Here is a 144179-nt window from a genome sequence, read left to right as displayed (position 1 = left end):
CACCAGCAGGGGCCAGTAGCTCCTCCTCTCTACTGACTGGGAAGGAGTCTTCCTCCAAGTCAACAGGCACAGTTGGTTTTGTTGTTGCTACCAGTGCTGGAGACTTTAAGAGCAAATTCTCTGGTTTTAATTTTGAGCTGCACGAGTTTTCATCAAATATGTTTACAAAGCAGAGTACACAGTTGCTTTATTCCAATGTAATGGTGTTTAATAAACAATATGTGCTGCGTATAGTACTAAGGTGTTGGGTATATTGTAAATTTTAGGTCTAAATACATTAGTTAGATATAAGAAAATGTTTCTCAGAATAATTTGACCTGTACTCAAGCAAAGACATATCAGAGATGAACTAATAGTTGAATGTGGAACAAAACATTTCCTCTTGGACTGAATAAGATGTTGTACTATATGATTTATTGTTTCTTTCAGAGAAGGAGCCTGTGAACCCTTCCAGCTTGAAGGAAATTAAAGTGAAGATTGCTGACCTGGGCAGCTCCTGCTGGGTGGTCAGTAGCTCTATACTTTACATACGGCCACTGTAAAGCTTGATATATCACATTAGCCCAGTGCTTATAGTGGGTGATAGTTTTGTTTTGTTTGTTTGTTTGTTTGTATGTTGAATAGAAGAGTCCATCTCTTTGGTCCTACTCAAATAACCTAAATATGAGAACAAAATTGAAGTAAAAATTCAAGTATATTTTTTAAAAAATGCATTAAAGTATAATTTGAAAACAATGTGACACAAGCCAGGTTTCAAATGTAAAGCAACATTTAACCAATCATTGAGAAAATGCAGATTGATTTGCATTTCTATCTCATAATGTCATTTGATCGAGAATATTACCTGAATCTGCAGCTTCCTTCAGCTTTTACCCATCCAGCTAAACCTTCCTGTTCTGGTTCACTCTCACTGCTCTCATAGCTTTGTCTTTATCTGCAACTGGAAGCTGTTCTCAGAACAAAGAGGATGGAAACCATTGCAATTATTTTAGGTAGCTGTCAATGAGAAAAGCACAGAAAAAAACAACAGTAATAGAAATCTCTGTAAAAATTCTGTGTACAATTAGGACCTCATTGCTTATGGTGAGCAGGTGAAGCAGAAAATAGTGACTGAAAAAAACGCTGGTGGATTTAAGCAATGCCACTTGATTCCACTGGGGTGGTTTTGCAGTGACCACAGCATTCACCTACATGTTCAGAATACACTGTTTCATATGCTTATGCTCTCTAAAGCTAGAAACCCAGATATGTTGCACATTAAAATGAAAGACTACAATTTATCTTTTTTTCCTGCTCTATCTTTCTTTCTTTCTTGACCCAGTACAAACATTTCTGTGAAGAAATCCAGACGCGACAGTATCGCTCACTAGAGGTTTTACTGGGATCTGAGTATGGTCCGCCTGCTGACATCTGGAGTGTTGCCTGCACGGTGAGGGAAACACCATGCAAAGACTGTCTCTGCAACAATGAAGCCTGATTAAGTAAACTCTAACTTTATACAGTACTTAAATATTTTTAAATTTTTGCTTTGATTCGTAGTTTTTTATGAGATCAAAAGGAATTAGCATAATCTGCAAACAGCAATAGCTCTATTATTTTGGAGAGCTTACATTTACAAAATAAACAAATATGGACCTAACACTGAGCCTTGAAGTACCCCACATTTCACCTTTTCTAATTGAAAAGAACACCAGCTTCTTAAATAGGTTTCAATTGTTTTATAACAGTTGAGGTGAAGTAAATGTAATGACTGACCAGGGTGTGGTGTCAAAATTAAGGTTTTCATATCTGCAGGAATTATTATGTTATGAGCATGAAAAAAAATGTTTCTACACGTTTATTAGGAGTCACCCTCTGGGAATCATGAATGTTGATATGGAAGAAAAAAGTGGTGGAGTAACTAAATCCTGTAGTTACAGATTGCAACAAAAAAGACAAACAAACAAAAAGTGGAGTCAACAGTCATGGTTGAGTTCGTTCCTCTTTATAGATGTTTACTTGGCCACACATCTAACCTGTTCATTTTCTCTTGCATTCTCTCAGGCCTTTGAGTTTGTCACTGGAGACTCGCTGTTTGAACCCAAAGCCCGCGAGTCCATTTCCCTGGAGGAAGGTAAACTCTATTACAGTGTGCTGACATTAACATAAGTGTGACAAGTACTGGCACGGGATTAAATGAGATTACACTGTAGCTGCATTGTAATTGCTTAGCAGTGCATGCTTGTGTGTAGTGTAGCATTAAGTGTCTCGAGCTTTCATGTGTGTGTTTGTTCTCTACGTCCTTCTCAGACCACATAGCCCAGATCACGGAGCTCCTGGGTAAAATCCCACCAGCTGTTGCCTTGTCGGGCAAATACTCAGCAGATTACTTCGGGCGCAGAGGTGAGACTCCTACTTAATTTGGATTTGGTTAGGTTGTATGACTCCACTTACCTTCTTCACTGCACATCAGTTTATAGTTACCTGCGCAAGGGAGGTCATGTTTTCACCCCTGTCTGTTTGTTTGTTGGGTTGTTTGTGAGGACGCTTACCAGAGAAACTATAAAACAGATTTTGATGAAACTTGGTAGAAAGATGTGGTATAGGTCAAGAAAGAACCAATTAAAATTTGGTGCAGCTCCAGACAAGGGGCAGGTCCAGGATGGTTTTTAAAAAAATATTTTCACTGTTTTCTCTGGGACTAATTAATGGATCTTGAGGGAAAAAAATCCAAATACTGTGACACCAAATATTTTCCCGACCAGGTGACCTGCGTCGTGTCGGTCCGCTGAGGCTCTGGAGCCTTTATGAGGTTCTCGTGGAAAAATACCATTTCCGGTTGGAGGAGGCCCATGGTTTCTCTGAATTCCTTCTTCCCATGTTGGATTATCATCCCGAAAAGAGGGCCACTGCTGCACAGTGCCTTCACCACCCCTGGCTGACCTCCTGATAGCCCAGTGGAAGGCCATCATGTGGGCCTCATCCCCATCCACAGTCCTCACAGCCAGATGCTGTCAAGAGCAAGAACTGGATAGTTTTAGGGCACCATTGAATGTTTAGAAGACACTTTGTCCGTTGCTTTGGTATATGAATTCCTGCTGTTGTCCTTACTAAGCACCAGGGAAGGAATAATAATAAGGAATAAGGAATAAGGAATAAGATTCTCCTCTCCAGTGAAGCCCTGCTACGCACTATACTTATAGATCTTTTCTTGTTGTTTATTGTTGGACCTTATTGAGTCCAATAAGTAGAAGCTCTTATGACACTGTGAGCCAGTGTGAGAATGTCAGTTTGATGCAAACCTTGAGTGCAGCTACTGTATTATTCAGTCAAATTGAATGTCATCAAAAATAATTAGAGAATGACACTGTGATTAGATTTGTTTTTTTTGTTTATCTTTTGTAAAGTGTAATAATCAGCTTTAATGAATATATACAGAATAATTGCAGCGCAGGTAGAAGTCTATTGTAAATCTATTTTATTGATATGAACCCAGATCAAAACTGTTGTTAGTGAAAACATTTTTATTAGAGGGATTTAAAATGTGTGCAAGCACAAACTAAGGCTGTCATAATAAATACTTCCTCAGAATGTTTTATTTAAGAAAATAAAGTATCACTAAATATTCCGTAAAGGGATAAAGGATCAAACATGTTGTGTCAGGGCGCCTCCTGCTGCCTTAAGAACAAAACTCCTGATCATATTTGAAACCTGATTGAAGCTGAAGAGATCAAAATGTTTTCTGGTCTGTTTTGTGCTCCTCTTATTTTCTCTCATGCAGAAAACCTTCATCTTCCGTGTCTCTTGCTCCAATAATCAATGGGGAGGAATCCTTCACTCTGTTTTAAATATTTAATGCTGCACTTAACAAAAGTTTCATGTAAACAATGGATGAAATGACATGTGTTGTGAGAGGTGGTCACTCAATCCATACAGATATGTTTAAGCCCTTAGGCTGGTGCTGACTAACACGTTAAAAAATAAAAACGACTTTATGGAAAACGTTGCCCACTCTTGAAGTAGTTCACTCACTACTCATTATGTCCAATTAGCCTTTAATAGCAGGCAATATAAAGTTCAGGCTATTGGTAACATTAGCCTCTTTAATATGAATATGGTTCACCTCCATGTTCATGACCACGCTTTTGTTCATACAGTATGAGATTCACATCGTAACTGTGCTGCTGCTCATGTTTACTCTCTTCATCAGGGTGTGAATTTCAGATCTGATAAAATGATCATCATCAGACCAAAATTGTGTTGTGCTTTGCCATGCCACACTTTACTGTGCCGACCTTTGAATTATTCACAAAAACACTTGAGACATGAAGAAAATGAATAAAACATTGTCATCCAAGAAATCTACAAAAGATGGCACTCTAATCCTAAGACCATAAGAATCAAATAATGATTTGACTTGTCATCATTTAAACATATTACAAAAATATCATTAAGGTAATTATGTCCAAAAGTCACGTACATATTGTAGATCATACATTATCCACATATTTAAATCATTTAAAGTTAGATGTCCCAGTGTGTCATCCTATCCAGCTGTAGGCTCGGCACACCACCAGTGGGTTTTCTTTATAAACGAATGTGTAACTGCACTGCGTACTGACCCGACGACACTTCTTAGGCCACGAGGTGGGCTTCATCGGCCTGGAGGGCACAAGGAGAGGAGAGAAGGAGAGGAGGAGAGGAGGAGAGGAGGGGACGAGGAGAGTAGAGGCGAGATATCCATGAGAACCATCAAATGCCCACAGGCAATGCTTTATATAACCCAAATCAATTATTATGACCTGATTTGAATAGTCTACTCACGCAAAGCAGTAGAATCCAGCGTCATGACAGAAGCACTTGTCACAGCCTCGGCGGAAAGATTCTCCTGGTTTGAAGAACTTGTCTTTGTATGAGCAGATGCCTGTGGACAAAATGAAATGAGCGATACAGTTTCTCCAAGCTTTCTTCTCCACTTCACCTGCTCGGTGAATATGTAAGTCTTTTATATCGAATCCCTGCAGAGGCTATAAATGTCCGTCCCTCTGGCAGAATACATAAAGCCCTGGTGCAAGAGGTCAGGCACATTAATGGCTGAATCTATCATCCACAGCCAGTTCTCCTCCCATTCCTGCAGGCTGAGCTTTCCTCATGGGGCAGTTCTGTCACCTTGAGGAGGGGATCAATAGGAACACACTGATCTGCTGTGGGGAGCCCCACAGGGCTGAATGCAAGGTCAGGGTATACAGGACAGAGTCCGTGGTCAGCCAGTTTGGGTCGGTTTAGTGGCTATGCACAATGCAAGTGTTGATATATGCTCTCTAGGCAAAACGAGCAACCCAGGGGCCAGGGTGTGGAAGTGATTCAGAGAGATAATTTTGCAGAGAAACAGAACTAATTCTTACCTTTTTTGTGGTATAGAGACGCTTCTGAGCATCTGCTGTTCAACAGAAGGATGAGGGACAAGCAGGCAGCAAACACCAGCGACAGAGAGCATCCGTGAATGTTACTCACTGAATGCAACATGGTGAAAAAAAACAAATTAAAGACACAATGGTCAAGTCTTCCAGCCTGCTTTTTCAATCTCTCTGTTTCTGGATTTAAAAATGTGATGGTTTCGTCACTTTGAATCTTGCGTGAATGTCGAGTCAAATCCAGTAATATCCTTGTGATCGCCCAGTAGATCGTAGTAGGCTAATATTTATAGTCTCACATCTTTACTGGGCAGAAAGAAAAGAAGAGGAAAAAAAAAAAGAGTCCACATGTTTTGTTCTTTGGTTTCTCTCCGGCGTCCAACTTTTGTTTCGGAGCGAGGTGTGTTTGGAGTTTGGCTGTGTACCCATGCATCACTAAATATTACCTTTGGGCCTCACTCGCTGTGTAAGGCAGCGTGGGTGCTCCAAACGGACGACCGATTGGTTCAGCGCTGGCCTCAAACCAGCTGCACTTTTTTAGATTTCTGTAGCTTTGTGTCTGTGTCCGTCAGAAACCAACCTTCATTTTAACTGTTTCTCTTGAACACACTGTACACATGTTCCCCTTCCTCTCTGTCTATTACTACAAAAGATAAACCTTTTAAAGCTGAACCTTTTATTACTGGTGACATTGTCAAAGTACTAGAGCAGTTTTGCTCTAAACACTCCTATTTGGAATGGGCTGTTTGCTTGGCCTGTGGTAATACTGGTTGCATATGATCAACCAGATTATGTGTTTTTAAAGTCAATGTTTTTCATAAAATGAAACTCAATTCGCTTTATTACTGTTCATGTGTGGTTTATACATACGTCTTTCATATTTCAGAGATATGCAAAACAATTGGAACAATCTTCATACCAAAGTTCACAACTTTTCAAAATAAAAGCTCTGTAATTCCACTCGATTTAAGCATTGCAGCAACAATGAATATATGCTTTTATTTCGTAGACAATTTCCTGAAGAGAAAGTGATTTTATGAATGTGGTTGCCATGACATCAGCTCTCAGAACACCTGTGAATCTCTGTCTCAGTCTGATATGGTGAAATGAAAATTATGAAATTATCAAAATGATCTGGCAGGACATTATTTCGGACTTTTGGAATGCTGGCCGCCAGTTGCCGTCCACTGGTGTAGTTTATCCGAGGACGTAAAAGGAGACATTTTCAACTCAGTCCACAGACTGACTGATAGTACGCTGTCCAGGCCTCACTGACTGCAAGGCACTGTTTTTATTAAATTGTTTTAGTATTGAAGGAATTGTGTGTCCAAATCGCAAATTCAACCATGCACTTCCTTGGGCCATTTACAATACACATGCCCAGTTTAGAAAAGCTGATCGCTTCTCGAGACATGCTCCAAATACAGACAGACATTTGTGGAATTAGTAGGTATAGACAAAACTTTGAGCAGATGTAGGAAATTGGCTTGAGCCATATGAAACTGCATCAAACATGAAAATCTATTTCCTGTTATTACAGGCAACTTACAAGGATTTCTCTCTTCACAACCTTGGACTTTAGTATTAGATTTCAAGACAGGGAATGGAAAGAGTATCATGGATTGCATGGTACATTTTGTGCTTTTAGCTGTTTATGTAGGCTGCAGTACACATAGCATGAAGTAAAGACCACAATATTGCCAAAAAGTATTAGAGCAGGCACATCTTTTTAAGCTGTGTGTAACATCACTCAGCCACAACATTAAAGCAGGTAAATGTTTTAAAGCTGTGGCTGATCAGTGTACATCTAGTCATAGATGTGGAAACATTTCTCACATACTTGAGGGCAAAGTCAGGAAGTTTCCAGCTGTAACTGCATGTGTGTGGATGGAGTACAGTTCGACCTTTCGTGGAATCTGCTCTATCTCTCCGCGTCACACACAAACACAGGCGGACTGCACTGGATGTGTGACTGACCGCAGGACAGTTTGCGGACGCTCTCTTCCTTCCTGACAGACTCTGGCCGTTGACCAGCCGACACACCACGCTCTGACTGAAGAGAAAACAAACCGGGACATCAAGTGTCTGGAAAGAACTTGTGGTGGCCAAGGGGCTCCAGCTAGAAACCGCCACTTCCTCCACGTCAACCCCTATAGTCACATAGGGACACTTTCAGGGTGTTCGGTGGTTTGTTGGCTCTCACAGGGAGTGGAGGTCGGTGTGGTTGATATGAAGGTAATAAGGCTTCTGACTGAGAGGGCTTCGTCTAGTTCCCTGATCTTTTAGTGTCATTTCTGCACAGTATATAATTGCAAGCTCTACATATGCAGAATATTTTTTTCAAACAAACTGTTTGAGTGTTGTGCTCCTTTCAGACCACGACAACGGCAATGGTATGTCTGCTTTGATCTAAAGTAAAATAGTATGTGTTGAAAAATGATGCCAACTGATGCTAACTATTATGAAAATTTCACATGTATTTCATTCTGCCTTAGTTTAGTTATTGTCTTGTTGTTTCTTGTGTTGCACAATTTCCTGTTTTATTTTGACCTTCACTTCCTGTTCCTCCTCTTTCTCATTGTTGGTCAATTCACTTCCTCTTGTTTCCTGCTTCTTTGATGACCTACACCTGCAGCCTGATGTGTCACACCTGTCTTGTTGTTTCTCCTCCCTCCAATATAAAATCCCTGTGTTTGTCTCTGGTCTTCGTCAGCTCCTCTGTTTGTATCAGTGTATAGACAGTACTCAGCGGTTTCCTGGTTTTCACAGTGTTTACTTCTGCCTCTGTGTTTTGGACACTGCTTCCCAGACTGGTTATTTGTTCACCCGACCTGTAAGTCCTATTAAACACTGTTTCATCCATCCTCGTCTGCATATGGGTCCTCAACTTATTCTAACCCTATGGCGTACCTTGTGCAAATGTGGGGAGTAATGATGTCATGTGACATCACAATTCCCCGGAAGTATCGGCTGGACTACTGGCAAAGCAGGAGCAGTGTTTTCTATAGGGAGAGGGGTTCCTCATTACCGCAGTCAGGAGGCTTTTAAACTTTGCAGACCTTTTACATACAGAAAAAAATAAAATAATGATATAATATACTGGAGGAATGGGAAAAAGTCTCGTTTAATTGACATCCTGTAATCTGAAAGCCCACTTTCTCTGAGCCACATCCTGGATGACTTGCACTGAACACCTTCCCTTCTGGGTGGACCTACAAGGTAAATATCTTGATAGATGGCTGACTGTCACACAATGTGGTGGGTCGAAGTCAGCAGATTCTTCGTGAGCACTGACTGCCTGTGGTAGGTTGGATGTAAACAAGTGAATGAGGTTCTGCTTCTGGAGTGTAACAGTGTGTGTAGGTGATGTATGGCTCTGTGCTTCTGAGGGCAGCAGAAAAGGACCACACAGACATCCAGAACACTGATGATCGCAGCGTTCTGACAAGGTGTTGACAAAGTATTACATAAGCTTTTCTATTGGTCTTGTTTTCATAGATTACTTTCTCTAACCTGCAGAAACCTGCTCCTGTGGATCCACACCTGGGATTGGAAAGTTATTTATTGGCAACATTAACTGTGGTGAAAGAAAAAAACTGTACTCTTTCCACATGTCATTGTATTTATATGTTCTTAATTTATACCATACTATATTCATATTTATTTTATAGTTTATTCATAGTATGCTACACATTAGTCCAGTAACTGAAATGGCAGCCTGGAAAAAATACTTTTAACATTCAAGGATTCAGGTGGTCCTCTCTGCAAACAACAACATGACTCAAAATGACGTGATTCACAAAATTCTAAAAGTTATATAGTAATATTGGGAACCGTGACCTGGCTGCTGAGGCACCAAGCTCGAACTGCACTGTTCACGCCTGCCTAGAGATCCTTGGTGGTGCATGTTTCATGTCCTTTCTGTCAGCTAACTAATTAGGGATCAATAACCTGAACCAAAATGTTTCACATCTAATCATATTATTTGAAAAGAAAGAGACTGTTAGACTGTTATCACTCAGTGTAGCTCTGACAACAACGTTAGTTGCTCCACCGCTGGGCCCCAGACTGAGATATCGCAACAAAAGCCAGATGGTTTGTCTTTGCTGTGAAATCGTGTGCACACATTTACTGACCCCTCGTGAAGAATTGTAACAGCTTAAATCATTAAGTACATTTTTATTTGTTCAACATACTGTGTTGGAGCATTGAAGGTGCATTGAACAAGTCCATTGACATTTAAGCCTCTCAGTGTTGGTGCAGGTAATTCACTGTAATGGTTTGTTGAACATGCATGCTCGGCTAAAAAACTAATCTAAAGGCTTGATAATTAATTGTTATTGCAAATATACCATATGCTGTTTTTATGGTAATTAATGATAAATAATTAATTTGACTCTAGTCATGATAAATAGTAATTTCCACTGAAGAGTTTATGCAGAATTGTTGGTTTATAGAAGATAAGAGAGAATTAGGTTTTAAACAGAGAGAACAGAATAATTCACTGCTCTGAACATTTTTGCAGATTGGTTTGACTGAACTGCTAGATTCAATCTGGAGGATTCTGAGATGGCGAGCCTTGCCCCTCAGACTGTGGACATGCAAGCGGTGGGGTAAACCATGAAATCTGTCTGTAGAAGACGTCTGACCAGCTCAATCCATTCATTCTGACAACAGATAAGAACACATGCACACTGGGTAACAGTGGTACAACAATCAAGTCACACGAATAAGGGAAGAAACTCTTGGATCTCACACATTGTTTGGATAGAAATTGTAGCGCTGTACATGTTAAGTTGTCAAAGTTCATGTATCAACTCCTCCCATTGGCTACTCAATGAAAACCACTCCTCATAGCTAGATAGATCTCACCACCTCAGTTAAGCCCAATTCGTGCTTACAAGTCAAATCTATGCCGGCCTAGCTTACGCGTAGACGTGTACCCTATGCAGAACCCTACAGCTTACCCTGATGTGCTTTCTTTCTGGAAAAAGTTTTGGCACACTGAATAACACATATGATCAAAGCAGCACGTTTCCTCCTGGTTAGCAAACAAACTTTGACTGACATCATTCCAGCGCTGGTCCAGAGGAGCTGGTGCAACAGACAGTGGGAGCAGTCAGGTCTTGGCAGACAATTGATCCTAACAGTGTGAGCAATTAAATCATGAGCTTTGACTTCACACCTCAGAAGATTGTATGTATAGTGTGAGGTGGAAATTAACAACAACATTGTGTATTTCCAGCTTGAGCAGGATACACCATCATCAAGCTTGTATCTTCATGAGTTGCACAGGAGTTGTATAAGTGCATATAGGCAACTGGACTTGCTTGTGTTTATTGCTTATTTTTAAGATAATCATTAAAAACACAGTAGTAGCAGTAAGTTCATGCATTGTTCCTTGGTGGGCTAACGGCCTGTTTGATGTGATGAAACAATACCCTATCATTTGGAATGGTCTGCAATCGGGCTTTGATTGTTACTGGTTTTGTTCCACTTCAGCTTCAGTTTCAGCTCCAGACCTTTTGAGGTTTCTAAAAGTAGCACGTTGTACTGTTGTGGAGCCAGCTTCATGGTGTCTCATCCGACTTCACAAATGGGCACAACACAGAGCTCGATGCTGGGTGACCAGTGTGGTAGCATAACTAAAGGCAGACCACACAGAAGATGAAGCCACTGATGAATTACAGGCACTTACTGTGACAGGCTGTGGATTCCAAGTCTCAGGCGGTCTCAGGCTATGCCACCCTCTTAGTGTGCGTCTGTGTGCAGTTGCTCCGTGTGATATTTTTGGTTGTGTGACTCACCCTCATTGCTACCGACGAAAAGGATAATGCTAATTTCATAAATACTCCAGTTTCAACCACAAAACAATATATAAAATGCATGTAATCTACAGTTAAAGGTAGGGTGCACCATATTAATCCAATTCACTTTTTGTCAAATTCTGCTAATATCTCTTTACAGTCTCCTGGCTGTACATTCTGTGTGTGTGCGCTTAAACAAAATTCAGTATCTGCTGACTCTGATGAACATGTAGTTTGGGTAAATATAGAGGATGTATTTTGTCTACAGATGGTGCTAATGTCTGTGGTGGCTGATTCCACTTTGACAATGCAGTGCATGAAGGGGGTGGAGCTTCTGAAGGAGCAGTGAAGGGAGGGGTGCATTTGTTTCCAAACACCAACAGTCGTTCCCCCAGAATCAGTTACTCCACCTCCAACTGATCCATTAATTCAGTCAGAATCGGGTTTTTGAATGTAAAATATCTTTATTCGACCTTTTCAAAATGTGTTTCAATAACAGAAATTGTTATCATGGTGAGTTGGAATACTATTCACAAATAGGAATTAGTCAGACATTATAATTTTTCAAATCAAAATCAGCATGTCATCATAATCCATGAAAAGCAGCCTCTTTCAGACTTCGTCCACGTGTGTACGATCCAAGCAACTATATAAAGAGACTCGTACAGTTTTGGGTGTTGAGGTTTCAACAAGCAGTCATCCGTTAGTGAGTCAAAATTGAATCTGAGATGTAAAGTTTGATGTGACAGAACGACAATCATCATACCAAAATACAAAGAAAGTAATCCATAACAGAAAGCAAAGATTCTGTAGTTAACACATAAAACAAAGATCTTATCAGAAGTACTTGACAAATATCAGTATATCATTCTTTTGTTATACAAAACAAAAACTGATTATTTCTCTTTTTTTCCATGTCAGCACATGATAGTTGATGGTATTTTGGCAACATCTGCATTTCAGGAGTTAACAGAAAGTCAACTATTATCATAACATAAGTCACTGGACATTACTCATCCTTGCCCCCTTCCCCTCCCACCCCCAAAATGATATCTTTATACATGATATTGCATGATAAAAACTATGATGAAATCATTGACATATCAATGACATTTACATCGTCAACAAACGTCTTGTTTGCTACTAGAGACGGGGAAATGACTTCTCATTGACTCGTGTGTCCTTGTGTTAGCTTTTCATTCTTCATCACATCTTCACACGCTTCTGTAATTCAAGACTGAGGTGAATTCAGATTTGGAGTCCACACGTAAAATAAAAAATAAAAACAAATCAGTTGTCGTCTTTCTAAATATCAAAACTGTTTCCCCGAATCAAGTTGAACAGTTGGGGAAAACTGTTTTCAGTAATTTATTTTCTTGGGTTCAGTTGTTCGAGTTGAAAATGAATTGACCTCAAATCTGCAGTAAAATCCATCTGGCTTCAGAGCTCGGTCAGGGTGTGTCGTCTTTAGTAGAAAAAAACTACAGTGTCACTACTTGTTTTGCTGGTTCTGCACCACATCTGAATTAAATCAAGAGTTCTTAGAGGCACCTGGAGTGGTACAAATATGTGCTCATCAGGGTTAAGGTATCGTCAGTTCCTTGTTAAGGTATTTTTCAGTTCATCGTCAGGTCCTCAGGAACAGAGTACCCGGAGAGGAGACCAGGCCAATGATCACACAGGTAATGTTCCTTCGAAGCCTGACATGACCACTTAGCCCTCTGGGCTTTTTCCTTTGCAATTTTTCTTTTTCAAAGATTTGATGTAAAATACAGTGTGTCCTGGGCCCTGGGAAAGCATTCCTAAAGGAGGAGACGTCTAAATCACAATATATGCCATGTGAGAGACAGTACCGCCTGCTGTATGCAAACTTTAGATATAAAAAAATCACCATGCTGATGTCTCAGCAAGTGCACTGATTTTCTCAAATGAGCATGTACATATCAAAAGCAAAAACATATTTCTTATGATTCTGTTTCAGTCGTTAACTCTTTTTTTTTGTCAAATGCTCGCAGAGATACTTCAAGGCTGAAGTGAAAGAAACTTTTGTTGAATAAGGGCCCAGCGTTCCTGCCTTAAGACGGTTCATAGATATAGGCCAAGGTCTGTGCAGAGCCGGCATGGACAGCATCATTAGATTCAGCATTAGGGCTGTTTTCATATTGTCTTAAAGGCCCAGCTTGGAAAATCAGTGGCAGAGGTGCTATGTCATCCAAAGCCCAAACTTGCCTAACAAGGTATGCTGTGGAGTGATGTGTCATTTCAGCCATGGCCACATCACGACAGCATCGTTCAACTTGTGTATGTGCTGATCATTTCCGAAATGAGCCTTTAATACAGTACTTTGTACACAGCTTCCTGAGAGATACTGCACATCTAGCTATCTGCTCATTATACTGTATATAGTGTAGGGATGCACCATAAAACCCCCTCAGTGAACCCTTCTCATCCAATATACTGTTTAGTTAAAAATGTGTTACATGTAAAGTCACATTCTTGATTTAGTTTTAATATTCTTTTTTGATGTAGCTGATATTTAAGGTTCTAACTTTGACTCGTCCACAATGCATGTGTTAATAGTGCATCCCTACCAGAGTGTAAATGCATTACAGTCCAACATAATGCAGTATAATCAGTCCCTCACTGGACTGTATTTTCCTTGTGATGTTGCCTGGTAAATAAGCTGCTGTCTCACAGAACGCAGATCACCTTGTGTGGTCAAACCGCTCAGTGAAATGGTTTCAATTGCTCCTCCGGGTTTACAGTATGATCAGGCCTTTCCCCTCCCAAATGACCAAAGCATGCCAATTCCACATATGAAACCATTAACCGTGTGCTTTTATTACACAGCTAATTTCATTCCCGCGATGACTGGGCCTAGGTTTGGTGCTTTAGGAGGCTCAGTTACAGTGTGTCAGCCTGAAGAGCTCCGCTGGGAGGGACAAGAGCCCCACGGTGCTCTTGAGTAGACCAGCGTGCTTTGCCGCACTGTTCAACCGCAACTCGTCACATGGTCGAATCGTACCTGGAGCAATGTCACTGATATTGTGACAATCAGAGTCATTGATGCAGACGTGTCAGGTGGTTATAGGGCGACAGAAGTTATTACTGTGCTAATGGGTACAGTGGTGAGTCACACCCCAGGTAAAACATGCCCTTGCAGGTTTGTTTTTCTATTAAGGGAGAAGGTCGCAACTTTTTGTTCACGTGACTAAAAAATGGGAAACATTTTAAAGTATCTCCCTGGTTGTCATATAAGTTCTCAAAGCACAATGTCACAATAAGAGCACTACAGGAATAATACTGGCTACCATGACCAGGATAGTAGCTGCAGGTAAGGACACCGAAATCATGTCATCTGTATTTCTTCTGGAAATTTGGAATAAATCGCAAAAAATGGTGAGTGTTTTAAAGACTGATCCCAGGATTTTTTTGCCTCAATGGGCCCTGATGCAAGAATAATCAGTTCAGATTGGTTTATATTTCAAATTGATTTAGCCCGTGTCCACATTAATGCAAAACAAACTTTCTCCTCTGTGTTTGGGCCTCTCGAGATTTAAAATGCCTTCCTAGCAGTCGGTGTGTACAGAAACGTCTGACTCGGCCAATATGACTTGGCCAACGGCGTTTTTCTCTGGTATTTGATGGATAGTTGACGCAGACTGTTGTTGTGTTCTCGTCTGGATGGAGATGTTTTTCATTCTAAACAGAGGGAAAATGTCCGCATTAGTGTAGACAAGGTCTTAATAGGTCAACCAAAAATTCAAAGGTGGTCAATTTGAATTAATTTTCAAATATAAAGATGCTGCCAAAATCGATCAACATAAAATGGCACAACTTTAATAACTTTAGATGTACAACTTTAGTTTCTTTTTTTTTTGATTCATGATTCTATTGATAAATCTTGCATGAAAACTTGAAGTTGTACAGCTCAGTAGTTGCTCACTCACTCTGATTTTGTTCTTGTTAAGAATTATCTTCTTCGTTTTTTGGGGGTGATTTGCTATGATTTCCATCCCACTTATGATTCCTGTGACTACTGCAAGCAGCGAAGAGGCATATTAGTGACATCACCTTAAGTGCAGCACTTGAGGCTTCCCTCTGAGAGAAGGCCAACGCCTGTACAGCCATATTCACACAGTCTTAAGACATTTGTAGAGTAAACTGATCACTGTATGCTGGAGCCATAAACTGGAGTAAACTGCACACTGGTGAAGGAAGGGTATAACAAAAGTAGTAAGCTCAGACTTGTAAGTCTTAACTTGGACAGCTGCAATTTAGATTTTTACTATATACTGCAGGGGGGGGGGGGTTGTTTTGAGGCCATGCTGATGCAGAGGAAGCATCTGTGTCAAATAATTGTGATCACACACACAATCACTTTGATCAACGGTGCTCTGCTTTTCTCTGGAATATCCAGCACAGATATTCCCGTTTGTCTAATCCCATCAGATCAGTAGTGAGGAGTCATAATATAAACACAAAGGATCGGCACATACTCCGATGCTCTTTCAGCACGAGGAACACTGAAACCAAGAGTAGAAATACTATACTCGAATGCATTAGAGTCAGATGAGGTTTTGTTGTCGGCTGTTTCTGTCAGCAGTAATGTTATTTACATTGTTCAGTATGTACAGTAGAGAATCTCCCAGAGATGTTAGGTTCTGTAAAGCTGCAATGGGGTTACTCCTTTTAAATTCCTCGCATTTGAAAGTCCTTAGATGAAGAGCCATACAAGTCCCGGTTGAAATGCTCCCAATGTTTAATTGCTGCAGTATTGCGAGCCTTCGACTCTTGTCCCCATACGAGGAGAATCAATGATCTGCTTTCTGAAGCTATGGATGAACACAACAACACACAAACTCAAAGTCAATAAATAGCAAGATTTGAAATAAATCGTTGTAAAAATCAAAGTCGGACATTATGGTTCTTCATCTCAAGGATTGTATTTCTCAGACAAATCAAGACTTTAAATAGAGTAAATCTTTTTTTCCATCATAAAGGTTTTCGTTGAGAAAGCCGAGTGTTAGATGCACTGAACAACCTTGTATACGTTTTTTTTCAAAATATAGTTTATCCCAGTGTGTTCTGTTTTTTGTTTTTCTTTTATCTTCCAGAATCCTGCACACTTGGTGTCTGAATTGAGATTGGGTGTTATCCTGATCATTGGAGAGAAGAGAAGAAGTGAGTAGAAAGAAAGGGGGAGGGGGGGGGGAGACAGAGATGGATGAGAGAGGAGAGGAGAGGAGAAGAGAAGTCGTCCAGTGCTGCTTCATCACCCTCAGTGGAGACGCTGCACTCCGTACCGTGGCTCTCTTCTGTCCCGGACCTCAATCTGAAAAAAGAAAAATAACCGGTGATGTCATAGTGATGTCATCAGGGTTTTCTTTTTTTTACACAAAGCCTACATGAGAAACTGGGAGAGTGACATTTAAAAAAATGAACAGACTGGGAAATCTAAATGGGAAAGTATAATGAAGAGATACTGTACATTTATAGAATTGCATCATGGGATAGAGCAGTGTGGGGCCGCAGCACCCTGGGGTGCCTTACAGATGGGCCAAGGTTGTCACAGGCTTTATTACTGTCTTTTTTTTAACTTTTGCATTTAACATGTATTACAATATTTCTCAACTATTAGTGTATATCAAATTTTCAAATGTTTCAACAAGGAAGAAATAAGCACATTGAAAATCCCCCTATTAAAAATGCTATAAAATATGCAGGGGTGGGACTAGCCAGGACCGATAACGACAGTCAAAGCAACAGATGGAAAGAAATGATCATACATCTATCCTGTGTCATTTCAGTCAAATGAATTAAAATGTTTAATAAGGTGTAGGCATTTTTCAGCTGTTAAAGGGCAGTTCTCCTGACTCTGGTCAAGGGTTAAACGCAGAGGACATCACACATGTCCTATGAGGCAAAATGATTGCAATTCAGACTGGGACACTAAAAGCTGCTTCTACTTCAGTTTTGTTCTTGTTAAGAAGCTCACTGTGCTGCACCGGGGACAAACTAGAAAATGCGTTTGAGAGACACCAGGAGAAAAAAGAGAATAGACACTGGATACTTCAAGTGACAAGAGGAACATGAGAAACTGAGCAGATGCATGATGTCGTCTGTGGGGGGCCGTGGTCCCTGAATGTCTAAAATGTGAGTTACAAAACATGGCCAAATTAAAAGTTTGACTTGATTGTGGCGGTAAATGACCAGTCAGAAGTCTTTAAAATAAAGTCAATTATCAGATTATTACCTCCGCCGGGGATATTTTGTTTTTCATCAGTGTTTGTTTTCTCTTTTAAAAAAACTATTGGACAAATTACCACTAAACTTGGTGGTAGGATGCAGTATGGATCAGGGAAGAATCCATTACATTTTGTTGCAGATCTGAAACAGGTATTTTTTTCTTTATTTTGTCAGATGTTTATGAGAGTGTGTAATTTGTTGGAGATCCAAATAGAAAACTTGATCAAGTGAATTCTGATCCTTGGCGGATGTATGAGGTTTACTAAAGGCCATTTTAGTTTAGTTTCACGTTTGTGTCACAATCTGCAGAGAACACAAAACTGTCAGATAATAAATTTGAAATCACTGGGAAATCATCAAAAGCTAACGTGGCATGTTATGTATTCCTCCAACATAATGCACATGCACAAGCATAAAGCAAAAGTCAACTTACCCTTGACACAGCAAAATCTGCAAGGACAAAAAAGAACAAAAGTGTTGGCATTTACATAGTGAGCCAAGACCACAAAAATTGCACATTTGTGCAAAACATGAAAATGCATATGTAAGCATGAGTTAAGCATTTTAGTGACTTCTACTGGTAAAAAAAAGAAAAGCTGATTTATTTGCAGCCTATGTCCTCGGGTCGAACACTGGTGCTCTCGTTGAGATCTTACTTTTTAAACTTAGGCACCTATTAGGAGAGCAACTGCTGTCGTGGACTGTCCATGGGTTACCACTTATATTCTAACAGTCCATACAAAGAGCTAAACAGACATTTATTTGTATAAGAGGAAACTGAGCAGGGAAAACAAAGAAGCTTCGCACAGCTGATGAAGCATTGGATGTGTAAATATCACTGAGACAGCCAGTGAGGTTAATCAGATAAGAAACAGAGAGACACGCCCACTCTCTGGAATATCTCCAGTTACCATGGAAACGATCACGGAGATAGACCGTCGGAAAACTGAGACATCTCATGTCACTATTTTCTCTCTTTATCTCTTGGCCTCCTCCTCTCACTCCTCTATCTGTCTGTATATCTCTCACACTCTCTACTACATCTTCTATCACACGTCTCCATCTTTTTTCTGCCTCTTTGGTCCTAGCTGTTTTATTTTAGTGCTGTTGTACGTTGGGTTCTTGGAGGCGAATCAAACACATAATCTTTATATGAGGAGAGTTTTTATTGTTTTGCATTGTGTCTTTTACTGTGGCCCCTCCACCGCTTTTGTCTGCCCTTCCTCTCCTCCTCTTCATCTCTTCTCATGCAGCTGAAACAATGCAATCTAACAGACGTGATGCAACATCATGCAAACTGTCAGAAACCCTCTGGAGGACACTCTCCCACTCTTCAATACAGCACTGAAAACAATTTGGCTGGAGTTACTGAGGTCAGGATGGAGCAAAGTCATTTTTCAATTAGGATAATCGTGTTCTTGTTAATGGCCTCAGCGGCGAAGGTCTACAAAATGAGAGCTGGAGGATGAAGGACTGGCCAACCCAACTCAAAGGCACCACATAACTGTGTTACACACTGTGCTCTTTCCTCCTTCCTTCAATTTTCATATATACAGGTTTATAATAATGTCAATTTATCTACATTAAATAGAACCAGCTAATAGTTGTATCATAGCGCAAAATGTCATCATTTTTTGTTCAACAAGATTTGGTCTATCCTTTATATTTATTTAAAAAAAAACATGAGCGAGCAATATTGCAGCTTTACTTTTTTTTTATTTTCGGGACCAAAGACAAGGGTTTGGCTTCGGACACGTATACATCTGACCAAATGGAATGAGTTTTGTTGACATCTTCATGTTTTAAAGCAGTAGTGGAAGAACAACTTACTTCTCTATCCTATTTGATATAAAGTTATTATTGTCTTAAAAAATGTATACAGCCTATATGAAGCTAGGATCCAGCTTCCGATCAACTATGATCTTGGTGTCAGATGTTGCAGCAGTTCTACAAACTGTGTAACAGTGTAAGTGGTTTACCATCAGTCAGTGACTCACTTCTTGTGGGAGATCTTACCAAAGTTACATAAGCCCCATTTCCAGTTATAAAAAAACCCACTAACAACTTCTAACATCTGGCTTTTGTCTGTGTTTGGAATGGAACGATCTGAATTTTTTTTGTTTTTTATTGGCTCCTGATTGGCAGTGATGGAAATATGACGCCCAGGTCAACCCGCTAATTTGGCAAGACAGCGAGGTTAAGGAATACCACAGTTGATGGTGATTTTGTGACGTGAAACATGACCCAACAAGGGAAAAAAACAGAAAGATAAACTCCTCTAGTGGCCATGGGAAAGGAATCAATTCCCCTTTTAGCAGGTTTGCCCACATTTTAAGATACCGCGAATATCCGCTAATTTTGGTATTTTAGAATATAGGACATGATGGTGAATATCCCATATTCTAAAATACCTAAAGAGTGGGAATGAACGAGTCACCATTCTCCCTGTTACAAGCAGTGAACCATCAAAATGACTTGGAGCTGCTATTTTAAGATAAAATAGTTGCACAATTATTACTTTAAAATAAGTATAAAAAGTAACCTCCATGTAATGAAACCCCTCATTTGAACAACAAGGTCTGAATGTAACTATGCCAGTGTAACTAAGCCGGGCAGGTCTACCAGCTGTAGTCACGGCGCTCAGAGGGAGCGGCTGCCACCGCTGCCTCCCTTGTTTTGCATGTGAAGGGAGCGTGAGGAGGGGGAGGGCGGCTGCACGCTCTCATAATTTTTAAAGAATGGATTCAACAATGTTTCTGTGTGCTCATTGTCCCTCTACTTACCTTTGTTATCTGTCTGCAGATCGTCAAGATAGAAGTCTGTCTGCCTGTTGCCCAGGACGAAGGCCAGGAAGGAGAGGATGAGGGCGTCCAGGATGCCCATGATGGCCAGCATATAGGCCCAGCGCACAGAGCAATCACCCAAGGAATATTTCCCTGTCTGCTCCCCGCACATGTCCCGGATCACCTCGGCATCCCATCCGTCAGGGAAGATCATGCAACCCAGCACCAGGCACACTCCTGCAGGGGGACAAAGAAGAGTGGAGCAGCCGGATTAAGGTGCGAAGTGGGATTGGGGAAAGGAGTAAGTGTGGTATAAAGAGTACAAGGGAGAAAGGGGAGTGATGAATGAGGAGTGAGAGGGCACAAGTGACAGATTCCACAGAGGTAACAGGGAAGAGGAAATGTGGTTGCTGGATTTTTCATGAACTACCAGCAGTAAAAATGAAGGCTACATCCAAACTATCCATAGTGAGTTAGTAATCAACGCCTCGTTCGTGGCAAATCTTTTAGAGAATCTCCTGTTGTATTCTCACAAGCAGTAGAGATGAGTTTTTTATTGGCTCCGCCTCCAATTGGCAGTGATGGAAGGATGACATTCGGGTGAATGTGCTAATTTCTTTTTCTTCTTTGCTTGTGTGTCCCTATTGATGTTGACATCTTGGAAACAACATGCAACAGCGGTTTTGTTTCTTCTTCGTATCATACAAAATACAACCCCCGCATGAAAGCGAAGTGAGAGAGCTTCTCAGTGTCCAGCGCTTTCGTGCCATCGAACATGACTCACTAGGGGGAGACAAAGAAGAAATGCAAAGTCCTCTACTGGCAATGGAAAAGGAGTTAATTGCATTTTAGATTAACTCCTAATTGCATTTTAGCAGGTTTACCCGCATACTAAAAATACGTGTTAATTTTGGTGTAAAAGAGGTTTGGTCTGACAATCAATTTTTTCAGCGGCGGGAGGAACAGACTATCTGTGAATACTTGTGGGTGTATTGTTCAAAGAAATGCTCTTCATGCTGATGTGCTGGATTTACTATCCAGGGCATTGGACTTTTCTTCAACATCTGAGGGTTAGGGGGGAGTGTGTGGGAGAGGCAGTACGAGCTGTTTGTGTCTGCGTATCTGTATTATGTGTGAGTTATGCAATACTGTTTTTGTTTATGTTCATGTCTTTTATAATTTGGTATTTGTGTCCGTCGGAATTGAGATGCTTGATATCATGGGGCAACTTTCAGACTATTTGCATTCCTGATTTGTTTCTGAGAAAAGCGACTTTACAGGCAGACCGAACTTCTCTCATGCGGCTGTGGCTCTTGGACTGGTTGTGGTTAGGGAGTGAGGAAGAGCAGCAGCATGTTCAGTCTAACAACCAGCAACTGGAAGAATCAATACACTGGGAATCTAAGGACGAATCACTGACCTTCTGTTCGTCAAGAGGACGCCTCCTTCTGTTCTAAATGATTGAACTCGACAATTTGTAATTGTTTCCCCGCTGAGGAGGTTACATTAGTGAGTTTGATCTAGTGTCTGGATAAAAGTTCCTCAGTCATCACATCAAACACGTAAGAGACCAATGAGAAGTAAGAACAATATTTAGATTCACAATGATGCGATGAAAGAAGCTTGAAAGTAATAATAAAAGCTAATTATGAACCGACTAAGAGTCACTGCAGTTGGACTTTTTCATCTTTTGTATTTTTGAAAATAGTTATCACAATGACATCACTGATATGCAAGTTAACACTGCAAACTGCTGGTATGGGTCAGGGGAAGAACTTATTAGATTTTGGTGCTGATCTGGATTAGTGGGCAGATCCAGTTTTTTTCTGTAAATGTTTTTTTTTACTTTCTATAACATTGCACTATTTGGCATTTTCTGACATTTTTTGTGGATTTCTGTGTGGAAATAAAAACATTAGTGCACTAATATCTAGGAGCAGCTTCAATTTTGTGCATATGATCTTTATTTAGCTAGTATGGAAATTATTATTCGTTTCAACTGTATCAATCAATGAATGACATTTGTTTTGTATAGCACATATTCACAAATCACAATTTGCCTAATAGGGATGGTGCGACACCGTCTGCTCAATCAGAGAATGGATATTTAGCCTGTGTTTAATGAGAGGTATGTACGCTCTGAGTGCCGATCTAGTTTCATTATATCTTTAAAATTCAAGCTAACTTCTCCTAGCAACCACTACCACAGCTTCTGTGTCACTTACAGCTTCGGGCAACAACCCACCATGAAGTGAAACACAATCTGTGGGATTTTCAGGCGAGCTACTGCTACTGGCTATTCTAAAACTCTCACTCGACGTGTCCAATTGGGATTGGGAAGTTAATGATACTGAAAGATTTGACCCGACAGGCAGTGAGGTGATGTCAGCAGCACACCAGATAATTGACTGATCCGATTGAATAGTTATTGAGGGAAAACAAGAGAGGTCAGAAATAGTTTCTGGGAATCCAGCTTTGAATTTCAGCCGTCACTGTTGCTTTCTATGTGCAGCGTAGTGCCTGCGCTCAAAACTCACATTTATGTGGTTCTGTGAACTCTCACTGAGCCCCACTATGTGATTAATAATCATTGTGGTTATAGTCTAAACTGCTGAGTCTGGACACCTGCACTTGTGGAGGGTTTAATAGTGAAAAAGAATGATTAAATAACATGCACACACTGCAGCCATTAGTCACCTAGAGACAACTTAGAGGGGGGAGGAATTGAAAACATATAGATCACACACAAACCTGCTTGCACTTGCAAACAAAGGTGATTGCACGCAACATACGCACAGTACAAAGCCCTGTGGGGAAATTCATACATGCAATTGTGACACGCCAACAAAAGCGGTAATCCATACTTTATACCTTTGCTCATTTATCAAAGTGAGCATCACTGGGGAGCCAGTCTGTGCCTGAGGGGCTGTAAGTAAAGCAGTGGGCTCCACTGGGAGACGGGGAACATACATGGCAGGCATCACAGGGAATCTTCATTCCAGACCAGACATATCCTTTCCACAGGCACCATCACTTGTGATACAGATGAAAAGTCGGATAGATTTGGCTAAGTCAGTGATTATTATGCTTCAGTGCGATAAATGTTCAGAAAGATTCAATGTCTAGAGCTCAATTGGTGTGCGATTGTGAATATTTTAAGTGCCACTTGTGTAGTGAAAAGAAGCTTGGCAGCATTCAAAAACAGTAGCTGCAGCGTGGAACGAGGGTGCACGGTAACACACAGCCGAATCCTTTTTGTTAGCACGAAAGTCTCAAAGGTCAACAATAGGTTTAGACACAATACTGGTAGATATATCTCTCCTGAGTCATCCAGAGATTTGAAAAAAGATGTTCAGTAGCTAATGCAGTGATTTAAAGTCCATTAAAGTGATTAAAGAGACACGATATGAACAGACTCACGCAGGGTAATGAAACTAACAACCTGAGGACACATCACATTCTGTCCAACATTTGCACACGTGTTTATAAGTGGTTTAGTAAGTGTGATAATTAGCCAAATAACCCGTAGCCTGCAAATCCATGTTAGCAGCATGTTATTGTCACCACAGATGTAACTCGCTCAGTAAGGCTCAATCCAATTTCAACCCTCCTCCCTCTCTCCCTACCCCTTAGTCCTTCCCCTCCGTTTTGCACGTTCACGCACAGGGGTAGAGTGACCCGATCCAATGATAATAATTGTAATATCTATTTTTCACAACAACCTTAAACCTACTGTTACACCTGCCAATGTCTCTGTAGTTAGCATGTTAATGTTACATTGTTATTGCTGATTTATGCACGATAATCCTGTAGATTTCCCATAATGTCATGTCCCACTCCCCCTTCTTTGAAGATACACCATGCACTTGATTTAACCAGCGTATAGCAGCGAGGTTACTGAACTCAACTGCTCCTCTAATAACAATGCACCCTGGCAGGGTTGCCTCCAGACCTTTTGATTTATATGTGAAATAATGCCGAGCATCCAAGGTTTTCAATTTCCATTGGATGAATGGCAAATGTCATTGTACTACACCATTATTGCCACAGTACAGAGGAAAACATGTCCTGAGCATTTACCTGGTAATTTGATTCACCTTCTTTAGCAGAGATGTTATTTTGTAGGTTTGTCACTTTAGTAACTGTAAGCCATAGCATTGGTTTATTTAACATCTCAACAATGTTATTACGATGACATGCCGGGCAAATGTTTTTGTTGCGTCTATTTACATCGACGGCTATTGATAACGTGTCGGGCTCTTGAAGCGCTGTCCCAATTCGTAGGGGAAGATTTCAACCACTACCCCTTGTAACTCTCTTTCAAGGGGCAAGATAAATAATAACGAGGATTAGGGGTAGGGAGAAGGGGTGAAATGGGATTAAGCCTAAATCCAGCAGCAGGAATATAGTAGGCCTACAAGAAAGTGTCGCAGTTCTGGGCCTTGTCTCTGCATCGTGCGCCTTTTTTAGGCCACAATGGTCCACACGCTAATAGCGTGACCTGGCATTGAGTGGAAATAAAGCAGTTTTCGTGTCATTATCCCTTTGTCAAGTCACGCATGGGGGATTTGGGGTTTGTCGGTCTCATCATGCAGCACATACAGCTGCAGTAAGCCCTGAGGGGAAACATGTATCAGCCAGTCAAAGTTTCTTCTACAGTATTCATGTTAGTTTGGGTTGCACTACTTCAATTCCGATCTCTGGGGGTAAAGTTTGCTAACATATGAAAGCTGAGTGGGTGGGAGATGAGAACTTCTTAAGTAAAATAAACTCTCATTCTTGCAGGTAAAGACATTTCCATGTTTGGACAATAAAATTGATAATAGCTAAAAACACAAATGTGGGTCCGAGCTCTGCCTCACTTTGTGTTGTGCAGCAAGCTAAAGTGTGTCAGTTTCATCATAGACTGTAAATAAAGAGGAGTGATGTGTCCCCATCTACACCTGGCAGCTGGCTGCAGTATAGCTCATAAATCCTGCCTTCTCCATGTTGGTGGATGGGAGATGCACCAAACCAAAAAGTATAGATCAAATAAATTGTTCTCAAAGATGGTGTCTGTCATTTAAGGTTGTTCACACTCTTTCTAATCTTGTATGTCCAGGTGCTCATTTTTTCCAGTAATTTTGGTTTTAATTAGTTATTTAATGATAAGAACAGACTGAGACGTCATGATTGACAACTGGTCATGACTCGAGGTCGAGAGCGCATTTGGACGGGAGCAAGGTGTATGACAAAGGCGAGAATCAAAACTACCCATCATGCATAGGGTTACTGAACAAAGCTCTTTTTTTCTTTTTTAGTCTATAAATATATAACAGGACATTACAAAGCAGAAATCTGAGCTGTAGCAAAAGATAAACATGCAGTTTAATTTTAGCTGGACTTGAATGCATTTCGACAATGTGCCGAACTGCAAGAGAGTGTTGTGCTCGTGAGGAATGAAGGTGATGCATCTGAGTGTATTAAAGTGAAGTCCATTAGTCATATGGTTGAACCTTGTCACATTAGCGATTCCCTTTGAAGACAGCGTGTTTCATCTATATGAGCTATCCATCATGAGAAAATGGTGGGTGGTGAACTCATGGCAACAGATGAGGGAGGATAGGAGATTAGTCACCACCTGTCTGTGTAAAGCAGGAAACCATGCACATATGAGGAATCTTGTTTCAAGCTGAGATGTGCACAATTTTGGAAATGTGACCGCTCATCTGACAAAATAATTGCAGGTATAATGAGAGAATGTAATGAGAAAGAATATAATGACGATAATACTGTAAGTAATGAGAGAATAAAGGAGCGATGGAGGTAATCATCATGGGAAATCATCATGTTATTAACTTCTTTTATGACCCTTACAGAAGATATTAACATAGAAGAGAGGTGATAAAATCATTAACTGTGTAATGAGCGTCATGTAACATGTTTTATGGATTTTGGATGAATGTTTCCCCATCTGGCATGAAACTCATTCAGAGTTATTGAGGTTGGGCCTTTTGCAAATGTGGATACAGAGCCAAGAAACCTGGTAGGAAAGAGCAGGCAGCACTTTATCAATCATTTTCCATTTTTGTGGATTTTACCAAAACACATTATGTATTTATGCTGTGAACAATTAAAGTAACATTTTGAAACATGTTTTGGTTTGACATTCAATGTTACAATTTATTATTTTACAACACAAGAAAAACTATGGATAGTTACAATGCAGGTTTCATTTCCGTTGGTTTTGTCGCCAAGTCGTACTAATGGTTGTCTGCTGGTGTGTAATCTCAGCAATGACTGTAATGACTGTAAAGTTATCATTAATGAGAGAACTAATGGTAGATCCTCTGAAAACACAACTGATGAAGTATTAGTTTTCCTTCAAGGTGTCAGTGTGTCACTATCATGCATTTTCAGAACATGTACTATTTTTTCCAGTCAACCTATAGGGTTAAATAACAAAAAATTGCATCAAGATAAATATGTTCATATCAGCCAATAGTGATACTTATAATGACAACCGTCATATTATTATTTCTTTAAAGTTCAAATACAGCATTTTGCTCCTGGGTGAGGTTTGTGGTTTTAAATTCTTCACTTAAAAAACAGCAAAATATATTACAAATCTGAGTCTCAATAATGCGTTACATGGATATATATTAAAACTGTGTTATATTGCAAAAATATTATTATTATATAAATATTGTCAACCAGTTAGTTTGATTGCCTCACAGTGCCTCTCAATGCATTACTGCACCATCGAAGGTGTGTGAGTTTACTCCAATGCAAACCCTCCCGTTACCCACAATACACTTCTCTGTGTAATGTCTTTGGAAAAGTAGAATACCAGATTCAATGAAAGAAGGCATTTTCTGAGATGTTTTGGTATTTGATAGTTTTACAAAATATGAGAATATTTTACCTATGAACCTGAGTCCTGAGATCTTAAAGTCACAGTTGCCCTGTAAAAATGCACCTTCATAGAGAGTAAATATCATCATTGCACTGCACAGTACTGAATACATCTTCTACTGTGAGCCCGATGATAACCCATAATACCCTTCTCTGTGTAGATCTCCAAAAGTCCATCTTCACAGAACTATTTATAAAATTGGAGAGAATTAACAATACATAAATTCTAAATAGGATATTTAGCCTATTAGAGAAAAAAAATTGTGGACGGTGTGACAGGCTGAACGATCTCTCCTCTATCTACCCGTCTCCTTCATCTTACACTTGAGTGTTTAAGTGTTTGCCAGTGGACTGAAAACAACCCCCTCCTCCCCCAAACCCAAGAAAAGCCATTTGATGTTGTTGGGGGTTTTCCTCTTGCTTCCTCCCCTCCACTGTCTGAAGACACTGCATTCTGAACTAGGAAGGGGGGAACTTCAAAGCGGTGAGCAGAGGGCTCGAATGGAGAGGGAGGACGGTCGGGAGCGAAGAGACACGAAGGGGGCTGAGGATCGAAAGGGACAAACGATGACGGAGACAGAGAGCAGGGTGGCAACTGCTGCTCCACTCCATTTTATCATTTTGACCTCATCTCACTTCATCACTTCTTGTCGTTACTTTTCATTGAAGCGTTCACAGCCCGTCAGCTGTTACAAACAAGGCATCAAAGTGCACCACGCTAATGAAAACACTCGCTGATGCTTCGCCAAGACACTTTTGTGATCCAACTGGTTAAATTTACTGTGAGACGATTTATTTATAGCTCCCTCAAGATATCTATAAACATATTGCATAACAATTTTGTCAGACTTTCTTATCGACATGGGCACACAGATCCTTTTTTTCATTCTAGACAAACAGCCCAAACTGATTATATAAAAGCTCTGAAAATACCATCAGTGAGCTATATATAGAGGCGTGTGTGTGAAGTACTTCTGATGGGAGCAGCTCCAGGCTTCAGAGTATTCCTCCTAAAAACCTTGAGTCTGTGTACACGAGCATGACGCCACCCGACAGTGTCATGTGTGCTGACTGAGTTGCTTCATGATGGTGTACAGTCGATGCTCAAAAGCACACGCACAATTAATACAAAGAAAACTCTGATGAAGAAAGATCTGAATGACCTACTCCAATCAGGATCAACAGGCATTCATATTCTCGCCCCTACAATGCTGCCGCAAAGTCAGAAGACAAGAAACGTCCGCACACCAGTTGATGCTCCCACAAACTTTTTAATTTCCTCTCAGTTAAGGTTTTGGGAACGGTTCCTCCTTCAGTGTTAAGGTTATGCCTATCAAGAAATGCCTGTGCCTGAAACATTACCTACATGTTTCTGTCAAGCACCTAACACTTAAATTTGGATGTCCATTCTCAGTGTACTTGCTGCTGTAAAGCCAACAGCAGATACAGCAGCTCATGCCAGGGTGAAGCATGAATGTTATACCTCTTTTACACCAAAATTAGCAGAGACATGCTGGGTAAATGCTGGTAAACCCACTAAAAAAGTTGACTCTCCCATTGACGTCACAAACGTCCCAGACACTGAGAAGCTCTCTCATGTCGCTGTCATACATAGAAAATAAAAAAAATCGCTGTTGCACATTGTTCCCAGGATGTATCAAACAAGGAGTGAACAAACCTTCATGGCTATTTACACGCCAATGCCCGGAAGGTCAATTTGCGTCATAAATTGTGCAGCAGAATGAAAATGGTGTTAAATAATTCAACTGTCAATTTGTCAGTGGAATACAGTTGCTTATTTAAAACCCAAGTTAAACAGCAGTGCTTCACACTCAGTGTGTTCTCCTGATGCCTGCTGTTGTGGTATAACCTCCGGTGGAGACTCACATGGTCTTCTATGATTATAGAAATGACCTCAACCCTTTTGAAAGTCAACAATTCTAAATCGCAAGTCGGTGTGAAAGTTGAGAAGCTAACAATAAGGCTTACTAATCCAACAGATGGTCCAAACCAGTGGCCTGTGTGTGGAAGCGAGTCGCTGCGGTTTGAAGTCCCACACAGAGCAGCGGAGTGGAAAGGTGTGAACATGACTGCATTAAGAAATCACTGTGCGCTGCCTGTAATGTAATAAAGCTGTCTGAGGTCTGCCCTTCCCTTCACTCCTGTGTCTAGACCTTGGCCCGCTGTCCTCCATCTATCTAATGGACGGCCTCCTCGCTGATGTACAGGGCTTTTATTGGAGGTGGGATCAAGTTGTGTGCGTGTGCGTTCGTGAGTGCGTGTATTGCTGAGGGGGCACTTTACAAGATGTTGCTGCCGTCGGAGTTCACTGGGCCACTTGGCACGGAGCTTTCCCTCTCCTCTTCCCTCGTTCATTCTGTCTTTACTCTCTTTCACTCCAACAACCAACTGGACATTTTCTGTTATTTGTTTTTAATTATATTATTTATTAGTTAGGTTTTAGGAATCAAAGCTGAGCATCATACTCCTCGTAAGATATTCATTGTATTCATAAATTTAGACATTTTACAAAATAGTTGACCATGCCTAAAATGCTAAATATTATAGCTTTGCCAAAATTATTTTCAGGGGACTTAAAGCCCAACCTTCCATAGCCCCCCACTTTATTTTTCTTTTCCTTTTTTTTTTCCTCACTCATCCCTGTGTCCTTCACTGGCTGAGAAGGAAATTGCTGGCGCAGGTCCTAAATCTGGAGAGAGGACTGGCAGGCCTGTCATCGCACAAGTCCAAGCCTCGTTTTTCACTGAGGCAGTTTTGTGATATACAGAGAGATCAGCGAGCGGCCTTATCTGGCAATCCATCTAATTTATAATCAGAGGAAGAGCATCCTGCTGGAACAGGCACCTGATACGGAATCCACACTTCACTCAACATACTGGATAATCTTGTTTTCCACCTCTTTTATCACTGACTATGTTGACATGAACACCAATATTCTGATGTGTGAACAGAATTTTCTGATTAACTTAACCTAAATAATCTTGGTTGCATTATAATGTCCTGTTTGAGTTTTTATAGATTTTTGCATTCGACATACAGCAGTTAACAACTGCTAAACAACGCATGGTCTGGGAGTCGTAGCTGTTGTAAAATTGGGGAGACAATACCCAAAATGGTGTGCGGTAGCATTGTACATTTAACTAATTCAGATTTGGGTTTTAAAAGTAGGAGAATAACATTGGACGTAATGTTGTAGTTGACGTAATGACACGATCAAGAATACATTGTGCTTATTTGTGGTTTGATAACAGATTTTTTTCTGTGTATGTTGTTTTATTATAATGAGAAGATGGTGACCATTTACTGTATCAATCACAATTTTATAATAATCATTTTTATGATTGAACAAAGGTCTCTGAAGAGACACAAGACACCTACTTAGCATTTTTATGTTTTAGGCAACCTGCCATAGATGCATAGTTGAAGTTATCTGAACATGTTTTCCAAATTACCCTTAACTACACCATAACATCTCAATCATTCTGTAGTTGCCATTTGCAGATTGTTTAAAAAGTAAAAATTGTCATTCGATCAAGCAGAATCCAATATTAATGTTTTGTGCTGTTCTGCCATTAAGTCATAGTGATGGCATTTTTTTGGAGTGGCATAGTTTTTCTGATATTGTAGGAGCAATTATTGCCTCTGAATGTAATGTAGTCCACTTCAGAAACCCTATGACCTCATTGATAAACATAGGATGTAGTATTGACTGCATTAAAAGTGCAATGTGTGGGATCTCGGGGGCTCTATTAACAGAAATGTAATGTAATATTTATAATTTAATTAGTGTATAATCCCCTGAAACTAAGACTTTGTTTCCGTTACTATAGAAATGGCCCTTTATTTCCAAATCCCCATTCTTCCACAGGGTATGTCATGTTACATCACCATGTTTCTACAGTAGCTCAGAATGGACAAACCAAACACTGGCTCTAGAGCGGCTTCCGTGTTCTTATGAAGCCTAGCATAGGCTTACCTGTACCTACTTCCTGCCTCCTGCATGCTGCACCAGCCCTCACATGAACACTTCACAGATTTCTGTGTTGTGAACACCCCTGAACGGAAAATCTAATGCTGCCTTGTTCTTTTGTGAAAAATCCAGAGAAAGCCCGGACCAGATTGTGTGGACATTAACCAGAGGTCCTGTCTGAATACCGCTATGGTGTCTTTTAGTAAAGGACACACACACCTCAATTATATGTACTCAAAGAATGATTAAGTTATTACAATCAAAGGCCATAAAGAACAAGCTGGAGTTGGTGTGACATCTTCCTCTCTGGCTTGGTTGTGGTATCCTTTGGTATAAAGCAGATCGACCAACTTTGCAAACAAACACTTGCTGTGTGCAGATTACTGGTGTGGTCTTACAGGACTTCAAGGTGTTGAAGTTTAAATTCTTAAGAGTTTCCCTTTTATTGCAATTCAAGGGCATCTGTATGCGACAACACGCAAGCTAATGCTTCATTCAAACTGCTATGTTTTCCTTTGAAAATGCATCAACTCTGCTACTCTTCCCCCACAAAAATATATCCACAGTTTGGCACATTAATCCGACATTTAGCAACCCACCATGCACAAATAAAGACTTTAAAATAAGACAGAGAAGGATCTTTAAAAGCGTCATCCTGCACCAGTTCAACAAAAATCTATATGGGAGAGATTGTATCGTTTGCATGGAAAAGGAGGAAGAGCTGAAGCAGCTCTTCCTCCTCAGTCCCGTCTGCAGAGACTTCACAGAGCAACTCAGGAGACTGGTGAAAGCCAGCTATGGACTCACACACAAGGACGACAAAGACTGGCAATGGACTTTGTTTTTTGGACTTACAAACAAAACCACTGGAAACCTCATAAACATAATTCTGGCATTCAGCAGAGACACAAAGTAGATCGCAAGGAATTACAAACAGTACGAGGACAAGGACATAGACAGATATATATGACAAGAACACTAAAACTTTATCTAAGGACAATGCACCTTTACAACTAAAATCTGTTCTGTTTTTTTGGGGGGGCGGGGGTCTTCTGTTATGTCTATAATGATTTTATCTTGTAAATATGTAAATACTTGATTTTTGATGATAAAAGAGAAAAATCCACACTACTCCTGAGTCTTAAAGCTGCTAAAAATGGAGACGTTTGGAAACGCTGCTCGTCGCATTTTAGTTAGAAAACTCCAGGGCTGCGTTTTATGCTGGACAGGGAGAAACTGAGATGTTTTGAAAGCATGACATAGACACTCACAAACAATATGTAAGAAAACAGTAGGCATTAGTCTCAGCTACCAGTGTAAAACACAACTTGGATAATAAATTGCAAGCATCGCTGACCATGTTGTCTTTGCTAACAGCTGTTGTGCAGTTAAATCCTGCATTTTACAATGATACAACTGCTACAGTAGCTGCTACGCAGGAGACAAGTAATTATTTAGTGATTCAGTGATAGTTTTAGTTTGAAAATACAGTTTTCAAATGAAAACGTAGAGTCTGAAGTACTGAAAGAGACTGTATATGCTTTGAAATGGAGGTGAAGAGTATATGTAAATCATATTACACACATAAATGAGAAGCATGGATGATGTATAGTAGAGAAATGTTTGCTTCAGGGGCTCTCTCTCTCTCTCTCTCTCTCTCTCTCTCTCACACACACACACGCACATGGTGACAATGTTGAGGGTCAAAGGAATCCATTATTCAGCTGCCAGGATATTTTTAGAAACACCCTGGTGACTTTGGAATTATTTATTAAGCGCCTAATAATTAAAACATGTACGTTTGGTTGGGGAAAGCCGGGCAGAAATCTCAGAGAGGGAGAGGGAGGGAGAGAGAGGGAGGGAGAGAGAGGGAGACGAAGAGAGAGAGAGAGACAGGGATATCCCCAAGGGAAACTCTTTCTCTCTCTCTCTCTCTCTCTCTCTCTCTCTCTCTCTCTCTCTCTCTCTCTCTCTCTCTCTCTCTCTCTCTATATTTAAATCGACCACTGCAGCGTCTATTTAGCTTCTGCTGGAAACATGCACGTGGGCGCGTTTATCTACATACAGTTTGTACACTGGCACCCCCATACAAACGAGGCTACACACATGCACAAACCATGAGCGTGGTCTTTACAAATTCACTAGTGAAGCAAAGGAAAAACAACACACACACACACACAGGCTCCAAAGAAGAGAGAAAACGCTCTCATTAATAATGCAGCTCTCACACCATCATACACACATTTACCCACTGTCTTACACGCTCACGTGAACAGATGTGTGTGTGGCCCCGCAGACACACATGCAGATACACACACACACACACACACACAAACACACTTTCACACTCATACATGAAAGCAGGAGTATATCATCAGCATGAAACACACAAACTCATTCATTTACTTTCTTTCCCTCACTCCCATTCTGTCTCTCCTTCCCTCCCTCCCTCACACACACACTGCTACACACTCCCTCTGTTCCTCTTTTGCTTCACGCCGCTGCATTATGACATTTGTAGGCTATGTACAAAATGGACAACAGGGAAAACAACACTTTGAAAGTGTGCATTGAAACACATTGGTCGTTTAATGCAAGAAAGGTATAGACAAAACCAGCAAACACTACCGCAGTGTCCCTTAGTGAAACTATACTTGACAGTTTATTTTCAAAGCTGACATTGAGTGGCAATAACTTGATTCCTTTGTGTAGCGAGGTAAAAAATCTGAGTGTGGAGGTTGAGGTGGGGGATGGGAAGGAAGCAGGTTGCATGCCAGTGTTCTGTCACGGACCTGCAATTATTGTTTGTGGTTCATTAATCATTCACAATTCATCACCTCGATATTTCCCTAACCTTAGTTGTTGCCATAGTTGCCTTTCACAAGTTGTGTAGAAAGCGAGAATTATTAATATACTGACTTTTTATCCAATATGAAAACTGAAATCTGTAAGTCTGAAGAAATCATGATGGTCAAATCAAATTGTTGCATTTTCGGCAAAGGACAGAACTCGCTGGTTGAAATCAATCAATCAAAACACTTCACTGAAAGCAGATTACATTTTGTGTACACATAGATTATTGCAGGCACCCAATTATGCACTTAAAAACCTTAACCTTAGTAGGCTACAGCCATACTACTTAGTTTTTGCTTGAAGAAGGTGTTTTCAAACTAAAACGATCTCTGTACAATCAAGCATTTTCACTTAGTTTTAATCCCCATCCAATACTAACATGCCTGAAAACTCACATCATGTTATCACTCACGTACACTGGGCATGTCTGTGCCTCTGTACACAGGAAGCATTTGGTTGTTGTTAGCAAAGACAACAGGGTCAGCAACACTTGTAACCAATTATCCATGTTGCATTATACACTGGTAGCTGAGGCTAACACAGGTTGTTTTCTTCCAGAAGGGGCTCATGTGAAAGCAGCCCGACGAATTAGCGAAGGCCACTTTGTGACTGAAAAGACCCAGTCAGCAAGAGGTTGCGAGTCTCTACCTCATCGTTTCCAAACATCTCAGGTTCTGCCTGTCCAGAATAATACGCAGCTCCAAAGTTTTCAAACTGTTCACATGGTTTATGAGCTGTGTTCTCACATTTGTAAACTATGGCTTCAGATCCATGCACTCAGACAATGTATCTGTGAGTGAGAAGCACAGTTGATAGTCTGACACAGTGAGAGCAAACCCTGACATGTGCATTGTGCAGTGGGTGTAGTTTAACCTTTTCTTCCCATCAAGTAACTGAACATTTTTCGTACATACAGAAACTTTACAGTGGACCCTGCACTACCTTGGGTCTTCAGCAACACACTTGACAAGCTACAAGTCGATCAGATGAGCAGTCGGACAGTCAGATGGCAGAGATGCCTCCATCTATCATTACATCAGCAGAGAAGTAGAGCGTGCAGGGACAGCCCACTTTTAGAACTACTCGGTTCCGGAAGTAAATTTCCCATTCATTTTGTCCATTGATGATTCAAAATCTTCATAAAATATTTTAAAGCCAGGAACCAGGCCGACCAGCTACAAGATGAAAAGTGACTATAAAACATTTGATTCTGGGCAAAAAACGGAAAAAGGCAAAGATATAAGAGTGTGTACATAATTTGAATGAAAGAACTACGCATCCCATAAACCATTGCGAAGGATCCCTATCCAACGACTTCCAATGCCTTTTGGACTATTTTCCTCATCTTTACAAAATCGTCGCATGTTAGGGCTTCCTCACACTCGAGGACTTTCAACTCTAAACTGATTTTAAAACTCTTGGCAGACCACAGACATTATGACCTATTAACCTATTTTTAATCATATAATCGTCAGAACACACACCCTGGATTTGGCCAGAACGTAAGACCACACACCTGTCGGTTGTAGAAAACAATCTCAACAACAGTGGTGATTGAAATCTCTAAGAAACTTGCAAAATTTCTTCTTCTTCTGTTTATTTATGGCAGTTGCAAAATCTTTTTAGGTGCATTACCGCCACCTTCTGAACAGGAGTGTGAGGCACTTGTGTGATTGAACGAGACTTCAGAAGAAAAACAAACATGAAAGAGGACAGACGTCGTGTGTTCTGTTTTGCAGTGAAAAACAAAAAAGAAAGAAGACTATAGATGTATGACTGAGAAGGCGGGATTTGCTTATACATTTTGCAGCGTGACCTGAAAGTGAGTTTTATTGTTGTTTTTAGTCGAGTACGCAACATCCAGTTCGCGACACTTCCTGGTCAACTCGCTCTCATTGGCTTTTGTGGGTTTCGGTCAGAGCCGATTATCGTAAACATCAAACATTTACAATTCGGGATCGGGGGCCTCCTACTCAATCGGTAGCATTAAGATTATCTTGTAAACCCCCCCAAGCTTTAGGATTATCTGGGACGATAATCAGCAAAGAAATTACGGTCGCTCTGAAGTAAACTTAATGTAACGCTGAACCATCCAATCATAGCTGACTTGATTTTCGTGGTTGTGGTCAACATTTCTGTGGAAACAACAAGCTCCACCAGTCACAGCCGTTGCTATAACACCTGAGGATGGTTGGGACTGGATTCTTCTTGACATTGTGAAAAGAACCCATTTTTCTTACATTACACATTACATCACACCATTCAGAAAATGAATGGGATTTTCACTTTTAGAACCACAACTTCGAGCTCTGTTCCCTTCTACAGTTTTTAAAAGAGCGTCACCCTTCTAACCAATCAGAGAAGGCCAAAGTAAACGGGTGTGAGTGCATAACTGTCAATTGGAGATTGCACTTCTGGCCAACTAGACTCTTTGGCTGCTGAAAGATTTTTTTTACGACTGAGTCACAGGCTAGCCAGGTCCCGAGATTCGTGCATTACAGTTTCCTACCGCTCTCTATTCTGTTCCTCTGACATACACGTTCTCGCTTTTACGAACACATACTCTCACATTAAAACCGAACAGTCACTGACAGGTCGTTTCTCCCAGGGCGGCTCTTCCCCTGTGCCACGGCCCATGTCCTGCTTAGTTCTGTTTAATATTGCAACAGACAGGGTCAGTCGTGAAGGAGGGATGGAGGCATGAGCCGATGGAGGAGAGGAGGGAGAGAGGGAGTAATCAGGATGAAATGGCTGGTGGGCTACTGAGCTTTCCTGCGGTACCTCATCTCTGCAGGAGAGTTGGAATAAAACAAAAACTAGAAGGAGATAGTAGACGAGTGGTAGAGGAAGTTAGGGGAAGAGAAAAGGAAGACACGTAAGGGACCTCTCAGTCTCTGTTGGAAGGTAAAAAACTCCTGAAGTCCCTCAGAGCTCTTTGCGCTTAACTATTCTTAGCTCATAAAACCTCAATCAGCACCATTTGTGCTGACCTTTGTGCTGTGGGGAATTGTACCCCCCACACACACACACACACACACACACACACACACACACCTTTTGTTCTGTGCTGCTTAGTCTCGATTCTTAGTATAATGTGACCCCATTATTCACTTTCTCACTAAGGTTGGACATAACTGGGGGAGAAAAGGAGGAAAGTCACCTATTTGCATGCGGCTGTTCCTGCACTAATGCTCCTAACCTGACTAGTCGATGCTTTTTACAGTTTGTGCCTCACCCTGCCGACCTCAGAACTGTCTGTAAGTTTTCAGAATAATTATCAGTTATTCATTTACTCACAATTGATAAACTGTTGCTGCTTTGTCCCCGTTGAGTGGATCATGGGGCCTGTATCACAAAGCAAGTTGAACATCGTCCAACTGGAGATCCTGAACAGCTGACTATGATCAGGGTCAGATGGTTTAAAATATGAGACGTTATCTGAACCTCTACTTAAATTTAGATTAAATGTAAGCCACAAGAAGACTGAGATGGCAAAATGTGAGGTAGGTTATATAATAAAAAAGACAAGTAATTCATAAGATGTAATGATAAAAAGGAAATATCCAAAGATAAAAATAAAGGCTGCTGTGATAAATAATTGGGGGAATTATTACCTATACTCTAATGTGTTATAATAATGGATTGGTATTTTAAACATCAGTCTAGATTGAGTGAAATGGTGAAATACATCAACGACTCAAATTACACTCGCCAAACACGTGCATTTAGAATTAGTGAGACAAGAAGAAATGTGCAAAGAAAAGATGTGCATTGATTATTAATAGTATGTGCTTCATTACACAGTGGACTTTCTCTGTCTCTCTGTTGTTGCACTTGTTTTTACTCTATGTGCAAAGAATGTGGACAAATTATTGGACACATTCCAGTGATCATCCTCTGTTCATAAACTTAAAAGAATACGTTGGTATGTTGTCATGGTCCTGATGGTTCCATATTAATCCGAATCTGAATTTTTCATATGAATCAAATGAATGCTCTTGATTTTTTATTTCTATTGCTTCAGCTTTCATAGTATAGTATTGTTTTGAAGGTTCAGTTGTAGGATTTAGCAGCACTGAGCAGCTGCAGATTCCAACCAACTGAACCCCCCCTCCCCTTACAAGTGTGTGGGAGAACCTACGGTGGCCTGCAAGTAACACAATAGTCCCTTTCTGGAGCCAGTGTTTGGTTTGTCTCTTCTTGTCTACTGTAGAAACATGGTCGGGCAACATGGTGGACTGTTTAGAAGCAGAAATTCTCACAGCTTAGATACACAGGGCTAATTTTAAGTTAAAGAAAACCTGATGTCTCTAAGTTTCAGGTGATTAAACACTAAAACATTAAATTTCGGCCACTAGTTCCCCCTAAATCCAACACCTCTACGATCGGGTTGGGAAAAAAAGGTGGAAACATCTTTTAACCTGACCTACCATGGTGATCCGACCCAATTAAAATCCAGCCAGCTTTGTGATACTGAAAGATCTGAGTAAAGCCCAAAGAGAGCTGGATCACCAACCACTGTAATCCTCCCTCACCATGCAGGCCCCTGCTATAGCGCTGCAGGGTTTTACAATCAATTCCTCTTGGATTTCCAACAGTGCAGTGCAGGAGCTGTGCAGCGGGCATGTAAACACTAGAGACATTTCTGCTGGTGGTTTGGTTTCTTTTGCAGAACATTTCTTGGCTTGTGGTTTCCTCCCTGTTGTCCTACAGCTGTTCCACTAGCTTTGCAATCATAGTTAAATCTGTATCCATGTAAAACTATACTTTTGACGTGTTGGTAAATACAGCAATGGTTTATTGCCAGGAGTTATGAGTGGTAACTTACAGTCCTTTTCAAGTGAATTCACCTTATTTACATTCGGTCACTTCAGTATACAAGGAGACCAATTTTGGTCCATGTTCAGCTTATGGATGCCAAGACCCACTGTGTCCCTCTGCTCTGCCAAGACGCCTGCATCCCAGTACTCCAGCCTAGGTACCAGTTTTTCCCTCTCATTTTTTAATTCAACCTTTACTATACCAATGAGTAACGTTCATTGACAGCAGTTATTATTTTACGGTGCAACCATTGCCGTGTCTCCCCATTTAGAAGAACCACTCAACCACAGTGACATGAAGCTACGCCTGGAAAATGTCTATCCTGTGCGGACGTTCAGGCTTCGCTATAGATAATAATACAGTGGGTGCACATTTGTGTTTTACCTTCTTCTTCCTGTAGCACACACCAGCCAACATTCATGATCAGGCACCAAACTGCTCCATAATTGACACTTTTTGTCCATTTGCCCCAAATCTGGGCCTCGACCGGTTCAACTTGGCCGTCACTGTGTTTACTGTAGTAGACTGTCGCTGCGCTGTGCCAGGAGACCTGCTGCTACGCCCAGCAGGGCAGAGTGGATGATTAAACCATCGTCTTCAAGGTGGCAAACACCATTAGGTTGTCTGCCAATTCTATTAGACAACTACCCCAGCCACACATCACACACTGGAAGGACAGGTAAAAGTTTCACATGCTCTGTACCGTACGTTATTATAGCACTGAGCGTATGTGGCAAAAATGTCCAACTCTACTAGATGAGCTGTTGCTTTTCTGTAACATTGAGAATGAGATAAACTTGTATTTTCACATTTTCACATGTTTTTCAACAATTCACAGAGATGCAGGTGGACCCTCTGGCAATAAGACAGAAATCTTTCTCTACAGAAACCGATTGAAAAATGTACAAAACCATGGAAATCAAAGTGTGTTCTCCTGCTTGTGATTTAATTCATGTAAATAAAATAAATTGTGTATCAACCATTGATAACCTATCTGTCACACAGGCTTTTGCTTTCCTGTCACAAGGATATCGACCTCCGACCTTTTCAGTCTGATGGTGACAGGTGGTGGAAATGTGGGTGTAATGAGCGCTGAGAGGGGCCTGACGTGAGTCAACAGCGTCATCACATTCAGCGATTTTATTTCACTCCTCATCACCTAAGCTTCGTCCTTCACATCATCATGTATGTTTATTATCCTCACATTTATCAGTGAAAACGGCAATGCTGCACTTGTGAGGTTAAAGACCGTGACAGTGGTCGACTTTACTTTGCACCCATGTGGGGAAGAAACTTAGGCTACATCCATACTAATACTTTTTCATTTGAAAGCAGTGTTTTCAAACTGATTTCTGTCCCCACAAGCATTTTGGCTTCGTATAAATCCCCGTCCATACTAACCTGCCTGAAAACATACATTTTGCAAGCATCAACAAAGACAGTGACATTTGAGGTGATCAACATTTGGCCAATGTTAAGATCAGGACAGAAAAATTGATGATAACGCATCTGTATATGGTATATCAGACTCCTAAATCCGATATGTCGTATACTTCTCTCGTTCTGTCACTGCAGCTCCGCCATTTCTGTCAATGATGAAGTGCCCACTGACCCTGTCGATGACTCACTACTGCCCCTAACCTTCATGTTGGTATTGCATCTTGCCCACACATAGTATATGCGTCGCACTATTTTCTGAGGACACAACCTACACACCAAGCGGACGCAGGATACTGGAGGCAGCCATGATGCATCTGCACAGCTATAAGAAGGTATATTTATGGCCTAAGTGAGAATTCTTACATGGTGATATCATAAACTTTTAGTTTTTCTTTTTTCAAACTAATATTTGACTTGATTAATAGTTTGTAGACATGGGTTGATGAAGATAAAGGGTGTCAAATCTGTACCTCTGCTGTTCAGCGCGATTCGTGCTGATTGTGGAACACCAAGCCATTTCCACACACACTGCAGAACAGAGGACCGAGTGGGCAGATGAGGATGAGGAAAAGAACAATACAGAAGGAAAAAAAAGTGCTGATCTCTCTCTCTCCCTCTCTTCTCCCCTTTCTGTCTCTCTCTTTCATTCCCCCTTCCTCGCATTCAGCATGCTGACTGTTTCTGTACAGAAAACCGACTCCCACGCTGTTTCTGCCTGGCCTATTTATCACATTGATCAGCTTTATAAAGGAGTCGGATATACACAGGAGACACGCACGAGAGAGATCCTGATGCCTCGCAACTTCTGGGAAACACTCAAAGGTGAAATCTTGCTGATGTGGTCATTTTTACATGGCGTGGCTTTGTGGCATCGAATCCCCACAGATTAAACGTTAAATTTAGCCTTATTCTCACAACGACATTGCATTTATCTGCAATGTGATGGCACTGAAAACCAACAGAAACGACAATAGCAACAAATCTTGATAAAATTCATAACCCGCATCAATGTCCTAGAAGTAGAATAAAACTTCAAAAGGCGAGAAGGAGAGCTGAAGTGATTAGTCTGTTGATCGACAAATTGATGACAGACAATAATCTGATTGAGTGATTGGAAAAGGAGAATAAAATCTGATTCCAGCTTCTAGAATTTACTATTTGCTCAGGTCCTCTAAATCAACCACAAAAACAGTTGAGAGAACTTTAAACTACTTGGATTTCTTAGTACAACATCTGCAAAGGGGTCTTATCTTTGTCAAATTCACAAATCTAAACATCCCCCACTTGTAAATGTTTCAGACCCCCTACTTTTCTCCAGCACCATGCAGTTGTCTGTGAAGGTAGCACAACTCTGTGTGTAGCTATACTTCTCCTGCATGCGCTGGGAGGGCACCGTTTAAACACTCAAACATTTGTGCAAAGTGTTAATAATCTGTCCACGAGATCAGGTGACGAAACATCACCTTCCTGAAAAATCACACTAATCCAATCGACCTGGAATCATCCCTCAGAATTGCATGGAGGCGCGGTGTAAGCCCAAATCGCAGGGGCACCGCGCATCCATCGTGCCATGCACACCGCATTACACTGCGTGGCTGTACATGACAGGATGAATGAATGACATTTGCATTTCATCCGAACAGAGCAGCAATCCCCGGCTGCTTGCATGCTTTCCTGCTTTACAGATGCAGCGGTCTAGCCTCGGAATATAAATGGTAACGGGGGTTGGGGGTTGTATGCTGTGGCTCTCGGTGCGTTTCAGTGCCGTGAATAATGGCTGAAATGAATTCCTACTGTCTCTGTGCTGCTGCTGCCGCTGCTACTGCTGCTGCTGCAGGAGTGGAGAGGATCTGCACAACACTCCTAATTAACTGTAACAAGACTGAGCCTATACACAACTGTTACACTCCATCATATTCATTTTAGTGGACTAACACACACTCACACACACACAAAAACACACACAAAGTTATAGTTGTATTCATCTAGGAATTTGCTGATATGCATGGACAGTATTACACCTTGCATCATGGTTTTTCATGCATTAAAATATATATTGTACCTATAGTTTTAAAGTATTTAGCCTCTGTGCATAACAGGACCAACATTCTGTTTATATTTTGTATAGTTTGCTCATTGGGACCAATAAAGTGCATTTATCTATCTATCTATCTAGATTGATCTATCTATCAATCTATACAAGGCAATGCAGTTGAATGTAAAGGTGGACCTGTATTATGACTGATCACACCACGACTGCATCAAATTGGAATTTTTGATTTTTTTAAAAAATATTTTTAAAAATAAACCACATGGCTACATGATTCAATTCACTGTGGCTCTTCGTGCGGTGTCTGTTGATCTTTGTGTGCAGGGTTTCGCCCCCTTACAAGGCCCCTTCCTGTGGATCTATGTTAGTGAACAGACAGTAGATGACAGTACACGGTGAGATGTGTACCTACCACACAGCAGCTGCATCCAGGCGCAGGTCTTGTAAACGGTGGAGGTGTTGCAGAAGAAGAAGAGCGCCATGCAGGCGATGCAGCTGAGGGTCAGCACCATGGACAGCAGCACGAACACCGAGGCCACCTTGAAGGCTCCGGACGGGATGGAGCTGAAGTCGGAGAAGCTGCCCACGCAGGTGAGATCCCGGCTGGGCGACGGCCCGGTGCCCACGCAGTAGTGGAAGAGGCCGAAGTAGCCGGCCTGCGGCGTGTTGACGCTGTCGCCGATCCAGTAGGGCTGGATGAACACCACCACGTTGACGATGGCGAAGCAGATGGTGAAGATGGCCCAAAGCACCCCGATGGCGCGGGAGTTGCGCATGTAATTGTCATGGTAGATCTTGGAGGCTTCTTGGGAAGGCAACATGTTTGGTGTTATTTTTTTGTATCTCTTTCCTCGTTATATCTCTCTTTCCACCGCGTCCTCTTTAGACTATTTTAGAAAAAAATGTAAATAAAAAAACAAACAAACAAACTGCTGGACACCTCTCACTCTGTGTTTCCCCTCTTTGTCAAATCTCCTGCGCCAATAGGCTCCTGCTTTGGCTGTTTCTAATGTGACTGTTAAATGGGCCTACATAACCATAGGATAAAAATATGCTTTTGATCTCACAAGACTAAACATTGTAAAAAATAAAAATGATTGGGGGGGGTGGGGGGGTGCTACATTGAAGCAATACAAAATCATGGTTTACCTATACCAGTAATGAATAATTTACCAAGACCAGTGATTCAACATTGCTGTCTAAGGCTCCTTGGGGCTACACCATAAATGATTAAAAATACAAATCCATCAAAATAGGATTTTCTTTATTTCACAGTCGTCGGTGGGCGGGGGGCTAAAGCCGTTTTTCATCCTCATCCATCGGCTTTTTTTCCTGCAGGATGTCCTTTATTACCTTCCGTCACATCAGACGCGTTGTGTTGCCCGAAGCCAGCGGTGGAGCCCGTCTCTACCTTCCGAGGCATCCGTGGGGGTGCTCCCCTTCCTCCCTGCGCCCTTAGTGTCCACGCAGCATCCACAAACCCCACGCAATGAAACCTCAAAAGAAAAAAAAAGAAAAAGAAAAACGAGGAAATGTGACAAACACGAGCCCTCCGTCAAATTTCAACAGTCCTTTCTCGTAAATCCGACATCCTCCACCGCCTCGACTCCAATATCATCACGGTTCTTCTCGCAGCCTTTATCCAGTATGTCTCCTCTCCCTCTCTCTCCTCCCTCTCCGTCCTCCTCTGCGCGCCCCCCGGAAGATGCTGATGTTGTGGGCTGCTGCCGATGACAGCGATGGGGCGCATTCACGTGTACGCGGGCCCAGCACTAGCCGAGGTAGTGTGTGTGTGTGTGTGTGTGTGTGTGTGTGTGTGTGTGTGTGTGTGTGTGTGTGTGTGTGTGTGTGTGTGTGTGTGGGGGGGACGTTCGCCTTGATTTCCCAAATCAGACCAACAAATCTTCCCTCAGGTGTGGTTGAATGATGAGTGTCTCCACGATCCTGTCAAAACGACCAACATTAGTCCACGGGGACCTCAGCTTGGTAAAACCCAGGGTAGCCAGGGGTTTGAGTGAGGGGACGTTTCCATTAAAGAGTCAAGCACTGTAATAAGAATACAACAAATATTCCTGCAAAAAAAAAGTTTTGTGTGTATTAAACCAGAATTTGCGAAGGTAACCAGAGCCCATTCAGTTCATATCTGGTCTTTCCTTAAACACACACACACACACACACACACACACACACACACACACACACACACACACACACACACACACACACACTTGTTCCCTCTGAAATGTAGTGGAGTAGATAAAACTGTCGTAGGCTACTAAGATACAGTAAAAATTGTCTTTTGTAAAAAAAGGAGAACATTGTGTAACCCCAGTTGGGTACAGATAAATGATTTAGAAAGCAACAAATAAAAATGAGAGGCTGAATTTCCTAACCTTGCGAGGCAGCTGGATTTCTCACAAGCAAAAATCCTCCTGCCAGGCTTGAAACTATTCGCTTGTGGCTGAACCCCAGCCGAAAGCAATGTTCAAAGATGACTTCGCAGGCGGTTCTTGTGTAGGATCAGAGTCAGGTGAGTTTCATTCTCAGCGCTGATAGATTTTCGCAACATTTTTTGCTCAAATTCAATATTTAGACTGGAGCAATAGATGCGAATTTCCCATCACCCGTGCCATTTGCGTCATTCGTGCAGCCTGGCACAAGAGACGAGAAATTTGTATCAACTGCGCGAAAAAAATGAACAGAAGGGAGTTCAGCCCTGAGACATTTTGTGCTGTGTCATGAAAAGATACATTCTAGTCTGAGTTGGTTCTTTATTTTTAAAAGTCACCAGACACCACTGCATCCAACTGTTCAGATTTGTCTGTCTGGACCATTCTGCTGCATTTGACACAGTGAACCACCAGATCCTTATTTCCTCCCTTCAGGACCTGGGTGTCTCAGGCTCTGCTCTCTCCCTGCTCTCATCCTACCTCAACGGCCGCACTTACCGGGTAACTTGGAGAGGATCTGTGTTTCAAAACATTAGTACTTGCGTACCGTGCCGCGTTACACCCCAGCCTGTTCACTCCGCTCTGCATCTGCCAATCGGCTTGCTGCTCCCTCACAGCGAGCTAAATACTCAACAAAATCCCGACTGTTTACTGTCCTGGCTCCTAAATGGTGGAATGAGTTCCCCATTGACATCAGGACATCAGAAAGTCTACACATTTTCCGTCGCAAACTAAAAACACACCTCTTCCGACTATAACTTGAATAAAAGTTTTAACTAACAATTTAGTAGCACTTAAATGGCACTTACTTATACTTACTTTCTCTATTCTTGTTGTTCTGGGTTCAATGCACTTATTGTAAGTCGCTTTGGATAAAAGCGTCAGCTAAATGTAATGTAATGTAATGTAATGGACCAAAGTGCTGAACCAACCAACAAACCAACCGACACTGACACACTGCCAGCCTGGCTAATCTCCAGCCAATCAAATTAATCTCTTTGGTCATCATACAGATTCTAGTTTTAGCTATACACTAGGTACATTGTTCCCACGACAGCATGTTAACATGAAAAAGCTCTAAACTCCTGCTCCACAGCATTGTGCGTACAGCACTCACCTCCTGTCTGTTTTCTTTAGGGGCTGATGTTGCTTTAACTATTGAAGCCTTCATTTCCTGTCCATTAAAAGATCCGTTCCTCACTCTGGGGAGGAACACATCTGCCCTCAAGCTGCATATTCATGTAAAAGTAGGTCAAGACAGTGAGAGCGTGGGTTGCAGAGGTTCAACAGACGAACGCTGTTGCATGTGATGACCACTGTAGGACCTAAATTCAGTCAGTAAGCAGGTTCTACTTTGATGAGATAAATGGTCTTGGAGGAGCACAAACAGCACAGTCCCTTAATGTTTCTACATGCTTGACAATTCACATAGAAGTCTGATTAATAATGCACTTGGACCAATCTTTCTGTCACATCTCCTGGCTACACTGAACGCCCAGAACACAGGTAGCACATCTGGATGCTGTCTAAACAAACATGTATCTTTGCCCCCTGCTTCCACAGCACTCACATTATCTTTCTTCATCCTGAGGCCTCCTGTCATCTGTTCTCAGCAGCAGCACTGTTGACAAGCTGTGCGTGTGCGTGCATGTTTCTCTGTCTGTGTGTGTGCGTGTGTGTGTGTGTGTGTGTGTGTGTGTGTGTGTGTGTGTGTGTGTGTGTGTGTGTGTGTGTGTGTGTGTGTGTGTGTGTGTGTGTGTGCTTCTGTATGTCATACGTGCACATAGATGAGTGTGTGAGGATTCATGTGTGCCAGCGTCATTTGTGAGAATATGTATGTGTGTGTGTGTGTGTGTGTGTTCCTGTACTTGTGAGGACCATTTTAAGCATAGACCCTACAGAGTGAGGACATTTTTGGAAAGTGAGGACATTTTGAACGGTCCTCACTTTTTCAATGGGCTGTTTGAGGGTTAAGACTTGGTTTTAGGGTTAGGGTTAGAATTAAGTTCAGGTTAGGGTTATGCATTTCGTTTGGATGGTTAAGGTCAGGGTAAAGGGCTAAGGAATGTAGTATGTCAATGAGTGTCCTCAATAGGATAGAAGTACAAACGTGTGTGTGTGTCTGTGTGTGTGTGCTAAAACTGGCAGAGTGAGAGCAGAAGGTGCAGTGTAGCAGCTGAAGTGAGGACATGTCTGTGGAAGAAAATAGACTCGTACAGAGTGAGGGCACGTCCCTTGAGGAAAGAGAGTTGGGCTGGGGGGGTGAGGGGGGTTGTGAATTGTGTGTTTGTGTGTGTGTGTCTGTGTGTATCTGAATGACTTCATGGCTGTGTGTGTATGTGTTTTAAAACAGTCAGAAGCAGACAGTGCTGCCAGATGTGAGGACAACATCAGTGTTGTGTAGCTGTAAAATGCGAGTTGGAGGCGTTGCTGTTAGTTTGTCTTCATGATGATTTGTGTGATATTTATTTTCCCCTTATTATCATGTGGCATATTGAAGACACATTTTAGATTTTGCAGCATGTGTCTTTGACACAGTGTTTCCGGTCTTGTCTCCATCTCAGCACCTGGCGCATGGCTGTTCTTATGACTTTATCTAAGGCTGCCATCTGCTGGAATAACATTGAACTGCAAGTGTGGACTTTGATTGAAATTAGATCTTAATTGTTTTAATATAGTGCATGAAAACAGCCCATAAAAACCAGTGCATATACATGTCTGTTTTCTCACCCCCTACCCCTAATTCATTCCTAATGAATGTCAGCTGGGATTGGTTCCCCCCATGACCCTCAAAGGATAAGTGGGATGGATGGATGACCTATTCTTCCCTCTGTAGTTCACACAGCAAATTTCTAAGCCATGCAGTGTTAGTTTCATACTCACTACTGTGATGGAAGTTTTCTGGAAGCTGGTGAAAGTTGAACTCAGGCAGCAGCTGATGTCTTATGCAGAAGATTTTAATGTCGACTTGATGCATCAAGGAGACCAGAAGGTGGAACAATATACAAACGCTAACAGAGTAACATGAGCAATGGTCACCGCCAAGTCTGAAGATGTCTCCCACAGCTTCCCAGAATATCTCCCTCTACTTGCATCACCCATTCTAACAGCACACCCATGAATGGCTAGAATTGCTGTCACTCTCTATGTTACATGTAGGTGTTCACATCCTATTGGATAGTTAACTATATCTTACTGTATCACATTGTGTCCTTACATCTTGCCACTGGTGAAATACGCAAAAGAGTTGAAGTTGGTGAGAGTTGAAGTTGGTGCCTCTCTGTCTGGTGCATCTGAGTTAGATATGAAAGTCCCTGAGCGTAGACACTACAATGTACTGTTGGTTGGGCCTTTATCTATAACCTGACCTTGGGCACTGTTTAAAGAGAGAAGGGAGTATCTGTGGAACTAGACAGGCTCTATTCTCCCAATGGTGTACAGATGTGTGAGGATGGTCCAAAAATCTCGTCACAGCAACAACAAAAGAATAAAAAAACTGTTAAAGTGCTATGCTGCACGATGTCTGGGCAGCGACAGACTTCCACGGCTCAGACGAGGCTGGGACAGTTCACGATGATGGAGGATGTCTATGAACACGAGTGTAAACATGTGTTTATGTGGAACAACGCAAGAAGTAAGTGTTTGAAGTAAAAAGATGATTGACTTTTGTGTAGTTTCCAATTTTCTACTCTGAGTCTCTGCAGGGCAGTGTGTGTGTACTCATTTTTTTTTTTTAAATGTATGACCACTCATTTTTTATCAATTATAATTCACACAGAGCCTCAGTGGTTATGATAGAGATAAAGTCTAAAAGAAAAGTTAGACAGTAAACAAATAAAGGCGCTCAATGAAAAGATTACATGTGAGTTATAAAAGTAACAACTGCAGCAGTTGTTGTGCATTTAGATAATATAATAATAATATCTTTCAGGAGGAGTTATTAAATGTAGCTTTCTTTTTGTGAGTTAACACTACTCTGATTTATGTGCCTGCTTTGATTAGTTCATGCTTACGTCTCTTTCTAAATAATACAACATGTGCTTGATCAAAAGACAACAAATTAATTGAAAACTCAAATAGATCATCTCAAATATGAGAAGATGATCAGATACATTTTAATAGAATATATTAAATGCTGATATTCGACCAATTTCAGCACAACATAGTTGAGTTGCAATGATGTGGAATAAACACTAGGGGGGAGCATTTTATCAAACCTGGAGATGTTATGGCACATGCGGCTCTATTTCAATTGACTTTCCTCTTTTGGACAGTTTCAGCTTCTTTGCTATGATATGAGCTTTCTGTTCTTTGTAATTATGGCACTTTTTTAAGCTCAGCCTTTGAGAGGGAAAAACACAACAATTGGAAATTGTTTAGTTTCCCAACAATATGTAAATATTGCTGTGAACAGACTTGTTTGCTGATTTGATTCCGGCTCTTTGTTTCCACTGAGGAGCAGCGACATGCAGAGCAAATCTTGTAGTGAGTTCATCAGAATTCACTCCACACTCTGACCCGCAACCCTGAAACAATAACTGAGAACCAGCCATGAGTTTATGACCTCTTTTGTGGCTGGTCTGGGATTGTTGTCTCACAACTTCAATATTTCTTTCCCTCTGCTTCAGCTGCTTTATTGAGCTTTTGCTCCAGTGGACTCCTCAGCAGTGCGGCTGGTCCAGCTGATCACAGGCTGCGTGTTGCAAGTGCTTTTGGGCTGCAGAGCGTTGGGGGCATTTAGATGCAAGCCAAGCAAATCAAACATGCTGTCACATCATCAAATGCATTTTTAAACAGGGATTGAAGCTGTTGTCAGGTTCTGCAAGGCTAAACACTCAGAAACAGCACACACACTGTTTCCATGTCCATTCTTTGAGGTATCTGAGCTTCATTTCTTGCAGCAGTGCAGTGTCCATTCCAAACCAGTCGGTTCTCTTGTCCTGTGTTAAAGCTCCGGAGCTACTTCAGAATTATACCTTGTCATTAGTGAGTCCTCCTCAAACAGTTCTACGATATACTGTCACTCTATTGTTTGTGTGCAGAGATTTTTATAAACACTCTTTGGTGCAGAGTGAAGTTAGAAAACTTTGTCTTCATCCTACCTGGTTTATCTGCAATGACGATTTTATAGTCAATGTTATTCACATAGACCTAATGATACTGAATTTATTACAGTTCACGCTTACAATTTATATATAAGTTTGAATGGTTTTCTTAACTGGTGTTATATTTTCATACATTGTATCAGCAAATGTTTGTTTTTTTATGTGAAGACAGCTTGCTAAAGAGGAAGTGCTTCTATAAATGTTGTTGCCATGATGGAGATCAGCTTCTGTGACTCCTGTGACTGTCTGTGTCAGTCTGAAATGGTGAAAGGAAAAATCGATTTATCAAACCTGTGGTTTGACCCAGACCAACCACTGCTGTAGTTTGTCCAAGGACGTAGAAGAAGACATGTTCAACTTGGTCCACAGGCTGATGGCACATTGCCCCTCTCCCACTGACGGCTACGGAGCACTGGTCGCCAGTTTATTTACATTTTTATTAATATTGTGTGTCCAAATTGCCCAGAACTTAGCACTGCAATTCCCTGGGCCACTTGAGTGATATGCATTCCACATACAGAAATACAGACAGAAAGGTAGACAGACATTTGTGGAATTGGTAGGTAAATGAAAAGTCCTACACAAATGAAGTTATTATTTATAACCAAGGCGGAGGCCAGTTCATGTGCCTACTCTGTTAGCAAAAAAAATATTTTTTTAAATAGGGAGCCCTGCACTTGTTCCTTTGAGAGTTTCTTTCATGAATCCCAGATATATTTAACTTTCCTAGTTTTTCAGTTTGACTGCGACCCACATCACTTCCTCAGCTCACGCGGTCGTATAGAATGTTCTACAGTATGTTTTAATGCTCGCCCTGCTCTAATCAGAGCATGCTTGTTTCTATCTGTGGGGTTGATGTGTACTTTATAACCACGAGGCATTTCATTTGGTGCACTCATTACATCTTAATCAGAGAAAATTGTGAAAGCAACAGAAACGAGATGAGCTGCTGCTTCCATGAGTCTAAGGGCTGTGTGCTCTTTGGGCTCGAGGACCCACACACAACGGCGCTGGCTTCTCCGGCGTTTCCATAACACGTACACTGCAGCAGATGTAGTTACTTCAGCCAGTACTTCTCCTCTCCTCTCTTCCACTGGCTTCCTCTGGTGTTTTCACAGCATGTACAAGGCAGCAACTTTATGGAGGAGAACAGGTGAATACTCACAGGTTCTGTTTTTCTGTGCGTTAAGGCCGATACAGTACGCACGAAGCCTACGCATGGGGGCTACACACGGGACCTACACCATTGTGAGCATTCATAGTTGTGCGTAGATTTGTGTGCGTCACTCTGCCATTACAATGCCGAAACGCTAGTGGGTGTGGAGTTTCTATGCTACTGTGCTGAGTGAGGCAAAGCAGGAGATTACGTCAATACTGTCTGCTGGAAATACAAGGCTACCAAGAGGACCAATTACAACTTTTGCGGCCTGCGTCGGCCTGCGTTGTGAAATTAATTACAAAATGTATTTGAATAGATACAGAAAAAGTCAATGTCCCCAAACATACATAATATCATACTATCTGAACTGACTGCGCTGTACTATAGAGTTAACATTCAAGTCAAAATGAATTATTTATCATAGATTTAAAAAATCTTACAATCTAATATTTAAAGATATCAGTCAAAAGAAATAAAAAATGTATAAAAGTGTTACAAACCCAGTATTCATTTCAGAGAAGAGTACTTTCATCATTTTCCTCATGCTTTTGTTTCAACAAGAACTGTGACCTTAATGACATCGGCATTTAGATCTGATGTAAAGATCTCAGTAATCACTGTGAGGAATATTTGTCAACAGTGCACATTCGATGATTATGATAGACGTGCATTACTGCCATGAGAGAAAACTGAAGCAAGACGTGATCAGACTGTGTCATCAGCCCGCAGAACAAAGATGAATGCACATATGAGAATTCAGTGGTACAAAAACCATAAGAACTGTCGTACAGAGATGTGGTCAGATGAGTAATCCTCCACCATATTCTCCACAAGTGGGCGAGTGTATGTGCGAACACCAAGTGAACAGTACAGAGCTGAATGCTTGACCCCTACAGTGAGGGGGGCCGGTGGTTCTGTTGTTCAGAGCGTGGCATTTCGCCGCATGGTTTGGGGCTGCTCTCAGTGGTATATGGGTCATTTGTTCAGAGTGTTAACCTTTATCCTGTGATGAAACAGTTCTTTCCTAATGAGAGGGGGTCTCTTCCAGAATGACAGTGCCCACCTATGGGAGATTTTAGACCAACGTGTTGAGCAGTGCTTTCTACTACCATCATCAAAACACCCAATGAGGGAATGAGGGAAATTGGTGTTTATCCCTTCTGTTCAGAGATCGATGAAGCTCCTCGGGCGACCATTTGTGGCTCAATACCTTTGCGAGACTCTTTAAGCCGTTTGCAGACATGAAGAGAATATCCACACAATGGGGTCTGGACTTTCTCTAGAGTCTCTTTGTCACATTTAAATAAAGCAGCAGGAGATTCTCCGATCAGAGGCGTACATCAACACAGACACTGAGCCACACTGTGCACACTGTTGACGCCCTAACCTGATAACATGCGCGCCAAAATGAAAAGCCTGACGTTCCACGTCACACACGTGCTGCTCACGATGCCAGTGTGGCCGGGGGCATTCCCTGCTGGTTGATCGTCAGCTGCGTAGTGACATACTGATGAAAGTGGCGACTGGCAAATTATTTGGGGCTTACAAAAAAAGGTGTGGGGCTACAGCCCTGAATGCCCAACCCATGGCCTTACCTCTGTTCGTTACTTTCCTGTCTACAGTGCAGGACACAAAATACTTCCTCACACCACCTTTCACATGCTCTGGTGTCATGATTGTCTGCTCAGGACGGCTTTGCTTGCTAGCATCCTCCATTTTCATAGCAAAACAACGTAACATTACTGACTTGATCTAGGTCCAGAGGGCAGGCAATAGGTCAAGCTGACAGTGATCGCCCTCTACTGGATCATGAGGCAAACTACTTCAGACGGTCTGATGAGCTTCTGGCTGTATCTTTTTAAATCCAAGAGGTCATTACAGTTCGAATAAGAACCCCACCCACGTTCGAATGAATCTTCTAGTACTGTAGTTTAAAGTACAATAGAAGAACAAGCCGGTGGTGTCACTGCTCTGTCTCAAGAGGTTAACCCAGTGATTGGGTTGTGTGGAATGAAGTGGACAGAATGTGTGTGCAACACATTTGTGGGAACTTGTGTAACGCTGAGGGGCTGTTTAAACAATATTTGATTTTCATTTGAAAAAGTGTGTTCAGCTGCTGAATAAATCAAAAAATGTAGATGATTACTTTTGTTAAGTCACTCATCTGCATCATATTCCAAACGCATATAAATGAGATCCTAAATAACACAGCAAACCTGAGGTTACAAATCTTTCTCCCACTAATGGTTTTATAAATTAACTAGCATTGCCCTCATTAGCATAATCAGATATTTCAGTTTACGCTGCATGAATACTTCTAATCTAAAACAATTTATTACATTTACATACTGTAGGTATGTGAATCAAACTAAATAATTTTACAAATGAAGATTAACACATTTGCCCATGTACATTTTTTCTACTTGTTTGAAAGTTGCTCGAAAACTTCTAAAAACCTCCAAATAACACCAAATATGATATGTTATATTGTACTACTCACAATATTCAGACCAAGATCAATGTTAAACAACCACAGTCAGAGCTGTTGACCTTTAGGCAGAGCAGGTGGCGGCCAATGCCTTGCTTGAGGGCACCTCATCGGTGGTAACTTCATTCTTTATCATTCTTAGTATTAACTAGTTAATTCAGTCAAGTGACACTAACTATCCAGCATCATGTTGTGGGGCCACTGTTTGATGTGGCATGAGTGCAGGAGCTGTTGTTCAGGTAATGTGTGCTGAAGAGAGGTATTGAACTACAAGTCCACCTGTGAAATCTGACCTGGAGCCACTCACATTGAAGTCCATAAATGTGGCGTTGCATACTATCTTTGCAGCACAAAACCTGATTATAATTTGGTATTTGATTCTTTTTGTGTGTGTAAACCTTGGGTAACATGCTGACATCTGCATGTGTAGACCTTGCAAGATGCAGCTGTACTGGAGCCTTTCACTGTTTGTCAGACACCTGCTTTGCTCTGCACTGAAATGAAAACTAAACAGGATTTCTCCTCTTTGGATAATTAGCTGCCACAGCATACACACACACACACACACACACACACACACACACACACACACACACACACACACACACACACACACACAACACACACACACACACACACAACACACACACACACACACCAATTTTCTTAGAGCACACACACACACACACACACACACACACACACACACACACACACACACACACACACACACACACACACACACACACACACACACACACACACACACACACACAGCTAAACATCTATTGCTAAACATCTATTGGTCATTACTGATGTGTGACAAGGCTAAAGGAGAGAGGATACAATCACGCTCACTGTCCATTACCTCTGAACCAATCCATAGACATCTATTTTTGCACATAATGATTTATTCTGTATGTTTTACAGGAGATTGAGTCGGCGTGGTCTCTTGTGTTTCCCTCTAAAAACCCTCTTTGTTGTTCCTCTTCCATCACCATTTTAATCTCTCACTAAACATTAACACGTATTTTTTGTTGTTACTCCTCAATGATGTTTGTCTGATTCTTAAATACCTTGTTTACCTGTAATTCAGATGACACACATCGACAACGTCTTTTTTTTAAGGACCTGCTGATCCCACCATACATGTCAGGTTCATTATTTTAAAACATATATTTTAAAAACACTTAAGCTATTTAATGGTGCCACAGAATAGAAAATCTTGAAGTCAATAATTTCTACCTCAAATTCCAGCTGAGGAGGAGGAGAGAACATGTATGAGAAAGAGTTTCCTCCGCGTTAGGAATTACTGACCAATCTTTGCACATTTCAGCCGAGAAACACGTTCCATGAACAAGCTCGTTAACAGTCTAGGTGAGAGGTACACGCACACACACACAACACACACACACACACACACACACACACACACACACACACACACACACACACACACACACACACACACACACACACACACACACACACACACACACACACACACACACACACACACACACACACACACACACACACACACACACACACACACACACACGGAGAGAGAGAGAGAGAGAGAGAGAGAGAGAGAGAGAGGAGAGCACAGTGCTGTTGCCGGTGCCTCCGGTTGGCTGCGCTCTCCTCCTCCTCCTCCTCGTCCCCGGACAGACGCGGGGCGCGCACCGTGAGCGCATGAAGGATGGATGAACTTTAAATCTGCCTCACCAACTTTCACCGCCTCTCACCCTCTCCGTCTCTCTCATTCTGCCAGTCCTCTCTCTCTCTCTGTCCGCTCCTCTCCTCCGCTGCTCTGTGCTCCAGAAGACCTCGACAATGGATTTACTGCAAACACAGTCCTGTTGTAAATGATCAGTTTGGTTTGGTTCTTCTTTCTTGGCGGATGCGTCTTTGTTGAGTCGAGATGATGGCATCAATAGGGGAATTTGACCCTCTCAACACCAGAGTCCCTGCAACTAAAATAGAAGTTACCGTATCATGCAGGTAAGCTCGTATTCATATCTATCTATCTATCTATCTATCTATCTATCTATCTAATCTATCTATCTATCTATCTATCTATCCAGCTATCTATCTATCTATCCATCTATCTATACATCTATCTTCTATCCATCTATCTATCTATCTATCTATATATCTATATATCTATCTATCTATCCATCTATCTATGTGAGGAGCTGTATAGCTCAGGTGCTGTGAGCAGACCCCTCGCTGTGTTTTATGCCTGACATTTGCCTTCAGGTATCTGTAACTGGTTCATCACCTGCCGCCTTCATGCATCAAAGCGATTAAACACCCTTTATAGACTGGCTCCTGATTTGCTTCCAGCCATGCAGTGACCCCCAACAGATGATATTCACAGGACAGGCAACCACAACGGGTTTTGCTCTATGGCTGACCTACTGCATGAAGCAGTGGAATGTGTTCAACAGCTCATACATGTGCCCGCTTGTTGGTGTGTTGTGGCAGGTTGACATGGCTGAATGGTTGACTGCTCTGCTCTCCGACCGTCCAACTGACTGACAGAGCACTGGAACTCAGTCAGGGTTTGTGCCGACTGTCAGCCTGCCTGCCTGCCTGGCTGCCTGGTGCTGTGCTGACTGCCTTTTTGATCTGCTCCTGAATAATGAATGGTTGTTGCTCCTGTATGGTCCCTCCTGAGATCAGCTAGACTGGAAGTGACCAGACACCTGAGTTACACAAACCCAAACCTCTGACGGAGGCTAAGCCCATTAGATGAGATACAGTAAATGATGCAGTTTCTTGGGTTTTCATTGGCCCCCAAATATTAAAAACAGCCCAAATGACATTTCAGACATTTGGTATTGACGTTAAGTTTACGTCAGGGTTTTGCACAGCAGTGTATTTTAATTTCCTCTGCCAAGGAGGTTATTTTTCACCTGTTTCTGTTTGTTGGGTTTATGTTTTAGCAATTAAGATTACACAAAAACTACTAAATCAATATCCACAAGCTTTGGGGAGGGATGGTGCCTGGGCCTGGGAAGAACCCATTACATTTGGATGTGGGCTGATCCATTACCCTTTCTTAAACTGTCTTTAAAGACATATAAATCCTTTAGGTTATCAGATCACTTTCTTTTTTTCTTTTTATAGTCCTACTATAAGAACGAGAAAGTCATGTGTAGGATTGTTGGTGGAGGTATGTTCTCTACTAAGAGACAATATTTTTAGCAGGATTACACAAAAGTACTACTGATTTGCAAGTAATAAGATATGATAAAACTGTATTGATCTCATATTCCCCATTTACAGCAGATAGTCAAAATGAGATAGACAAGTGAATAAAGAAGCCAATAGAATAAAAAAAGAATACAGAGAATATTTATACATAATAAACACCTTTCACAATGAAAATATTGCTTATAATGAGGGATGGAAACAAGAAATTCTGGAGCAGATTTGGTTAGAGGGGCAGATCCAGGATCTTTTTATGGATTCTGCTTTTTTTTATTACTCCGTTTCTCAGGAAATACTGTTTGAGACATTTTTGGTGTTGCAGTTCGTGCAGTTTGGATCATCAGACTACTTCCTTTGCCTTTTATTTTTCATTTATAAGAACTAGGACTGTTTGGCCTTAGTGGAGGTATGCGCTCTAGTGAGTGCCATTGTACTTCTTGGTCTCTTTCATGCTTTTTTTGTTTAGATTTTTTTGTGAGATCTTTAGTTACATAAGAAGAAATGCATCAGCCAGCAGCTGGTTATCTTAATATAAAGACAGAGCAGAAGAAGAAAGCTAACCTGATTCTTTCTGTCAGAACCACCAGCACCTCTACAACCTCGTTATTAATATGTTAATTCATGAATGTAAAACATGACAACTTGTGGTTTTAAGGGGATTACGTGTGGAACTTTGTCTAATAACAGGGGACTGAACAGACTAAATATTCCCACATACAACTATCTGTAATGAGATGCTGGTTGGCAGATTATCACTTTTTCTGCTATAATCCCATAGAAAATGCTTCTTTCTGTCTACACTCCACCCATTCTGAATATTAACCAAGACAGTATTTTATTACTTTATTAAGTTTGATCTAGTCCTTAACAAATTTAGGAAGTTAAGAAAAAGTAAATCAGATAAATCAGATACAAATTTTAAAACAGATCAAATTTGTGTCCTCTTTACATAGGCATTATAAATTATTTTAAAAATCAAGTCTACTAATGTAACCAAACCAAACTTCATACTGTACAGGGAAGTGCAATACCTGCGGTGCCACATCTTTCAAATATTTGATTTGATTTTTGTCTGCGGTCACATCCATGACACTATGTGAGATAAAAAAACTGATTATTTTCAAATATGGCCAGTATTTACCAGAAGCCTGTGACCTATATGGTCAATAATAAAATCAGTCATACTATATTTTTAAATTGATGTGTTCAAATGCCACCAAATCACGAGATTGCCTGTAAATTACCCAAAATGCACAGGTAATTTTTGCAAAAGCTTAATCATCACATATGTGGTTTAAATCATTCACACAGTTTATTACTTTAGCTGTGTGGGCAGTGTGCCTCTATATGCTAAAATGTGGAGTCTCTTCACATTAATATTGATAACATTTGAAGTTTTGTAATGTAGTGGCTGTTGTAAACCTGCCTGTTTAGGTTTGGCTGTTTTCTTGGTCTGTGATGATTCTGGCTTCAGCCTTTTTTTCTGAAGCTGTAAAAGTGACCTGCAGTAACTGAACTGCAGCAAGTAAAGGCCTGCTGCTGGACTCTGAACCCAAAGAACTCTAGAGGACTAAGTCATTTTTGGACTTTGATTTATGTTTTGGACTCACAATCTACTTGAGTTTGAACGTTGTTTTGTACATTTTGGATTTGTATTTGTTTGTACAGTGTGTTCTATGTTTCCTGTTTTATTTTGAAAACTTATTTTCTTGTCTCTCACTTTACTTCCTGTCTGGTTTCTCTCCTCTGTTGATGACCGGCCCCGTCCTTATTAGTTTCATCTGTGTCTTGTTATCCCTGAGTTTCCTCCTGTCTGTCAGTTCATCGGGTCCCAGAGTTTGTTCCTAGTGTTTGAGATTTGATCAAGTTATGTTTTTTCACCCTGCCTTTTCAGTTTTTTGGGATACCACTTCCACCATATATTTGGATACATTTCTACCATGTTTGTAAGTAAAAACAAAAGGTGTGCATCATCTGCATTTGGGTCCTCACTTTGCTTTGGGCATGACAGTTTATTTAAAGCTTGGCTCAGGACCCTGAATTGGAGAATCAGTTGTTGTTATTGTGAGCACACCTCTTGTCGTGAGGTCCTTTACGCTGATGAGTCCCAGCCACAGCTGGTACACTGTGCTAATCCCCTGTGTGTTCAAACTTTATTAATACACCAAATGGGACACTGCATTTCCTTCTAGAGGTGGAAAAAGTACACACACTCTTTACCCAAGTAGAAGTACAGCTACTGAAAATGACCCAAGTGAAGGTATAAGTATTGAATCAACCTCTTTACTCAAGCAAAGGTATAAAAGTACAGGCTATGAAATGCACTCAAGTATGGAAGCAAAAAGTTCCCCTCTGAAGACTGTCTCTACTGGCTGTATCTCTGCAAAGCAAACAGTGACTCATGGCACATTAATATAATTTGAAGACTATAACTTAAACCACTCTTGGTTAAAATAACATTTTAAAAGAATTACAGAAAAATGCAGATAAAGCAAGAAAAGATGTGTCAGCACGAAATATTGTCGAGGAGGAAATTTGTATAATGTATTGCAATAAGTAAAAAAGAATTTCCCTCTAATGCATTAAAACAATAGAAGAAGCAGACAGGCCTGAAAAATCTACTTTAGTACAGTCACAGCAAAGTATTTTGTTACTTCCCACCTCTTCTACCTTGGGCCCTTAACAATACACATGCCAAGTGTGGAGCGAACACATGGCTCTGGAGATGTTCCAAGATTTCTGGAATTAGTAGAAAGATAAACACAGTATATGTCCAAGGACCAGTGTCACTTTCATATGGCGGGCATTGTTTACAGTGGGGAGTTCATTAAATTATTTATTCTTCCTTCCTCATCATTTTCCTCCTTAAGGTCTTCATTAGCCTGACTTGTTATTGTGTTAGGTTCGGCAGCACAATATGTTGAGATGGTCAATTCTCACAGCGATTTGGGAACAATTTCAATCTGTCCCCTAAGGGGCTTAGACGAGACTTTGTAGAGACATTTTGTAGAGCAAGGAACGAAGGGGAATCATTCCAAAATAATAAAAATGGCTGAAAGAATACACTTTTACCTTCACCTTTTCTGTTTTCACAGGAGTCTCCTGGATGTGGACACGTTCTCCAAGTCAGATCCTGGTATGTATAAACTCTTTAAATATGAATCTGCTTTGAAATGCTGCTGCCAAAAGAACACTGTTTGTTGCTTTAGAGAATAATATATTATCAATTAAAACCAGATCAACTTGATATTTATTTATGCTTTCTCACAGCAAGAAAAGCAATAACATGAACGATGCTTTACTCTGCTCTGGTACTGGTAAATAACCTGAAGAAGGTCAGACCTATTAGTGTGTGACAACACTGCTGATAAAAATTGGAAAGGGGCAGTAAAGGACATAGACTGGAGGGAGATTGAAAAGTGAAGGTTGAAGGTTGTCAGGATGTGAGGTTGTCTGGCCTTCAGTATGTGACGCATCGGAAAATTTACAGAAGGAGGAATTAAGGGAGGGAGGCTTTCAGATTGGGAACACAATGGAGGGGTCAAAACTCCCATCCCTGACACTGTATTTACCCAGTCTACCACTGAAATAAGTCCTGTGGCTATTCACCCGTCACATAGAGTCTCAGAGAAGACACGACAGCTACATTTTTTTGTTCTCTTTGGTATTGCGGGTAGGATTAAAATTTACAATCCTAAACCTAAATGAAAGAGAATCATGTCTAGGGAAACTTTCAAATAAGACGTCAACAATGTCTAACAGTCAGGAAACTTGACTTTAAACCAAGGCCACTTGCCAAATGACATGCACGTTTGTATTCAGATTAAAAATAGCCGTTGGCAGATCAAGGATTTTTCTAAATCAGAGGCTACCATTTACAGAGGGGTCAATTATATATCCCAACATCCACACACAATTCCTGATTTTGATTCAGTAAGGTGCCCATTTTAGTCATTTCTTGTTTACTGTTAACTCTATAGCTTTGAGAAAAGTCATATATACTGTGTATATATATATATATATAAACCTCATTGCTAAATAAATAAATAATTTCTTAAAGAGTGGAGACCTTGCCCTGTGGCTAATGTAGCCTCATATAAAATTATCTCTTTCCTATTAGTTATTGTGGCATTTCAGATTCATGCAAACATTAAATGAGCTTGGTCTCTACTGAAAAGCTCCAGCACACCAACCAGACAATCACAATGAAGAACAATCAGTGGCTTATGGCATAGACGGGTTTCTTGTCTTCTAGGATGCAGGTGCTTAGAAAACGTACCAAAATTACTGATGATTTGATGGATTACATTTTTTTATTTCCGTTCCTTAAACTGCACATTTCACAGAAGCACTGTGTGGAAAATGTTGACTATCTGAAGGAGAATATCCCTCCTTGTTAGCTGAAGGTGCAGAATTGGTTATGAGCACCAGCAGTTTTGCCAGAACCTGGATTTTATATGATGCAGTGGTGGTGGATATTTTCTGATTTCTGGTTTTAACGTCAAGACAGCTCACACTCCTTCTGTGTGTCGATCGATGTTAAATGAATTTTGCAGGCATTTTGTCGGACTCTATAATCAATACTTTGGTGATCAGCTTGATGTGAGTCTCAGTTTGGGACAGCTGATAGTGTCAGATTGTTTTAGATGGAAAATGCATCATATTATTATGAGTATTTCAAAGTGAAAGAATTTACCACATATTTTTTCAGTAGTAGTAGTAGTATGTGGTGGATACGAATCCTGCATTGATATAGTTTGTGTCGAGTTTTGCCCATCTGCCCTATAGTCAGATGTGTTACCAATATAATAAATCTGGTATATATATATTTGGAAGAAACGGTAGTGACGTACCACATGCTGACATTATCAAAATAATGAATTAATAATATGTAATGTAGACCACACTTTATACTCCCAAGCTGTTTTCAGACATGAACTGTCTGAGGAGCTGGGCTTGGACAACAACACGGAAACACAGTGCTCAGGTGAGGAGTGGTGCAGGAGGCAGAGGCAGGACGGAACGTTTTAATTCCATTGCCGAGATCACATGATTTTGTTAACAGACTGTTGACACTGGCGTCTGTACTTTTCACCAAAAGCTCTCTTGACATCTTCGTCTATGTCTTAAACATAAAAAAATAACTGCCTGTCTCAGGGGATCAGTGGACGCAATCATTTTTCTGAGGAGGAAAAGCTAAAGCCCCAGCTACTGTATGTTTAATCAGTAGCTGGGGCTGGGTCTGTCACTGATTCCTGTCACGGAGCAAAATGTGTGGCAGACAAGGCCATATAGAAAAAAAATGCCATGGAACAGTTTAAGCCTTGAAAGTGATGACACCAAGACTGAGTGCATTTGTCCCCCTGGAAAGACTCTGACAAGCCAAAAAGCTTTGTGAAGATCATTACAGGCAGTGCATGTTCTCAGCACCTCACAATCCAAATTGCTCTGTTACAAGTTCTAGTCATTTATCCCTCTTTCATCCTGATTGTAAATTTGTCTATGTTTACCACAGTCTTCTTGCTTCTGAACAGGAAAGCAGTGTTATGCTTTTGACAGCCTAGAGGATAGAATGTATAAAGATGGACAACGTGTCTCCACTCCCACACGCTATCCAGAAATGACTCCGAAATATTCCTGTTCCAAACTCATCTTCTGGCGATTATGTCATCTGGAGACAAAGTCTACGCAGTAACGATCAGGGGGATAGTGCCTTTTTTTTTTTTTTACGTGTACTTTGACTTTGTACTTCATGTCCTATCTACTAACATGGAGGAGGCAGGGTTTATGGCCTATACTGTAGCCAACCACCAGGGGACGATCGAGACAGATTGGCTTCACTTTTGAGGAAGTGTCAATAGCCAAAGAAACCTTCTCAGACAAATGTTTCACCCACTCAGCCTGATAATCAGGATTTAAACTACACTTACACAAATCCCAGCTGGAGATCACAGCTGTCTCACTCCTCTCCCAGGCGGGTCTTGAGGTCCTGCTGATAATGTCTGACTGGCTGCAGATGTGAGGTCAGCCTGAAGGAGCATCAGGGCTCTGCCCAGTACAGACAAGGAGAAGTAGTGCAGGAGTCTTTCTTTCGGTCTAGGCAACATAAACAGATGTGATTATGTATTCTGCCTGTTGTCAAGTGCACCACAGCTGGAGAGACACAACAAGAACTGTAGCCTAACCTACCACAGACAGCACACACAAGAGGAACAGTAGAGATTCATGGTTTAAAACTTAATTCAAGTACGTTGTACTATATGATGAGATTCTTTCCACAATGGAAAAAACAAACATTTTAAAACACTTAAAATGGTGGAATAGAAACAGAGGAAAGTAGGAATTAGAATTGAATTATACAAGTAATACGAGTTTGAGGTGCAGCAGTGATTTTGAAGTTTGCAAATTCATTTTAGTTGAAATATTTGCATAAATGTGTCTCTCAGGAGTGCAATAGGAGAACAGCATAGGCACAAAGTCCATTGGTGGTCCGGTTCTCGAGCACCCATAGAGTGCCAAGCACCCACATGTGGCAGCATTCAGTCCGGGCTAAATTTATATCGACTTGATCACTGGCAGTAACATACATATGTGCTTATAGACTACTGTACTTCTGTAATTCCGTAATCCTACTAACAAATGCAAACACAATCTCCTGTATAGGCTTTGATCATCCTGAGGTTTCATACAGTATAATAATATAAGGAGTGTGAAATTCTCCACTGGCACTAAAACACAGAATCACACAGTGTTTTATCTGTTGTGTTCACTGTTTGGCAGAAGGGTTTGGGCATGTTCTACATACAAATGAAAGCAACTGCATTTCCCTGGCTGGTAATTCAGTGGTGTGTCAGTTTTACTCAAACCAGTCCTCCTGGAGAGTATTTTACAACCCGCCCCCACCAGCATCACTCCTCGCAGGGCTGTTTCCTGCCTTGCTAACTGCCACTTTTCTAATCATTTAGAGAAAAAACACACGGCTCTACCTGGAACAAGTCACTTTCATATGGACTTCAACTGACTGACTGAACGAGCTCTTATCTGACAACATGTTCACTACCATCCAGGAAATTACAGCGCAACAGAATGTTTCTCCATCCAATATGTGAACTGATATTTCTGAACAAAGTGATTGTCATTATGTGACTCACATCAATCTGTTTTGAAAATATTGAGAGATGTTATTGTATCCACTTATCAGATTATCTGAGTACCTATTCACAGGCCTTTTCATAAATTGGACCACATCTCTTAAATCTCCAGATAGGTAACCTAAGCTAGGTAGTAGCCTCAAATGTAGTTTTTTCTTTCTGCAAAATGGCTAAACCTAAATGCGCACGTCTTCCAAGCAACTTGCGTGTCCATCTTCCGATGCTCCTCTTTTTGAATGTTTCCCCACACAGAATGACACATATGATCATATATAAGGAACCATGTTTCTCACTTGTTAGCAAACAAACAACTCCCTCTTTTTTGACGAGAACACCCGTCCAGAGCTGGTCTAGAAGGGCCAGGGGAACGTACAGTGTGAGCACAAAAATTGGGAGCTTTTTCTTTCCATCTCAGACAATTTACTCGTACAGTGTGAGGTGGAATTTAAGAACCTGTGAAGGGGCACAGTGTATGCCAAGCATTACGATTTACTGGTTTACTCTCACAGCTGATCCCTGCTGTGAGTGTCCAGCCTTTACAGCTGTCTCATATTTGGCAGCAAGTTTATACATGGGGCCAAATGCCATGGCAGTAATGTGACTGTGGTTTATGACTGGAAGGAAGTAATTAACAGTGTGGGTGCCATACAAGAGACAGGAGGTTGACCCACTCAATTAGTCTAACATTCTTTTTCCACTTCACGTGTAAGTGATTTAATTGAATTATACGTGCTTAATGAGACTCACTTGTCTGGCAGGTCTGCTCATTGTGTAACAGTGTAAAAGTCTTTCCAGGATACAGAGAGCAAAAAATACACAATACTCAGCTAGGTCAAAAAACAAACAATAGCAGGGTATCAGCGACATCAGAGCCTGCCACAGGCAGAGCAATTCAAGTGCTCAAATTATCACTTATCACTTTGAAATCAGTCACAATTCATCACTTCTTGTCGGCTGTCTAGGTGGAGTTATGTGGAGAGTATAGGCTATGTCCCAATTCAGGGGCTGCATGCCTCAGAGGACGAGTAAATAAGGCTGAAGGGAAATAAGATGGTCTGGTCTACAGAGGATTTCCTATTGCATCACAAGCGTTTTTCACCCTCACCATTACATTGTTGGCTAAATTGAGCTGCCAGCAGAGCTAGCGTCGTCATCAGCGAGCAATGACTCCCAGGGATAGGTTGCTATCTTGGATCCTTCCTTGCTCAGGAATGGAGAGACGTATGTCTTGGCTGGGTTTGGAGAAGCTTTCAGAATGAGCCCAGCATTGCTGTGACTCCATCAGTCTTAAAATACAACCTCAGAGCGATCTGGCCCCTGAATTGGGACCCAGCTTATACTCATTGTATACTTGTACACTATATATATATATATATATATATATATATACATACACACACCCTGTGAGTCTGCATATTGAAAGCAGTTAAGCAATCAGCCATCTTGTGGTGGCATAAAATCCGGCATGTCAGGAGATTCGGTTAATGTTCACATCAAACATCAGAATGGAGAAAACATCTATTTGACTGAGCGTAGCATGATTTCTGGTGAGGAGAACAGCCAGACTGGTTGGAGGTTACTCCGATAACCAACTGTGATGAGCAGAAAAGCATCTCAGAATGAAAAACATGTCCAACCTTGAGGTGGATGGACTACGACAGCAGAAGACCATGTCAGGTTCCTCTCCTGTCGGCCAAAAACAGAAATCTGAGGTGGCAGTAGATAAAGACGGGACAGTTGAAGACTAAAAAAAAATAATCTGGTCTGAATCTTGATTCCTGCGAAGGCTGTAGATTGGTCAGGTCACAATTTGGTGTAAGCAGCATGAATCCAACCAGTTTTTTTGTCAACAGTCAATGCTGGTGTTGCAATGGTGTGGGGAATGGTGTTTGGCACATTTTAGGCCCTTAGTGATGGTATGGATACATACTTCCATTATGATAATGCACCATGTCTCGACGCAAAAGTTGTCTCACACTGGTTTTGTGAGCGTGACACTGGGCTCAGTGTACTTTAGCGGAACACCTTGGGGATGTGATAACGCAGGAGATTGACAGCATGGATGTGCAGTGTAGAAATCGGCAGAATCTCAAACATTTCCAGCGTCTTGTGTGCCGCAAAGAACTGAGTCTGTTTTGAGAGAAAATAAGTTCCTCAAGAAATTCTTGGTGAGTGTATATACAGCTATGTGCCTGCCAGCAAAATAAGCACTTTTTGAAACCACTTGGGTAATTTTCTCTGCCACTGTATACGTCATTGCTATTCAATGAATAAAACATCAGAGAACAGCATTGGCATGAAATATAAATACAGTATCCAGATTTTTAAAGCCTTGTGTTATAATAGTATGAATTTGTACAATACTGATCAATTATTTCCCATTAATAAGAAAGTCTGTCTGTTTGTGTTGTGATGCATTTACACTGCTAATATTAAATGCAATATTTTCAATGGAAATGCCTTTTCTTCTGTTACCTTTGACCATGATTCAAATATGTTTCGTCAGGAGAGAAAGAACAAGATGAATTGCCCGACAGACACAACTGAGACGTGCTGCTTCTGCTTCGCCAGCAGATTCCTAGAGGGAACTATTTATTTATATATGATGTCAGACGTCATCCCCTGCTGGGGATTGCATTATAACTTAGCTTTAAGTAAATTCCATTGCACCATATTATTAGTTTCTTTATTTCGTAGCTTTATTCCTGGTGTGAACACCCATCTTTTCGGCTATATCGTTTGGTGGACAAAACTTTCACACTAGATTGAGGATACCAGAGAGTTCGGTCACGTTGGCTGGACTATCTTTTTCATTTTTTATACTGCACATGCCTGTTATCGACAAAATTGTAAGATTCAGGTTGGACTTGTTTAATTTTCCCAAGTCAAAAGCTCAGTTTTACTCAAACAGATTTAAACCACATTTAAATTCACTCAATCCCGATTTTCCTTTGGATCTGCACTAAATTGTACACACACATAGATATCAGTCCCCTAAACATGCTTGATTTTTTTTTTTCATCAAGAAGATCCGTGAATTATTATCTGAGACATCCATGAAAATGTTCACATACCTACCTGACAAAGTTAAAGAAAGTGAAAAGAAAATCCTGGATCCGTCCCCCAATCTGGAATCTGCACCAAAATTTAAGGGGGTTCTTTGGTCTTAAGTCATCTCACTTTTTTTTTTGACGTGTCATTGTGCACAGAGTGAAGCAGGAATAACAGCCAAGGTGTAAACAACCCAAACTGACCAAACCACAGAGCTAACAGTGATGGAAGTAGAGATGGGAGACGTCAGGCTGGACTGAACGGCTCCAACGCTCTCTGAGTCCGTGGTGACTGTTAGCGTATGACTGTGCTGTGACAGGGACCACGCATTGTTTCTTCCTCTGACTATTACTTCCTCATGATAGAGAAAGATATTTAAATATGAGTATTGAGATGTGTTAAAGTATTCAGCCCTGCTGTGGTGCTGCTGTCACTCTTCTGTCTGATCATCTGCTTAATCAGTGCAAGTGAAAGAAAGATCGCATCATTAGTTCCTTCAATCAGTAAGTGAAGTTGTGGAAAGGAAGGTAAAATAGTTCGGAAGTGAGTAAATGTCTTGCACTGGTGCAATCAGTTCGCATGAGTGCAGATGAATAAATTATGTCAGCTGTAATAGAGACATCTTATATTAATGCTATATGATTCATTCTATAAGATGAGATAAAATAAAACGTTTTCCATCCCATTGTAGGGAAATTCAGTCGTTACAGCCGCAGAGAGTCAGATTGAGAATGTGTGAGAATACAATAGGCAAAGAAATAGAAAATGAAATAGAAATACAGAGAATATTTAAATATTATACACCTTTTACTACAGAGAAAGATTCAGATTCAGAAATATGTAATTGCAAGTAAACAAGTAAAAAGTAAACTGCAATGGCACAGGATAATTGCATGGGGTAACTGTTTTTGTGCATTATGTATGAGATATTAAAACAGATGTATACATATATTTGCAGGTATGGTATACAAATGAATATGAATGAGTGTAAATAATAATTTGCTATAAATGAGTGTAAATTCACTGTAGTACACTTAAGAGCAATATAATAGTATACTGTGTGTGTGTGTGTGTGTGTGTGTATGTATATATATATATTAATCAATTAATACAATTAAATTAGTAAAATTAAAAAAAATTAATATACCCATCAGTTTTCTATGAGTCAAGTTTGACATCTGGCATTTAAATTACAAGGTTGAGACATGTTTTATGTATAAAACAAAGGCAAATATTAACCTTGGTATATTTCAATGGAAATAATGGAAGCTGAAAGAAAAAGATAATTGTTTTCTTTCAGCTTCCATTATGTGCATTGAAATATACCAAGGTTAATATTTGCCTTTGTTTTATTCATAAAACACTTCATAAAATGTCAACTTGAGTCTCGGAGACATATCGTGACTACTTTTCATTCTTTTATGACACTATTTGTAAGGTTTCGTACTAGAACTGGGACCCAATAGCACAACTCGCAGACAGAATTCAGTTTTCAAAAAGAAGTGGTCTTTATTACCAGGCAGGGTTCGGTACACAGGAAGTCAAAATCATCAGGCAAAGATATTCGAGCGTGAGGCAAAAACGAGGTCAAAATCTAGGCAAACGTGGTCGAAAAAACATGAGACGAGACAAGACTTGGTGAGATCGCTGGAACGCTGCGTGCAATACGAGACCAACTGGGCCTGGACAAGGGGAAGCACAGAGACTTATATACACAGGGAAGGCAGGGGCAATTGAACACAGGTGGAACACTTGAGGACTGGTGCAGACAATCACAAGGGCGGGAAACAGGACAAAGACAGGAAGTCAAGATGGAAAACACACAAGGAGCAGAAGCTACAAAATAAACCAGGAAACAGAACACAGGGAGAAAACATAAATCTTAACACAGAATGAAACACAGAAAGAAACAGAGAGTGGGAAATCATGAAACACAGGAACAGGTCAAATACAAACATAAACACATGGATAGACATGAAACACAAGGAGGTAATAATCAAACTGAAAACGCTCTTCATAAAAGAATAAATGGTTCAGAGTCATAACCATGACACTATTCATTAATTAAATAAACAGACTGAATTCTAATTAAAGAAAACTGCCTGTTGCAGCTCCATTTTAAAGAGTTTTATAAATATTGCTGAATCTAGAGGCAACATATTATAGTTAGTTATTTATGTTTGATTCAGGGGCTTTTCTACCCCTGTCTTTTTAATATTTTATGTTAAGTGTGTCCATGTGTGCAGATCTGCTTTGTGAGCATCGCTTATACATTTTGACATTTACTGCTCTTACTGCATATCTGTTTTTTAACATTGTACATGAAATGCCAGATGTCAATCTTAAATGCCAGATGTCAAATTGATGGGTATATTTAACTTTTTTCATTTGACTAATTTAATAGTATTAATTAAAAACAAAATGTAACCAGACTAAGCTTTTAACACTGGTTATAAGAAACATCTGTTCCCAAGTCGGGTATGAAATTTTCATGCTGAAGACTATAGATTTCTTTTATAGATTGTATCTGCCTGTTGTAAATCTGGAGGCAGAGCTGGAGAAACAAAGCTGTGTACCACAAGTGAACAAAGGCCAAGAAGAATTCTTTGAGAGAGTCTGAGGCTGTGAGTGCATATTATTTTGTGAGGTTTTCAGGGATCACAGCCACTGATCATTAACACATCTGTAGTTCAGGGTCCACGAGAGACGTGCGACGAAACCACGGAGCACGGCAGCGCATGATGGCCCATTTGGGAAAAAACTAAAGAGTAAGTCATGAATCAAAAGTCACCACACTTCATCTCGGATGATACTTAATGATACTCGGACGTCATTTCAGTGCAGCCTTGTGTCATTGCTTTGTGTCTTACTCCTGAAATAGTCAGATCCTTTGTCATGATCCTCGAAAAATGATCAAAACTGATGTCAGTCCTTTTATAGAGCTTTAGTCATCAACCTTGGCCAACTATTTTGAGCAAAAAGTGTGTGCGCGCGTCTTGTTTGTGTGTTTCACTTTTGTACAAGAATGTGCCAAACCACAGCAAGCCTCTGATGCACTTCTTCTTATCTAATTTATTGACGGCTCAGAGTTTGTCCTTGGGGACGCTGTATCACGTTGCCTGGCCATTGCTTAAATTAAATTTGACTTTCTCCTACTCCTCCATCAAATTACCTGAAGCCCACCGGTATCTGCCCACACATGGAGGATGTACAAGTCTGCAATCAATGTGCGCTTCTGTCTAAAGTGAAGAACTAAGATGCTGCTCGCAAATAGTGATTTTTGTTATTGATGTTTCAAATAGACATGAATAAATAGAAGCACTGAGAGCAGAGAGACGACATATTTCCAGTTTAGTGCTCTTTCTCTTCACAGCTGCAAATTCTTTTCACTTTTCCTTTTTCTGCTTTTACTCTTACGACAGCTGTCTGTTTTAGTTTAAAGTATTGTAACATTTAGGCATCTTTCATTTCCACTGTTCCTGTCATATTGCTAACTTTTCTAAATCCAAACAGTTGTAAAAAGTTATTGATTTTATACCATAATTGATTCTCTCGATAAAAAACATTAGGAAGAACATTGAGTGGACAATGTTCTGTCAGTTGATTTGGTCCAGAGCCTGAAATCGATATTCAGACCGGTAGGATTCACAGCAGCTGTGATATCGACTTGTTGAACAATGATCAAATCAATCAGTTGCCCAGTCATATTTGATTTCACACTGACATTTTCTTCCTTAGGGAAAATATTTACACATGCTGTCTATATCTTATATACGGCCTATGGTCAGAGCTGTGCATGAACGCGGTAAAATCATACCTTTCATGCTCATATTGTTGGTGAACTGAACAGAACAGTTTGCTACGGCTGAGCGTAAACAAGAGCGTTCAGTCTCGCAGACCTGACCGACACTTACGTTTTACGACACCGTAAAATCATGTACTGTAGCTGTAGCCCCAAACTCTAATAATCCATAGCACAACATCTGAACATTATCTGAGCCACATTCTATTCTAATGAAGTGAAGTAGAGTAAAGTTAGAGGTTTGAGTAAACCGCCACTAAACCAAAAGAGGAACAAGAGTAGGTGGCAGTAAGCACCTTGTTGTTTCAAAGTGACTCAGACATTGGATTAGCCGCTTTACCAGAGATATGGACTAAAGCAAAACCTATATGGACATGTACAGTTTGTGTTTTTGCAACATGCTGATTTAATTGCTTGGTGTTTAAATTGTGTTTAGTTGAGGTGAAAATGGTTGTTAAGGGCATTAAAGGAATAGTTCACCCAGAAATGAAAATTCACTCATTATCTACTCATCCCTATGCCAATAGGGGGGTGAAGTGTTTGAGTCCACAAAACACTTTGGGAGTTTCAGGGGTACACAGTGTAGCTGATTAGTGACCTATCTTCAGACGTAATAAAACAGAGAAAACATAACATGCCTCAATACTCCTTGTGTGGTGTCATCCCAAGCCCTGACGTTCATATTAAACTCGAAGCAAGGTCATTTTCACCGTAGAGTTAAGCTTAAAACTCCAGCAGAAGTGGCTAAGCTTGCGGACGTTAGCATTTCCGATGGTCCCTGAATGTACCTCGTCGGAAGATATCAGCCAACTTGGTGTAAATGACCTGGTTTGAGTCAAATATGAACGTCGGGGCCTGCGGACACTTGTATGACACCACAGGAGCAGTATGGAGGCATGTTGTGTTTTTTCTGTTTCATTAGGTCTGAAGAAGTGGTCACCATTGACTTCAATTCTATTAGATTCTGCTCTAACAAAGTTTACCCCTGAGACTCCAGAAGTGTTTTGTGGACCCCCCCCCATTGGCATAGTGGTGAGTAGATAATGAATGAATTGCCATTTTTGGATGAACTATCCCTTTTAAGCTCGGGGTATAGCATGTCCATATTGACAAAACATATATTTTATCTCGTCTGTGTCTGTAATTTCCACCGGGGTTTCAAGAGGTTAAATCTCTGTCTATGTTGACGATTGATGTTTATTATAAAACAAAGATCCCGTCACACATGTCTCTCTGCATTGCCGTAACTCTGGTGCTCTGACCCTTTGCACAGTCGCATTAAGTCCAGTCTTGACTGGGGTTTTAATCATATTCCAGGCATGTGTGACCTCAACCACACTGATGTTACCCTTGGAAAGAGATTGTGGGCTGGAAGGGGAAAAAAAACAAAAAAGTTTTGACATTGGTCAGACAGACGCTTCTTTATGACACTTTCCTTTGGCTCGAGATAAAAATAATGGAATTCATGAGATAGTTTTCCTCTCATCCCCAATAGCTAGGAATGTACTTCTTTCTGTATTTTTGTGCACCTCTTCTGTCATAGACGTGACCCTTTTGCACCAAACTATCATTTCCAGCTCCAAATGCTGTTCAAATACACCATTAAATTGATGTGATTTTAGTTGTAGAGTACTAAAAAAATCAGGGATGACATTAGATCACTAAAACTTTGGACTTTTAAGACAAGAGACAATGAAAAAACGAGGTAATCTTTCACCTTCTCCATGTTCTCATTGTACAACTCCTGAAGCTACACACAAGATTCATCTGGCTCTTTTATTCCTATCCACCGCCATCTGAATTGCTATCAGGCTCCCATATGAAGCATCCCACTTCTCTTATGTAACACCATTCGCTGGTGGAGTACTGACAGCTTTCATCCACATGCATTGGTGTTTTACTCCATTCGAATCAGCAGACGGCCTCCCCCACTCCCACCTCTCCAGGAGTATTCGAAAATGAAATACAATTACAGTGTGTATATTGAATCCATTGTGATTATTCTTTGCATCCCCTAACAGCGAAGTTAGTGAGTCATGTTTATTACATTTTAGACACTATGGGCTACTTCCTGTTCATTTATATAGTTTATATGCTCGAGGGCTCTGACTCATCAGCAGGTAGGAGTTCATGTTTTGTTAATGCACAGCCGGTGTGGTTTGTTCCTCGTCTTCCTCTAAAAATCTGCTTTTGAGTCTGCTGTGGTTTTAAAATGACTCATCTGGAAGATTACATTCTGATTTGCAGTGCAGATCATATGATCAAGATGTTTTTGGCTTATATTTCCACTCTATGTCTCTGTTGGGTTTACAGCAGTGGGCATGCACAATTGAAAGACAAATGAATGTAAAGAAAATTCTTGTTCCACTTCTAAAAGCAGGTTAATTATGATTCAACATACACTTGCAGAGGTGAATAAGGGCAAGGTCTGTGTCACACCATCTAAATAAAGGTCACTGGTCACTGATTACATCCAAGGACTCCTAATGAGATCTGAGGAAAGAGTGAGCAGCCCCTGTAGATCCAGACGTTCATGGTCATCCATCCCACACTCACCACATTTAATATGTACATCTACTTAAAATGTTTTAGAAAATGTATCCGTTCTAAGTCGGATAATAGTGCATTGCATTTGAACTAGACAGTCATAATTTTTTTAGGTTTCAGTCGAAAACTTTAACTGAAGCCAGCTTTTCCAGCGTTTCCAACAAAATTCTATGGCGGTAACGTGGGTGCACATGCCCTTGCACAAAGGTCACAGACTGAAGAGTGACAGATACGTTCTTACTTGAGAGAAAGAACTGCATTGATGCCACAACTGCAGCTGAAACAATGAGGTCTGAGAGTCTGCATGGACAGTAAAGAGGTAGCACGACAGCGTGAGCAAGCACGCAGCAGATAGTGCTGAAAATAGCACTGCAGACACCAACACGTTGTTATGAGAAGTGTACAAAAAGTTAGGTTCATTATTTATATGTGCAATGACAAATTAGAATATGGCAGGTTGCAACAGTTATGATAATTAATGGGAAACATGGGAACCCCCCCCAACAAAAAATGCTCTATTTGCTGCTCAATGCATCAACAGCAATCAAAGCAGTAGTAATATACTGTTTATCAGCTTTTCTATTTTATTTGTGTTTCAGTCATACACACTGGACTGTCCAACATTTATGTGCTGACATGTTGCTACAGAGTTGGCATGTGCAAAATACTTTCTTCAAAACTTAATTTTCTAGACAATCTACAGCTTATATTGATCAGAAAATGATTCCCCGTCATATCATGTCATAAGATGAGTGACGTCATGAAGGAGTCACAACGAACAGAAAAAAACAATATTATGAACAGTTCAAAAATAGGTTTTCTGAGGCCTCTCTTAAACTCAGTCTAAAGACTATAGATTGAAAAATACTTATTTTCTTATTGTAAATTTATGAATACATAATAGGAAAATTATGTCAGCATGATGTCACTGTAATAATCCATATTTGAACACATTATACAACGGCCTTATTCCACTAAAAAGTTAGCATAGCCTGATTGGGGTACACAGGGTATTCATAGCCCCTCTGATGATTTTTATTATTCCCATGTCGAATAAAACACACATCAAAACTCGATTTTTATAACCCAGGGGGAATTTATGCCACCTGAGTTAATACTAATGAGGTGCTCTTTGCCATTGCAGCGTAGCTTTGGGAATTAGGCCATAAGAATGCTGGATTTTCAAAGAAAACCCCGGCCCGGTGCTGTGTTTCTCCTTATATTGGCTCCCAGCTGAGCAGCTTTGTCATGGCTGCTCCACTGAGGTTCAAGAATCAGTCTCCAAAGGTTCTGGGCTCTCTTGGCTCATCCCTCTCTTGGCAGCAGATCGATAGATTAGCGGGGATGTGTGACCAACCTGCCTCCCCTAAACTGCTGTGTGAGAGGTGTATCTGTGGGGGATTTCTAACAGCCAAGCCCTTAAAACCCTGGCTCCTCTTCTCCGGCTGAAATCTGCTACTGCCTGACTGTGTTAGACTCGGATTTACGCTCTGCATTTATTTTCCAAACAGTCACCTCCCCAGTTAATCTCCTTTGTCCCCTTTTCTCCCATGCATCCCTTCCCTTTCTTCATTTATATACCTTTTCTCAGTTGTTCTTCCCCAACCAATCGTCATTGTCCTCTTTGATGTTCCATCTTTTAATCCTCCCTATTCTACTCAAGCCCCACAGTGGACTAGGTTCTTACTACCCGTCCACGTCTCTGTTTCACCTCACATCGAGCAGCTTGTCCCCTCAGCCTGTAACCAAGCCCATGGCATCCTGTCCATGCCTGCCTTCTCTCTGATTATATTTTCCTGCAGTGCAAATCCAGGAGGCAGGCAGCAAGAAATCCCCAGTCGACAAAGCCTCCACACAGGTGACTGTAGCTGTCAGCTCACTTGTCTGACTCACATGAGTCCAAAAGTACACTCTGCCGTTTTCAATTACACTGAACACCGATGGGTCAGAAATATAAATATGGTCGGGATTCAGAAGTCTACTTGCACGTTAAACCCTGTTTGTGTTGAAAAGTATAATTAAGATGTAAGTGGCAGTGAAATCTTGATATTAATACAACAGTTGTTGCCTCTGCTGCTGCCCTTAGTTTTGATTATCACATTTTCTCCACTAAGCTTACCAATGACTTACTTGACTAATAGTAGCTCTCATACGCACTTGGCAGGCAGAGGCAGTATACCAAAGTATACAGAAGAGACCACTTGGGGGGGCTTTGGCTCAGGCAGTATAGACTCCTGTGGATAGTGTTCCTGTTGCAGTTAGACTGGGATGAGACTCACTTGCTCCAGTTTTGTTTCACAGTTGGACTAGAAATAGTGGCAATCAGTAATAGAGATTGATTTGTGATCAGCTATGGGCTTGTGGTGCCCATTCTAAACCAACTTGTTTGGAATGAGCTGTGTGCTCGGCCTGCGGTGATGCTGGTTGCAGCTTCCTTTCTGAAGCTGTTAAAGTCACCTGCAGTAATTGAGCCTCCAGAAGTAAAGAAAGAAAAAGTGCTTGACTCAGTATCAGTACCCTGAACTGGAGAATTAGTTGTCATTGCTGTGAACGAGCTGTTGTCGTGATTGACAATATCACATATGTCCCAGTGGAAGCTGCTACAAAGCACTGGTCACCTGTTTATCAATATTGAATGTATCACATGTCCGAATCCCACAAAATTCAACACTGCACTTCCTAAGGGCCCTTAACAATATACATGCCGAAGTGTGAAGCCGATAAAATGAGTGGTTCTCAAAATATGTGTTCCATATACAGACGGACAGATTTCTGGAATCAGTAGATGAGTTGAGAGGATAATGAAGCACAAATTGCTTTGCTTCAGTTTAAACCCACTGATCATATCAGCATACCCTGCACCTTTGTGGTATAAGAGAAGAAAAGGCAAAAATCCAGCACCCTGTCCATCACTACTACCCCCCCCCAAGACTTTCTGGTTTGCAAGAACTCTATTCTGAAATTATGGCCTGAAATACAATATTAAATAATATAAAATTAGAAATGCTAATCCAGGTATTCAAATGCAACACATACAGGTTATACCAAGCAGACACAATGTAACAGTTACTAAGTGGATCTTCAAAATCTTTTAAGTATAGGTTAGTTATGTTATTTGATACTAATCAAGAAGTAAGTTATTGGTTTTGCCAAAGATGTCAGGCTGCACATTACAGCGACAATGCTTTGAAAGAGGTGACTGAGAAAAAAGAAGAGTGCAGTAGAAATCTGGTTTCTAGGCAGCAGGCAGATCAAAAAGTGAATCATTACTGAAATATCTAACACCCAGGTCACATATAGTTCTAATATCTTTTTGTTAAAATTGGAAGTAGTTTGTGCACATATGAACTAGAGGTGAGGTGTCATCAAATCACACACAAGCATTTGTATATTTTATGCAGTGTGTGAACATCAAGAGTTGGCATGGGAACAAATACGGTGGTGAGTTAAAAAAGAAAAAAAAAATTGAGCCACCACACATTAAAAATATCTGTGCCTCTGTCCCTGTTTGCTGGATATCCACCTTGTTTCTCTGCCACTGCAGCACCTGCCTTCACTGTACCGTCTTTACCGAGCTGTGGGTCCACTTGAGAACTTGATGTGATTTGTGATCAGACCCTGATTCATTCACGTTCAAAGTCACCTGGGTACCCATCCTGCAGCCAAGTCATTGTCAGGAGCTGCAGTTGGGAGTCACGTTTGGAATGACAAGGAATTGCTTTGCGGCTTGGTCGCTCCATCGTAGACCAGATGGGCTCTTTCCTTTCTCAGTCACTTTCCATAAAGCAGGCAATCAGTCAACTTCATCGGACATGGCCGACACTGATGTAACCTCAATGTGTATTAGTCTGGGGCCCGCTGTCAGGCTGATGCGATGTTACTCTGCAACCTTGGGGGAAACAACAAAGTCCTATATGAGTTTGATATCAGATAAAGAGACAGTCTCTTGAACATCATTATTTCAGTAGTTGGGGCAGAGAGAGTATTGCGGTACGACTTTACAAACAGTTTAAATCCCTGTTGTGTACTTGACAGGGGTATTTTCTGTAAAATAATTGGAGTCTGAAACATTATTCACAAACTAATTAACTTATTATACTCAGATTAACAAAACACTGTTGAGCAGCATTGTGTACTTTCCATATTATTAAGAATCTGACGTAAAAAATATTGCTTATATCTAAAGACACAATGTCCCAAAGGGTTCCTTGGCTGCTGCCCTGTCTCTTATCTCCTCCCTGTTAATTGCTCATTAGGAGGCAAAATGCGGTTTTAATCGTTTGCCAGTCCAGAGAGTCTGAAGTTCATTAGAGCTAATGTCCAAACTTCACAGACACTGATGGGGCCCGTCTAGACACAAACAGCCACTCTTGGCCAATTAGAAAGACATTTCAAAGAGCTTTTAGTTAGTGTTGTTTGTTTGCTTGGGCATATATACGTACTGTATGTGTGTGTTTGATTCAAACGTGACAACATGATAACTGTGTGGGCTATAATTGGGCAGCCTCTGCGGTGTTGTATATTACTGCGGTTGTACTCCGTTTCTTCTCAGAAGGCAAATGCTAATATTTGATGACCAAACCACAATAGGACAGAAACTGGTCTAGTTATGGGACACTTAATGTAACTGAGGCCTTCTTGTAATTTATGAATACCGAGAGTGTTGCCGTGCTGAAAGCGTTTAGGAACTTGTAATGCTAATTCATCGTATGTCATATGTGCGTAATGCAAGCCTCATGGCTAGTTGGGCACGGTCCTTACAAAACCAGGTAAAGTGAGAGTGGAGTGGAGGCCAGCACTTCAACATGTGCTGGAAGCAATTAAAGGGCCAGCTGGCCAATCAGAGCAGTTTGACTTCATCAGAAGGTGTCCTTTAAAACCAAGTGTTCAGGCAGAGGCTGAAAAGAGGAGCTGAAGCAATGGACAAAATGACTAAAGTGATGTGTTTTCTAAACATTAGAGCATGTAATCCTTTTTAAATGATAACCCAAATTTAATTCATCAACTTAAAAATGAGCATAATATGTCTCCTTTAAAGAAAACCAAACTTTTAGATAGATTTAAGTTGATCTTAATCAACCTTGGTGATATAATTGTAGTAATATGCAAATGCTTGATGATTGTCCATGAGGTGACACACCTGGTCTTTAATCACCCTAAAAGGACACGTGCTACTTCACTTCAGACTCCTGGGTCTGCACCCATCTACTTACGCTTCTCTAATGAACTTCGTCTGAAATTGTCATCCTTGCACATGGCAATCACAGCCCAGACTCTTCTCATTTGTGGCTCCCTGATGGAGCAACAAGCTGCCAAATGCTCCCAGAGGGGCATCCCTCTCTCTCTCTTCAAGAACCCCTCAGAGACTCATCCCCTCTGAGAGCACTGCCGCTCTTAGCACCTCCAACACCCTAACCTGTCTAACTAGCATCTATTTCAGGGGTCTTCTTTTCTTGACTTCTGGCTTTTTGTCTAATTGAACAGATTTAGCACTGCTCTGGATATGGATATATAAATATGGTGGGCAAACTGACATTACCATTCAAATAACTATGCTGCCCGCCTGGACTACACAAGTGTTTCAAATCCAATGCTATTTTTAGCAGTAGAGCATTTGCTTTGCATTTGCTTTTCAAAAGTGGTGGAAATGCTATGGATTAGGAACAAAGTTGGTTAGGTTTATGTGAAGGTAAACTAACACTGTCATTAGGAAATGGGAATGTGTGAAAGTTTGGTGATTCATGTACAACTTAATTACCACCCGCTGTTTGGGGCTTTGTCACTTAGGACACATGTTGATATTATTGATGTTTTTCTTGGACCCAGACTACATGTTTCATATGGTCTGTATAATTATGGCACAATTACAGCAATTCTGCCTTTTTGTAATTATACATATCGAGATCTCGCTGGAGGCAGAAAATGTAGACATTGATTACCTCCTGTTATAGTCATACCTGAAAATGAGGAAATGACCCAATAATATAGCATCTGATTTTTATTTCCTACAGTTAATCTGTACTTTTTTTTGCTTATTCAAGGTGAATGCGTTTGTGGCAATCAACCTTGCCACGGGGCTCTCCCACACCCAGCCAGAGACACACGGGTTGCTTTTAAGCATCTTTTATTCAAGCACCAAACATAAACTGAAATCAAACATAAGCTCAGTCCGGGCATCTCTCCAGTGTCTCAGTCTCCTTGAGTCTCTGAGTTCTGCGTTCCTCCCTTGAGGCAGCGCAGACGCTGCCTTTTAAGCACGAGGACCAATCAGCTAACAGCTCTCACCTGCGCTGATTGATCCTCTATGAGCAGGTGAGGGTGCTCTCCCAGCCCCCTCACCTCCACAGCGTTCATTATTGTATTAATTCCTATTAAATAAACATTAAATCCCTTAATTGTCCTGAGTTTCTCTTTCACAGCCGCGTTGTAGTAGGGTTGTATTAAGGATTTACTAGCTTTGCTTCAAGCTGTTCTCGATCTAATGAAAATGGATGTTGCTCATGTTGATTCTCCTACCTGACCCTTTGAATATTTGTCCCATGCTACAGGTACCCACATGTAAAACTTTTTTCTCTCTTATTTTCATGCTTCCCCTTCGGCTTCTTCTCCATCCCGTTGCCTCTCAGTGGTCGTCCTGTATTTGCAGGCGGTGGGAAACAAAGAGTGGAGGGAGGTGAGTGAAGAAACTTTTTCTTCTCCGGTATTAATATCCAACATTCTTTCTCCCCGGGTGTGTGTCTTTTATTAACTGAGTATTAACTTCAGGACAGTTTTTCTTGATGCTAGTGACTTTCAGGACTAAAGGAGGGAGGTTATTAAGATGAAGTCTAGAAGCAACTCGCTGCAAACCCTCGGGAACACCGTTGTAGAAAATTGAAAGTGTCAGCCTCCGTTTGACCTCACAAGTGCAACCACTCTCTGAAATAGACCCCGAAAAATATAACCATATAAGTGACCCCAGCTGATGAATTAACAATAGAGGTTAAAGAATGAATAAATAAAAAGGATCTCGTTATATTAGGTTTCCGATGTTGGACAAAAGAAATTCACATTCACACTTGGGGAGGAAGAAAAAGAAGGGAGATTCCTTTTCAGTTTCGTTAAATATGCACCATCTGCTCCCCCAGACTTCTCGCTGTCTCACCCTCTGTCACTCCCTTTAAAGGCAGGGTCATGTGACCTTCCATTCATTAATGCCTCTTTGAATTTCTTCCCCCTTTTAAATTTTTTCTACTCAGTACCTCTCTCTGGCACACAGACACATTTCAATGTCGTCTTTTAGCCCCGTTTCACTTTATCAACTGTAATTTGCCTGTGGTGTCCTGTCTTTGGTTGGTGTATTTACCCATTTGCAAATTCAAAGTCAACACTGATGTGCCGGTGAGGGCTTTGCCACGGCTGATCCCCTCGCTTCAAGACACCTCACACCTTTTTATGCCATGTGACAGGGTTTAATCAAAAACACGGCGTGAATTGCGCTGCAATCAGCAGAGCAAACATCTCACTGCCAGCCGCACACAGTGACACCATGAGCACATACTGAATGTGGACCTTACATATCCTTTGTATGCTTTTGACACCATGTTTTTCTCTGCATGTTTTTCACTGCAATTATTTCTTTGAGGTAGAAGTGATTCATTTGTATCCCTTTTAAGCACAAAATAATCATTCTGTACGAGCAGAAATTGTTTTTTTATATCAGTCCTCAGCAAGTCCAAGAGTTTTTCTATTTTAATGGTTTGTGTAAGGTAATTCTTTATTTTTTTGTTTTTGTCCTTCTCTGGCCATTTTGTGTTCAACTTGCATCAGGCTGGGCACTAAATTGCTTTCTGATCACAAGTGCTAAAATTGTCCCCAGCCAATGGATACGATCCACCAGTTTACAGGCCCCCACCAATCATATGTTGGCCAACAGAAGGTTACAGATGTGACTGCTTTGCCTGTGTGGTTACTTGCTCTTCAATCAGTATAAACTCATAGTTTCAACAGCATTTAAAACTGAAATGTTGTGGTGAAATCAGTTTATTTCAATGGAAACGGCTGTGTGTTCACTAAGGTAGGTGAAGCAAATCTGTGCAAGGGTCAAGATGAGCTGATACAAATCTGTGGAGTTTTCCCTCGCCAATAAAAATCTTTGCTGAGTGAAAGCATTCCACAAAGAGCCAGAGGGATGAAAAACAGCAGAGTAAAGAGGAAAAAAAGTTGGGGAGCTGAAGAGTTACGTTAGCAACCCAGCTAGATAGCGGTTAGTGTACTCTTCAAGGTCATTCCTACGAATAGTCCATGTATCAGCTCCTTACTAAAGCCGTTTTCAGACATGACCTCTGGAGGGTATCCACAGAATTGGGTCTGGAGTTTGCCTTTCCCACGTGAACAACATAAGGGGACGTTTCTGTCCCCTTAGGGGCTCCGTAGAGGGGTGGTGCATCAGACAGAGGCAGGATGTAACGTATAAATTCCGCTGTGGAGATTACATTTGTTTACAGCTGTTTTTGTTTGTCGACACCTGCATAGGTCCTCACCACCAACATCTTGACATCTTCATCCTTGTGTTCTATATATGTACAGTATGACATCGCTTTTTCATCTTCATATATTTGAATTATTATAGTTTGTTGTGTTTTTGTGTGTCTTGCACATTAGAACTGTCATCGCAGTAAATCCTTTGCAGAATCTCCTGTTGTTTTCTCACATGAGCTCATTCGTGCATTATCTGGAGTTTTTATTCAGGGAGTCTCTCCGCTGAAAGACCGGAGCCTCTCACTTGAACATTATCCAGAGTTCAGTGCATGTCTGAAAGCAAGAGCAACATAAACTCAAATGTAAAAATAATTGTCCTTATCAAAGAGATATTTCTGTAATTGTTTTTTTTTCCTCTTCTCACTGCTTTACAGTGACACTGACAAAACCAAAATGCTATCAGACTACTAATAATGCTCATTATAGTAATACCCATCAAATAAGCTTCATGACACTCCCAGTCGCCAGCTTGACACCTGCAGATTTCCTTTATTCACTAATGCGACTGTTTTCTGTATCAATTACATTTCATTTAAACAAAGAAAATGCAGGCCAATCTCCTGCAAACTAACACACAGCACACAGGGAAACAACTTTAAACACAAATCCCTCTCTTGTTTACCACTGTTGTTGTTATTCAACTGTTATTTTGGCCTTGAGCGGGTTCCTCCGTCAACCAGTGCATTACTGATCCTGAATAAATGGTTCTTCTCAAAGGATTACTGAATAAGAGTACCTCCAATGGGTGGGTTGAGAGATGGCTAAAAGAAATACATGGCACCTTTGTAGACACATGTTGTAACTCACTCTTCTGATGCTATACTTATTCTAAGCCAACAAAAAACATCTTCCCCGGTAACAAAGCAATTCCCTAATCTTCACCCACGATGCCCTAGCACCTATTAAACAATCACACCTGAGTGAGATTGTAAACCAAAGGCCTCCAGGGCCGAAAATAGAAACACTACAAGGAAATATCATGGGATTTTCCCGACTGGTCGATATGGCAGGTAGGTTCTGCAATGCCTTGGTAATGGATAGGCTGGGGACACAGCTGATAGTGTGGATTATGTGCGCTGGGCACTAAAGACATGAGTCAAGGTATTGAGGCTGTGGTGAGGCAGTGCCAAGATCAATAGCTCATTACACCGTGCTGTCAGGCCAGGCCGCGGAGGCGAGGCTGGCAGTCCACCGGGGGGATTACTGGTGTGATTGTCAGGAAGATGGAGAGACGGCTGGACCCCGGAGGGAGGCTGGGGCCGGGACCTCATGGGCTCGCTCGGTGGAGTGCTGGCTCCAATGTTCCTCTAATGTTGGAGTCTGATTTCTGTGGGGACAGGCCTTTTAGCACACAGGGCAATGAAGCTCAGTGTCATGCAGTTTGGTGATGTTTTGGCAAAGGCCCTTTCTTTTTTGTGGGTTGTAATCCATAGGGTAATATGGATTGTTGCTGAATCTAATGAAATGTATTCACTCAATCTCTGGTCTATTTACTTAATGTAACATAAATTGACTTTTTGAACACATATTGACTTTTTAATCAATGCTGCTTTTACCACCAATTACCATTTTGTTTCTATTTTTTTTTTTAGTTTGGCAGGACAGAGGTAATAGACAACACTCGCAATCCAGATTTCGTGAGGAAGTTTGTCCTGGATTTCTTCTTTGAAGAGAAACAAAACCTAAGGTTTGATGTGTAAGTAGCCTGAAAGCATTTTTATTCATATTTTCTGATTATATATGAACTCATTTAATTCTAAAATCCTGCTATACTCATGTGGATTGAAAGCAACAAACCTAAGTTAGTGAGGACTTTGATTACATTTGAATAATTTCTCTCTGCAAGTCTTCAGTTTGGTGAAACGCTCATGTTCCCCCCATTAGAAGCCGGTCTAATCAGATGTCTAATCAGGGAAGGACATTTAAAAAAAGGCTTCTTTCTAAAACAACTTGTAACCCCCACTGATTTACATTAGCGTCCTTATACCCACTTGGTTCACATACCTTTTTGACACTTTTGTTTGTTTCTCGAAAAATAAAATATAATTGTAGAAGGTATACTATTGTTAAAGCATTGTAATCAGTTGCACTTCCTGCAAAAGTAGTTCAAGGGATAGTCTGACATTTCCAATTTGCTTTGTTGCTGACACGGGGGTGAAAGCACGAAGAAATCTAACTTCTATGTGTGAGGTAAGGAGCCAGAGGTGATTAGCATTAAGAGCTATATAAGAGGACCTAGCTACGGAGCCTAGAGCCTTAGAGTCAGAAAACCCACAAGTACATTAAAGTAAACAATATGTAAAGAACTACCTCTTTTTCACCAAAATTAGCAGGTAACAGTAACCCCTCTTTTCCCATTGCCAGTAGTGGAGTTTGCCTTTCTGTTTTCCCCCTGGTGCGTCATGTTCGTCATCACAAACATAACCGACAACTGAGGCGCTCTCTCACCTCGCTGTCTTGCCAAATAAGCGTGTTCACCTGGTTGTCATGTTTCCATCACTGACAGTCAGAGCCGATTTCAACCCGTGTCTACTGCAGACTCATTTGACCAGGGACAGAATGCTGATTGTATCCATTCACATTGCAGACAAAAGACAGATGTGAGCAGGTGTTTCTTCCCCAGTGGAAAAGAGGCTACATTGTCTACTTCCTTCCCCTGAGTCGAGCTAACTTGAACATAGGCTATAGAGACAAAATGTATATTGAACTCCTGGGAAAGTAAGAGATACTGGCATGATGTACATTTCTTCTGTGTTGGCTACTTGTGATTAATAGTATAAGAAGAACAATAGGCGAATAGTGCTTTTGGAAGTTAAGATGTTTAACAAGACTAAAGCCAGTGGATCTGTGCATGTTGTTGTTCCAAATCACTTCAAATGCAGCCCTGCAAGTTCTTCCAATCTTATCACCTCTGTTTTTCTCGCAGGTACAATGTGGATTCGAGAAGCTGCAACATTTCCAAATACGTAAGTACAGTATGTCAAACTCAAATGACAGCTTTGACTCAGAGCTGATAACTTCCATCAGGCCTCAAATCTGTCGCGTTCATACTCGGCATTACTCATGCCGTTGAAGCTAATTTACTGTGAATGAGTGCAGCAGCAGATGATGATGATGATGCTTCAGCATGAATAGAAATCTCACTGAGTATTTCGCACTCTGTAAATCCATCTTGTGACAGAGTTTTTTTGTCTTCCCCAACAAAATATACCACATGGGAGAGCAGAAGGTGAGTGCTTTACATACAGATTATGTTTTCCTCATGAGTCCGGCCATTACACTTCACATCATATCACGTTTTAGTCGTTAGTCCCCAGAAGATACTTTTTTTGGCATTTTATTCACTATAATTTTATTGTATTTTTCTCTCATTGTTTCATCTTATTCCATCAAGGACAAAAGCCAACAGCTCCCTCCTTGAAGCTCCCACCATAGTGTTGTTCCTCATTTTGTCTTTCTACATTTTGTCATTCGCTCAGGTAAAGCAACTTTAAGAACTCGATTTCAAAGCAAAAAAGCAGCTGTTGTTGTTTGAGACGGACCCCTACAGCAGATTGTGCATGTCAGGACTATGTCAGGACGTCCATGGTAGCCACACAGGTGCTCACTTTGCGGGACTCACACCTACACCTGCTCGTGCCCACTCACGATAAACATCAGGGTGCAGTGTTCTGCCCCTTGGCAGGAGTTTTATGTTGTAGTATCGTCTCCCTGCTTTTTTATGTTGGCATATGTTTTCTCCTCTGTAGTGTGTGGGCTGGTCGTAAAGCACAGAATCTTTTATTTAATGAAAACGCTGATTGAAGGAAACAAACAATTTCTTCTCTACTATAAGGGCACCTCATGCACAATGTGGTAGTTTTTAGAATAATTAGTCAACCAACAAGCGGCTGACTTAATGACTCCTGGGCTTGATCTATTTGGGTGAAAGCATGTGTATATAAAAGGTGAAATTAAACCATAAATTTAGTGTTTAATTCAAAACTCTAATATTACCACCCCAATTGATTTCATATTTGAAGATGCTATTGAGCTCAATCTGTTGAACGATAACCTTGTTTATTGAGGCGCAGGAGTCCCAGAGTGTGCATACTTAAGTCCTCAGTGTTCATATATCTTAATGGGCTGCTTCCCCTTAGCTTATTTATAAAGTCTTAAAAAGTTAAATTGGAATCTGTCAGCACAGAGCACACTGCGGTGTCTTTGAGATGTGTAAAATTAAGAATGGCTCCATGCCTGCATCAAGCGCGGCATTCGTTCTAAATCTGAAAGTTGTATTTATGGGTATTTACCAATAGTCACAGCCTGTTGTGAAACCAGGACTCTCTCTTGGCCCCTGTCATACAATTAAATCTCTTTTCCCCCCTGCAGGACTTTCTGGGTCAGACCTTCTGTACCCTTGGAGAAATCATCGGCTCCACCGGAGGACGACAGGAGAGGACCCTCTCGTAAGTGTGCATCCTAACATCCTGTCTATTGTATGGGTGAGAAACTACTGCAGTTTTTATGCCCCTTTACCAGAAACAGCTGTGGTCTGAGGCATTATACTTTCATGTTGTCTGTCCGTCTGCCCGTCCCATTCTCGTGAACATCATATGTTAGGAACACCTGCCGGGAATTTCATTACACTTGGCACAAACGTACATTTAGATTCAAAGATGAGCTGCCTAGATTGTTGTCATTGAAGGTCAAAGGTCAAGGTCACTGTAACCTCACAAAACAATTTTTTGGACTTAACTCTATAATTTATTCATTAAAATAGAATACTGGATTAAATGTTAAATTAAATATTATATTAAATATTAAATTCATTTAAAGTCTTCACTTCATATATTTTGTGAGTCTGGACAGATATGGATGTAAACTGCATTTTAGATGCTTGGCGAGGGCACAACTGTGAGCTGGTAATTCCAGCGTTTTGAGGTTTTGAATCATATTCATTAAAGGAACTATTCGCATAAATTATTTCTTCAGCTGGGCAGAATGAATGAGTCCTCCTCTGTCTCTTGTTCCGTATTTATTGATGGATGATGTGGGAATCGACAGTATATGCGCCATCTCACTAATGCAGACTCACCCAGTTTAAATAGCCTCATCTATTATATTGTTTGATCAGAGTGTGAGGGGCCAGATTAGGCTGTTGCCTCACTGCAAACTGAGCTCTTGTTGCCAAAGTAGTATTTAGTTTTTATTATGTTATGCAAAAGGGACTGAAGCTCGCACCAGTATGTAGTTGCGAAAGAGGTCAGCATCACGATGAACAACGAAAAATAGAAACACTTCTGTCACATAGCAAAAGGAAGAACAAGGTGCATTGTTTGCAATCGTAAACCGGTCAGTGAGAAACAGACACCCCACCCTGATGGATTCCTCATTCTTGCGGGGGATTTCAACCATGCCAACCCAAAAAACGTTTTACCCAAACTCCACCAACATGTTGATTTTCCAACCAGAGGAAATAACACAATGGACTTGGTTTTCACCTACAACAAAACAGAATACAGAGCTGCCTCCCTCCCCCACCTGGGCCTCTAGGATCACATCACCGTTGTGCTGAAGCCAGCATACAGGCCACGGGGGACAGTGAACAAACCAGTACAGAAGAGATGCAGGTGTGGCCGGAAGGTGCCACTTCTGCACTTCAGGACTGCTTTAACACCACAGACTGGGACATCGTCAAGCAAGCAGCCACACACAATCAACACACTGACCTACAAGAGTACAGAGTCCGTGACAACCTACATCTGCAAATGCATCAAGGATGTCACTGTCACCAAAACCATCACTTTGCGGGCTAACTAGAAGCCATGGCTGACACAAAGCCTGTGGCAGGGGATTCAGACCCTCATGGACTACAGTCCTCCACCACAAGCCTGTGACAACAGCATCTCTCTGCTGAATCAACTGAACAGCTTCTTTGCAAGTTTTGACGCACTGAACAACACCACTGCACACCAGTCACCAATAAGACATTGGGCACCATCACACTGAACACAGGGGACCCCAGGGGTGCGTGCTCAGTCCACTGCTGTTGACCCTGAGGACCCACACCTGTGCACCAACCTACAGCACCAACCACTTCGTCAAATTTGCTGATGACACGACTGTGGTGGGCCTCATCAGCAAGAACGATGAATCCAAATACAGGAGTGAAGGTAACCAGCTGGCCACATGGTGCAAGGATAACAATATCTCCCTGAATGTAGGAAAGCATTTTTTGGGATGTATTACTCTTGTCCTATCCACCGTGTACCTGCATATTATGTTGTACTGTGTATTATGTTTTGAATACTTAATATGTTGCGCACTTATATGTTCTGTCTACTTATATCTTTACACCAAGGATCAGAGAGAAACAGTATTTCAATCCTGTCTATGATCTGTACGTATGGCAGAATTGACAATAAAGTTTGACTTTGACATTTAAATGTCCTTGTGTTTCACGAATATATGACTTCAATGACAAACTAATGTGCATCTTAAATTTAAATTTATAGATTCAATGTCCAATGGAACAGGAGGACAGATGGACGATATTTTGCAACATTACATTTTGTAGCTGTTTCTTTCTTTCTGTCTTCCTCTGAAGTGTCACAGATGGAGGTGAAATGTGCGCCTCCAGGTGGTCACCTGTGACACTTCTGAAGAGAGCTAAAGCTGAATCAGTCAGGGTAACTAAACAAGCTAGGAATAGCTCCCAAAGTATCTTAGACAAACTTTTAACATCCTTGAGTTTGGCTACATTGTGCTCTCTTTAAAGGGATAGTTTACCAAAAATGAAACTTCACTCCTTATCTAATCACCACTATGCTGATGGAGGGGTGGGAGAAGTGTTTGAGTCCACAAAACACTTTAGGAGTTTCAGGGGTAAACAGTGTTGCAGCCAAATCCAATACAATTTAAGTTAATGGTGACCACTTTTTCAAAACGTAAAAAAAAAAATACATATATTGCCTCCATACTTCTCCTGTGGTGTCATTTACACCGTGATTTTGTCCTAAATGTCCTCTGTGATCCACGTGCGAACACGGCTTCAGAGGAAGATATCAGATTGGCATAGTGGTAAGTAGATAATGAGTCAATTTTCATTTTTGGGTGAACTATCCCTTTAGGCTGCAACTAATTGTTATTTTCATATCGATTAATTTTCAGTTTATGTTCTTAATTGTTTGGGAAAATGGGAATGTATCATCAATGTGTTCCCCCCAACCAATAATCCAAAACCCAAAGACATTCTGTTATTTTCAGTTTCCATTCTCGTTATACTTTCAAAACAAATTCCATTTGCTCTGCAATTTTGCTAGTTTGCTAATTTGCACTCCGAAAAGCACCTTTGGCGTTGCTCATGGAGGTTTAGCTCGACCAAGAGCAAAAGCTTTGCCTATGAACAAATCCGTGTGTAATTAAAACACCAGTCTGTCAATGGCAATATTTTCTGGGTTTTAGTTTTTATATGAGTCACTGCCACTGACTTCAACTGGACTTTGGGATGAGTCCGGTCAACTAGGGGCCAGTTTATGGCCCTTGCATCTGTCCCCTGCCAGTAGCACTATTGACATGTTTTAGAAAGCTTATCATGCTCAGACAGACCAAACAATCAGCCGGCTGTAGTTTGCTTTCAGCCTGAATGCCACAGAGCTGGGTGAGCGAGGGGTGAAGAGAAAAACAAAGGGAGTAGAGAGCGAGAGAACAACAAAGTATTTGGGCATAATTTGAATATAAAGTGAAAGTGATGCCAGTCTTTGAAAATATACGCAAATACAAATGTAGCCATTAAGTCTGTTTCAAAATAAGATAAGTTATAGATATAACTTCGGATATTTTGTCGGGTTAAAAAGAAGTCGCACTAAGGGCTCAAAAACCAGACGTACACACACATATTTTGGCTATGTAAAAGAGATTAATAGATTTATGTCCTCCTTTTTTGATTAAATGGACTCTCAAAGACAAGGCAATTACTCACACTCATCACAAACCTGCCAAAGGACCTACGTGATTAATCATATCTTCACTGTATCCATTAATGGGATTCACCTTGAGGAAAAAATTAGGAAAGGGACATAAGTAAAAGATTACATACAATAAGACCCCTGTCTGAAGGATTGTCATAATGAATTATTCTGTGATTAATGGGGGACAAAGGAGCTTAAAGACACTGACAAGGGGGATTCTCAAACACTGTACAGATAACAGCCTGGTCTATCCAGCAATGTGAGGTAGAACTGTAGAAAACCACCTTGGAATTTCAATATTAATTTGAACAAGTGAATGTGCAAGTCCAAATTATATATAACCTTTGAAATCAAAATGTAACTTTTGAAGCCACTAAGCTAAATTATCCACTTGAACGGGAAGTTACAGTATTATTTATATTTATTGGTAAATATTAGTTTTATTACATTCAAGTTCTTGCCATCAGATATACTTTGGAAAGTTATTGAACACAATGTAAGAGCTTTTAACTTACCAGTCACTGGAAAGGGCTGTCAGTCATTGCCACTTCCCTTTATTTGAAATCTGGCATTTAAAAAGCTCTTTACTCCACACAAAACTTTTTCAAACTAACAAGATTCTTAGCTAGCTTGGAGTCTTATTCTTCGCTGCTCTTGCTGGTGCAGTGTGTTGTTGCTTGACAGCTGATATGTGTACGCGCGTTATTATGCACACATTGCTCTAGTGAATGTAAAAACTGCACATATTCAAATCTAATAAAAAACAATTATAATATGAATGACATACCATTAATTTGATTCAGACAAAAGTCTTTGTAAAAAGACTCCAGCATGAATTTCATCATGAATAAATATAGCTTTAACTTGGCAACTGCAGAATAAACTATAAACACAACATTGACATACCACTATCATTATATATTAAAAGTTGTTTTTACATTTGTCAATTTGCTCAACCTGTTGATATTAGGTAACATGAGCATTCATTTGTAGATTTGTTTCTTCCCACCTGGCAATATAACTTATTCACTCTCAGCTCTGAGTTCTCTGTTTTGGTCTCCACCATCTCCTGGGGCTTGTACTATAAAATACCCAAGGTATGTTTTTGTTGTCCAGGTTCACATAACCTAATGTCGGCCGTCCTGGATAACCTGCACTACGACGCTGGTAGCGGTTAACCCTGGGTTTCTTATCCAGGTACGAGCGTGTTCATGTGGAAGAGGTGGAGCTATTGAATATTACCAACATTCTCTGTCCATGAATAAAGTTTTTAATATGATATGATAAGAAACACTGATATCTGCAGATGGGGCCGGCGGGATCCAAAGTGAAACATAAATGAAGATCATAACAAAAAAAGAAAGAAGTTAAATAAAAACTGTAAATAAGCTGATTACTTTTATCATGGTTATTGTGTTTGTTCTTTCTCTGATCATGAATAAACTATTATTAATATTTTATGTAGATAATATAAACTTAATGGGTTGTCAGACTGTTTCGGCCATTAAAGAAGAGAGGAGAGAAGCAGTAAATGTGTGATGAGTGCCTTCTGACTTAAATGTTTATTAATAATCATGGGAAGAATTGAATCGTCTGTGAATCATCTTTTTTGAATAAACGAAATCAGAGGCTTTGGTTTTTATATCTCATGTTGTCCTGAGCTGCACTGATATAATAAGAAAGTAAAAGCATCAACACTGTCAGGAATCATGTCAGAATCAAAGGAGCTTTGTTGAATTCAAAGGAAGCTATAATAGTCGTCGAGCCACCTAAACCAAAGGATTGGACCAAAAGATGCAAAAGCTGAAGGGAACTACAGATTGGGTTCAGGTAATTCTCATTATTTTGACTGTTGCCTTTCACATAAAAATAGTCACTTGATTCCTAGTTAATCTAAAAATATTGATTGGTGCAGCTTTATAAATATACCTCAGAAATCTCATAGCACCAGTGCTCATTTTCTGCTCTGCAGAAATGAACCATGGCAAATATCAAACTGAAGCTTTGAAGATTTCCCAAAATCCCAACAATCATTTTTTTAATCTTAATCATTCAATACCTAAGAAGATCTTAAAATACCTGCGACAAAAATACCTGGTGGCCTCGTTTCCCTTTAGAGACAGATGTTTTGATTTTAAAAATGCTGATACAAGCTGCTGTGAGACAAACAATACAGCAGAGATATGTAACTGTCACATTATTCCCTAATGATCTCCTGATGCACCTCCTGTCCCTGGCTTTTTCACAATAACACCTAGTTCCCCTAAACCGTCCTTCGCCTCGCCACCACAAGCAGAGTGATCTGGCTCTTGACAGCCAGCAAGAGTGAACAAGTGAAATGAAAAGAACGGAAAGGACTGACAATACGAGAAGAGACAAAAATGAAAAGGACAAAACCAACAGAATGCAATCACTATTCCTCCCATACGGTCAGTGTCTCTGATGGCTGCCTGCAGGGAATAGACATCTGTCTGGAGCCTCTGATAGATCAGACAGAGCAAAGCCCAGGGGGAGAAACAAGGGAGGGGGGAGGTAGAAAGGGAGGTAAAAGGGGAGATGAAAAGTAAAAGAGAGGTACGTGAAGGGTGACAGACAAACTCCGCACACTAGGGATGAGGGAGGGGAAGACAGGGAATGTAATTCACCAAAAGGAAACGGATGAAATGCAATGTATGAAAGATATACAGAAGAGAGGAGAAGAGAGAAAGTTGGGTTGAAGGAAGAGAATATACAGTGTAGGAAAGTTCATTGCACAAAACAGGGAGGGACAGAAAGAGAAGAAACGGTTGTGTGCTGTCATTTAGGAGACTCTGCACCGTGCACACCAGGAACAAGACAAGAACACAAAAAATCTTGGATAAAGACAAAATTGGCCCAGTATATAAAAAAACTGTACAATGGTGTATTGATTTTTCCTCTGCGTTTGCTGTCATCAAACACACACACATACAGAGAGAGCCTATATGGCTGTGGTAGCCTCCTCGTGTTGGTGGGTGTACATTTTTATAGGTCAACAGTTTTAAAAAACGGGCTTCATGCTGCGTGGCAAACTAAGCACTCCTTTCCACTTACCTGCGTTGCTATGGTAACCGAGGGGGCTACTTGCCGAGGCGGTGAAAGTATAACAATGATCCAGAATATACCCTTTCAAAAACATAAATGGGGAACTCAGCAGGATGCATTATATGGACACCCATGCTGAAGGACTACACACCAGAGGTATTTTTTAACCAAAGTTCATGCTTGTCCAGAGAAACTATCTGTGATGCGTATACACACACATACTATATAATGTGTGGTTTCCTTTATCTAGGAAACTGACCATGAGCTAAAACTTGGAGTTGGCAAACAAGAAAAATACAAAACAGACAAATCACCCTTTTGTAGATGTAATGTGGAAAAATGAGGCCAATCTAATAACAATCCCACAGACTGCCAGTCACCCAGATGTAGATTGATTAGGTGGATGGTGAACTAAATACGATGTCTGCCGGGAGGGTTGTGCTGGAAGGACTATACCTGTGTGGATTTGGCTGCAGGATACTGGTCAGTCTGTTGGTGCAGGGTGTCAGAGGGCAGGGTGTGTAATTGGGGGCAGAGTGGGATGTGCTCTGCCCCCAATTACACATTTAGCAACACGTACATAGAGTAACACAAACTTCTGTCTCTGTATGTGCTTGGTTACACTACAAATGCAGGTTTTCATACCAACATACTTTTGTAGATTATAATGTACGAATATTTCTATATATTTAAATAACTTAAATAGTTACTTACACAAACTAAGTTGGTTGTATGTTACATTTGTTTTATTACTGCATGTAAAATTGTTTCCTATAAAATGACTTAATATAAAAACGATTTTATGTCTGGTAGGCTTCCTAATGTTGTGGACTATCACACACTGACAGCAAGATATTAGAGAATTGCAAGTTCCATAAGGAAGACTTGCGAAAATATGGACAAGAAAGTCCAGCAAAATCGGAATAACAGTAGAAACAGAAACCCTTAATAAACAACACTCTGATCGACAGAGCAAAATAATCTCAATCTGTTGTTGTTGCTTTTTAAAAACTCATCTCTGTGTTTTCCTGGTTGGTTGAACGACCTTCCTTTGGGCCAGGGGACATTCACCTGTCTCCTCACAAGCTGTGGTTGGGGAGATGAGCCTCTTCTCTGCTCCACCACCGCAGTATTGTCCAGCTCATCTTCATCTTCACAGTCTTAAATAAAACTTGACTGCTTCAGTGGATGCCTGCGGCTGGTGGTCAATCTCACTGTTCTTTTCCTGTGGTTCATGAATTAGAAACTGAAAACTTCTTCTAGGGAAGCGCCTCCCTCCTCACTTTTTTAATAGATAAGAGGTATGCTCTCAGAATAAGAAATGCTAGACTTCATCACCGAGTCACCATTCAGGCGTCGGCACCCCTCAAGCTAAACGCTTGTGGCATTGTCGAACTGTGTCCAACCCTTTACCCCCCCCACCCCACACACCTTACTCTCATGAGTAATTGGCCTTTCGAATCAGCTCTCATCAGCCCTACCTTTGCACATGGTGGGATGACACATTGTAAGACTCAGTTCTGTTCTGAGTTTACCTTCAGCCACAAACATTAGAGGTCATGGTCAAATGAATCCAGAATTAAAGCATTCCGCTCACATAGCAGATATGAATTCCCAGTTACAACACAGTCCCTGAATGCAGCTTGTATTGTAACCCATGACCATGAATAATTGCTCCTCCTGTCAAAACCCCACAAATGAATGTGTTTTAATTATTGCACAGAATATTAATTGTTCCGAGAGAGTTCAGGGAGGGGATTGGATCTTCAACAACAACCTCTACCGTCCACACATTTGTAGCACATCCTGTGGAGTTCCTCAGGGAACACAGTGCCAATGATTTCCCAGATAACAAACTCAAGACATTTTGCCCTGAAACTACAACAACATCACATTCACCCCGAGCATATAAAACCAGCATTCCGCTGTCAGCAGTGTGGACAGTATGAACAGTTAGGCCACTGAAAGTAGCATTGGTAATAATAGCATAGTCGTATAAATACTATCTATATACTTGTAAGCTAATGTTAATCATGGTTATGGTGTTTTCTGGAAATGTATGCACGCCACAACAATGATCAATATCTCTGATTGTGTCACTCTCCACTGCCTCTGCCCTCTCTTTGGAGGCCTTCTACGCCAACATGGAGCTGGTGGTTTGAAGCTAGTGGTTCGAATCGCTCAACATCACTGAACCACAATTTTGGCTGTTAGAGCAACCCTCCTGAAATTACATTTAAATATGACTCAATAACTGTGACCAGATTATGTTTTCTGTTTACATAATGAGGAAGTACTCTTAACTCCACCAAGGAGGTCCATGTTGTCCCCTGTCTGTTTGCTTGTTTGGCTGATTTGTTTATACACAAGGTTCCACAGAAACAACTGGATGAATGACCTTGGTGGAAGGATGTGGTGGAAACCATCACATTTTTGTGTGGATCCCGATTAGGGTGCATATCAAGGATTTTTTTTTTCTATTTTCATTAACATTGCTAGATGGGCATTGATCGTTTTCGAAGGGAATGATTCATGGATCTGGAGAATATTATGAATTATCACGAAACTTGGAGAAATTTGGTGGGAATTATGATGGTTTTTTTCACTTTTCGTTAACAGTGCATGTATGAAACTTTTCCTTGACTTCTCAGATAACAGTTCATGGATCATGGTTAAAAATCAGTCATGATCAGAGGAGTGATTTACAATTTGTTGCAGATCCGAATATCAAATTCAAATGTGGTTTCGTAAGGAGACTGTTAGGCCTTGGTGGAGGTACTGTATATGCACTCTATTCTAGTGAAATGATGCACTTGGCAAGTTGCAATCCACCCAAACCCCCTCCTGCCAACTCTGCTTCCGTCCATAAATATAGTGTTAGAATCATACACTCTGAAAGTCATCCAGCTAGTGATCACTTTTCCCTTTGCTGCTGCAGTTATATCATAATATCGAGAAGACTGAAGTTCTTGTTTCTAGTTTCAGTTTTGACTGGTGAGACATACACTTCTGGATATAAAGTACGAGCTGTCGCCGGCCGGTAAGATGGTTAAGATGAGAGATACATATGTAAGTCCTTGTTTCTCATCAAATGTTACATCAAGGCATTGAAATGTTGCAGTGGGTGAGGGTTTAAAATTGATTTTTGAATTTGTGGAGGAGGTGTTGTTCAGGTAAAAACAAGGTGTGCTAATGTTAAATTATAAGTTGAGTTAGTTTGTGTTTAATGTTTAAGCTCTTGTCCGACACCAGTAGGTTTGATTTTAAGACAATTTAGCTCAGGAAGACAATCTGATCAATAAAACCTGTGCTTTTATTTTACACACACACACACACACACACACACACACACACACACACACACACACACACACACACACACACACACAGATACATATACATCAGTCGACACTTTCTGTCCAGTGAGGTCTGTGTCCTGCAGTACCATTGTCGTCACTCTGCCATCTGGTGTGGCGGTTCACATCTTATCTGGCCTGCTCTGCTATGACAGGCACAAAGACCAAACACTGAGCTGCCGCTCTTCTCCTTCTGAAGAGAAGATTAAACCTTATCAGGCCCAAAATCAAATAAGAGGCCATTAATCTAGCCTCACAAAAGGTATAATAGTTAGACCTCTATTACACCTCTGTTGAATCACTTACTATCCACATCACCTTTTTTCAATTCAGTCTCAGTGAACCAGTGAATGAATGAAAATGTTTTTAGACAAAACAGACACAATGAAACCATTCTTTGTTCTTTGGGCCAACTTTCTGATTACAAAATCTGCCTCACAGCAGATGAATCAACACAGATTTACAATGGTTCATCTTCCAACTGGCAAGAGTTAGCTGTTACTTTATCTCACAAAACAAGGTGGTGTTTGTAAATGGCTCTGTTTGAGCAAGCAGAAATTAGCTTTGAGCTAGTTTCATGCTTGCCAGCTTTGTGCATCTTGGCAAATAATGTGACAGTGTTGTTGTGTTGCAGTCACTGATACAGACAACACCTCTATTTTGTGAGCTACACCACTTGTTGGAATAACAAAAGGATTCACTGTGGTGAGATGAGATGATCATCACAGAGTGATGAGAGCAGCTTTTCCATGTTGGCGATCTCACACATTTGGCTGTTTCATTCAGAATTAATCTTTTTATTTAGGATTTTTTTCATGTGAAAGATATCAAGAAATACTCTTGCACTGTACTTTGTGATTCTTTGTTTAGATAGTCTCTTTACTACTGTGCCTGTGCTAAACCTGCCTGTTTGTAATGCTCCGTTCTCTTGTCCTGTGTTAAAGCTCTGGAGCTACTTCAGAATTATTCCTTGTCATTAGTGAGTCCTCGTCAAACAGTTTTACAATATACTGTCTCTTTCTATTGTTTATGTTCAGAGCTTTTTAAGCAGTCTATGGTGCAGAAGGAGATTAGAAAAGTTTATGTTCTTTCTACCTGGATTATCTGCAACTGCTGTAATTTTTGTATACATTACATGTTACTTTTTCAGGGTTCTGCTAAGCAGTTGACACAATGTTCAGACCCAACAACTTTTCAAAATAAAAGCTCTGCTATTCCGTGCAGTATAAATCAATACGGCAACAAAACAAACTTTATACTTTTACTTTTGAGCCAACTTGGTAAAAAGGAAGTGATTGTGTTCCTGCCATGATCAACCGTGAATGTGAAATAAATAATGATAAAAATAATCCAATTATCAAGATTTTGACCCACGTTACCGACCACTGCTGTAGTTTATTAGAGGACATAGAAGACATGTTCAACTACAGAGCGACCAGCCTGTTTATTCAATTTGTATTCCTTTTGAACGTATGGCATGTCCACATTGCACCAAGCTTTGCAATTTACAATACACATCACAGACAGACAGACATTTGTGGAATTAGTAGGTAGATACTTAATTCTATATTTATACTTCCCTATTTTTCTCTTTCTACATTATCATAAAACACATATGAAAGAAAAAAGTTAATATACAAATGAATTTCACAAATAATTGTCGAAACAGTAACACCAAGCTACAATCATGTCAGTGACTGTGAACTAAAGAACTACCTAAAGTCTTTGTCAGTTGATGCCAGTTAAAAGTCAATTAGTCATAGTTGTAGCCGTCCTCTGGGATCCTCTTGTTCTGTATCATCAGTACTGTGAATTCATCTAGCACCTATCATGGAGACTGTAATTTCTCTACCCCCGTCAAGCTCTGCTAATTTGGAGCTCATTCTCTTGCTCATTTGGAGCTGGCTACGACTGCAGAGATATTTTTCTCTCCGTCTCTCCACACTCCAAACTCTGCACTGAAACAGAATATATGTTGGTGTGAATACCTGTCTAGTCCTCTAATATATGATGTATTTGCTGTGTTTCCCATTAATTATGTAGACTGTGGTGGCCCACCATATTCTACTTTGTCACAGTTTTATCATGAACCCATTCTTTTACACCTCTCATGATAATATAAGAGATCTCTACCTTGGTGTTTGCAGCAGTATTTGGAGCGCTATTTGCCACATGCTCTTGCAACCGCTAGCGACCTCTATGGTGCATAATGTTTTCACCGTCCACGCAGACAGTCAGACCACATAGTTTCAGCTGCAGTTGTGGCATCAATGTAGGGTCTTTCTCTCATGTGAGAAATTATCTTTCACTCTTAAGTCTCTTTCTGTGTACATGTTACTCAGAATCTGTTGTGCGCTAGGGTGACCTTCATGCATGTGGACCCCCATCACCGCCATAGATTGAATTAATTCTGTGGGAAACTTTCATTTGTAAACGCAATTTCTTAGACAGTGAAACGTGAACAGCCATGATGTGGAGCAAAATCATTCCCCTGTGGTCCATTTGGGCTTTTGTGTATGTGGTGGGATGTACGGTGTGTTTGTGTTTGTGCCTTTTGAGGGCCACAACAACCACGCAGTCCTTGTCTCATGTCACCGAGGTTCACACAGGTTTCTCAGTCCAGAATGTCCCTCAGTCCTGTCCAGTCACCAGACTACGACCTTTTGTATGTGCATGTGTAAGTGTCCCACTTAAAAAGCCTCTGTCAGCAAGTAAACCATTAACTCTGCAGACATGTACTCTGCACATGAGATTATGACGCATGTCCCGGCAGATTCAGTCTGACACGCAGAAGGTAACACAAGGATGTCACATAAGGTCATGTGCCCCCCCCCCCTTGGCTTTTCCGTGCCTGCCTGTCCCTACTCGGTGACACCCGGCACGTAACACAGAGGAGCTGAATCTATGTGTGGTGACTGCTGTGAAGTTCACTCAGATAGAGACTGACAAGCTCTTTGGACACATCTGGCTTCATTTAACTCACATGTCTTTGTATCATTTCTTATTTTTAGAAACAGTTGTAAGGCTAAATTAATGAGTTTAACTTGTTCAGGTGTTTATTTACGATACAGGATAATTGTGTGTCAACCCAGGTGATGCTCCAAACCTGTGTTTTTAAAAATCAAGATATGTTGAAGATGAAAATGAAGTAGTTTATAAGTGAGTGAGAATTAATGAGTACTAGGGCCTATATTAAAGTAAAGAATATATCATATTTTGAGACAATTGTCATTAAATTATGAGAAGAAAGACAGAATTGAGATGTCAGTTATAATATAACAAGAATATTTTCATATTTTAATCAGGCTAAAGTCCTCATTTAACAAGAAAAAAGTTTAAATTCAATGACAAAAAACTCACATGGAGAATTAAGAAAAATCTTTGAATCTGAATCCAAGATCTTGATGACCAATCCTCTTATTGTTTGTTAAGAAGCTACGAAACCTCTTTGAATAACACACAGATCACAGTAGACCGCTACCAAACATTTGGCAGCACATTTAAAAACAATATAATGATGACGATGATGAAGTGTTCACACTTTATGACAGCGACTATATAATTTGTGTAGTAGTGGCCTTGGCTAAGAGAGGGGACAGGCAGGATAACTGATTTGGGAGAAAGAGGGCGTTGCAGTGATTGTATGAGATGCATAAGAAATGAGTTAGGGGATGAACAAGGTAAAGCTGAGGAGTAAACTGTCATTCGAAGGAAAACTCCAAGGTGAGCTGACCTTCCGTAGCTGATGTGTCACAGCTTCAATTCATTCAGACATATTCTGTGACGGACACAAAACTGAAAATAAAATCAAAAAGAATACAAATATCAGGATGAAAAAAAGGAGCCAAACATGTTGACACACAGACTTAGAAAGACAACTGAATTTGAAAGTTTTTTTTTAATGGAAATAATCTATGTGATTTCTTCAAGAGAAACATGACCATACATTTAAGGGAGGGTTCCTGTTTAGTCCCGATGAATCGGATCCTGGAGCATTTACACCTTTGGTGCAGTTTGTTTGGATGGTGTGAACACCGGATTCAAACTCCTCGAGGAGGTGGTTCCCGGACCGATGTCAAGTAAACTCTGGAGCAGTTTATTTCTGGTGTGAACCAATGACAGGAAGCATACCAGTATATCTGTCATTTCATTGGTTTTAAAATGTTTTCTCTTCCTGTTTTGATGACCTGTGAGCTACCACACTGACTTTTTGGTGTGAACCCACCCTAAGACTGATACAGAAGACAGTGTAAGCCATGTAACACAAGGTAATATTGTATTTCTACATTTAGATAATAATGTTAAACTATCTAGAAAAGTTTGGGTCATATTTTCTATCCTTCTAGTAAAAGAAAAAAGTTATGCCATTCATACCATTTATTTATATTCATATATGTGTATGTATTTGTGTGTGTGTATCTATTTGAATATATACATAATATATATGTGTATATAGTACAGTATAGGGTCTAGTATTAAGATATGTTTTTAATAAGTAACGAGAAAAAGATATAATAAAAAAAGAAACAACGCTCACATGCGTGCTGGCCCGCTCTGAACTTTTCAAATGGCAGCTATGACCTCAAGGTTAACTAGTGTTCTTTCACGAGTCTACACATCATGTCTCTTCATTAAAAGCCATGACACATCGTGGAATAGCTCACAGCTGCCTCACTTTGACGGCACGTTGTGGAAGATTTTTGCCACATCAACACATACCGTATTGTTTCTTTGTGCAGATACAAGTCAGGCTCACGGCGATGAAAACACAACACTGGCTTCTTGGAAGCAGAGCTCTGACAGAGCGCTCCCTGGCCTCAGATACATCTTGTGATGAGTAACAGAATAGACTAACTGGTTGTTATATGTGACAGAGGAACAGCATGTCATTAATATTCTGTCAGTGAGCAGTCAAGGATCGGACAGATAGTCCAGACCCGAAGCAGCTATTGTTTCCAGTGGGCTATAGCTGGCGGCTGTGCAGTTGGACACATCGTGTAAATACATTCATAAATAATTCTCACCCTGTAGCTGCTGCTGCAGCTGGCAGGCGGCATGAGCAAGAGAATCCATCGACTTTGAAACTACGTCACGGAAGGCTGTGGATGTATGAGACGAGGCGAGTGGCTAACGGGCTCTCTCGTTATATTTTACTTTATTTCATTATTCTTTCTCCCCTATGTGCCTCCTTTCTCTGTGTGCTTAAATCAGTGTTCCTTAAATGGTTGTTTTTGTTTTTCTCTGATCTTCTGTCAGCTGTCTTGCTCCTTCACCGTGGTCTTTGATATGAAAGCTAAATAAATCTGTGTCAGTGGTGCGTTGATGGGGGCCCTTATTCTTCATTCTGCTTTATCGTGACATTGAAGTGGGACACAGCTGAAAGATTTAGGTTCAGTTGAAGGCAGCTTTGCCTCCTGGCTTTGCCTCAGGCCGCCTGTTTCCAAACAGTGGAATGTGGACACCACTGTTGTACAGGGCGACAGATGAAAACTTAAGTCCCTCCACAAAAAGCCCATAAAGGGCAGTCATAAAGAGAATAATTACATCTAATTAAAACTGAAGAACGTAGGACTTAGTTATTTCTACTTTCACCTCTAAAATCATAGCAATCGGAGTTTGGGTGGCCTCTTCAGAATGTTTTTATTATGATATGTGAATGCATTTGTGTGTGTATGTGTGTGTGAGAGAGAGAGAGAATGAAAAGTCTTGATATCAAGGTCCAAACACATTGTGCCTGTGCCACACAATGCAATGCAGCCGTCACTGGAGCTGTCAAATGTCGAAACAAGGGATGTCTCTCAGCTTCTCAAAAGCAAAAATAGTCCTCGTTTCTCTGTTTTTCAGATTCACTCTTCAGACATTGTTCTCACTGGATGAATCGAATTATGATGGAAAATTACAACAAATGATCAGGAACTGTATTTGGTTGGGCTGATGAACGAGGCCATATTGAGCCAACATTGTGATCCCCCCTGTTCGACACTGACAGTGGGTGTCAGCCTGCCATGCACAGACTATAATTTCAGTGTCCACTATAATGTAGGAAAAGAGACTTCAGCTCAGTCAGTGGTGGTGTGTGTGTGAGTCTGCGAGTGAAAGGGTCTCACTGGCAATTTTTCTCTCTGGCTTGAGCTTTCAGCCACAGTTTGGGTTTAAATAGACTCTATAATCGAGACAAACCTCACACCCACAGTCCAGCCTACAGTTTATCCAACTGCAGCACCTTGGTTAAGGTTTGGGAAACACTGTAGTTTTGGTTAAATGTAAATTTAAACACCAGGTGTCTGTGACTTAATGTGAATTCTTCTGCATTAAACCAGACCACGATTTCCCCCCTGACCTTAACCAAGTGCCTGCAAAGTTTAACAATGCTGCACTCAACATGTCCGCAGCACGACTCTGGCTTCTACAGATACTGATTTGCATGTATAGCGCGGTGCAACACCACCACTCCTGTGTGCCCAACCTTCCTGCATCTCCTTTGCAGTAACATCAGGGTAGTTTCAGTCTTGGTCTTCCAGATCCTTTCTAGACTTCCACAGTTCCCCTTCATTGCAATTTCTTAATGACATTTCACACTGTGGAAATTTCAAGCTTGAAGCGCTTTTTTATATTTTTATAGCCTCCTCCTGCACTGTAGGGCATCAATTATTTTCATTTTCGATCCTCAGCTTAGAGGAGCCTGTGGTTGTCGAGTGTTAGCACAAGGTTTGAGGAGTCAGAGAAGTTATCATCAGCTGACAGTTCTTAATGACTGCACTCGACCTGCCTTACAAGATCTACTGAGCCAATTAAGTCCTTACAAATCAATGAAGTCCACAGTTTTACAAGAAGCAAAGTAATAATGTATGAAATCAATCTGCTATTCGTGTACATTTATATCTATATATACATATATAGATATAAATGTATATATATGGTATTAATACCAACCCAGCAAATGGTGGGTTGTCATTTTCTCATGATACATTTTAAAAAGAATGAAAAGTTGAAATGAATTAAAATCACAGCACTTCGATGAAGAAGAAGTTAACATTAAGTTTAACCGAAACCACTTTAATTTATTTATTTAACATTTATTACACACACAGAGGCTTGAGTCCTCCTGCTGCCTGTCTTCCCCCATTCTCTCTCACCATTTCACACATTACTACCCTGTTAAAATGCCCAAAACAGTATCTTCCAAATCTATCCATCAAAATAACAGAAACATAGAGCTTAGTTTTCTGTTTGGCTTTTAACAGGAATTCTTATATGTATTTTCTTTGTGTTATCAGCTCACACCTTGCAGAGGCCCTCAGTGGAGACAGTGACATTCGTGTCTGTATTTCTGTACTGTCCAGTTTTCAATTCAAACTTGAATTATAAAGTCAACATAGAATCTTATCTAACCCAAAGTAAGTGACATTTTTAACATTCACATTCAATCAATATATAATAATATGATGACATCATTTCAATAATTGTATTATTATCATAATGGCTTCAGTTAATTTACAGAGTTATATCTCTGTTTACAACTTAATTCTTGTCGAACATGACAGGGTCTGTGTGGGTGCTAGTGGTCAAGGGTCACTTCTACTCCCAGGCCACCTCAAATGAGCGAAACTCATGATTTTTTATAAATAAAAACTGAGGTGGCTCCGAGGTCGATTGTAACTATCAGTCACAATCACTTACACTACCGTTCAAAAGTTTGGGGTCACTTAGAAATTTCCTTATTTTTCAAAGAAAAGCGCTGTTTTTTTCAATGAAGATAACATTAAATTAATCAGAAATACACTCTATACATTGTTAATGTGGTAAATGACTATTCTAGGTGGAAACGTCTGGTTTTTAATGAAATATCTACATAGGTGTATAGAGGCCCATTTCCAGCAACTATCACTCCAGTGTTCTAATGGTACATTGTGTTTGCTAATCGCCTTAGAAGACTAATGAATGATTAGAAAACCCTTGAAAACCCTTGTGCAATTATGTTAGCACAGCTGAAAACTGTTTTGCTGGTGAGAGAAGCTATAAAACTGGCCTTCCTTTGAGCTAGTTGAGTATCTGGAGCATCACATTTGTGGGTTCGATTATACTCTCAAAATGGCCAGAAAAAGAGAACTTTCATGTGAAACTCGCCAGTCTATTCTTGTTCTTAGAAATGAAGGCTAGTCCATGCGAGAAATTGCGAAGAAACTGAAAATTTCCTACAACGGTGTGTACTACTCCCTTCAGAGAACAGCACAAACGGGCTCTAACCAGAGTAGAAAGAGAAGTGGGAGGCCCCCAGTGCACAACTCAGCAAGAAGACAAGTATATTAGAGTCTCTAGTTTGAGAAATAGACGCCTCACAGGTCCTCAACTGGCAGCTTCTTTAAATGGTACCCGCAAAACGCCAGTGTCAACGTCTACAGTGAAGAGGCGACTCCGGGATGCTGGCCTTCTAGGCAGAGTGGCAAAGAAAAAGCCATATCTGAGACTGGCCAATAAAAAGAAAAGATTGATATGGGCAAAAGAACACAGACATTGGACAGAGGAAGATTGGAAAAAAGTGTTATGGACAGACGAATCAAAGTTTGAGGTGTTTGGATCACACAGAAGAACATTTGTGAGACGCAGAACAGGTGAAAAGATGCTGGAAGAGTGCCTGATGCCATCTGTCAAGCATGGTGGAGGTAATGTGATGGTCTGGGGCTGCTTTGGTGCTGGTAAAGTGGGAGATTTGTACAAGGTAAAAGGGATTTTAAATAAGGAAGGCTATCACTCCATTTTGCAACGCCATGCCATGCCTGTGGACAGCGCTTGATTGGAGCCAATTTCCTCCTACAACAGGACAATGACCCAAAGCACACCTCCAAATTATGCAAGAACTATTTAGGGAAGAAGCAGGCAGCTGGTATGCTGTCTGTAATGGAGTGGCCAGCGCAGTCACCAGATCTCAACCCCATTGAGCTGTTGTGGGAGCAGCTTGACCGTATGGTACGCAAGAAGTGCCCATCAAGCCAATCCAACTTGTGGGAGGTGCTTCAGGAAGCGTGGGGTGAAATTTCTACAGATTACCTCAACAAATTAACAGCTAGAATGCCAAAGGTCTGCAATGCTGTAATTGCTGCAAATGGAGCATTCTTTGACGAAAGCAAAGTTTGAAGAACAAAATTAATATTTCAAATAAAAATCATTATTTCTAACCTTGTCAATGTCTTGACTATATTTTCTATTCATTTTGCAACTCATTTGATAAATAAAAGTGCGAGTTTTCATGGAAAACATGAAATTGTCTGGGAGACCCCAAACTTTTGAACGGTAGTGTATATGCACTTATTTGAGATTCGTAGAGTGGTTAGACCTTAGTTGTCCAAGCCTTGATGCAACTTGAGGATGGCATATGTCAGTTCAGGCCAAGGCGTGTATGTTCTACTGCCTATAATGGTTACATATTTATTTTATGATGGAGTGATGCTCTGACTTTATATTTCCATAGGCCATATCCACACAGCAGCTATTTGTCTCTGATGTTCCGCTCAGGGTGGGAAGCTCAAATGTCATGAACAGAATAATGTCACAGTGCCATGGTCTATTCCATCTTATGATAATCAATCTGATATATGTATGTAATGTAACATATGATAAGATAAATCAAAATGCTGGCTACGTATGTCTAAGGCTGTCTTTTCTCTGTTTCCATTCTCAGATTTTTTTGTTGTGTGATATTTCATCTTCCTCTCTGCTCTCCTTTTAACCACATCTTGTGGGGACAGTTCGGTGACAGACAGCAGGCAGGCTGGGGCTTTATGTCCCTGATAGTCACAAAGTCACCCCTCATTTCTTATCCTACTCCCACTCTGTTCCCCATTTGCTTTTCCAAGTCTCTTCTTTAGACATCAACTCTGTTTTTATCTATTCACTAGACTAATGTTATAGTCTAGTAATATTAAAAGCAGTTAATGGATCTTTAACAAATACATTTATTAGATTAATAGTGTTTTTGCCTGAGAGTATATTTTACTCAATTAAGCCACAGTTTTGATTAAAACTAGCCATTTCACTTAATCACAAACAGAAATAAAACTATTTAATCGCAGGGAGATTTTTTTTATCGTGTCCATGAAAGCAAACACTCATACCAACAAGTATGCAGACAACACAAACACATTCCTGCTAAGACAATGTTGTATCACATATTTGTTTTCACATTGTAATACTATTTATGATGGCTCTGTTTCATCAAGTGTCCCAGTTAACTAAGGCACTTAGTTAACTAAGTGCCTTAGTTGGTGAGTTAAAAGCTACCTACTTTCATGCGCATTTTCAATTTGTTCATAAAAAACAATGAAATATTATTCTAGGACTCCACTGGTCCACACTTTTCTGAGATGAGTGGTTATCCTTCTGCAGTAGTTTAATCACCCTGGACTGAAGGATTAGCACCGCCAGCTGTTTGCCCCAATGTGCCAAGCGCCTAATATTCACATAACAGTAGTGGATGGAAACCCACATTAATTCACATTCTCTTGCCAATTTTGGACGGGAACTTGGCTACTCAGCCAGCATGCACAGTATCAGGACCCTGAAACTGAAGCAGCTCATTAGAATATAGGCATTTTTTATGTCAAAATGTCTTCTGGGATAAAGACATGTTCCATAGATTGACAGTAGGTGGTTGTAATGAGCCAAGAAACATGGGAATATGGCAGGGAAGTCAAGGAAAAAGAAAACCTCAATTTAAAAAAGATGGTTTTAAACACTGCAGATTCTTATCTAAGGGTATCAAAGGGCAGTTTTTTTTACAGGTCTCGGAGTTTCTCTCACAGAGGCCCTGCTGATCCAAATCAATCGAGCTTCAAGAGCGGCCCCACACTAAAATGGGTCGGTTATCTGTGAAGCCCTGAAGGCAGCTACAGCTGCAGCGCTGTACTTTCTTATCGTGCTGGACCTATCAGCAGCCCTTGATGCGTTCTATGCTATACTGTGCTATACATACTCTCTGATATAGACATGTTGAGCAAAGTGCATTCTTGGTTCGAATCCTATCTCACTGGGCGTCCCTTCAATGTGTCTATGTGTGGACAGACATCCTTATCTCACCCTCTCTCCACAGAGGTGCCCCAAAGCTCGATGCTGGAGCCCCTTTTTTCTAATTGACAAATTTCACCAAATTCAAGCCACCAACACTTGCCTGAAAAGAACATTCTGGATCTGCATGCATCTACTTAAATACAATCATACGGGCTTACAGTCCTTCAAAGCCACTCCGTTCCTCCAAGGAACAAGGTTTGACAGTGTGTGGTACTCTGGGATGAGCTGCCAAATGCTGTCAGAGGGGCACCACTCTCCTCCTATCTTCAAGAACTTCTTAAGATTCATCTGTTCTGAGACCACCTCCTCTTCCAACATCTCTTTAGACTGGACTTTAGACTTTATTGTCCCTTGAGGGAAATTTTTGTTTTCACAGTTATTTCAGTGCAGTTTGAGGAAAATATTTGCAATATATCATTGAAATGTATTATATACTCAAATAAATTAAATATAAATATTGTTTAATTGAGTGAAAGTAATAGTAGTATACATTACATTAGTAGTATACAATAGCAATTTAGGTAACTAAAGTTAATAATATTAGCTTGATTGAGTTATGATTTGTATGAATTAATTAACTCAAATGCACCTTCTTTGCACAAAATACTTCAAGATGTATACAAAATATTTACCATTAACATCTATTACAAAATTAAAGCTGTGACCACTTGTCACTACTCAGTTGATTTAAGGAAACTAATTGCCTTAGTAAAAACAATTCAATCAACTAATTCTGAACTTTAACAAAGTTGCTTTGGCATTTATTTATTATTATTATTGACTGCATGGCATTTAAGTGTTTCAAAGTTCACAGTTCCATTTTCCATTAAAGTGTTCATGATGTAAATGTTCAACAAAATACTTATGAAAAAAAATATTATCAAGCTTCTGATGTTAGGCAGACATAATGTTCTCATTACCATAACTGTATGTAACTGTACATAAGGACATTCATTTATTATAACTCTTCTCTTCCTCTTGGGGTTTTAATGGTGGTTGGCATTTTACTAAGAACAACAACCCAGTTATTACTTCAGATATTCATCTTTGAGTGACCTTTGCAGAAAAGTGTTTTTAACTTACTTATTGTATTAAGATGCACATGAAGGTTAAACAGTAGTGATGTCCTGGACAGGTGAGAGCTGTCCCTCCGTGTTACCATAGTGACCTTGAGCAACTCACTCAATCTCCGATAGCTCCATTGAATCTCTTCGGTTACCAAAAAGGATTCTTGTAACATACGTATACCTGCCAATTTTTTTATTCTCTGAAAAATAAAAAAAGTGTACAGTGAAACCACTTTACTGCAGGAGCCATAGTGCGTCCTTAATGGGCTTGAAAGCTCTGGGCTTTCGTTGCCTGACTCAGACAAATGTGATTTTGTTGCTTTTTGATACAAATTTTAAAAATATATATATTTTGTAATGTTGTGCAAGTAAGGGTAATGTGTGAGCGTTTTCTTGTAAATATGACAATATGACTGCATGCTGTGCGGTCACGTATCACAATAATGAATGATAAATGCCATCTGCTTGGCCATTGTATAATTTATGTCATGCTTCAATTACCCTCTTTCTCCATCTTTCTCTCTGTCTCTCACACTCTCTCCTTGCGTTCTCAGTGGGATTCCAGGAAAGAAGTGTGGAGTCATTATCTTAACTGCAGAGGAGCTCAGTAACTGCAGGGTCAGTGCACACACACACACACACGCACACACACACACACATGCACACACACACTCATATTGTCTGCACTTTTTTATTCACCCTGATACTGTTCTTGTAATAGCTTGCAATCCTCTCCCCTGAGATACAAACACTCCTACACACAAGCACGCTCTCACACACATGAACACACCGAAAACATGTAGTGATGGGCCAATCTATCAAATGTTGATCATAAAATGGAACAAATGTGCAGGAGTTTAACCTGTAAATAACTTCATCCGGAGCCCCATCCTCAAGTTAGCTTTTTTCAGTGTTCAGCGCCGATAAACACTGATGTTATGTGTGTTTCCCGGCTCGCTCCTCACTCTAAATGTATTCAAAATTAACTGTCAAGTTGGTTTCCTGCTATGAACTAAGTGATATTTCTCCTCCAATTTTCCATTCCCCTGCCACGGTGATATATTAATACCAACGAGGCAGTCAGATACCAACTGAATTTCCTGTGTGTGTTTGTGTGTCTTAGTGTGTGTGTGTGTGTGTGTGTGTGCTCCAGAGACCATTATGTGAACACGTTTATCTTCGTTGTGTTTACCATCGTTACTCTGGGAGGTTTTGCCCCTGACAAGATTCAACTGCGACTCTGGAATTTTGATAAGTGTGTGAGAGTGTGTAGCCTACATGTGTGCAGACTGATGAGCCCTCTGTGTCAATGATGGACTGTGTCTGTCTGTCTGTCTGTCTGTCTGTCTGTCCAGCCCAATCTCAGCACAGAAGCAGGAATAGCACAGCTCCTCATTAACTGCTCTAACTACACATACATATGTATAAAGCAATTCCCTCTGGCTGGCTATATCACAAACAACCCATAATAAAATCAATGTCTCCCACTAATAAAGTGTGTAATTTAAATTAAGTGCAGGATCGCAATCACTGTAAATATGTACGCCAGTCATGGTGACGGTGGTGTTTTGAATCCACATTTTGCATCACCACGATGCATGAGGTTTTTCAAAACGCCTGCTCCTTTATCACCAAGAAATACGGTCCTGGAGAAAACAAGTTGCTGGCTCGGGAATTAAATTGCATCAGAATAGTTGATAATCAACTAAAACTGCTTGTCTTTCTCCCAGGATATTGCCACTATGCAGTTGTGTGCCAACAAGCTGGATAAGAAGGACTTTTTTGGCAAGTCAGACCCCTTCCTGGTTTTCTACCGCAGTAACGAGGATGGAACGTGAGTTTGACTGTTAATCTGCATCTTTAACCAGCTTCTGTCCGGCTCTTGAGATGATAGCAATATACAGGACCTCCATGGCCTGCCGGCAGGAACGATGAGTGTTAATATAGTGTTTGGATATGAACAGATAATGTGCTTTAAACCAATACGAATAGATCTGATGTTCTGTAGATGTTCTTTTTTCCTCATTATCTGGTACTGAAGCCTGAAGCAAGCAACCGTCTCCGATGTGCTCGTATAACGACCTAAAGCTTTTCTCACATTTTGGACAATAGTTTTCCATTTTCAATAGAAAAAAATTATACAACCTTGAGTAAGAAAGAGGAAATATGGTCATGTGTATCTATTACTTTTCATTAAATTTCCTACTGTTAAAACCACCTCAACAGCTTTTTATTTAGACTCTTTAGTTTAGGCTTAATTTTATGTTCTTAAAAGGCAGGTTTAGATAGCTTTTAGAAGCAAGCTCTATTCAATACATCCAATACTAAAAACTAATACAGATACAACACTATGAAAAGGTCTGATTATGAACATCTAATAGAGGTAATAACAAATAACACCCATGTCTTTTTGGTCATTGTGGTCATTTTCAAAAAAATATCTCAGTACTATATTACTTAATAGTGTCTTCCTGTCTTTAAAGTAACTATTAATTTGTATGTACTAGTGCAGTGCCTGTTCGTGACCTGCCTGTTTGTAATGCTCTGTTCTCTTGTCTGTGTTAATTCTCTGGAGTTACTTCAGAATTATTATTATTATTCCATAGTGAGTCGTCCTCAAACAGTTCTACAATATACGGTCACTTTGTATTGTTTGTGTGCAGAGACTATGGTGCAGTGTGAAGTTAGAAATCTTTGTTTTCATTCTACCTGGTTTATCTGCAGTGAAGATTTCATAGCCAATGTTTTTCATAAAACTAACCACTGCTGTAGTTTATTCCAACTTTTTTTATATTGAATGTATCGTGTGTCCACAACAACCAAATTCGACATTGCAATTTCCTGGTTCGTTATCAACGTCCTAAAATAATGGAGACAATCAGTCCATAATTTTATTTCATTATTTAAGTGACATTCGAAGGCTGCCAGCACTATGCTGATCAGAGCACCGAACTCTCAGTAGACCCTGCACAGCTAAAGTATCTACAGCAAAGATGGTCCTACTTGGCAGTTCCTGTGACTGTTAAGTGGGACAACAGTGCATAAACATTGTACAGGAAAAATATGAGCTTACATTTTTAATGAGCACTGTGGTGTTGAAAGCCCCATTTATTCACCCACATTCTCATTTTACTTGTTCCTTATACAAATTAACTTAGCATATCCTTCTTTTCAGATTATTACATTCTTACACTGCTTTGCCGGGGGGAGATGTTTGTAGCAATAAAACTCCATCTGCAACTCTGTCATGTCCCCCAGATATACTTAAGCAGATTTTTAAAGACACAGCAGCCTGCAAAGCATTTTGTAGAGTTGCAAAGGGAGCGGGAGATGAGAGATGTGGGAGCATCTTCATCGGCACAATCTGAGCAATACGAGTGTGCTCTCTCTTTTGTGGCCTTACATCTGTTATTTTGCTGGCAGGTTCACCATCTGCCACAAGACAGAGGTGATCAAGAACACACTGAACCCGGTGTGGCAGCCCTTCACCATCCCTGTGAGAGCTCTCTGCAATGGAGACTATGACAGGTCAGGAACCATTTTGCACAACCGTGTAATGCATTTAAATGGAGAGCGAATGAAACATAATCCTGAGGCAATTAACTTCTTAGACACCAAAGAAACCGGTAGGTGAGATGTCATAGTACAAACAGCATGGGCCACCTGATTTCCATCGCTGATTACATTTCCATCGCTGCCCTGGAAAAAGCACACCCTATTCTCTCTGATTAGATGAAGTATATGGGAACTCTTGAGAACCAATAGGGCACAGGCAGACTCTTTATGTGAATGACATCACCCGTTGCTGGGGCGGTCAGAATAATGCCAGCAGTCGGTCATGGTGTCCCAGGGACCAGCACTGGTGTTATTAAGACTGACTCAGTTTTCACACAGCACTGTTTTACATTCAGAGTGAGGCTGGACTGAGCTGAGCGGCTGTGACAGCAGGCTCGTGTGTCTACAGGTGCACGATGCATACACAACTGCAGTACCTGCACTGACACAGGAGTAGGGACTATTATTCTCAATTCATCTTTATATTCTTTTTTACGTTAATGTGAATTATCGGCTTTAGAAATGCTCATCTTTTGCTTTTTTTTCATAGGGAAAACACTAGATCTTGAAGGGCACATTATAAGTTTAGTAATTCCAGAAATATGGCTCATTTAAATATGTGCAAAGATTTAAATTAGAAGATTGATACCCTTCTTATGTATGACTGTTAAAGGTGAAGCTACTTCCAGAATAAAGTTAGCCTAGCTGAGCATGAATCCTGGAAGCGGGAGGAAGAAACTACCCTGATTAGGTCTTTCTCATGCTAGATGGCATTAAAGTTAAATCAAATAAATCATACAAAAAAATCTAAAGCAACAGTGCATTATTCTGCTTCTGTAATATTTATAATGTAAAAATAATGAGCATAATGTCAATAACAGGAGTAAATGATTCATTTGTTAGGAACCAATTTGTAGCTGCAGATCCTCATATTGTGAAAATAAATTGAGTGTAGTGGCTCACTCTGTTGCACAACTGCATCCGGCTTTGTTCGCACTATATTATATATTTTCAGCAGTTTTTTAAACTAGTGGTACTTTGACTTGCTTGAGCGAAAACACAGTAATAGGAAAAAAGGTAAAAAAAAATAAAAAATTCTAAATGTTAATAGCATTAGAATTGCAGGTAACAGCATGAGTGAAAGTATCATTATCAAGCTTTGTTCAGACAGACTGTGAGTCTGAGCCGGACATGATTCATACATTGTAGGCACAATGGTAAAATATTGTCAAAAGCAATTTTGGGTTCAGTATTTTGCCCAAGGACCCTTTGGGAGAGGGGACGGCTCTCTCTGCCTCTGTGAACAATGCATCTGCCACTTCTCACTGGTCACTTGTAAACCAGTGAGCAGGTTTCTCATTAGCAAACATTGTGTAAATCAGCAGCTTATGACTTTCTCCAGTGTGACTGTGCCAAGCAGCTCTTCATTTCTGCTTCTATCTGTAAAGCTGGAGGTTAGGGACACACAAGACAGGAGTCCCCAGAGTCCAATAATAATCTTCTTCTCCACAGCCATGTACCTCAACAGGCAAAGGTTCAACTTTCAGGGAATTTCTTTGCAAATCGGTGCAAAACCTTACAGGCGAATTCTGTCTTCATTTGCATTCAATAATTTTTTCTCTTTTTTTTTTATCCCATAATACAGTGCAAAGCAATTTACTTACTTCCCCCCAGAAAATTAAAAAGGGGCACAGATAGGCCTGGAAATTCAGAGTTCACATAACCATCTGTACCTTCTGCACCTATAATCTTCTTCGGCGTGACATTATTTAATCAGTTAACGTGTAATTGCTCTGGTCCCAATGTGACACTGTGAAAAGAGTTTTCTTTTTAAAAGTTAGATCTTCAAGTTCTGATTTTACTGACAGCATATGATCTGTTGAAGAGCAGAAATGAAACTCCTTCTCTCTATTTCAGGACCGTGAAGATAGATGTCTTTGACTGGGATCGAGATGGAAGGTAAAAGCATCTCAGGATAACCACTCACCGTAACCTCATTATTCATAATGACATCTCACAGCTGTTGTAAGGAAATTTTGTGCATTATTTATTACGTGGATGCACATTTGAAAAGCTGTGGCAAAAAAAATAGAAAAGTTATCATGCAGCAAGGCGATCGGCCAGGAGACTGACAAGCACAAATATGAAGAAACAGATGTGGTTGGACAATTTATTTTAGATTATAAAACTTGTGTTAATGCTCGCCTGTCTGTGTGGGTGTTTGTCTGCAGCCATGACTTCATTGGCGAGTTCACCACCAGCTACAGAGAGCTGTCTCGGGGCCAGAACCAATTCAACGTCTATGAGGTGAGACACGACGTGTGGGTGTCTTGTTGTCCTTGCAAACACTTATTCAGTTGATTTTGTTATTGTAGCGTCAGTTGATTGGTTGTCCAACGACTGGGGAATCCCTGCACAACCTTGTACAACCTTTCCTACTGATGCACTGAAATATAGGTGCTACAACAGATGATGAATAAAGGTGCTCTCAATGTAAAAAGAGCTGAATACATTTTGTTGAAAATTATGCAACCTTCAAATGAATGGAACATTTCACAAAGAGAAGAGATAGGATAGAAAACATGTTCCTGCAGTTATAGCATGAGTCATCATGATTTCAACACGACGAACAACACATTGTGCTGTTAGACCTTTATTCCATGTTAAAAAGAGAGCTAACACGCCAGGCTAACTATCTCCTACTTTTCAACGCAAGCACTAATTCCGACTAGATTTTTCGTATTTAATTTTCGTACATACTATCAGCTGTCACATTCTGTTCATGGTTCATTTTAGAACCATGTCTTTATTAAAGTGTGGTCGTACAGTTTGAGAGCAGGACTTATTGATTTCACGTTCAGAGTTTAATGCTTTCACTTAAAACCCCAAGTCCTGCTCCCAAGCTAAAAGATCACCTTCTTGAATAACGACAGGAAAAAAAACATAATTAAGTATAGCTATTCTTAGTTTTTTGATTCAACTCTCACAGCCAGTGAGTCCTGGAGGCTCAGCACCCCGCTCATTATCCCATCTTCCAATCATGTCAAGTTGGTTCTCACCTCAGCCACCATGGAGCTCGTTGAAGAAATTTAATCCTGTAATTTGATGTTTCTTGCCAAAATATACTTTGGCAGTTGCAGTTAATGTCTACCACCAAGTTTTGTCAAAGAACCATATAAAGACTCTCGATGGTATTTGTTGGTCAAAGCAGGGTCACTGCGAGAAACACATCTTTTTGCTTTGTGAACACGATATCTCAGAGTAGGGAATTTCAAAATTTCTGACAAACGTTCAGTTTGACTTAAAAAAAAACTGATTAGATGTTGTTGCTCAAAGTCACTCTGACAAGAATGAATGGGGTTATAAGTTGTGACAAATTTTCAGACAAATAATCATCATGACACTTAATATACTGAAGGTATTTTTCACGTATTTTGTATTCCCCTTCACCTACTTCGTGTATTTAAGTCTCTGTGTTCCGCTGTGTTTCCTCTTGATAATGTTTCTGTTCCCAGTGTTTCTGTGTTTTTTGACCTTAGCTCTGGTTACACGCATTTTTCCTGTTGATGGACTCTGGATTCCTTGTTACTCTTGACTAGATTTACTACCTGCTTTGTACTGCCTTGCTTTGATCTTTGATGGTCTAACAATACATAAAAAACAGATGAACTACATCTGCTGGTCTGCATTTGGGTCATCCTCCCTGTTTCCCTGCAAATGAAACAGTAAAAAAGTGACCACTCTGGACCTTCCTCTTTAAGGAAGAACTTTATGTTTATTAATGGTGGGTGGATGGTGTCTAGAAAGCTTTACGTTAAGGACTTTATTAACAACTCTGATTCAATAACGACCAAATACAGTTATGATGCTTGTGCGGACAGGTTGTATTTGAAAGGGGCTTTTAAATCTGCTGCAGTTTTAAGTAAAGCTGGTCAGACAAAATTATTTTGTGACAATGACTTAAATGTGAAAACTATACTTCGGCAAAATAGCAGATAACTTTTTCGTTTCTACATGTGTGTACAATTTATGACAATAAATTTGATAAATATAAACTTTTTATTTGTTAGCACATTACCGATCACACTCTACACAAGGCTTACTATAATCTTTGGTCCAAGCAAACAAATTAATAATATTATTGCAGAAGAATGAATAAATAAGACATCAGAGGCATGTAATCTCTTTTTGTAACAACAGTGGATGGATGAATATATTGTTTATTTTCACCTGCCAAAGTCCAGTTCTATCGTTTTTGCATATATACACACAGTTAAAAGTGAAATTAGTTCCAATTCATGGGCTGTCACCATTATCAGGAATCTGTTGAATTATTCATGTTCATTATCAACATCAGTCCAGCATGTGAAGTGGTTTTACAAGTACCCTCTCACTCGTTCTCTTACTTCTCTCATCACCGGCAGGTTCTAAATCCCAAAAAGAAAGGCAAAAAGAAGAAATACGTTAATTCTGGGACTGTGAGTACACCCACCTCCGCCATACCTGTCATTTTCTTAATGTTTGCATTCATGATTGTTTTATACTTTATACATTGTAGGCATCATTAACTCTTACATCTGCTTCTCACTCAGTCTTTTACTGTCTGGCACCTGTTTGTCATTTTACCTTCCTGTCTTCCTGGCACTGGCCCTTCTTCCACCCTTCCCCCTTTGTTTATCACTGTGTGTGTGTGTGTGTGTGTGTGTGTGTGTGTGTGTGTGTGTTTGTGTGCGTGCCTTTGTTTGTTTGCCAGGTAACTCTGCTGTCCTTCAAAGTGGAGTCCGAGTATACCTTTGTGGATTTCATCCGAGGAGGGTGAGTAGAATAATAATCAGCCTCCTGTCCCACCGTGCACTAATAGACACCATTGTGTGTGTGTGTGTGTGTGTGTTTGCATTTTGATACTTGATTGAATTTACCTAAAGCTTTTTTGCAAGCAGCATCAAATTGAATTTATATTGGCTCTGAAAGGCCCTGGTTTTGAAGAAGTTTGTATTGATAGATCTCATGTGTAAATACCTCATTTATTTAGTTAATTCACTTTTAATTACTGGTTTAATTTGTTCGACCTATTTGTGCCTTCTGAATGGGAACACTGCCCTGCGATAGTAATGAGCCAGTGAACCAGTGAAGTGATTGTACTGCAGTGCATTGTACTGGTGTGCCTGAAGTGCTGGAGATGCACCGTGTATAAACTGCACTGATGTGTTTAACGCTCTTTGTTGTTCTCCTCTTTATTTGTAATAGAACCCAGCTGAACTTCACAGTGGCTATAGACTTCACCGCATCTAATGGTAGGTCACAGACCTGGTGCAATTTTGGATACACAAAATTCACTTGCATATTTCATTCATTGTGGTGCGCATTTGTCTACCTCTTCCCTGTCTTCCAGCCATTGCATCGAAACATCTATAGACCAGATGTGATCCCCAAACCCTTTCAAATTATCATTAAATGTGACTCAAGGTCCTCACAGCTTGCAGAACACCCATGTGAACTGCCAGTGATGAATCAGTTGGCTTACATAACCAGCAGTAAAGGAATAATGTGACATTTATATATGAGAATCTGCTTATTCATTATATAAAGTAAGCAGCACGGTGGGGTGGTGGTTCGCACTGTCGCCTCACAGCAAGAAGGTGTTGTGTTTGAATCAAAGCCACAAAAGAGCCAGGAGGAAGTGCAACCCAAAAAAAGGATTGAAAGTAGATTGTATTGTATCAGTCTTTTGTTCTTTAGCTGACAAGAAAAAAAAGTGTTTAGAGGCCAACACTTTTGTATTCCTGCTTTAACAGCTGGAATATTGGAGAAAGAGTTTCTGCATATTTTCTTTTAAAAAGTTTAGGGCAGCCCAGTGGTGCGGTGGTTGGCACTGTTGTTTCCCTGGCTGAAAACCTGCTTCGGTCGAGGTCTTTCTGTGTGGAGTTTGCATGTTCACCCTGTGTCAGTGTGGGTTTTCTACAGCTACTCCAGTTGCCTCCCACAGTCCAAAGACATGCCGACTGGGGTTAGATTCATTGGAAAGTCTGAATTGAGAACAGATGTGAATGTGCGTGTGAATGGTTGTCTGGTTGTGTTTTGGCCCTGTGATACGCTGTTGACCTGTCCAGGGTGTACCCCGCCTCTCGCCCAATGTCAGCTGGGATTGGTTCCAGCCCCCAGGTCTCTTTAAGCATAAGCGGTGTAGATAATTTGATGGAATTATACAAAGTAGGCGTTCCCTATGCATCATCGAGTGGCTTCATTAAACCACCACAGTCATTTCTGACTGATTGCAATGAGGTAGTCATTCGTGATCCCTAGAAGATGAATTATTCTGACTGTAGATGTTCTGACTTATTAGCTTACGCCATCAGAGGGTCAGAGTTTTCACTTGTTTGATGAATCTCAAGAACTGCTGCACAGGTTGGCATGACAATTGTCATGGACATTGTTGGTTTCCAGAGGATGATCCCAGTGCCTCTGGTCAGAATGTAAATGTATCCAGATTATGGTATATTATTTATGCTGAAGTGTTTTGAATGTCTATTTCTTCTAAAATTGGTAGGAACTAATATGAAACAGTTCAATGCAATGTCTCATATGTAAGTGATATACTCAATATATATATACTACTCTATATATATTGTTTCCAAGAAATAAGTCATACATAAAGAAATTCAACAGATTTTCTTGCTCAAAGATGGGGGCCTCTAATGTGTCTGCCACTGAGAGTGTAATGCACCTTTACTTCACTTTACTCAATGTGCAATCCAATCATATCACGTATTTTAATCTCATAACTGTATTCTCTGTCTCTGACAAGATATAAATGACATCACTTGAGTCTTATGTTTTATCTTAAAGGTATTACAGAGAGGAAACAGTTTAACACTTTGGTGTGAAAAGCATTTGCACCAGTTCCCATTTGTAAAGTAACATGACCTTCTTTATTGCAGGTGCACTCATGCTTGTACTGGGAGACAAACCACTTTCTTGAATAGATTGTTACATTCAGGCTCTTATTTTCACCATGCTGGGAAGTGCAGTCAGCTGTGCAATGTGCACAGGGTGTGGTAAATGTCTTTGCTGGGTTCTTTTAGAACCAGAGACGCACGGTACACCTGTGGCACGGCTGGAAGCTAGATGGGATTGGGGGAATGCATTACCACTACTGTAGGTGTGTTGGGAGCAGGCTTAATCAAATCATACTCCTCTCTTTCATCCCCTTTAAAAGCAGGGCACTTGTTTCATAAATGGAAGTGAGAGTCCAGACAGGCTTATCCCAAGGGGAGAGCACAGCAACACTCAGCTATGTTTTCATGTGTGAAATAATTCTACTGATGCCAAAACTAAAGCCATTTAAATGATTGCATAAAGTGAAAACTCCCCATAATAATCCTGTTAGCATTATTCTTTGTTTAAAAAAAAAAAAGCCAAGAAGCCTTCATATCATTGCCAACACCATTAGGCTGTCTCTACAGCAATTAAAATGTAAATTCTCTGCTACTTTTGGGAAATACAGAATATCCTATTATCCTGGCATTAGTCATCTTCTATTCTATTTCCGCTGGTGATATAGTGTATTTCAGAGGTGAGAGACAAACCGAGATAAGGAGGGAGATTTATCATCATTGACTTCACAGTGTGATGTATGTGTCTTCCAAGGTAACCCCTCGCAGCCCACCTCACTCCACTATATGAGTCCCTACCAGATGAATGCATATGCCATGGCCCTGAAAGCAGTGGGGGAGATTATCCAGGACTACGACAGCGACAAGCTCTTTCCTGCCTATGGCTTCGGTGCTAAGCTGCCACCTGATGGCAAAATCTCCCATGCATTTCCACTGGTAAGATACACACATACACACAAACAAATTTACACATACAAGACACACTTGCACAGTTCACTCATAGCAGGGTGTGGTTTGGACCAGGAGCTGTCGCTGTGACAGCAGCTGGTCGCACAAGTTGAGAAGTTGGCTCATCTTCCTGCCAGCAGGACTCTCCCAGCCTCCCCTGCACATCCTCCTGAGGGATGAGGGCAACCAGTCAGAAACCGCTGGATGCTAAGCTGTAGTGAAGCCAAGTCTGCACTTGTGTTGTCAAAATCAATATCACTCCATCGTGGGCCTGATCTACTAAAGGTTTGCGTGTGTAAAAACGTGTGCAAACTTGATTTCACCCCCAAAAAAACATGCAAGCGGATCTACTATTGGTCCGCACTGAGGATTGTGTGCAGAATAACGTGCTGTTTTCATTTTGTACGTTTGCCTTAATAATTATGCAATATCGGTAGATGCAAATACTTTAATTTAGCACACGCATTGTGATTTACAAACACTGAAAATAATTGCGTTGGTTGTGACTGCGTCTTTATTTAGTATGTTTGAAAGGTAGGTGCTAATCGCCACAGCGTTGAGCCAAGATGGCTGCAGTTACTGTGGTGAGGAGGAGACGGCAGGAAGAAGACGGAGAGAGCGTAACATGTTTGGATTGACAGAAGCAAAAATAATCCCTCTCTCTCCAGGGCACTGGTGGCCATCGTCACACCAGATACAGCACTGACCCGCTGCCTGTGTGCGCTCCGTGTGCGCTACAATGGCCCGAGTGTCGCGCCTCAGTGCTCGTGCCACAGACAGTGAACTGTTCCTGCTGCGCAATATTGGTCAGAGGAGTATCTTCCACTGGCCCCCCCCTACCTGTTTTATGTGCCGAGGTTTTATTATGAGCTATTTTTCTTTTGTTCTTCTTCTTATGTCCTGCCATCTTCTCTTAATTTCATCGGCTGTTCTTTTTGTTTTACCCACAGGATTTACCTCCTCGCAGATACTCTCCCATATCGCGTTTCTTTGAGTTATGTTTATATTTCTTCGTTGTAGCTACACAACAGTAACGCACGCAGATCAGGCCCCATATGTTTTAAAGTAACCACCCTTTTACAATGTTTCTTATTTTAATGAATTGCAGAAAAGAATGGTGGTGATACACACAAATGGGGAGTAAAAAGTGATAAAATATCATAGAGTTATTGGAAAGTTATTTTTCAGTTCACCGTTACTAACAATGTCCTTAAGGCCTATAAACTTCAAAGTCATTTCCTACCTTATGAAAGATTTTCAAAAATCGTTTTTTCATTGTTTTTGAAACCAGAGATGCATTGCCTTCTTATTTTAAACTGAGATGAGGTGATCAGGGTTATATCAGTTTTGATTTGGATACAAACTGGGAGCACGGAGTTTCAAAGATGCAGCCACCAAGGCAGGGAGGTTCTAAGTAATGACCCTGTCAAGTTTTATTATGGGAATAAAGGAGGCGGCACCCAAATAATGGGGACAAAATTACAGGATATCTCGGCCTCTGCTGTGCTTTATATGATAAATTAATTGTTTCTCAGTCTCTATCTGACCAACATTGAACTTCCAGGGACTTCCTGATGTACTGTTTGCCTGAACTTGCCAATAGTATTAGAAAGTGGTGTATTTATTGCCCTCTGAAGACCCTTTACAACCACAAGTTAAGTGAGGACAAAATACCCAGGAAACTTCTCATTTTTGTTCCCACTAGAGGACAGAAACAAGGAATATTTATTTGGATGTAAGCTTATGTCCTGTATAGAAAACTAAATACCTAAATATGCTTTTATTCCTCATTGGTAAGTGCCTTCATCATTTAGTGCTTGCTGTGGAGGCAGACGTCAGGTAATGAACCTGCATGATGTAATTCTTGCACTTCATGAGTGTGCTGTATGCTGTGTGTTGCAGAGCGGTGACAATGATAATCCAAACTGTGTGGGAATAGAGGGGGTTCTGGAGGCCTATTTCCAGAGCCTGAGGACGGTGCAGCTCTATGGACCCACCAACTTTGCACCTGTTATCAACAAAGTGGCAAAGTAAGTTTATGGAGTTTAGAGTAAGGATACAGTCATACATTTTGTATTAAGGCTAGATTTATTATTAAATTATAAACAAGTTGGGATGAAAGCACTTTGCAAGTAAATAGACTTCATTATGGATATACTGTATTTCACATGTTTTTCTGCTGTTTTTGTTTAAGTAGTGAAACAATATTTTTAGAACATTTAGGCAGTTTCTTGTGGTTAAGGACAGTTTAAAAGGTGCTAAACACTGGGAAAACACCATGCAAAGAATAGCATTTATCGTCAAAAACTAACCTGGACTCCAGATATATAACGGTATAGTACATTGCATCTCTGTTACCTCTCCAAAATGGCCTTGTGGAATATATTACACAGTCACATAAAAATAATCTGTTTAGAATATTCACATATACATTATAACAACTTTGGATGTGAGAGGTATACGAGAGGGAGCATGACTAACTGAAAACAGTCTTTAATAAAATAATGTTTTGAAAGTGGCCTTCGAAGTTATATTTCCAAATTAAATTTGTCTTCTAAATTATTCCATTCCCAAGATGTGGTAGTGGTTACAGGAAAAAGGCAGTTTAGAGAAATTTGACAAAAGTAGAGTAGCATTTATATAGAATTGTTTGACATATGAGAATATATATATTACTATATATATATTATAAAGCATCCTCTGTATATTGAGCAAGATTCATAGACTTATAAAACACATAAATGACTGATGAGATCATGATCCAGTGCTCAGAATAAAACACAGATGAATGATAGACATGATGAAGCATTTGTGTGCATGGAAGTCACCTTCATGTAAAACAGATAACAAATTTATTAATTTTAGGAATATAAATCAATTTAGATTTAGCTATATTTTATGATAACTGCATGGAATAAATCTCATTCATTTCCAGCTATTGTATAAAAAGTAAGTTTGAACAGAATGAGCATGAAAGCTGGATGTACATATAGTTATAATGAGTTTAAATGAATGAAAACTACAGTTTATGGACAGCAGTTTGGAGGTTAAATAGCTTGATTTAGAGAAGGGGCACAGATAATTGTATCATCTGAAAACAGATGCATCTTAACTTGCTAAATGTGCATTATCATCTCTATAAATTATATAAATGGAGAATGGAGCAGGTATTAAGATAGAGCATAAGTAGTACAGATTTTGTGATCTTTACGATAGGAAACACTTCATGCTCTGTCTGTTGCCGTTATTGCATTGGGTACTGACCTAAAACCAGATTTGCTCCACCAAGAATATATTATCTCTTAGAAATAAATTATTCAACTTGATCATTTTGAAATGGCACAATAGTTACTGTTTTTGATGGCAGCCCTTGTGACAGCTTGTGCCACTTGGAAGAGTCCAGTATAGTGCAGAACTGTCTCAGATGGTCGTAGAGCTCCGGACTGGATGCTGCCGTGAGAAGGGCCTGTCTGGCTACACCGGGGCTAGCTGGCTAGCATGCTTACTTCAGTTGAAGAAATGAAGTGGTACAAATAGAAGCTAAACAAGATTTAACTTTGGTGTTGCTTTCCACTGTTGGTAATAGCTCTTGGTGATAACAAAATGAAGCCTGACATTGAACTTGCAAAATTTATTTTAGATGTCAACTGTTAATGCTAATATTGGCTACAGCACTACAGCAAACTGGGTTGTTGGTGACAACAGAATCAGTTTCCTCTCTGCTATTGGTCAGTGAGAGAGACCTGACTCTGACAAATTTGGCAGTGTTGCAAAAGTTCAATTATTTATTATAAACTGAGTGCCATGAGCACAGCGGAAAAAACAACTGTAGGTCCATACGCTGAGGGCGTTTTTGCACCAAGGACTTAAAATGCTGAACTTCATAGGAGTTGTATAAAAAGCAGTAGCAGGACACATACCCAAGAAGGGATAGTTCACTCAAAAATGAAAATTCCCTCATTATCTACTCGCCACAATACCGATGGAGGGGTGGGTGAGTCCACAAAACACTTTCGTAGTATCAGGGGTGAACAGCGTTGCAGCCAAATCCAATACAATTGAAATCAATGGTGTAACATCTTCAAACGTAAAAGTTAAATGCATCCATACTGCTCCTGTGGTGTCATCCAAGTGTCCATAAGCCCAGACATTCTAATTCCACTCGAAATGGCGTCATTTACACCAAGTTTTAAGCCTAAATGTCGGCTGTGATCCAGGGGCGAACGTAGTTCTATACAATGTTATACTATATAATTACGTATGTCCTAAGCTTGAGAAGACAAGAGAAAAATTAAGGCAGGTGTGCTTTGTGTTTTATGTAGTAATCTGCTCCTCAGGTGTACAGGCACAGCCCTAACCAAGGTATTAATGTGTGTGTGGTCATGTGAATGTGTGTGTGGTCATGTGAATGTGTGTACGTGTGCATGTGCGTGCACTTTCCCCAGTTGTGCAGCAGAGATTACAGATGGCTCTCAGTACTTTGTCCTGTTGATGATCACAGATGGAGTGATATCGGACATGGTCCAGACCAAAGAGGCTGTGGTCAATGTGAGTAAACAAACACACACACACACACAAGCACACACACACACAAACACATGCACTACAAATGCACTCAGGCACTGATGGATAGCAGTGTTTTTCACTCAGTTACATCTGTTACTGATGTGTTTCTCAGCATCCCCTTTTCTTTTGTGAGTTTTATTTTTATAACAGCAATGCTTTTGATTTTAGAATGAAAACAGTTTTCCCAGTATTCAGCTTGTAGGGAGCAGCCACATCTCATCAAAGAGCGCAAATTACTTGCTTTCATTGGGATAAATGTCACGTTTTGAAGAAATCCATAGTTGTCTCAGAAACCTGTCAAAATTAAGAGGTTTGATCCAATCAGTTCTATTCTTAGGGATTTACCACAGATATTTGTTATACCTACAATTAACTCTTAAAGGTAACCTAACCTGTTTTTAGGTTTATTAAAACAAAAATTAAAATTCACTCAATACTTAACTCAAAGCTTATAAATGTCTTTACACTTCCTGAGGATTTAACAAATGCATGGTCTTTCCTGTTCTCTCCTGCACAGGCAGCATCACTCCCTATGTCCATAATCATTGTAGGTGTTGGGCCGGCTGAGTTTGATGGTAAGTGTTCCATTCTAGTTATAAGTCCATATATACATGTCAGAAAAGAGGATGGTCACACTCGGTGACAAGAAATCACCTTATTTACAAAAGAAAAAACATTTTCTGTCCTCTTTCCTCAGTGCCACAATCATTTAGGTGCCTCTAAAAAAAACACATCAGTGATACACTATCTACACTGATGATACATTTAATTCATTGGCATACCACCTGTCATGGCAATCAGCAACATGACAATCAAGGGGCATCCAGCACTGGGAAGGAGAGGAAAATATATAAACTATGTAGATGCAGATTGTCTGCGGCCAGTTAAAGCAGCCGTAAAGTTGTTACCATCCTTGACAGGCTAGCAGGATTCAGAATAGACTCTCTATCTACCGCTTTCACTGTCTGCTCATGTCACAAGAATATACAGCTCTTAGCAGACAGACCACAGCTTAACACTGACCCTGCTCTGTGAGAGTCTACAGTGTAACAAGCACACTTTTTTTTTCCTTTTCAACAAACAGACTCTTCATTCAGAATTTTAGCATCAACACTATTTTTCCTTTAACTCATTTAAAACCCAAGGTCTTTTGTGACAAGCTGTAAACAGCACACTGGCAGATCTTAAAGACAATAGGGCATTTATACAGTTAAGAGCTTTCTCATCAAAATATCCTGTATGCTTCGAAACAAACATGCTACAAGGGCCTCGTCATGACGATATTTGCTCTGCAGCCCCGCTGGTGGAGTAAGGTGTGCAAATGAGCACAATCTTATTGTCAAAACAAAGTTTGCACGGAATAAATTTGAAATACAAAAAGGTTGAATTTAAAATCAATAACCCTTACTTTGACTCAAATATGTCACGTTTTGTATGAGAGGCAGCGTTTGACTTTGACCTTGACTTTTAGACTCAACAGTGGCTGGTGAGCTAACAGGAAACCACTGCAGCAGCGATAACGTAATTCGCTTTTCGAGTACGCCAGTAGCTGCTCCCCTTCCTGAGAGAGTTGCTGGAGAAAGTCAATGAAGTCAAGTGTGCAGGCTTCTTACAGCCCACAGATCAATTAATGACTTTCCAGTGGGGACTGTACATGTTTATTTGTGTGTGTGTGTGTGTGTGTGTGTGTGTGTGTGTGTGTGTGTGTGTGTGTGTGTGTGTGTGTGTGCTGCTTAGCGAGGTGTGAAAACGGAACGCCTCATCATTGTCATTTTTCTACTTGTTTAAGCAATCGCATGTTGAAATTGGCAGTGAAAGCACTCAGGCGTGTTTGGAGGTCACAAGGTCAAACTGGCTTAACAGCGCCTCAGTGTGTGTGTCTACATTTTATCGCCAGACCTTTTTGTTACCTGCTCTATCTCTACTCCACTTCTGACCATGTCTCTAAGAGTTTTAAAGCTACTAACGCGTCACCTGGAGTATTAGGCTGTCAGTTCTGGTATTTGTCCTCATGCTTTCTGGTTGTGTCTGAGTCTGTTTGGAGCTTTAACCTCACGTTGCGCTCGGCCACCTCTCCATCGGCAGCACCACCTATCCAGGCTCTTTTGTGTGTGAGTGACTGCAGATGCAGGATGAACACTGTTGTGCAGGTGATGTTTTTGAAGACCCTCCTCAGATTAAAATTTCTATCAGAGAGCAATATGGGAGAAAGCACGTCCACCTATATTTGGCGATAGTTGACATGACGCTCCTGTTCCTGTAGTGTAATTGTGCTTAATTTTTGCTTGTGGAATGACATTTTTGGTGCATAAAGCATTTCTAACCATTCTCTGCTGAATATCTTACCCCCATGCTGTGTTCCACTTGAACAATTACATTAGGAAAATGCAGAAGAACATCTAGTACCTTCTATATATTTTTCCACTGTGGTTCTGGTACTTAGTCATACCGTCTCTAACTTTCTGTCCTTATAGCTATGGAGGAGCTGGATGGGGACGAGGTGAGGGTATCCTCCAGAGGACGTCTTGCTGAGAGGGACATTGTTCAGGTACTCATCATAATTCTGTTTAACTTCGCAGGTTAGGCTTGGGAATGTTTGTGCCTACAGCCACAGCATGGGGGAGTATCCCCTGAGGAGGGGTGTTACTTTCAGAATGCACACTCAAACACACACTGGGAAATGCCTCATACAATATACAACACACATCTATCTGTGGGCCACTGAAAAGGCAGTGCATTGCTCAAGGGTATGATACATTTCTATTGATTCTGGTTTGACACATCCACACAGTCCAAACGTTGATTTGTCCAATACAAAATCATCCAGGTCCACAGGTTATTTTAACCCATTTTATCGCAAACCTGCATCTTTCTCAGTTAACACAGAGTTTTTTTTTACCTAAACCAAATTGTATTTTATATGTGAAGTTTGTATAGAGATTTTTTAACATTCAGAGTTAATGCGGATTGTGCAGACATTGGTGTCGTATCAGCTTTTTAAATCCTCACACATAGACATCCTGATTTCCCTCCAAGAAAAAAAAATCTGCCTCCTCCGTGTTGAAGCAAAGATAGAGGACATGACAAAAAGTTAGAAACTCCTGTGGTGAGGACAGACTCTTTGTCGCACCGGGACATTGTGGATAGGGTGACAACAAGTAATCATTCAACAGAAAACTAAGCTTTGATGAGCTCAATCATTCAGAGTCATTTTACAAGAAGAGTAAAGCTTCTCAAATTTAAGAAATGTTGTTCATTATGCTTGGGAAATGGACAGTTATGTAGTGTTCACACCATTTTTTGCGCAATGAGATTACACACAAAGTTAATGCAAATGGACACAAATCTCTTGTACTGTGGAAAAATTACTTATAGAGAAATGAATGATTTTGTTGTTAACCTTTGTTCATCCTATCCTCACTACAAGGAGAAGAGAGGGCGTTAACTGTATTTTATGGGATTATTTACAAAAACAAAATGCTATTAAACTGCAGTAGAGTAAAAATATATCCTGTACAATAAAAAAAAGTCTTTAAAAAGTGGATGAATAAAGCAACAACAAAAAAATAAAATTTCCCTCTTTCTTTAAATTGTGTAGCAGTGAATTATTTTTTTTTTTAAAGTGGTAAGTATTTTCAAAGACAAATCTGGCGACAGTAAGTAGATATGAGACAACAGATGGAAAGTAGATAAAAGGCCTCTTACAACAGGGCACTATAATTTTTTCATACAGTTGTGGAGAGGACTGGGCCGTCAGCTGGCAGAGACTCAGGGACGATAAATGACCATGATAAATGAGCACTACCCGTGATAAATGTGTGGTGTCTAGACGTTGAGAGGAGGCATGTGAGTGTAGAGGATTGAAAAAATGTCACGGTAACAATGTGACAGTGGCTGTATACTTGTAGCTCTCCCTTCAACATTGATTAAATTATATAGCTTAAATGGGCAAAATTGTATCAATCAAAACTTACAAGGGTTTGACCAAAATATATTTCATGCTGCTTTCGATGAACAAAGAAATAAATTGTGATGTTACAAGACATTAAACCGTACATATAGTTGCCCCCACACAAGGTTAATAGCTGCATAATTGATGCTTCCATTCCAAAGCTGTATTGATGTTTCTATAAATTCTTCACTGTGCTGTCTCCAGCTCAGTTCGCTAACAGCAGTAATCACATTTGCATGCACAGAAATCCTTTCATTGTCTTACGCTGCATTTCAACACCTGCTTGTTTTTATTGATTTAATATGATAACTACCTCCTTTCACAGCAACACTGATCATTATCTCATTGTAATGCATTTAAAAGTCATAATGCTCAGCTTGCATAAATATTATCCTAGTTATGACTAAAATGTATATGTTGTAGGGCTGTCAATTTTAGCAGTAAATTTTAGTTTGAAACTCAAACATTCATTCGGCTTGACCTATTGCGTGCCCTCTTGATCAGTAACGTAAGAAGTCAGTTGTTTTATCTTGTTTTGCCATGAAAATCGAGAATGCTAGCAAGCAAAGCCGTCCTGAGCAGACACCAGATCATCTGAGAAGTGGCGTGTGGAAGTATATCCGGGTGGGTTCGACTATATTCCCACAAATGCCGTCTCATGTCAAATCATTTGTTGGAACTTAATTTTTGGAAAAGTAACAGCCCGTTGTTATTCGTTGTCGCAGTTACATATGTCCTGATTGTGATTGAAGTATCAACATCTTAAATAACATATGCAACGTTTTATAACCCTCCTTTCTTGAGTGTATTGCAAAAGATAGCATCTAAATGAACAGGTTTCATTAGGGGATTGGATACAGACTCCTGCAGACCTTAACCCTGATGGCATAAATGTGATGGCAGTTACATACCCTTTTAATTTCTAAATAAGGGCCATATTCACATGGCTTGATGTGTAAAAATCATGACAACAATCATAACGGGTCTAAAGATGTCACCATATTAGTGTAAAGACTGAAGTAGCACAAGGTTAAATACAAGGTGAGAGATTAAATGCATTTCTTGTTCTGTCTACTTATGTGCACTCCAGTAAACGTATTCCTCAGTGTATCATCTCTTTTGCACAAAGCAAATAAAACTGCAATAAACCTTGAAATAAAGTGAAAGAGCCCATTTCTAAGTTATAACAAATAATCTGTTTGCGGGTGCTGAGGAATCTGACTGCATTTGTAAAAAAAAAGAAAGTTGTATAATACCTTTCGTGTCTCCAGAGGGAGCTGCGAAACGTCTGACTCATGTCCTTGAATGATGACGGCATCAGTTGGGACTAAAAAGATGGACGAGGCATCAATCGTCTTTCCAGAAATTAAGCAAAAATACCCTAAAAAGAACAAAACACTGCCATCTTGCATATTTTGGAGCTGGAGTCTCCTCAGTCCCGATAGTAGGATGAAGTCTTTTGTAGCGACGTCCCGCTGATTCATGCACTCAACCAATATTAGGTGTCAATCACGTTTCACCTCATATTTACGGCATCAAATAAGTAATTTTTATTAATTGAAAACAAATTTACCAGAAGAATGGGCACTTGTGCAATAAGAACTCCAATGACATTACATGGAGTAGGCGGGAATTATGACCTATACTGCAGCTAGCCACCAGATGGTGATCAAGGAGCTATTGGCTTCACTTTTAGGGACCAGTCATGTCGTCCATCTTCATTGACAGTATAGTCTATGGATGGGACTGGGGACTACAAGTTCAAAAATCGGTGTTTGTGAGATTAGAGGGGAGAAAGCTTGTGGAGCCCGCTCCTGAGCTCTGCTTGAGGCTAGCTGCTCCAGGCTACATTAGCCACTGCTAGCATAACACACCAGTCGAATTGATTTGTGGCTAATATAGGTGCCAGGTTTTGACAGGGAAGAGGAATGTCTGGGATAATCGAGATGATATTTCTCCTTCTGCTTCATGGATTTAGATATTTTTTTCAAACTGTGCATAATGAATATGGCATTGTTGTAGCAGTACACTATTAAATTGATAGCGTTCTTTCAGGCAATTTTACTTCAGAAATAAATGCTGGTTCTAGTCTGTATCTCTATTTTCTGGGTTTTCTTACTTTTCCATTATGGTGAATTTCATATTTTTTCCGAATATCTAAATGTCAGGCAGAACAAGAAATTTGAACATGTGAACGAGCGCCTCAGGAATAAGAATGGCAACCAACACCGACAAAAATGATTCATAGATTAATTTATTAAATATAATCTCCTATTCTCAAGCAATTCCAATAAGCTTTTAAGCAGCATGAATGAACCCTACTGGATATTTTCAACATTAATTGTAATGTCATGTGTTAGCACTGTAGAACATTCAAATACCTGCAGGTTTAACTAAAAACATAACTTTCTTGTCCCTCAGAGTATTTAATTTTCTTGCTTTTTGTATAGTATTGTTTTTATATTGTAAGATATCCAAGGCAAAGCAATAAGTTGAGATTCTTGTTATGTCGCATCTGTCAGTAAACATATGTTTACCCCTAAGCATTAATTGCTTTATGACTATATAACTTTGAGAAACCAGGTATTAGACAAGAGTCACAACTTACTGTCTTTTGCAGTTTGACACATTATAGATATATAGATAACCTTTATTTAGACAGGGTATAAACCAATTGAGAGCTCTCGTTTACAATGGTGCCCTTAATTACAATACAGAGGAGTAATAAACCTTAGGGCAGGGGTCTTCAACGTTTTTCAGGCCAAGGACCCCCAAACTGATGGAGAGATGGAGCAGGGACCCCCTACTATATATATTGTATAAAATTGTGTTTTATATTAAATTGGGCCTAGTGCCATGTATAAACATAGCTACCCTGTTATTGTGCATTCAATACTAAGCTATTCAAATAATACACAGAAAGATAACGTCTTCTGCCTCCATTTATCCGTTGGTTATAATATGTTGGATTCATGTTAATGTGTATTTAGACATTTCAATTTGTGGAAAATAATTGTTTGAAATTTTTTTTTTTAATTAAAAAAAAATTAAAAAAATTCTAATCAACCAAAAATGTCGCGACCCCCCTGCAGTACCTCCACGGACCCCTGTTGAAGACCTCTGCCTTAGGGAACTGTGATATAAAGCATCCAGTGGCTTGTGTAGCAGCATTCATGTAAATCACATCTGCATAGTCTGGCGCTGATAAAAATGTTTCCCGCACAAACTGCAATCTATTTGTGAATGTAAAACACTGCCTATTTCTATAAAAGAAACCCATTATAAAGGTCAAATTAACGAGGGGCTTCATGAGAAGAGGTTCTGAATGTCACGTTCAAATCAAATACTCAACAGCAAGATAAGTTTTATTGTGGCACTTAATAAGCATTGAAACTGGTGCAACAACCTCAATATCTACTGTATATGCAATTAATAAACAAAAATTAAATGAAAAAAACTATGTTATTTCCCTTTGCTTCCAGTTTGTCCCATTCAGAGACTACATCGACAGATCTGGCAACCAGGTCCTCAGCATGGCCCGGCTGGCTAAAGACGTCCTCGCTGAGATCCCCGATCAGCTGCTGTCTTTTATGAAAACCCGAGGAATTGAACCGCGACCGGCCCTTTCCTCCTCGCCGATACCGGGGCTGCACCGGCAAATCTGACCCCGACACAGCCACTCATCTCTAACTCGCTCCACCCTGATTCTCTCTGTCTCTCCCTTCCTCCTCCCCCCTCTGTGTGTCAACCCCTCACTTCCCATACAATTATTTTTCACTTTAGAGGAGCAGGGAGAACGACCCGTGGCTCGGCCTCTCTCTCTCTCTTATCGCCGCCGAAGCTAAAGAGGCACATCAGACTGACGCAGCAGGCGATCATCCCTGACCTACCTGCTGTTGTTCCTCGTCTTCTCATCTCTGACTCACCCTCTTCTATAGCATCCCTTCTCGTTTGCTGAAAGGCCAGTGAGACTGAACCATGACCGCCCCCTTCTCTCCTCGCTGGCTGCTCACTCGCAGCCTGACTATTTGAATATGTCTGTCTGAGTTCCCCTCAGCAGACACACACACAAACAAGTTTTCATCCGTGTCCTTGTATTGACACTTCTCTCATTTGGCTCGAGTCCTAGGAAGTGTATGACTTCAAATTTAATAAGCTAGAGCCCGTGATGAGCTATATACACCACCTTCGATCGAGTGCTTCTGAGGTATTTCTTTGGCTACAGTTTGACTGTAATTCATTCGAGTGAGTGGTCACCACATTATTTTGCTATCGTCTTTATCATAGAGCTGTGCCAAATCTCTCCAAAATGAAATTGAGCATGCCAAGCAATTAGTTTAATCCAAGCAGATGAAATGGAGAAGAGGACCCTGGGAGGCTCTTTGTCTTGTGGACGTCACACGGACGGTAGCAGACAAGTGTTGGCAGGTTGAGTGTGGGGTCTCCGTCACATGTTCATTATCATCAGTCGCACACACACACACACACCTCTTTCTGCCCCACTACACCCACCCTCTCTTTGCCCAGCGTGGGCTGGAGCTGGGTGCAGATATCCCCTCCCCATCCTCACCCCTGCTGTTCGAGAAATGCCAGACTCTCCAGCTGCCCTGCAGAGAAAGGTGGACGAGGAGGAAAGGATGCAAGGAAAGGAAAAAGACGAGGAGGAGGGTGAAGGCAGAAGTGGAAGTAAATACAGAGAAGAAAGTGTAAGTGTGTAATAGAAAGAAAAAAAGAATCAAAGAGCGCGGAGGAATGAGACAGAGATGGACAAGGACGCAGGGGAAGAGGAGAGCAGTCTGAGATTTGTTTGATGCCAGAGGGGAAAGAAAGATGGGAGAAACAGATGGTGGCAGGTTAGAAGGCAGCAAAGAGGGAGACGATCGCCCGGTGCTCTCTTTGGTTTAGTTCCATTAGTCTTTGTGTGCATGTTGTTTTTGGGAAAGAGATCTCAATGATGGGATGATGCACAAAAAAAGCAATATACCTGACGTCCAGTGTAACGTGTGCCCTATGCATGACCCTCACTCTCCCCTGCCATGACGTGACATTTTATTCCCAGGCAGACTGAAGCCTTGTACAAAGTGGGCAAAGTCTGCCACCTAGTGTACATGCCGTGTACAGCAGGATAATCTAATTATGCATGACTGCTGAACAATCCTATACTCAAGTCACACAGTGCACACGCATGACGCAGCTGATCTTACTATCATAACAACACAGTGAATTCTGACAACATAACAGAACCACAGCTGATTAAAACACTGCTGTGTTCTTTGGAGGTGAAATGTGTCACTTATTGAAGACATGTAAACGTCAGTGTGATGGTGTCGGCTTAGAGGGGTGTTTACGCTGTTGAATGTTACATGTAAACATATTCAGTTTTTTTTAAAATACACTTGTACAATAATTGTCAGGACTTTGCATGCTTGGGAACAAGTGTGTTACAGTGTTAAATTTAGTGTCGTCATTGCAACAACAAAAAAAGACAGAGATGGAAATATAATATATCTCAAACATAATATGCATTTTACTGGTGTCACTGTATATTTCCATTTGTTGGAGCTCAGAGCAAACTTTGTGTGTGCAGAAACCTGGTATATTGGGTAATGGAAGCTCTGGGACTTCCTCGTTGAGATACGTGTATTTTTGATATCCTGCAGTGATGTGGCCTCTCCTCGAGGTCATAGAATCCAGCCCCGTACGGTCTCTGCAAGAGGGCGCTCCAGCCTGTAGTGTGATTTTACCTGTTCACGAGCGTTTTTTTCTCTCTCGTCTCTGTCTCATGGCTGTACGAACATGTCTCTATTCAGCTTATTATTCAAAGTGTTCAAAATAAAGATGAGTAAACATTGTATATATAGAACAGTACATGATAAAATGTTTCCCACTTAGGTTAGAGTTGTGAGAGCCTTTTAAATAAGTGTGTGTAATGATAAATCTATATTGTACGTTGACGTTTTTATGAATGTCCAATTAAGAAGAGTGTCGAAGTTTCAGCTATAAACCTAAATGTTTTGACAAGTATCTGTGTTTTTGATATTGGGCTGTGACTTAAGTTTGTGTTTACTCACATCTCCTGAAGATGATCAAGTGCATTACAACATTGCCAAACATAAAGCGACACAATCTCACCGTTGAATGTTGTCGTGTGTTCGTGGAGAGATGATTTAAGGTGGCGAGCGAAGCTATTACAGTGCTCCCGGTGGTGATTCATTCTGCAGCGCAACACGTCGCCGAGCTGAGCTGCCTCCCATTGGAATGTTTGATTGAGTGAACAGATTAAAGCACTTTTCGTACACAGAGCCATACATAATGGTGACATGTTTACCTCATGCCTGATCTACGGCCTTCAAAGATTCTTTGCTACATCCTGTAACTGTTTCCATCTTGTGTTGAAGACTGCTCCTCCGTGGTTGGTAATTTATTCGTGGTGGAGGAGGGGGAGAGCGTAACCAAGGTTATGTCCCTGAAAAGCCTCAGATGTATGCAATCGGTAGATGTTTTAATTTACCTGCAGGCTAGCATTTAGCATGTATTCGCGATCCAAGTGGCTGTGTACAGAGAGGTTTCTGGTCCCCACTCAGTTACTGAAGCTCTCACCTCAGGCAGGTGTGACAAGAATTAGTTCAGCTGTTTTCAGACAAGCACTGATAAAGATAATTTCGAGATCCTGATATGTGAGGATTCAAATGTCCGAGTAAGAGGCTTTTGGGTTTATCCAACCAGCCCCCAGTAAAAACTCTGGATAACATCCAAATAAGCCCCATGTGAAAATACAGTAGGAGATCTTCTGGAGGATTTTCCACGAGCGAGTGGGCGTGTTGACGTTTCTATCACGCAACGGATATAAAAAAGATTTAAAGAAAGAATATAAATATCTTAAAAATCGGTGCTGATCTGATGAAGATGTCAAGAGAGGCAAGGGCCAACGCCGGTGTTGATGAGCTGTAAACAAAAACACTTGCTCTCCGCAGCAGATTTAATGCGTTACGAGAGATTACTGCAGAGCTTACCTGAAAGTGAATAGGTGCAAAACATGTATTCTTATATTCTTCAGAAAGTTGTAACTTTTTGAGTTAAGTGGTAGAAACAACCAATTCATACCTTCTTTCAGAAAACATCTCTCCAAGTGAAAAGGTTATATAGATTTATATGGGTTCATCTAATCACTGAATCATATCCCACATCTGTGGATGTTCTCTTATTGTCATTATTGGTCATTCAGCTCAAAAGCTGCTTATTTTACTGACATTATTCCATGGTTGTATGAGTGAGAAGTCAGTCACATAAGGAGAGAGTGGAGAATGAGTATATGGATGAGTATGTGGATACCCTGATGTTACACACATATGTGACTGCTGAACATTTCCTTTGAAAACCACTGGCATTAATCTGCTGGTGTCACGACCTCCACTGCTCTGAGAAGGTGCAGGTATCCAACTGGCAGTTCAGTAGGAATTTACTGTCACCATGAAGTCTGACATTGACTAAAACATTCACCTGCTTACTCACCTCTCCATACAGAGTCAGTTTAGACCCTTTTAGCTGTAGTTTGATTCACAGAAATGCAAACGTCTCCTCCTCAGAATGAGAAAATCTTTAAGATTTACATAAGTTTTAAAAACTTGAGCAGAGGGAGGTTATTGAACATGCCCTTAAACTCACTTTTGCTTTGCAGCTCATTGATTTCATATCATAGGTTTTCGGACCCATCAGCTGGTTCCGCATTAAACTGCTTAACAAATATGCTAATTTCCTTCTATTTACTCTTCATGTCCTTAAACCTCTTTCCAAATGGCTGAAGGAGTTCTGCAGACTCACGAGAATAGTCAGATGTCACAGCAGGTGTTTGTTATCGCACAGTAGGAACACGCACTTGCCACAGTGTTAATTTCACTTCAAATAATTTCACAAGACTCCTTCACAAATTCTATTTATGAAAGATGTTTCAACTTCTTAGCAATTTGCTTGCTCACCATAAAATGTTGATTTTGTCCAAGCACATTTTGCCTGCAACTCATCCAGGTTCGCTGGATTTACCTGGAGGGCAGGAACACAAAGCTGAATCGTGTTTTGCTTTAAGTTAAAAGCTTACTTCAGCATAGTAAAACGTTCACAACGACAATGCAAACAGTATGTAATGCTACAATTAGCTACTTAGCACTAAACACAAAGTACAGCTGAGGTCTTGGGTTTTTTAACATGTGTACTATTCCCTGTTCTGTTTATTTGAAGCTTGATACTTAAGTCTCATCACTTGACTGCGCCTTTACCTCTTTGAGAAATGGTTCACTGAAGGGCAATGAACCCGGGGACAGAGTGGACCGAGAAGGATCCACCCATGGAACCCTGAGTTTCTTCCTTCGAAGTGGGACAGTCTAGCTGCACCACTTTGACGCAATTGGTCTTCAAATGCAGCCTCCAAAGATACAGCCCCTGAATTGAGACAAAGCTACAGATTGTGCATATAAACTAAAATGGTCAGTAATAAGTAGAGATGTTCATGGCTGATGGACTTAACCATGTGCAAAAACCACATGTTCCCTGAATATAGCCACAGACACAGTTCTCCCGGTCCCACCCCATAATTCCCTGCGTAGGGATTCACTGAACAGGTTCTTTATTATTTTATAAGTATGCTGTTATGTAGACACTAGCAGAGAGGACTTCACAGATCACTGCAATTGCACAGAGGAACTGTTGGTGCTGGACATGTTGTGAGAGCCTATTATACATAATGACTTAAAGCACCAGTAGCTGTGCCTGGAAGAAAACATGCTACTGAAGTAGGTGTTTCGAAGCAGACAAGCGTGGATGCATTCAGAGAGACTGAGTGGCAGTTCAGGAAGTGAAGGACTGCGCTGTCGGAGCTTTAATCAAAGCGGAACGTGACGGCAGGATATCTGTCAAACACTGACAGCCTTTAAATTTCATTTAGCTACCAATGCACCTCACTTTGCTGCAGCTCTGCACAACAACAAGCAGATCCTGATGTCATTACAACAAACGTTTTTTTCTTTGGTTCAAAACATATTTTTTATGAGTATGTGGAAAGAAACAAGGAACAACATCTGGCACAAACGTGTGTGTGTGTGCTTTTTAAAGGGATTTGAACAAACCTGGTTTTGTGGGACTTTGGGTAATAGGTCAGCGAGGCTTAGCTCAGGGAAACTTTGGGCAAATATAAGTGGAGCCTTCAAGCTTGAAAAAGAGGAAGAAAAAGGAGGCACACTTGACGTTTGCAGCTATAGCTGCTGGAGAACTTTACCAGAGTTTGGACGGACGACTGTATGATTGTGCCTACCAACTTTTCTAGGAAATTGATTTAACTACTTGTCTCAAACAAAGGCCACAGAGGGTTCTGTGTATATGTTCCAAAGTGGTTTCCTCAAACATTAACTGGAGCCGAGTTTAAGTGCAGCTCAGCTCAGCTCAGGCCATATGATCACTTACAGGAGTATAGAACGACTAATTGTAAGTGACAGATTCCACTGTCCACACTGCAAAGTAATGCAAAGTAAATAATCAAGAGAAGTGTAATTGTGTCGAATTTTAAAAGCCTCAATAAAAGTACCAGTAGTTCCCCCAATATCAACAGTGTGGCCTTTCTGTTTTTCCATTTACCTCACCACCGAGCTGCTGTATAAAACAGCTTTTTGTTGTTGTTATGCTGTCACAGCTGTAAGCTGCTGTGGACGGAGTTATAAACCAAGGAGAAACATGTCAGCACAATCATACGCTGTGTAAATCCATGTAATATCTCTCCTGAGGGGCCGAGGCCTAAGCTGTTAAAAGAAATGCTTGATATTTGGGGTAATACACTTTCTTACAAAGACTTGGATGAGGAGATGACACTGCTCTGTGGTCTGTGCATAAATTAGTCCACCGTGTAACCTCTGGCAAAACTTTTACTTATTTTAATATAGTTTTACTACACTATAAACAAACACGACATGACACGTTAATTGGCGAACATCTATTTTAACAGCATATGTGGATGAGATACTGTATTTTCCTCATTTAAGTCAATTCATTTAAAACTCCTCAAAACTTATTACCTTTATGTGAGCATGCAGTGGTCCAAAAGCGTTTGACAATACTTCTCTTCTCCGTCTCCGTCTCTTGTCGTCACTGGAATCTGTGAATAGGCAGAGACATAAGTTAGAGCCATTAAATCATGAGTTGGCCGCTGCGGTGTACGCACTGATGCGAGCCATTTTTAGAACACAACAGACAAAGGAGAAGCTGGGATATTTTATACCCTTGTTTTGGAGTTTGAATCAAGGCAAAGCTTTGTTCTCTGTGTCTGTATACAGTTTGGATTAGGACTACAGATCCAGGACTTGGAGGCATATTATTCTCTGTGGAGCATGGCAATAGCCATGACAGCAGTTCTTAACTTAGCCTCTGCCCTGGAAAAAATAAAGGTTTTGGGAAACAATGGTGGTGTTATTGGATTTCTTATTATGTTTTACAACACACTGGGTCCCAGCAAAAAAAAGGTCATGTCAATGTGTAGTAATCCCTAAGATTAACAGTATATTCAGCCCCATTTTGACACTTTTAAAGGTCAGTGTTCGCCTCTCTCTTCAGGCAAACTCTGTCTTAGTTTTTCCAGTGGGAAAAGTTGAAGAGATACCCAAAAAGTCTTCAGTATTTTGTTTCACTCAAGATTTTACAGTTATAGTCACATCTTTGTTAGTATCGTAACAACATGCAAATTCTCAGCTGTAAATGAGTAGGCTAGTTAATAGTCCTATGTTTTACTTCTGTCCATGGCCTTTATAAAAATGGATGTTCACTTTGGGAATGGAAACTGAAGCCAATGAGGAAGTGCCTGAAACGTGTATTCTCTCAAATGACCAGCAGATAATTCTGTTTCTATTGAAGTCAATGAGAAAATGACTCTACTTCTCACTCTATTTATAACATCTGTAAACATTTTCTTCAGAGGTTTATGGGCTCTATCTCTAGTTTCAAGTCTTTTCTACAGTATGATGTTCATTTTGTAAAGTAGGGATTCATTTAGAGCAAAATAGACGATAGAGGATGGTATGCTTTGCGTCATGGAAATCATGTGATTGACAGCTAGTACTGTCCAATGGGTGCAGGTTGCATGTGTAGGTGGGTGTCCAGTGTTCTCCAGGTCTCATTCAGGGTCACCCCCATTCATCCAAATCTGGTTACTTCTACTTTCAAAAACGAAATGCCAAAGTCAAGGCTTTATAACAAACACGTTGGTTCACAAACCAATGGATGACGCCAACAGCTTGTTTGCTGCCCCCCAGTGGTCACGCTGTGGTTGGAAGGCATTAAGACTTTTGGACAAACATAGGTTATATGGGTTGAATTTCTCCAGTGATTGTTTTAAGGATGCAATAAAGTCATTTGACACTGTGTGTGATTCCCTTAGCATAAAATTAGTCATTTGATTATTTGATTACATTGTGAATATAGATAAATGTTGATTATATCAGCTTTAGATGAAAAACTTCAATCCTCACGTGTTAATTATGTAACTGAAACAGGCAGCCTCAGGCCTTGTTTGCAACCTATGGAACCTTACCCTGTGTAGTAGTACTCAGTAATAAGTAACCTTGGACTGAGAAATGCGGTCAAATGAATGGAAAACAATACACCTGATCCACTCTCCACCAGCCAGTAGAAAGCATCATCAGAGACAACAGAGCAGGGACATTCATCTTACAGCAGGTATTATGTGGATTTTGCATATTCTGGTGCTGACGGTGGTGTTCGGATGTGAGTAAACTGCCTCTCATCCACATTAGCATCAGGTATTTATCTAACTCCCACTGGCAGAGAGAGATGGCACCGCTCCATCTGGTGCTTTTAATGAAATATCTGTTTTCTGATATCAGCTTGAAGAGGGCCTCACCTTTTTATACATGACACTGTTGGATTCAGGCTGTTTTGTCTTATGTAAGTTTGGGCTTCGGCTGATGAACGATAATTGGAGAGGGAAAAACAAATTCCCTGTCAAAAAAACAAGTGTGTGTAAGCTGAGGGAGGCTGGTTTGTTGACAACTGAATTTGTTCAAGACCTTGAAAGGCAGGTGATGAACTGGCTGGTCATGTTTTTATAGGTTAAACAAATGAAGGAGAAGGAGAACAAACAAAGGCAGGAAGTCGGTCTCTCTTCTTTCTTCTCTTCTTCTCTGTCTGGTCTTTTCTTCTGTTTTCAAACGTAGACTAACAGAGCAGAAGCAGCTGCGGTGACAGCAAACAGTTCAAAGTATGAAATTGAAAAAGAATTGGTGTTGTGTACTCGGTTGCATTTCATGTGCGTCATTGTGTCTGAAGTCATGGTTCATTGCTCTCTAAACCTTGAAATCCTGACTGGACTCGCTTCTGACCAAAGTGTCATGCGTTGCTTCACACTACATCCACTGCCGCATTCGGGTGATGTGAACATTTACCACTTTTAGTAGATAGAATCCTGATAGAAAATAGAGCTTGACTGACATCGGTTATAAATCAAATTGTAAGCAATGTAGCTTTTAACATTAACACATACCATTAACCTTTGCTTGTAAATATGGTTGTTAAAAAGTTCTGAGGGTTAAGATCTACACATTTAAGCATACCAGGCTAACTAGCATGCTACCAACATTATTACATTACTTATATATGCTTAGCTAATTAAATTGTTTTGTAGGGAGGCCTTTTAACTCATGGGTGACTAAGAAAAATTTCCTGGCGACAGTTGTCAGTTTAGCCTGCACAACCGTTCGTCAAAGAAAGAAGTAGCCTGATCTGCTCCCGCTCCTGATTGTGTCACTTTTGTCCATTTAATCTTCAGACTGTATACACAAGCTAATGTGCACAACTGACGTCCCTAACACCTGCTGATGATCCCTGGTATCTGCTGGTGGTTGGTAACTTATCAAATTAGTGGGGAAGACACTTCAAATGTACAGGGAATATTCAGCATCTGTGAGAATCTCATGACCGACAAGGTCTTTGGGTTGATGGGGCATCTACTTTGAATGTCCCCCCAGAATGCCTCTCTCTGCAGTTATGGGCACATTTCATTTGGAGGAGATCCCAGGGCAGACAACACTTTGAGATTCCTCCTGGCAGCTGGACGATGTGGCTCTGAAGAAGGGTGACTGGGCTGCCTTGTTAGCCTGCTGCTGCCACTTCAGCTCACACCTGGATGGACAGGGGAAATAGATGGGGGGATATCCTTAGCAGCTCTGCACTGTAAGAACCAGACACTTGTCAGGCAACATCTACTGTATGTCAACGTCCATATGTCTGTGATAAGCTAAGATTGGCCTGAGAATCAGGCTCAGGTTTAAATTCAAACACAAAGACAACACACATGTAAACACACGAGTCAGAATCCTTGTGTCAAAGTTGCAAAGTAGGTTGTTTGTACACTCTGTACTTTAGCTCCATATGAATGATTCTATATGCTGAATGTGCGTCAGTATAGTAGCCAAGGTAGGCAAAAGGCAAAGACACTTAATCCATCAAACAGGATGAGACTTGCCAGTGTAACTAAAAGCCAACGAAGCTGTGTAAGAAGTGCATTAGACACAGAAGGGGTGTTTGTGTTGGTGGCAGTGGTAGTGATTGGTGTGTTGGGGGGGGGGAAGCTTGGAAGCTTCACAGCTTTATTAAAAACTCATTGCGTAATTCTCAGAGGGAGCTTTTGTTCTCAACAACGAGCTGGGTTTTTACAAACATTTCACGTTGCTGTTGGTGCTGCGGACGTCTCAGGAGAGTGTCTGAAAATAAGTGTGTGTGTGTGTGTGGGTACTTGAGAAAAGCAGAAACTTCAGGCAAAGGGTGAAGCGTCCTGTAATAGATTTACTACCCCACAAAAACAGTTTTTCCTGGAATAGCATTTTTAACATCTCAGAGGAGAAAAGCCAAATATAAGCCGTCCACAGTCTGGTTTTTCCACTTATGTGGCAAAGATGTGATCATATACCAATCAGCACCACATGAAAAACACCAAATCACATTTATTGCTGTTTATACTCTGTGTGTCAGTGGCAGTTTTGTATCCTGTGTTAGAGTAGGCGAAATAATCAGCGCGGACACAGCCACAGAGCTGCTCCAATCACCCAGTGAACTCCTGTTTACGTGACAGGGTGTAAAGCTGCAGGGGTCCGTCAGCTGCTGAGGTGAACGCTGGTTACAGCTCAGACACTCGGGACAAGACACCAAACAGTTGAGAAAAAAACTTTTATCTAAAACCTTAAGTCAGCGATCACAAACAATCCAACTGGGTTTATCACCAAATACATATTTTATAATTGTGCTTTTTTATCCTGTGTCAGTTTAGCCGGAAGGAAGGTACTATTTTCACCCTATGTTTGTGGATTTGAGTCGGTATCTCCAGATGGTTAACTTTTGGTGCTGATTGCTCAAAGGTCAACAAAGATATGGGCTGAAAAACACTTTTTCCAAGATATCTTCTCAAAAAAGAGTTTGAGAGATGATCTAAAGCTGATAATGATCAGGAAACAATGCCACATCATATAAGACTCTACATCCTATAGGACTATATACTGTATAAATGTTACACAAAAGGAAAAAAAAATATGATCATATGATCATTGATGATGTCATCAAGTCAGAAAATGACAAGAAAATATAGTATAGAAATGAATTAACTTTTGCAACCAGTAAGGTTAGAGGCACAATATGTGTTTGTGTGTGTGTGTATACATATATAATACACCTAACATATAGCTGCCTATAAAATTATAATAGTCTGTATTTAAATGTATATGCATCTTTTTCTATTTTCTACACTCTATTTTTACTCTCATACTAATGCTCAAACACAGTATGCATCCTCGTGGGAACCATCATGTGCCACTGCACTTCACTAAAGTAATGATAGGTGAATATTATGAATATATTCGCTGTATTTTTATTTGATTACATTTTTTATTCTATTTCATACTCTCACGTATTCTCCTGTCTACCTCATTCTGACTATCTGCTGCTGTACAGAGTGAATTTCCCAGGTGTGGGATCAAAAAATCATGACGATGTAACTATGCAGTAGAATTATTACAATATAAAAAGTTAGTAAAGCCTTATCGGGGGCATGTTAAAATAGTATGCATAGGCCCTCTGATGCTTTTCTTTCATTTTATTTTTGGTGAAATAATAACCTTGACAAGCAGCGTGCCCTGGTTTGATACACTGCTTAATGAGTATTTACCCAAATCTCCCTCTCTCGTTACAACCTTAGAAAATGCACCCAAGAAGTACAGATTTTTACCATTACCCTTTTGGCAATTTGCAAACATTACCAGAGGAAATAAATCAATTTCATCCATTAAGTTCATCTGGGGCTTACATAATATGCATATGTGTAGGTGTTTGTGAGTTTGAATAGAGCAGCCGAAACCAATTAGTAGAGAAAAGAACCTCTGTGGACATGAGACTGTGCGAGTGAGTAATCACCCTGAGCCCAGCATTTCCTCAAACACAACGTCAAATTACACTTAAAAATATCTCTTAAAGTGTTCACACAGATACAGTGGCTCCAGTAAAAACTAGCCTAACAAGATACCAGGACTTCCTAATATCTTCAACAAGCCAACTATTATGAGCAAAGATGTAATCTGTGTGGGAAAACAGAGAAGTGTTGACTGGACACAGTGAACAGCAGCGGCCCTGCTTCTCTGGAAGAACTTTTTTCATGAGCAACCTCGCAGGACCTCTGATTCACGGTCAGCATCAACTGAGAGAGCCTGAGAGTTTGTTAAATGAGCCATGCTCCATTTAATTTGTGAGGAAAGCAAAAACACATAGAAAACATTTTTATCTTATCTGTGACAAAATCACGACAGGTATTTATGTGCTAGAGCAGCAACGGGAGGAATCGAACAAGCACAGCCCTTTTACACAGCAGTTATTTTGACTCAAGTCACAGCAGAAAAAGCAGAGGTGTGATCAACTAAATGAATCAATAGCTTCATTCTATTCCTGGCTGTTTGA

The 144179-nt window shown here is 40.5% G+C and overlaps 3 protein-coding genes across 6 annotated transcripts in view; 2 read left to right on the top strand and 1 right to left on the bottom strand.

The window, feature by feature from the left end:
* Positions 1 to 3985, top strand: part of si:ch211-220i18.4 (SRSF protein kinase 3) — an 8945-nt gene extending 4960 nt beyond the window's left edge. For 3 of the 4 annotated variants that reach the window (XM_035159034.2, XM_035159038.2, XM_035159037.2), the window contains 6 exons: positions 1 to 66; positions 430 to 506; positions 1322 to 1429; positions 2044 to 2113; positions 2290 to 2382; positions 2745 to 3985. The exon at positions 1 to 66 is cut by the window's left edge and continues 103 nt beyond it. In XM_035159034.2, coding sequence (XP_035014925.1) covers positions 1 to 66; positions 430 to 506; positions 1322 to 1429; positions 2044 to 2113; positions 2290 to 2382; positions 2745 to 2929 — 599 coding nt within the window. In that variant the 3' untranslated portion in view covers positions 2930 to 3985. Of the gene's footprint in view, positions 72 to 429; positions 507 to 1321; positions 1430 to 2043; positions 2114 to 2289; positions 2383 to 2744 lie in introns of all 4 variants that reach the window. The other variant, XM_035159035.2, reaches the window with a different exon arrangement.
* Positions 3986 to 12233: 8248 nt separating this feature from the next.
* LOC118110422 (LHFPL tetraspan subfamily member 4 protein) lies at positions 12234 to 44072 on the bottom strand. The gene is made up of 4 exons (XM_035158138.2): positions 42694 to 44072; positions 20233 to 20469; positions 17883 to 17899; positions 12234 to 16535 (listed from the first exon to the last, which is right to left on the bottom strand). The coding sequence occupies exons 1-4, from the start codon at positions 43100 to 43102 to the stop codon at positions 16482 to 16484; spliced, it is 717 nt and encodes a 238-aa protein (XP_035014029.1). The 5' UTR covers positions 43103 to 44072; the 3' UTR covers positions 12234 to 16481.
* Positions 44073 to 55088: 11016 nt separating this feature from the next.
* LOC118111682 (copine-9) lies at positions 55089 to 134213 on the top strand. Its single transcript, XM_035160491.2, has 21 exons — positions 55089 to 55487; positions 59798 to 59838; positions 79880 to 79926; positions 83366 to 83469; positions 84700 to 84739; positions 85000 to 85002; positions 86145 to 86221; positions 108830 to 108893; positions 110006 to 110109; positions 111699 to 111803; positions 113748 to 113789; positions 114062 to 114137; positions 116255 to 116308; positions 116584 to 116645; positions 117078 to 117124; positions 119478 to 119659; positions 121574 to 121701; positions 124117 to 124219; positions 124755 to 124812; positions 126712 to 126785; positions 131672 to 134213. The coding sequence occupies exons 1-21, from the start codon at positions 55408 to 55410 to the stop codon at positions 131852 to 131854; spliced, it is 1674 nt and encodes a 557-aa protein (XP_035016382.1). The 5' UTR covers positions 55089 to 55407; the 3' UTR covers positions 131855 to 134213.
* Positions 134214 to 144179: the final 9966 nt, after the last annotated feature.

The sequence above is a fragment of the Hippoglossus stenolepis genome, chromosome 6, assembly GCF_022539355.2.
Source record: "Hippoglossus stenolepis isolate QCI-W04-F060 chromosome 6, HSTE1.2, whole genome shotgun sequence".
Classification (NCBI taxonomy): domain Eukaryota; kingdom Metazoa; phylum Chordata; class Actinopteri; order Pleuronectiformes; family Pleuronectidae; genus Hippoglossus; species Hippoglossus stenolepis.
The sequence above is the reverse complement of the archived record's forward strand: the minus strand, read 5'-3'. Positions and strand labels throughout refer to the sequence as shown.

Excerpts from the sequence above, each read along its gene's own strand:
- LOC118110422 (XM_035158138.2), bottom strand. The coding sequence starts at position 43,102 with ATGTTGCCTTCCCAAGAAGCCTCCAAGATCTACCATGACAATTACATG. Across the intron at positions 20,470-42,693 it reads CTGGATGCAGCTGCTGTGTG|GAGTGTGCCTGGTGCTGGGT; the intron begins GTAGGTACACAT and ends GTCCCCCTGCAG.
- LOC118111682 (XM_035160491.2), top strand. The coding sequence starts at position 55,408 with ATGATGGCATCAATAGGGGAATTTGACCCTCTCAACACCAGAGTCCCT. Across the intron at positions 59,839-79,879 it reads GTTCTCCAAGTCAGATCCTG|TGGTCGTCCTGTATTTGCAG; the intron begins GTATGTATAAAC and ends GTTGCCTCTCAG. Across the intron at positions 124,813-126,711 it reads TGGGCCGGCTGAGTTTGATG|CTATGGAGGAGCTGGATGGG; the intron begins GTAAGTGTTCCA and ends CTGTCCTTATAG.